This window comes from Podarcis liolepis, assembly GCF_965112155.1.
Source record: "Podarcis liolepis genome assembly, chromosome: 7".
In the NCBI taxonomy this organism is placed as follows: domain Eukaryota; kingdom Metazoa; phylum Chordata; class Lepidosauria; order Squamata; family Lacertidae; genus Podarcis; species Podarcis liolepis.
Window position 1 is genome coordinate 72,139,481 of NC_139561.1, and position 144,179 is coordinate 72,283,659.

Consider the following 144,179-nt stretch of genomic DNA (forward strand, 5'->3'; position numbering starts at 1 on the left):
TTTTCACTTTTTTTAATTTGAAAAATATGATGGAGAGCAGCATACCAGAAAAACATTGTGGGCAGCTTACTCAATTTTATTACCAGGCTTATCTTTCTATCCAGTTCTTACAATCACCAAGCAACAAGTGTGGGTTTCCCTAGAAATGTTTTGTAACCCGTCTTGCCGGTTGGCATTGTTGACCAAGTGGCTTCAAGGCTCACTCGCCAGAAAGCCATTTGCAAAAGCACGATAAAAAAATTAAAAATGTATGACTGATGCCAATCACTCATTTTAGAAAAGAATCTTATTGGGAAGATGGTAGGTGTGCTTTTGGCCAGATTGATTCTGGCCAATGTGCTTTTTTTTTAATGGGAGTAAATAAGAAAACCACTCTAAAGAAGGGTGGGGATTTTTAACATTACATGGATTGTTATTTATTCCAAAGAGGAGGAGGAGGAGGAGGAGGAGGAGGAGGAGGAGGAGGAGGAGGAGGAGGAGGAGAAGAAGAAGAAGAAGAAGAAGAAGAAGAAGAAGAAGAAGAAGAAGAAGAGTAGTAGTAGTAGTAGTAGTAGTAGTAGTAGTTTGGATTTGATATCCCGCTTTATCACTACCCGAAGAAGTCTCAAAGCGGCTAACATTCTCCTTTCCCTTCCTCCCCCACAACAAACACTCTGTGAGGTGAGTGGGGCTGAGAGACTTCAAAGAAGTGTGACTGGCCCAAGGTCACCCAGCAGCTGCATGTGGAGGAGCGGAGACGCGAACCCGGTTCACCAGATTATGAGTCCACCGCTCTTAACCACTACACCACACTACACCACCCTCCTTCTCATTTTATCCCACAACAACCTTGTGGGGTAGGTCAAGCTGAGAGACAGTGGGTGATATTCAACTAAGTTGTACTCCATTAATTTCCATGGGTCTCCTTTGAGCAGGACTAACCCAATGACTGGCCCAAGGTCTCCCAGTGAGCTTAGTGGACAGAGTAAGGATTTGAACCCAAGCCCTAACCTGACACTCTAACCCAGCCTTTCCTTAGCTAATCAGGGATGATGGGAGTTGTAGTCTGAAAACATCTGGGGACCCAAGGTTGAGGAAGGCTGCTCTAACTACTAGATTACACTGCCTCTCTGTTTAGCTTGGAGTGCATCACTTGTGAGCGTCTCTTAACGTGAAACAGGAAGCGAGCCATTTGAAATCAAATGTGCATTCTAACCAATGCCATCCAGATCTGTAGATTCGGGAAGACTAAAAAGAAAAAAGGGAAGAGAGGGAGAAAGGCAAGTTGCTGCTTCTGTGTCCCTTTTCCTGCCACATCAATAAAATACTTTGGAATCAATTCGTGGGGAACAACAGCGACACCAAATGTCGCATGTGAGAAAGTGCAGACCATTGTTTGGTTGCGGGGGGGGGTGGAAAAGGCTTTAATGTGACTCCCTTCCTCAAAGGCAAGAGCCAAGGGCAAGCAATAAGCCGCTGTCTCCATTTGGCACGTCACCCGCATCCTCCACCTTAAGAAATTAAGTGGGTAGAAAATAAGAGCTGGGCTGCATTTCCTGACAGGTCTGAATTAAGAGATTCCAGTTTTTTTCTGCTTTTTTTTTATAGACCCACTTCCAATTCCCTGAAAGTTAGAGTGCAAGCGTAATTTGTATGCAGGATGTATCCACGCTCAAAGGTACCAGAACTAATGCTGTCCTGTTAATGAACTGAGTGAGTAATAGCCATGGGTATAGAAAGCTTATGTCTGAAACTAATCCTAGTTAATGAATCTATTGTTACAGGTATTAAATGGTGACAGGGGGGTTCATCCATCAAGCCTCCATTAATCACAGCATCCCCGCCTTTGCTTATTATTTAGGCGCCAGAAAAGGGATCTTAATGATATTAGTAATAGACCAGTCGTGGTACGTGACCTAGGACAAGCAGAGGATTTAAGGTGATGAGTGTCTGATCGGATGAGCATTTTTAGAGGTGATTCAAGCAGCTCCTCTCCCCGCTGGTGTCTTATCTTGTCTCTGCCAGCCCAGCTTGCTTGGGGGAGAGCACAACTTTCCCCTGATGTGTGCTTGGTGCCACCATAATCTCCCTGTCTTCTTATTTTAAAGGGAACCTTGCCCAGTCCACAAAGAAAACATGAGGCTAGCTCACAAAGCCACACAAATTCTTTCAACAACCCCCTGGACTGAAACACACACACACACACACACACACACATATAAGTGTTTCATACTTGACTATCAAAGCAGAGGAGACTAGGAAAGACCAAAAATGTTCATCAAATGACCCATTGTTAATATTATCCATAATGATAGTTATTAGTATTAATAATAATACATGAGAGCCAGTTGAGTGCAGATGAGAGCCAGAGTGGTGGTTAGAGTGTCGGAATGGGAACTGGGAGACCAAGGATCAACTCCCTACTCAACTATGAAGCTCACCAGTTGACCTTCGGCCACTCTCAGCCTAACCTACATACAGGGCAGGATTTTGGTTTGATGAGGCCCTAAACTGCAGAAGGTAATGGGGCCCTTTATATGTCCAGCTGTCCTTTGTCAACAACAAATTGTCACTGGTTTTTTTGTGTTGAATATATGCTATATGATAATTTATCAACCTAATAGGTATCTAAGGCCATTTGCACATGTTTCCATGCAACTAGTCCATGCAGAATGTAGGCACCCTATATATAGAAAGGAGCAAACCAGTGACATTTTAGGGAGCAGGCTAGCAGGTGGGGCCCATTACTTACATCATAGGAGGCTACACAACACAAAACGCTGTTGCTGTATGTAGATTTTATTTTATTTGTTTTTTATCTTATATTTTGGAATTGTACACCCAGGGTTTTTTTTCCTTTTTGGGGGCCCAAAAGAGAGTGTGGCCCTAAGCTATAGCTTGTTTTGCTTATGCGTAAATCCGGCACTGCCTACATAACAGGGTTGTTGCGAAGATTTAATTAAGACTGGGAGAAGCATGTAAGCCACTTTGAGCTCATTGGAGAAAAAGGTGGGATATAAATGCAATGAATAAAAAATTGCCCAACCTCCATCCTAAGGTCCTTACGCCAATCAGGTTGAGTTCATAACTCATAACTGCTGCCTCCCACATTGTTTGTGCTGCTAAGGCAGGGTGCAAGCCAGGGCAGTGTGCATGGAGGTCTTGGGCTGCTATGGTCCAGTGGAAAGGAAAGCAATACATTTGGCACCAGTTTGGCTGCAATTGCTGCTGGAAGGAGGCATCCAAGACACCAACTGTCTTAGGGACTCAATTTGTGTAGGGCAGGGTTACCAGACATCCCCGGTTCCCAGGGACAGTCCCCGGATTTGCAAATTTGTCCCCGGACAAATTCCATCCCCGGAATGTCCCCAGATTTGCAAATCTGTCCTTGGGAAACGTGGCAGCAGTGGCCTCAGCAGTCCAGAGCCAGCCTGGTAGCGCAGTTGGGTCTGGTTGGCTTCAGGAGCTGCTCGCTGATGCCGCCACTGCCAAAGGGGAACCGGGGGCGTCCAGTGGTATAGATCTCCTCCCCCTTTTGTTTTGACAGATCAGGGGAGGATCGGGCAGGCGTTGCCCTTTTTTTAAAAAAAAAAAAACTCTGCGCATTTATGTTTCACAGGGTGCGAAAGAAGAGCTTTGCACCTTGCCTGGCAGAGAAACCGTGTTCCTTGTGAACCCTCCTGGGCAATGGCCACCCACCCGCCCGCCACTCCCGAGCGTCCCCCGATCTATCAAAACAAAGGGGGAAAGGGGCAGGAGATTGGGGAAGGCTCAGGAGTCATGGGCGGGCGGCAAACCATTGCCCAGTTTTTAAAAATCTCTGCGCATTTATGTTCCACAGGGTGCGAAAGAAGGGCTATGAACCTTTATACAATATGCATGTGTGCTTGGGCCCAGGGTCTTTTGCCTCACCATCCACACTACTGACTCCCTGATGCTACTCAGCTTCCAAAAAAAAAAAAAAGTGTCCCCAGATTCATTGAAAAAGATCTGGTAACCATAGTGTAGGGTTTATTCCTTAGCCTTTTCTATTTCCCATGGAGGCACATATTTGTTAGAAATGCCATTCAGATTCTACGTTCCATTTCCTGCATATATATTTGCGTGTGGTTTGTTTTTGTTTTTTTTAAACGTTTTCCAACACCCTTTATCTGTCCAAGCTGCAGAAAAAGCAAAAAAAGAACTCAGTAATCCCAGCAGAAGGATGCAAATGAGGTCAACACACAACTGAACTGCGAGTCCTGCCTTCCAGTTATTCAAAGCCTCAATCATGTGCAGCACATGGCGATTACTTGTGGGGAGAGAACTGTTGTGTCCCACCATCATCCAGGACTGGTCTAGACCTCAGAGGAAATACTTTATGGAGTTCAAGGTCAGGTGGACACAGATAAGTCTCCTGGGCGATGGTGTAGTTAGAATCATAGAATTATGAAGTTGGAAGGGACCCTGAGGATCATCTAATTCAAGTACCCTGCAATGCAGAAATATGCTGTTGTCCTTTTTGAGCACTGAACCTCCAACCTTGGTGTACTCAGCACCACGCTTTAAGCAGCGGAGCTGTTTGTATGCAGCTAGAACAGGAATGGGAAGGAGCACAGCTCTGGGTCAAAGATAAGCAATGATGCCATTTGCCAGAGCGCCAGGACAATGGACAAGTGCTCCCTGCTTTAGCAGATTAATGAGGAGATAGCAGGGCATTCAAGTTTCGCTGCTGTTTGTGACTGACTAGCAAAGAGGACATCGGAGAATGAGGGAAATGAACGTGCAGAGAGGATTCCTGTTCCATCCCAGCAGCTTAAATGGTAATACTTCTTTGCAAGGTTGACTTAATAATAAAAATAATAATGATAATAACAACAACAACAACAACAACAACAATAATAATAATAATAATAATAATAATAATAATAATAATAATAATAATTTATTATTTATACCCTGCCCATCTGGCTGAGTTTCCCAGGCACTCTGGGCGGCTCCCAATCAAGTGTTAAAAACAATGCAGTGTTAAATATGAAAAACTTCCCTGAACAGGGCTGCCTTCAGATGTCTTTTAAAGATAGGATAGCTGCTAATTCCCTTCACATCTGAAGGGAGGGTGTTCCACAGGGTGGGCGCCACTACCGAGAAGGCCCTCTGTCTGGTTCTGTGTAACCTCACTTCTCGCAATGAGGGAACCACCAGAAGGCCCTCGGCGCTGGACCTCAGTGTCCGGGCTGAACGATGGGGGTGGAGATGCTCCTTCAGGTATACATGACCAAAGCCGTTTAGGGCTTTAAAGGTCAACACCAGCACTTTGAATTGTGCTCGGAAACATACTGGGAGCCAATGCAGATCTCTCAGAACCGGTGTTATGTGGTCCCGGCGGCCACTCCCAGGCACCAGTCTAGCTGCTGCATTCTGGATTTAATTGCAGTTTCTGGGTCACCTTCAAAGGTAGCCCCACGTAGAGTGCATTGCAGTAGTCCAAGCGGGAGATAACCAGAACATGCACCACTCTGGCGAGATAGTCCGCGGGCAGGTAGGGTCTTAGCCTGCGTACCAGGTGGAGCTGGTAGACAGCTGCCCTGGACACAGAATTAACCTGCGCCTCCATGGACAGCTGTGAGTCCAAAATGACTCCCAGACTGCACACCTGGTCCTTCAGACTTGATTATCTGATTAAAAGGTTGCATTTCAGCTGACTGAAGAACTTTTGTTCAAACTTCTATGTGTTTTGCAAGCTGAACCTATGCAATGACTGCCAGCTAATCCTAATAAATTAGGGGTGGTAGTCAAGTAAGTTTTACTCAGAGTAGACCGATTGAAATTAGTACACTTAAACTTCCTGAATATTCTCTAGTACAAGGCCTCTGCTCAATCCATATCAAAATGTCTTTAAAAGATGAATTTGAGGGGAGATATGTTTTTATGCCTCCCCCTCTCTCTCATAAATACCAGAACCCAGGGTCACATCCAATGAATGGTGGGAGATTCAAATCAAACAAAGGAGGTGCTTTTTCGCACAGTTCATTGTTAAACCAAGGAAGTGGTTACCATGAGATAAAGTGACGCTCTCCAGCCTGGATGACTTTGAAAAGGAATTGGACAAATCCAGTGCTTTTAAAAAATATATATATATGTTTAGGGGTACTCTCATTTTGACTCAAGAAAATCACCATTTTATAGTTCAAATCAGGAAAAATAAATAAATAAATAAATTATTTGTACCCTGCCCATCTGGCTGGGTTTCCTCAGCCACTCTGGGCGGCTTCCAACAAAGACTAAAAATACATTAAAATGCCACACATTAAAAACTTCCCTGAACAGGGCTGCCTTCAGATGTCTTCTAGATGTCAGGAATTTGTTTATCTCTTTGACATCTGATGGGAGGGCGTTCCACAGGGTGGGCGCCACCACCAAGAAGTCCCTCTGTCTGGTTCCCTGTAGCTTGGCTTCTCACAGTGAGGGAACCGCCAGCAGGTCCTCTGCGCTGGACTTAAGTAAATGGACAAAGTACAAAGGTTCACAAAATGTTTAGGGGGTATGTGTAGCCCCCCAGAAAAAAAGCACTGGACAAATGCATGCATGAAAGGGTTCTCAGTGGCTACTGGTCATGATGGCTACATTATTACCGCCAGTATAAGAGGGAATATGAGTCTGGATTCCAGTCACTGGTGATCACAAGTACAAAACAGCTATGGTACTGGTGAGTATTTTGCTCCCAGTTGCATCTTCATCAGAATTCTCTGACGTGCCTACTCCTGGATGGGCATTTCCTTGGCCACTGTTGGGATAGAAGAGGTCTGGGATAGAAGAAGACCTGGACTCTTCTTCGGTTCTTAGAAATGCATAGTTTGACAGCATATGTTTTAAATCTACAATGATTATTTTTGTTTAAAAAAAATCAGATTAATTTAGAGATGGGATGGAATTCTGAAAGAACACGTCTGAAAGTGACATGGACTGCAAATAGACTGATTTTTCTAGTCCTAATTATGAGTTAATTTGCATTCCAAACTAGGTGATTATGAATTTTGGCACTAATCACTCGAACAGGCTTGCATTCTGCGCACCTTGCATTGACCTTTATATCAATTTTATTCACACATTCAGCCTTCTTAACATGCATATAGGTGGCATATTTGATCATGTGCCGTCTGCGTTTCTGGCTATATACCCCACCCAGTAACAATATTCTTTCCTTGTTTCAAAGAGGCTAAAAGGTTGAAAAGGGATTTAGCTTGAGAGCCCGTCTCAGACCAGTAGCCTGCATTTCAGATAACCAAATTCCGAGAGCTGATGAGTAATTTGGTGCCAAAGGAGAGGTTAATTGAGAGATGCATTTAGTTACAATGCATGTGCTTGCATGCCGTTTTGTTTTTGTTGTGGGAAAAGTCCATTATGGGAGTTAATGAGACTGGAGTGGCTTAAATCTAAGGTCTCTGGTTTAGAATTCTTCTTGATCAGGCTGTGTGGGCAACATTCCTTAAATCAAGCGTGGGAAGCTACTCCATCTAGCTCAGGAGTGGCCAACTCCCAAGAGACTGTGATCTACTCACAAAGACTGGAAGTGATTTACCCCTTTTGGGGGTTCAGGTCAAAGTTGTTGAGCTTTTTTAGGAAGGAAAGCCCTGTTTTGGGGGGTTCAGGGCAAAAATGTTGAGCTTTTCTTAGGGTAGCCAAATTTGTTGAGCTTCTTTGGGGTGAGCCAGTGATCTGCCAGTCATCTACCACAGACATCCAGTGATCTACCAGTAGATCACAATCCATCTGTTGAACATGCCTGATGTAGAAGAACATGTCTCTATCGCTATTGCTCCTACTTTGCTGCTGATATTGTCAGCATTGTGTACAGTGGTACCTCGGGTTAAGAACTTAATTTGTTCCGGAGGTCCGTTCTTAACCTGAAAGTGTTCTTAACCTGAAATACCACTTCAGCTAATGGGGCCTCCTGCTGCTGCCGCCGCACCACCACAGTGTGATTTCTGTTCTCATCCTGAAGCAAAGTTCTTAACCCGAGGTACTATTTCTGGCTTAGCGGAGTCCGTAACTTGAAGCGTCTGTAAACTGAAGCGTTTGTAACCTGAAGTACCACTGAATATCTAAATACACAAACCCTGCAGTCTCAATACTGTACTGCTGTGGTGGGGGACCGATGGTCCTCCAAAAATTTGCCGATCTACCTATTGGACGTGCCTGATCTAGATCCATATTATCTACACTGACTGGAAGTGGCCCTCTAGAGTTTCAGCCAGAGAGTCTTTTCGCCAGCTAGTGTTGAGTGAATACTTCAATTTCAGTTTCACATTTTTTTCACTCCTCACTTCAGTTGCTGCTTCAGACTGAAATTCATTTTTTAGAAATCAGCAGGGAGGCAGATGGGTACTCAAGCAAATTTAGTTAGCCCTGCCTATCATTGGCTCTGGGTCCACCTATCACTGGGCTCCAGTGCCAGATTTACATATAAGCTAAATAAGCTATAGCTCAGGGCCCCACTCACTTGGGGGCCCCCCAAAAAAATTAAAGGGGGAAAAAATGTAGATGTACATTTCCAAAATATAAGATAAAAAACACATAAAATAAAACCTACATACAGCAATAGTGTTTTGTGTTGTGTAGGCTCCTATGATATAAGCAATGGGCCCCGCCTGCTAGCCTGCTCTCTAAAATATCACTGGTTTGCTCCTTTCTATATATAGGGTGCCTACATTCTGCATGGACTGGTTGTATGGCAACATGTGCAAATGGCCTTAGATACCTAGTAGGTCCATAAATTACCATATAGCATATATTCAACACAAAAAAACCAGTGACAATTTGTTGTTGACAAAATACAGCTGGAGATATAAAGGGCCCCATTACCTTCAGTAGCTTAGAGCCTCATCAAGCCTAAATCTGGCCCTGCTGGGCTCCCTGTGTTCCACCCCACCAGTCTCAAGGAACACCAGCCAATCTCGCTCCATATGATCTGTTTATTGAACACTCAATTGCCTCCACGAAACTTATGTGGGGGTTATGTTGGCTGCTAGTCATACAGAGTAATGCAGCGGTTTCACCCTCAAAGCCCTAGTGAGGAAGCAGACTCCACACAGATTTTGAAGGCGACTCATTACTTATAGGGCGGCAATGATTAACAAGCAGTAGTATTTATGTGTATCAAGTCCTATTTACAATGTGTTTCTCTCCCTTGAGCCCAAGAGAGGGTCTTCTCCCTTCTTGCTTCCAAAACTCCTTTGAAGCAGTCCATAAATTATAGCTTGTCTGTGCTCACCAATTCCTCCGGGCAGCACATTCTTGGAGTCTCCACACTCGGCGAAACAACCAGCCAACCAAAACCCACCTCTCCTCTCACTACCTAAGACATACACATGTTCACTTTTAAAGGGAATTAACAAATTGACAAGGCAATGATTCAGCGTTTCTGTGACCTTAATTGGAGACACAAGATTTTGCAGCTGCTGCATTACAATACTTTATATAGGTTTTCTTTTCCCCAGTAGAATTTATTCTTTGTATAATCCATCTTCTAACAAATACAGTACAAATACTAACAGGTTATACCAGGGGTGGGCAACCTAAGGCCCAGGGGCCGGATCCGGCCCAATCACCTTCTCAATCCGGCCCGTGGACAGTCTAGGAATCAGTGTGTTTTTACATGAGTAGAATGTGTGCTTTTATTTAAAATGCATCTCTGGGTTATTTGTGGGGCATAGGAATTTGTTCATTATTTTTTTCAAAATATAGTCCGGCCCACCACATGGTCTGCGGGACAGTGGACCAGCCCATGGCTGAAATAGGTTTCTGACCCCTGGGTTATACTATGCCTGGACTTTACTGAGCATTCGTTCTGTGTGCGGGGAGGTTATACAATTCATCCTGATTAGCATAATACCGCATTTATCTGTCTTCCCATCAATCATTCATTCATCATGCACTTTTCAGCGCATTTCCCCATCACTTTCCTAGCTGCAAAGCATCTGTTGTTTTGGATTTGTTGCATCAGGCAACAGAGCACTTTAATCCTCTTTAATGGCACACATCTCAAGTTCTGGTATGTACTGCAAAAGTAACAGTCTGGAGCACCCCTCCCGCCTGCCTTCAGGTTACAGATGAGTCAAAAGTCTGAAGGTTCCAACTCTCTGCTCAAGTTTTTTTCTGGGGCAAATGAAAGGGGTCCCTAAAACTTGGGAGGTGAGAACAACTGATACCATCAGTGACAAAACATTTGTTGGAAAGATAGAAATGTCACAAATGTACCACGCAGCTGAAACGTATTTAGAGCATGTGGCTTCCCCCAAAGAATCCTGGGAACTGTAGCTTACAATTCCCAGCACCCTTAGCAAACTACACTTCCCATGATTCTTTGGGGGAGCCATGTGCTTTCAATGCTTTGTGTGGATATGACCAATGAGAGAGAATGGTGCCTCTGGCCCGCCACTAACAGTAAGTGCACCTTAGCAAAAACTTTTTAGAAAACTCCCCACTCTGAAATGTTCATTTGCATTTCATCTCACTACTGTATTCCAGCCAAGGGAGGCAATGACAAAGGTTTTGGTAACTAATTGTTGATATTCATTGATTTAAATGTATTTTAACTGCACACTTACCTGGGAGTAAGCCCCACTGAATTCATTGAAGCTGACCTCAGAGAAGATAATACAGTGGTACCTTGGTTTACAAACTTAATCCATTCCAGAAGTCCATTCTTAAACCAAAGCGTTCTTAAACCAAGGCGTGCTTTCCCATAGCAGCGGGGGACTCAATTTACAAATGGAACACACTCAACAGGAAGCGGAACGTGTTCTGCTTCCAAGGCAACGTTCACAAACCAAAACACCTATTTCCGGGTTTGCAGTGTTCTTAATCCAAGTTGTTCATAAACTAAGCTGTAGGATTGCTTTGTTAAGCAACTAAAAATGTGCTGTCCCACCGATTAATCAGACAGCAGGTTTGAGAGAGAGAAAGAAAGAAAGAGAAAGGGAGGAGGGGTGCCAACTTGAATTAAATATGGGGGGGTCAGTAAGCCCTGCCTCACATAATTGATCACATGGCATGGTGCATGCATACTATTTGAATAACAATGCCCAACAACTTTGGGGGAGGCCTGGCACCCTCAAATATTTTATTGGGGGGCAAATACCCCTTGGTCCCTAGGAGTTTGCTCCTATAAAAGGGAGAATACATTTAAAGCACAGACACACACAAGAATCCCAGGAAATGTAGCTTGTTAAGGAAGAGGGGAATAGTAGCTCTGTGAGGGACAAACCACAGGTCCCAGGATTTGGCAATGGTGGAAGGGAGGATGTGCTTTTAATGTGCTTTAGATGTGTGGTGTGGAAAAGAAAGGCATTTATATACAACCTTTTGACCCTAACAGACCCCCAATGTGATAAATAATTGTGAATCACAAAAAGAGGTTTAACCAATAAAACATGTTAAACCAGAGCTTTAAAGCCAAGAGGAGCAGAATTAAAACATTCCATCTCGTATAATTCTTAAAAAGCCAAGTGGGATAGGATTTTTGTTTTGTTTTTCTGCCTGTCCAAAAATAAAAACCCCAACGAGGGACAGGGCCAATCTAAATCTAATTGAGAGAATTCCACCATTGGGGCACTGCCACATATAAGAAGTTTGGGCTCTAGGGAGTTATCCCCAAAGGAGGTCTAATTTATTACATAAGAAGAAAAAATACCACCAAGAAGCTTGGAGGGTGCATGTCAGAACAGGGGTGGAGAATCTTGTTCAGTCCGAGGGCCACATTCCCTTCTGTGCAACCTTCCGAGGGCCACAAGCCAGAGGTGGGCGGGGCCAGAGGCAAAAGTGGGTGGAGCAACCAGTGTGAATTTTATCTTTCACCAGTAGGCTGGTTTGTCCATGACTTTCTGTCCAGGCAAGCAAAAAGCATCATCAGAGTTCAAGGACATATACCAGGCTGGCAAAAGCACCCAAGGAGGCTGCATCTCAGGACTGCTGAGGGGTGTGGCTTAGGACAGCACATAGCCTGGGAAGAGTCCTAGCAGCCAGATGGAGAGGGCTGAAGGGCCACATTTAGCCTCTGGGTCTGAGTTTCCCTACCCCTGCTTTAGACCAATTGTTCTGAGAAGACAAATGGCAGCCAGCTCCTCCTTCTCTCCACAGAGATTCGAACAACTGGAGCATTTTTTCCCTGACAGCAAAGCCATGGCTGCTCTCCGCAGCTCTCTAGCCATCTGCAGGGCGATCAGATTTTATCTGCACATGGCAGGTAATCAGACCTGCGAATTCCCCGAGACAACTCACGCCAAGCAATTTGTCAGTGGGGATTTTTATTATTATTATTTTTAGTTTAATGACAGATGTGCTAAGAAGGAGTACATTCCTTTCCCCGTGATTCAGAGCCAAGCGGCTACCCGTCGCCAAAGCCGAAATGTAACAGGAAGCCGCGCGCTCGAGCCTCACCCTTGCCAACTACGCAAATCGCACATGCTCACCCTTTGCTTTGCTGCACTGCTAATTAGCATCATAACAAATCTGCAGCTAGCCAGAACTTCCCAGATGTCCCTCTTCGTTTCCCTGTGGGTTGGCACTCAGCATTTTTCTGAAGCGCTAGGAATGGAACAAGGCCCCTGCTGTACCAGGGAGACGCTGCCCCAACCATTTGGTCTCGAGGCATCGTGGCCAAGCAATGGGTCTTCGGCACTCAACGTGACCAGATTTCGGAAGTGTGTAAGAGGAATGGGAGAGCAACAGATACAGAAGAATGAATGACCATGAACTTCCCACTTGTTTCTATATTTTCCCATTTTTATGCCCCCTTCACACCGATTGCCTTAATTTTTTAATTTACTAAGCTTATATTATTACATTTTTTAAAAATCCCCATTGCAATTGATGTGCCTAGATTTGGGGTGAAGGACCTGCAGCCAGTTCATATCCTGCTAGACTATAATTCCCATCAACCCTGATCATTGGCCATGCTCTCTGGATCTTCTACTCTTAACAAGATCTGGTGACTTTAAACCATCAAAAACATCAACATGCAATAGCTACCTGGAATGGCTCCTGAAACATGCATTGCCATCTTCCCAGTGTCCTCCCAGGCACATTGTACAGGAAGAAGAAAAAGATGTAGCAGCCTTTTTATCACCTGACCAAGAATGAGAAATGGGTTATATTCAATGCAGCTAACTTGGGCCCATTAATTTCAATGGCTCTACTCAGAGCAGAACTTTGTTGGATACAATCCAATGATTCCTATGTAATAAACTGACCCACCAGACCTGGTTTCCCTTTCCATCAGCTAACCTGAGTCTTGTGATCCACAGTCCTGATCCACTACAGGAGAGGCGATGGCCCAAACATAGGGATGTCAGTACTTCCTGGTTTCCAAGGCATGACCCCACCACCACATTGCCACACACTCTTCACCCCAAAACACCCCATTCTGGGTATTTGCACTGGTTATCACCAGCAGGAATACTACCAGCTGCAGCTTCTGTCCACCATTTTCGGGACGCTAGAGTGCTCCTTAGTGATAGGGCTCCCCCAGTGGCAGAGGCGTGCAGAGCTGGGCGAATGAACACCCCCATCCAAACCCCATCCAGCATGTCAGATCGGAGCTTAGATTGCTCCTCCCAACTTCCAAATATATATGTGGATGACTTCAAAGTGGGATCTGCTCAACTGATTTTAAAAACAGAACTTTTTGTCACCTGTCATAAAGTGTGTGGGTGCAAGATGACAAGCCGCTGGAAAGAGAACTGTCTCCCGAAATCAGTATAGACACCTCTCTTAAAAGTTACCAAAATGAGAGAAGGGTCGAAGAAATGTGACATTTTTGTTAAGTTTTAGGAAACTGAAAATATGAATCTTTTCAAAACTTTCTCAGGGGGGATAATTTGGGCAGCTTCCGGTTGGGATTTGTGATATTACATTTGAATGCTGCTCTTAGGATGCCTCATACATTCTTATTTTGTTGTTTATTTGTTTAAAATAATTTAAGATGCCTGGGCTAATATATGGGAGAAGCTTCCTATGAAGACCATTTCGTCCAGAGTCCGGGAGGTAGTGTTTTTCTGGCACTAAACCATGCTCAAGCTCTCTCGCATCACCTCTGCAACTTCATCCTGATGTTAGCAGGCCTGCAACAACAGAGGGACCTTCATACATTTATGGGGGAAGTGCGACAAGCTTACTGGGGTTTTGGCAAAGCATTCATGACATTGCTTCCTCTGAACGTGTCCAGAGGAGGGCAACCAAAATGGTCAAAGGCCTGGAAACGATGCCTTATGAGGAACGGCTAAGGGAGCTGGGCATGTTTAGCCTGGAGAAGAGGAGGTTAAGGGGTGATATGATAGCCATGTTCAAATATATAAAAGGATGTCATATAGAGGAGGGAGAAAGGTTGTTTTCTGGTGCTCCAGAGAAGCGGACACGGAGCAATGGATCCAAACTACAAGAAAGAAGATTCCACCTAAACATTAGGAAGAACTTCCTGACAGTAAGAGCTGTTCGACAGTGGAATTTGCTGCCAAGGAGTGTGGTGGAGTCTCCTTCTTTGCAGAGGCTTGACAACCATATGTCAGGAGTGCTCTGATGGTGTTTCCTGCTTGGCAGGGGGTTGGACTCGATGGCCCTTGTGGTCTCTTCCAACCCTATGATTCTATGATATTGTTGGTCAACCAATGAACCCAAACCCGGCTCTGTCCCTTCTGTCACTAGACTCCGATCTAAACCCTTATACAAAACGATCTAACTGTCATGTTGTTTACTGTTACCCATTTAGAGATCTCTCTCCATTGGGAGGATTCCAAGGGACCATCTGTGATAGGGTGGCAAGGGAAAGTTTGAGATCTGGCCGTTTCTGAGCATCCAACACAACACATATATCACTGATACAAGATGTAACACTCTACTGGAATTGACCAATGAATAAAAAAATCAACAACAACAAATATTTTAAGCTAGTTTTTAAAGCTATGTTCTCACAAAGTGATATACAAAGGAAGTAGGGGAAGACGAGATGCAACAGAAAAACAGTCACAGTAGGACAGATCATTGGGAGAAGCTACTTATGGTAGCGATTAAAGGACAATGTGAAGAAGTAGATCCTCCAGGCTGGCCCAAATGTCTGTGCTGAAGGGCCAAGGAGAAAGCCCATTAGAAGACAGTTCCAGAATTTCAGGAACACCACTAAGAAGGCCACTATCTCTTCTGCATACCAACCCAACTGATCTTAGCACTGGGCCCTCAGCAAGGACTGCAATAGATCTGAAGGCAAAGGAAGGAATATAGGTGAAAGTAGTCCTTCAGATAATCTGCCCTTGAAGACAGGGGTGGGAAATCTTTCGAGCCAAATGATCCAGATTGTTATCTCCCTCTCCCTGCCCAGGCCAAGTGGGCAGAGCTGACCCAGATGCCTATTTTTGCTCACAGGGAATTTCCAGAGCCCCTCTCAAAACTCTATTTTGAAAAGGGCTTCTGAAAATCCAGCAGTCAGTTGATAATACATCTATCCCTTGGTCATCCGAGAAGCCCAGCTTTTAAGTCCTGGAAAATTCACTTTCTATCTCTGTACCATTTTAGGATCAGGAAAACACTGAGAGCACCCTGCTTACATATGGAAAGTCCTTCCTCCCAACTTCTTGCAGAACTGAACCTATATAGGCTACTATTTCTCGTCCCTTCCAGCAGAACTTGATACAGTGGTAACTCGGTTTACGAACTTAATCCGTTCCAGAAGTCTGTTCTTAAACCGAAACCATTCTTAAACCGAGGCGTGCTTTCCCTAATGAGGCCTCCTGCCGCCAGTGCCCTTCCACCATTCAGATTCCATTCGTAGACCGAGGTAAAGTTCTCAAACTGGGACACTATTTCCGGTTTTGGGGAGTTTGTAAACCGAATCGTTCTTAAACCGGACTGTTCTTAAACCGAGGTACCACTGTACTCTAGCAAAGTTTCCCTCAAATTGGGTTGGTCATTGGGTCCCTCTAGAGGCAAAGCTACACCACTGCGTGTAGGCTGTACATTCTGGGCAATGAAGCATGAAAAGATCTGTCAGATATGTACGCCACAGTTTGTGCCGGGTGCTGCAGGTGTGCTTGTGTGTATGTGTGTGTGAGAGAGAGAGAGGGAGGGAGGGAGGGAGGGAGGGAGGGAGGGAGGAAGGAAGGAAGGAAGGAAGGAAGGAAGGAAGGAAGGAAGGAAGGAAGGAAGGAAGGAAGGAATCCTTCATTACTAAAGTCCAGAACAAACTACCATTGCTGTTTCTACTCTCCCAGCTGCTAACACGTTCTGAAATCAAATATGAACACAGGGGCATCTTACCCATAGAGGCTAGTGGTGCAGGGTGCCAGGGCGCCAAGTTCTGGAGGGCGCCAGGGAAGAGGCAGAGGCTGGACGCGGCGCCTCCTGGCATCAGCTCACCGCCCTCGCCCGCCTCCGCCATGCAGCGCCAAAGCAGCACCATGCCCGGAGCCTCTGCCTGCCATGGCCACCATGGCACGAAGCGGCCAGCTGAGCCGGGAGGGGCTGCGTCCAGCCTCTGCCTCTTCCCTGCCGGAGGAGCTGCCCTTCAGCCACTGCCCGCCTCCTCCAGCCCAGCAAAGCTGGGTGCGTCTCTGGCAGCGCCGTCCTCCCTAAAAAAGGTCTGCAACTCTGGGAAATAGGGGGAGGGGGAGCACCAGAGGGATCTTTGCACCACGGCGCCGGATATGCTTAAGATGGCCCTCTGTGAACATAACTGCCTGCTGGATCAGGCCAATGGCCCATCTAGCTCAGCATGCTGTTCTCCATGTGGTCTGCCAGATGCCTATGGGAAACCCACAAGCAGGATCTGAGCCCTCTCGCCTCCTGTGATTTTCAGCAATTGGTATTCAGGAGTGTCTGTCTGTCTCCAACCATGGAGGCACAGCAGAGCCATCATGGATTGTATTTTCAAGACTGCTGATTAGCATATCTTGGACAGAGGAAAATAGGAAGCTGTCTTGACCCAGGCCATTGGTCAGTCGAGATCAGTATTGTCTTCACTGTCCAGCAAATCTAAATCCTTAAACCTGTTCCTCACTTCCACTGTGTATTCATAAGGGATTTGATTTAGATTGTATCTTACCAGCCCAGTGGTCATTCCTACTTTCTTCAGTTTAAGCTTGAATTTTGCTATAAGAAGCTGATGATCTGAGCCACAGTCAGCTCCAGCTCCAGTTTTTGCTGGTACGGAAGTGAGAGCTGGACCATAAAGAAGGCTGATATCCGAAGAATTGATGCTTTTGAATTATGGTGTTGAAGGAGACTCTTGAGAATCCCATGGACTGCAAGAAGATCAAACCTCTCCATTCTGAAGGAAATCAGCTCTGAGTGCTGACTGGAAGGACAGATCCTGAACTGAGGCTCCAATACTTTGGCCACCTCATGAGAAGAGAAGACTCCCTGGAAAAGACCCTGATGCTGGGAAAGATGGAGCGCACAAGGAGAAGGGGACGACAGAGGACGAGATGGTTGGACAGTGTTCTTGAAGCCACAAACATGAGTCTGACCAAACTCAGCGGAAGACAGGAGTCCCTGGCGTGCTCTGGTCCATGGGGTCATGAAGAGTCGGACACGACTAAATGACTAAACAACAACAACATTGTCTACACTGACCGGCAGTGACTGTTGAGGATTTTAGAAAGAGGGCATCCCCTGTCCTGCCTAGAGATGCCAGGAACTGAACCTGGGACCTTCTGTATGCAAAGCAAGAGTCCTACCAAAATATGGCCCTTCTGCTAATTTGCCAAGTGGTGACTTTGGGCCGGTCACTGTACCACCTTACAGGGACATTGTGAGAATAAATTGGTGGAGAACCATGCCTGCCTTTTTCCTGCAGCTTACAGATGAACACAAGCAGCCTGAGTTTGTTCTGCCCATGCCCCATTTGTCCTAATGGGCCAGGCTCCACCAAATCCAAGGTCAGATGAGGACACAGCACTTAGAAAGTACTGCGCCTCTGATGGCTTCAGCTGCTTTGCCACCATTTCTGCTGAGGCGGCAGAACATCCTGCTGATAAGTGAGCTTCAGTTCATATTTAATGCCACAAAGTGTATGAAATGGAGGGGCTTGTCCAAGCAATGTTGGGACCAGTGCTGATGGGAGATAGCAAAGGATAGCTAAAACCCTGAGGAGGGACATTCTCTTTTTTATATATATACTGTAATAATTTTTATTAAGTTTTGCAATTTTGTATTCAACACAATCATCATTGTCACCAAAAGAATATGTAAGTCCCAAACTCCCCTCTCCCTTGACTTCCCTCAGCTTCCTCTTCTGGTTCTTTAGATATTTGCTTCTCCTGCCTATTTTACTCCACCTTACTTTTGTATTCTTTTAGCTAAATGTTATTACAGTCTTATCATTTTTATACCATATTTTTTCAAACTACCTCTTACACTTTGTTACTTTCCCAATTGTTACATCTTAACTTTTACAACTGTTTTCTCCGTTGTAAGTGTTTACTCAAACCCTGCTAGTGAGTCCACTTCTTTACAATGTTTCTGTAAATACAGTGGCACCTGGGGTTAAGTACTTAATTCGTTCTGGAGGTTCGTTCTTAACCTGAAACTGTACTTAACCTGAAGCACCACTTTAGCTGATGGGGCCTCCTGCTGCTGCCGCGCCGCCGGAACACAATTTCTGTTCTCATCCTGAAGCAAAGTTCTTAACCCGAAGTACTATTTCTAGGTTAGCGGAGTCTGTAACCTGAAGCGTATGTAACCTGAAGCGTATGTAACCTGAGGTACCACTGTACACCATATACAGTTCCCAGTACCTTTTGAAGTCTCTGTTGTCCTTGTCTCTAAGTTTTCCAGTGAGCTTCACCATTTCAGCATAGTCCATCATTTTTGCTTGCCATTCTTCTTTCGTTGGTATCTTCCATTTTTGGGCTAGTAATATCCTAGCTGCTGTTATAGCATACATAAGCAGTTTTTCCACTCTTTTGGTAAGTCTTGACCTGTAATGCCTGGCAGAAAAGCTTCTGGTCTTTTAACAAAGGTAGTCTTAAACATTTTTTTCATTTCATTATAAATCATTTCCCAATAGCTTTTGATGACAGTTCCACCACATGTGATGAAACGTGCCTTCTTTCTCTTTGCACTTCCAACACTTATTGGAGCTTGTTCTATACATTTTTGCCAATTTAATAGAAGTAATATACCATTGATACGGGACGTGGGAGCCTAGGACTTGCCGATCAGAAGGTCGGCGATTTGAATCCCCACAATGGGGTGAGCTCCTGTTGCTCGGTCCCTGCTCCTGTCAACCTAGCAGTTCGAAAGCACGTCAAAGTGCAAGTAGATAAATAGGTACCGCTCCGGCGGGAAGGTAAACAGCATTTCCATGCACTGCTCTGGTTCGCCAGAAGCAGCTTAGTCATGCTGGCCATATGACCCGGAAGCTGTACGCCGGCTCCCTCGGCCAGTAAAGCGAGATGAGCACCGCAACCCCAGAGTCGGCCACAACTGGACCTAATGGTCAGGGATCCCTTTACCTTTACCTTTACCATCAACACATCATTTTCAGAGGGGGGACATTCTCAATCTGTGCTGCATTCAAGAGACACAGTAAAGGTCCCTTCTTCACAGAAGAGTAACTTCATCACCATGAGACACTTTCAGGTCTTTGGGCGAGAGCACGACCTGCCTAGCATATGTTCCAGCTATCCCCATTCATAGGGCTGGCTCTGCAGTTAAGCAGAGGTAGCCAGTTGCCTCAGGAAGTGGGTTATGGAAGCAGAGAGCGACGGCAAGGTGCTGGAGTAGAGAGCCGAGTGTAATTCACAGCCTGTTCTCCTAAGCTAACTTGCTACCCACCAGTGCTGTGGAGAACGTGATCCAATCAACACTGCTGAAGAAAGGTCCTTTCAGCTGCCAGCTTCAAATGCGTATGAGAGACATCAGGCAGCACAACGGGCCTTCCTGTTGTTACCATCCCTATTGTTGCAAGACTGACGGCAGACAAAAGAAAGTAGTTCTCCACACAGTGCATGGTTAAGCTATGAATTTTGCTCCTGCAAGATGGCCGCCAATTTGGATGTCTGGACCTCAGGACTTCCCTTGGCCCTCTCCCAAGGCCATGTCCCCGACTCCCCACCTCACTCAACTACTTTTGCCTGGTTGAGTTGTGTCCTTGCCTGGTAATAATGTCTCTTGTTTAGATAGATGGAGAGCTGTTCAGGTGGACGCCTTGGGAGAGGCTGGAGAAAAGTCCTGAGGTCTGCAGAGAGAAACCTGGAGGGCTGTATTTAGGTCTGTTTCCCCACCCACAATCTAAAAAATAAGATCCAATAAAACCCTTGGTTTTCACATGGCTCGAATGTCACTGAACGCACAGGGGGGAAAGCGGCATCCTTTACTATACCCTCCAACGTTTCTCCAATGAAAATAGGGACGCCCCATTCCATAATGATAATTTTTAAAAAACCTTCCCTAAACAGGATTGTCTTCAGGAGGTTGGATAACTCCATACCCTAAAAAATTTCTCCAATGAAAATAGGGACGTCCTAAGGAAAAGTGGGACATTCCAGGATCAAATCAGAAACTAGGATGGCTTCTCTAAATCAGTCCCTGGAAAATAGGGGCACTTGGAAGGTCTGCTTTGCTCCTCCCATGCTTCTAGCCTCTGGCTGCACCCACTTTTGACCTCTGGCCCTGCATATCAATGGCAGGTATTAAATACCACCTGTAAAAGAATGTGGTCCTGCCCCTGTGTTCGAGGATCCACAATGGATCTCCTTTAGCACATCTTCTTCTTTCCTCTCTTGATTCCTTCTTTTCTCCCCTTTCTTTTTCAAAGGGTGCATTTGAAGAAGAAGAAAAAAGTTATTTAATTTTAATTTTTGTTACATAAAGTGCCCTGAGTACCCATGGGTGGGGGTGGGGGGAGGGGGGACACAACAGAGACAAATGCACACATCAAATCAGCCCTGCTTCTCTATCCACAAGACAGGATGAACTGGTTCGCCTCCCCCAATTAATTAATTAATAACGGCTGATTGCAAGTTTCAGCAAAAATAAAAAATAAAAAATGGGGGGGTGGAATGCTTCACGTAACTGCAGTAATCTAAAGTTTCAGCCCATGAACCAGCTAGCGTGGCCGTTATCAGAGATTCCTGGTAGACATTTTCCTGACAATAACTGGGCGATCCTTCCCAGCCTTTTTTTTTTTTTTAAATGGCAGGGGCAGGAGGGGGTGAGCGTGGAGTGGTGTTTTGAGCTCTATTGTGAAGCAAACACCCAGCACCCTCTACTGGGGGAAAATAATCCTGCTCTTCGAAGCACCAAATTGCTACAATTACCCGAAAGATTCTGTTGCCAAGGAAACCATGCGTTCTGCTTTTTATCGTGTTATGAACATTTACTTTGGCGGTGTTACTCCTCTGCGTCTCAGACTCCAGAGCAGGGCTGAAGGATGGGGAGGGGGGGGGAATGAGTAACGGAGCTGAGCTGCTGCTGTGACTTACAGGCTCAAAGACGCCATGCGCACACATGCACGCAGGCACACAAATCCTTAAGGGATTCCCAGGGATTTAGGGTGGCTTCTCAAAGAGTCTTTTTCTTTTCTTTTCTTTTGCACTGGAGTACACAGAGATGCAGGTATAAAATACAGGCAACACTATGTTGTTCTATTAATTATTATTATTTTAATTTATTGTTGCTTGCCAAATAATCTCCAGGTGACTTGTAAAATTTTAGGAGCATAAAAGGACGCATAGGACAGAACCAATAAAGCTATATAGCAGCAAAAAAATATATATAATCAGTGCACAACAACATCACCATAATCAATCAAATTTGTGGGAGAGGAGATCAAGTTTTACACAGTACTGAAATGATGTTAATGATGGCATCAGGCAGACTTCACTAGTTGTGAAGGACTTGTAGATATTGTCCATCAGTGGTCCTTTTTTAAAATGTGCAGAGGCAAGTACTATTTTTATTTATTTAGCTTACACACACACACACACACACACACACACACACACCTTATCAGGAGGTCCATTCAGTATGACGTAGAAAGTTGGGGCAGATCTACACTCATGGTTTATAACGTTAAGGAAGAGTTAAGGAACGATTTTCATAACGTAGATAGACATATGACGTTTTGCTTGCAATGTTAATAATGTGTTATTAAAATGTGACATCACAGGGTGCTGCAGAGCAAACCGGAACCAGCATCAGGGAAACTGCATTCGTACGGACAAAATGAGATAAGGAACTGTCAGGGAACTGACATCGGAGCTAGAGGCGGAGGGAAGGCTCTCAAATGATGCTGGAGAAGGGCCCAGCAGGGAGAGAGGCAGCTCTGCAGATGGGGAAACAAATCAGCGCAACACCAGGGATATAGAGGGGCTGATGGGGGAATCGGCGAGAGGGCTCCAGGACTCTTCACCGGACACCAGCAGGGAGAGCACGGGTCCTCCGCTACCCACGCCCACCCTGCGCAGAAGACTTCCGCGCAGAGAGAGTAGGAGGAGACTGGGTGTCAAACAACTTTTATGTTGGAAAAGATTTAAGAAATGGCCGCTGATGGATTCTGCTAGCGACTGAGGCAGCTACGAAGTGAAGGGCTGCCCAGACTGAAAGGTTTAACAAGGCAACATAACCAGGAGAGGCGGCAACTTACGCACGAGCAACCCCATACCCATTACAGGAACATTTTTTAATTTCCTAGTATGCCCTGTGACATTTTAGAATGATCATCTGATATTGCTCTAATAACATTAAAAAAAGATCAGTGTAGATCCAATCATTAGTGTGGTGGCATCTAACCTTTGGAACTCCTTGTCATTACATATCAGACAAGCACTAACTCTCATTATCCCGTCAGTGCCTGCTGAAGGTCTTCCTTTTCCTTTTCATCCCAACCTATATAGGTATTGGATTTGAAATTGGTTTTATACAGTGGTACCTTGGGTTACATACGCTTCAGGTTACAGACACTTCAGGTTACAGACTCCGCTAACCCAGAAATAGTACCTTGGGTTAAGAACTTTGCTTCAGGATGAGAACAGAAATCGTTCTCTGGCGGCACGGCAGCAGCGGGAGGCCCCATTAGCTAAAGTGGTGCTTCAGGTTAAGAACAGTTTCAGGTTAAGAATGGACCTCTGAAATGAATTAATTACCGTATTTTTTGCACCATAACACTCACTTTTTTCCTCCTAAAAAGTAAGGGGAAATGTCTGTGCGTGTTATGGAGAGAATGGCTACGGGTGGCATGCCTACGGATTTTCCTCCTCTAAAAACTACGGGCGTGTTATGGTCGGGTGTGTGTTATAGAGCGAAAAATACGGTACTTAACCTGAGGTACCACTGTATACGTTTCAATTGTTAGATCACTGCAAACCAGTGATTCATAAATTTCTGTTTGTGTGTCTGTGCTGCCCCACAAGACAATGTCATTTTTAAGCAGCTTACAAAATTAAAAGACAAAAGACAAATATTACTGCAGTGTAGCAACAATCAAAATACAACAATAGCCAACAAGCAGTGGCCACAGAGTTCCTTGGAAAGAAGGTTTGACTGCTAAACCACTCTGTAAATCGCAGCTCCGGGAAGGCAGCAGGGCTCACCTACCAACTTTCAACGCTCTTAACAAACTTCAGCTCCCAGAATTCTTTGGGAGAAATAATGCCTGTTTAAAATGGTATCGTCGTGCTTTAAATGCATGGTGTGAATGTTGCCTGAGCCTGACAGTGTTCCTAATTTGGCCTGCAAGGCCATTTTCCAGAGAAACATAGGGCAGATCCACATATATTTAAAGCACATCCGACACATTTTTAAAGCACATGACTTCCCCCCAAAGAATCCTGGGGACTGTAGTTTGTTAAGGGTACTGGGAATTGTAGCTTTATGAGGGTAGGCTGCAGTACCCATAATTCTGTGGGGGGAAGTCATGTGGTTTAAATGTGCACTAAATGCACTTTAACTATATGGTGTGGATCTGCCCTTAGAGGGGTTGATTGCAATTTGAATTAATATGTGAACATTATATATAGCTAAATCCTGGAATGGCCAGATTGTACAGCAATTCCCCTGACCCCCATAACAACTAACCGCCAATGGCTTTGGTCTGCCTCCACTGCCAGAGGCTATATGCTTCAAAATACTAATCACTGGAAACCACAGGTGGGGAAAGTGCTTTTGCACTCCAGCCATGTTTGTAGCACAGTGGACCACATGCGTCATGAGTCCCATGGAGACATCTTGGCAGGATTTGTCAGAGGAGGAGGACTGAGATGAGAATGTGGAATTGGATCCTTGAGGACGGGCCCGGAAGGTTGGGAGATTCCGATCCGGATCCAGATTGAAGGGCTGAGCAGACTTATCAGGAGAGAAGCCCACCTTGGAGACCCGGAGTGTTATGTCACAGCAGACTGACGTGAATGCCTCCTATCAGCTAAGAGCCCTCTCTCCTGGAGAGGTGCCTGGAATAGATAAAATATTGGTACAGTGGTACCTTGGTTCTCAAAGTTAATCTGTTCCAGAAGTCCATTCCAAAACCAAAGCGTTCCCAAACCAAAGCGCGCTTTCCCATGGAAAGTAATGCAAAATGGATTAATCCGTTGCAGACTTTTAAAAACAACCCCTAAAACAGCAATTTAACATGAATTTTACTATCTAACAAGACCACTGATCCATAAAATGAAAGCAATAAACAATGTACTACAGTCACACAGTCAATCAATCAGTAGCTGAACTGGGTTCCACACAGTCACAAAACAAAACAAAAAAGCAGCGAAAACAAAAAACGGCAAAATAAATAGCAAAAACAGACAGACCTCAGCGTAACACTCAAAACTGAAGGGTGGCACTCAAAACAGAGCATGTTCAGCTTCCGAAAAAGGTTTGCAAACCAGAACACTTACTTCCGGCTTTGCAGTGTTTGGGTTCCAAGTTGTTTGAGTACCAAGGCATTTGAGAACCGAGGTCCCACTGTATGTCTCTATGTGACTCTCAGGAATTTGGCTGCACTTCCTCCCCAGGACACATTCCCTTACTGGCCTTGCTCTGTGGCCTTCTTGAATGCTTTTGCCTGGCCAGGATATAATAATGGCTCTTGGGGAACAAAATGCATGGATGGAGGCTACAGAGGTGTGGGTGGAGAAACCTCTGACTTTCCATGGCTGGGGTGTAGCCTACTATACAGAGCAGTCATAGCCCCTGTCCTACCGACTTTGTGCCTCTGGCCTCATCCACCACTGGTATGTGGGCCCCCTAGAAGATTGTTCAGCAGGGAGTGTGGCCCTCAAGCTGAAAAGGGACCCTCACACTCCAGTCTATATGGTCAAGCCAGTCCCAGGATCCTCTCTCTGCAGTCCTCTTTCTAGCATGCTTTGGCCTAAGTCTGTTTTAACTGCTCTTCCCACCAGTCTGCTGAACCAGAGATATTTTTTTTCTACTAGAAAGGGAGCTAATGAGTTACAACAGGGCCAGGCACACGGTGTGAGATTCACAAGCACGATCTCTTTTTGATAAGAGGAGGGATGGGTTTGAAAACTTAGCGGAATGGCCCAGCCAAGCCAACGGTCCCAAATCGATTCTTTCATGTGAGAAGTGCCTTGTGTCGCATGGGATGTCTTTATCGCTTGGGAGGGAAAGATCAAAACGACCAAGGCATGAAGTGTGCTAATAAGCACAGGCACTTAAACGCTTGCTCTGTCCTTCTGCCCAGCATGTATTCATTTAAGCCAGCTGTCACGCTGACCTTCATTCTCTTACGGCAGGGTTTATGCCATGGGATAATGTGAAATTTAACGTCAGATGGAGATTCAGAGGCAATTTCAAGCTAACAAGGAGAAACTGAGCTCAGTATCTGGAGCTGTCACTCAAGTATATGCAGGGAGAGCTCTTACTAGCCCGGTGACAGACTGAACGATATAGCACACCCCACCACAAGGAAGGAAGGGGGAGATATGAAGCTACTGCTTCCATTCACCAGGCTACATGTGTATCTAAGGTAAACAATGGGATGCGGGTGGCGCTGTGGTCTAAACCACTGAGCCTCTTGGGCTTGCCGATTGGAAGGTCAGTGGTTCGAATCCCCACGACGGAATAATAATAATAATAATATAATTTTTATTCGTTTTTTTAACATATCATTTTCAACAGTAATTAAACATACTTTTACATCTTATTCAAATTTTTGACTACCATCAATCCTGTCTGAAAATTTTCCAATCTAATCTCTCAGTATGCATTTCTTATCTTCCCTATTACATTTCAAACTCATAACCAATACCTCTATCTTTTTCTACTTTGTAACACTTCGTATATTTCTCCTTACAAAACTTCTTGTAGTCCTACTAGCGTAATTTGTTGATTACAGTTGCTCTTCAAATAATTCATATACTTCTTCCAATCTTCTGTAAATCTCTGGTCCCGCAGTGTAATAATAATAGGGGTTGCTCGTGCGTAAGTTGCCGCCACTCCTGGCTAGGTTGCCTGGTTGAACCTTTTCTGTCTGGACAGCCCTTCACTTCGTGGCTGTCTCAGTCGCTAGCAGGATCCATCAGTGGGCGTTTCTTAAACCTTTTCCAGCATAAAAGCTGTTTGACGCCAAGTCTCCTCCTACTCTCCCTGCGCGGAAGTCTTCTGCGCAGGGAGGGTGTTGGTAGCGGAGGACCCGTGCTCTCCCCGCTGGTCTCCAGCGAGGAGTCCTGGAGCCCCCTCGCCGATTCCCCCATCTGCCCCCCTTTATCCCTGGTGTTACGCTTATTTCCTTCCCCCGCTGATGAGCTGCCTTTCTCCCTGCTGGGCCCTTTTCCAGCATCACTCGGGAGCCTTGCCTCCGCCTCTGGCTCCGATGTCAGTTCCCTGACACGCAGGTTTTGAATTCTTCCTGCCATTTTGTCCAATTCTGCATAGTCCATTAATTTCATCTGCCATTCTTCTTTCATCGGAATTTCTTCTTGTTTCCATTTCTGGCCTAATAATACTCTTGCCTCAGTTGTTGCATATAAACATCTTGCCTATTAATGTCCTGACCTATAATTTATTATACCCCGTCCATCTGGGGAGTGAGCTCCCGTTGCTCTGTCCCATTTCCTGCCAACCTAGCAGAAAGCACACCAGTGCAAGTAGATAAATAGGTGTGGCGGGAAGGTAAATGGCATTTCTGTGTGCTCTGGTTTCCGTCACGGTGTCCCGTTGTGCCAGAAGTGGTTTAGTCATGCTGGCCACGTGACCCAGAAAGCTGTCTGTGGACAAATGCCGGCTCCCTCGGCCTGAAAGCGAGATGAGTGCCGCAACCCTATAGTCACCTTTGACTGGAATTAACCGTCCAGGGGTCCTTTACCTTTACCTAAAGTAAATATGCGGACTTCCCTCCCGCCTCAGGATCACGATGCATATTCTTGCCCACCGCACTGAAAAATGGTGAAATGCCTTCCTCCAATCCTCTGCCCATGAGATGGTAAGTTTGGAAGGGGGCATCTTGCAACCCAAAGAAAATGTAGAGGGGAAATCAACTTCTTTTAGAAAACGAGGACAACCCCGAGGAAAACTAATTCGTGTGCGGATGAATCACTACTGAACTTTGCCAGGGAAGAGATGTACTCATGAGAGATGCATGAGCTTACTCAAGACAAGAGTCATCCGTAACTTCTGATTGCAGGAGCTCTGTGCCGGCTCCTGTAACCTACGCCTAAATTCTCTCAAAGGAGGACTTTGATCAAAACACTCCACACGTTTGACATAACGAGGGGTCTCTGCAGAGTGCCATTAGCCATATAAAAGCAATTGAAGGGAGTTTCACAGGGACTCGGATTGTAGACTGATGCCGCTACTGTCACAGTCTCAGAGGAAATCATGGTTCCTCTTAATTAGCAACAAAGAATCGCAACCGCAAGGACAACATCAAAACATGATTCAGAAAAGATGTAAAGCGCCCGTTCGTCTGCTAATCCTGAGTACCAAGCTCATGTGCCCAGTGCAGAAACAGATGGAAGTAGAACTCTATCCTTTGGTCTTAAATCGTTTCTGATGCTAAAGGGGCAACCAAAATTATCAAGGGACTGGAGCAACTAGCCTGTCAGGAAAAGTTCCAATCTTTGGGGCTTTTTTGGTGGGGGGGGGGAGCGAGTAAAGGAGGGCACAACTAGAGAAGGGGGAGAAATTTGATTCAGTTTGCATTCAAAAGCAAAACTACTTAATATCACTTTCCAAAACCATATGCCAGGGTTTCCCAAACTTGGATCTCTAGCTGTTTTTGGACTGCAGTACCCATCATCCCTGACTACTGGTCCTGCCAACTAGGAATGGTTGAAACTGTAGTCCAAAAACAGCTGGAGACCAAAGTTTGGGAAACCCCGGCATACGTGAACCGAAACACAGCCGCCCTTTGAAATTCACACTTGAAATCTGGCAATGCAGTTTTGCAGTCAAGTAATGTGGACAAAAATGCACATACTAGGGTAAAGTGTGAATATAAGTGCATATATTCATGAAAGTTGCATCCAGAAATGGAATATATTTGGGAAATTTTTATCAGAAAAATTAGCTGGTCATGAGGACTTAAATTGCAAACCAATGTGGAAATGTGGGGAAATGAACTTAAATGTGAAGAAATGAGAAATAGAGAGAAAACAAAATGGACAGACTCGCCTAACTTAGACAGTGATGGATGTGCATAAAATTGTGCATGGCACAGTGAAAGTGGATAGGGAGGTGCTTTTCTCCCTCTCTCCTAATGCTAGAGCCCAGGGTCATCCAATGAAGCTGAAGGGTTGGAGATTCGGAACAGATGAAAGGAGGTATGTCCTTACACAGCGCAAAGTTAAACTATGGAATTTGATCACATGAGATGCAGTGATGGCCATTCATGGATGGGTGAAAAGAGGATTAGACCATATCATGGATGAGGCTATCAACGGCTACTGGTTACTTCCAGTATCAGAGGCAATACACTTCTGAATACCAGTCGCTGAGCATCATGAACAGGAAAGTGCTATTGTGCTCATGTGCAGCTTCTGAGTTTTCCACCAGCATCTGCTTGACCCAGCAGGACTCTTTCTATGTCCTTAACCAAATTTCTAGTTTAAATTTCAGCTAGTGAACAAGACATAGAGAGGATTAAAAAACAACGGGTTGGATCCACTCTGGGGCATACTTAGAACTAGGGGTAGGGGGTGAAATTTGATTAAATTTACTTTTCAAGGCAAACCTACAGAATCCACACTTTCTGAAACAACACATGCACTGAAACAAAACCATCCTTCAAAATGTGCACTTCATACGAGTGATGTGCACAAAAATGCATTCATATGGGTAAAGTGTGCATATGAATGCATGGTAACATACAAAAACACATGACATACAGGGAAATTACTTTGCCAAAAGAAAGGTGTGTCTTAGGCAAAATTGCATAGAAAAATGTCTTTATTGGAAACAATCTGTACTAAAATGCCAACAAATTTTCATGAGGATTTAAAAAAAAAAACAACACCACAGATTTCTGCAGAAACACAGAGACCTGAATTTAAGACTGGAAAAATGAGAAACTGAAAGTACCCCAAACTGACAGATCCATCCCTACTTAGAACTTAGATACTTGTTGAAATGGAGAGTCTGCATAAGTCATGCTCATTTCAATGGCTGTGCTCTAAACAAAACAAAGCCTAGATCATGTGGAAGGATCATTAGGCGCGAGTGATCATGCTCTTCTGAAGTTTACTATACAGCGGAAAGTAGCAGCCAAGCATACTAGGACTCAATTTCTTGACTTTAAGAAAGCCGACTTCATAAAACTTAGGGAAGTGCTGGGTGAGATCCCATGGACAGCAATACTAAAAGGAAAGGGAGTTCATGATGGCTGGGAGTTTGTTAAGAGGGAGATAGTAAAAGCACAACGTCAGGCAATACCAATGAGACGAAAACATGGAAGGTGCCTAAAGAAACCAGGGTGGCTATCTAAAGAACTTTTAACTGAATTAAGATTAAAAAAGGATGTGTACAAAAAATGGAAAAGGGGGGAAACCACCAAAGAGGAATTCAAACAAATAGCCAGCACGTGTAGACACAAAGTCAGAAAAGCTAAAGCACAGAATGAACTCAGGCTTGCTAGAGAGGTTAAAAGCAACAAAAAAGGCTTTTATGGGTATGTTCGTAGCAAAAGGAAGAACAAAGAAACAGTGGGGTCACTCAGAGGAGAAGATGGTGAAATGCAAACAGGGGACACAGAAAGGGCTGAACTCCTCAATGCCTTCTTTGCCTCAGTCTTCTCCGATAAAGAAAACAATGCCCGACCTGAAGAATTTGGAGCAAATGATTCAGCAAAGGAAACACAGCCCAGAATAACTAAGGAGATAGTACAAGAATATTTGGCTAGATTAGATGTATTCAAGTCTCCAGGGCCAGATGAACTGCATCCAAGAGTATTAAAAGAACTGGCAGATGTGATCTCAGAACCACTGGCAGTCATCTTTGAGAATTCCTGGAGAACAGGCGAAGTCCCGGCAGACTGGAGGAGGGCAAATGTTGTCCCTATTTTCAAAAAGGGGAAAAGAGAGGACCCAAATAATTACCGCCCAGTCAGTCTGACATCAATAGCAGGGAAGATTCTGGAACAGATCATTAAGCAAACAGTCTGTGAGCACCTAGAAAGGAATGCTGTGATCACCAATAGTCAGCATGGATTTCTGAAAAATAAGTCATGTCAGACTAACCTGATCTCGTTTTTTGACAGAATTACAAGCCTGGTAGATGAAGGGAACGCAGTGGATGTAGCCTACCTTGATTTCAGCAAGGCATTTGACAAGGTGCCCCATGATATTCTTGTAAAGAAGCTGGTAAAATGCGGTCTTGACTATGCTACCACTCAGTGGATTTGTAACTGGCTGACTGACCGAACCCAAAGGGTGCTCATCAATGGTTCCTCTTCATCCTGGAGAAAAGTGACTAGTGGGGTGCCACAGGGTTCTGTCTTGGGCCCGGTCTTATTCAACATCTTTATCAACGACTTGGATGATGGACTCAAGGGCATCCTGATCAAATTTGCAGATGACACCAAACTGGGAGGGGTGGCTAACACCCCAGAGGACAGGATCACACTTCAAAACGACCTTGACAGATTAGAGAACTGGGCAAAAGCAAACAAGATGAATTTTAACAGGGAGAAATGTAAAGTATTGCACTTGGGCAAAAAAAATGAGAGGCACAAATACAAGATGGGTGACACCTGGCTTGAGAGCAGTACATGTGAAAAGGATCTAGGAGTCTTGGTTGACCACAAACTTGACATGAGCCAACAGTGTGACGCGGCAGCTAAAAAAGCCAATGCAATTCTGGGCTGCATCAATAGGAGTATAGCATCTAGATCAAGGGAAGTAATAGTGCCACTGTATTCTGCTCTGGTCAGACCACACCTGGAGTACTGTGTCCAGTTCTGGGCACCACAATTCAAGAAGGACACTGACAAACTGGAACGTGTCCAGAGGAGGGCAACCAAAATGGTCAAAGGCCTGGAAACGATGCCTTATGAGGAACGGCTAAGGGAGCTGGGCATGTTTAGCCTGGAGAAGAGGAGGTTAAGGGGTGATATGATAGCCATGTTCAAATATATAAAAGGATGTCACATAGAGGAGGGAGAAAGGTTGTTTTCTGCTGCTCCAGAGAAGCGGACACGGAGCAATGGATCCAAACTACAAGAAAGAAGATTCCACCTAAACATTAGGAAGAACTTCCTGACAGTAAGAGCTGTTCGACAGTGGAATTTGCTGCCAAGGAGTGTGGTGGAGTCTCCTACTTTGGAGGTCTTTAAGCAGAGGCTTGACAACCATATGTCAGGAGTGCTCTGATGGTGTTTCCTGCTTGGCAGGGGGTTGGACTCGATGGTCCTTGTGGTCTCTTCCAACTCTATGATTCTATGAATTCTATGAATTCTATGAATTCCAATCCAGTGAAAAAAGCTTCCCTAGCTGTGTCATCCTGCAAGAGGTCCAGAAGCGAAGACCTTGTCACAAACGAGGAGGGACCCAAGCTGTCTCCAACTCATATTTCTTGCCTCAGCATATTATAGATGAACTTCTTCCATTCCTCTACAATGTGGTGACTATTTTGGAACATGTCGCCAGTGCCCCACTGCCTCTGCCGCCAAGGGGGACATAGGAAGCAGAGGGAACTATGGAACTGGGATCCAAATTGTTGTAGAATAGGTGAGCAAGGGAATAAAAAGTAAAGGGACCGCTGACCATTAGGTCCAGTCGTGACCGACTCTGGGGTTGCGGTGCTCATCTCGCTTTATTGGCCGAGGGAGCCGGCGTACAGCTTCCGGGTCATGTGGCCAGCATGACTAAGCCGCTTCTGGCGAACCAGAGCAGCGCACGGGAACGCCGTTTACCTTCCTGCCGGAGTGGTACCTATTTATCTACTTGCACTTTGACATTCTTTTGAACTGCTAAGTTGGCAGGAGGAGCAAGGGAATATAGGGTCCCAAATTAGTGTGTGGTGCCTCTAGCGCCCACGTTTCATGAAGAGAGGTAAGGGAGGGTGGCAACGTATGCACCTGTCGCACTCAGAAGGAGCACCAAGCAGGTGGGGGGGGTCCTTCCTCAGAATGAAGCATTCTGGGTGAGTTAACCAGGAAACTGCCTGAGATGCTACCTTGCCTCCATGGCTAGAAGTGCTTCACGGTCTTGGCCACTTTGAATACCTTTCTCTGAACAAAATGTGGAGCTGAGCTTTGGCAGTACTCAAAGTGTGGCCACACTGTGGATTTCTACAAGCGCATGATGATATGGTCAGGTTTATGTGTGATCAGTGCCAGATATACGAATAAGTTAAACAGGCTATAGCTCAGGGCCCCACTCTCTTAACGGTAAAGGGACCCCTGACCATTAGGTCCAGTCGTGGCCAACTCTGGGGTTGCGGCGCTCATCTCGCTTTATTGGCCGAGGGAGCCGGCGTACAGCTGCCAGGTCATGTGGCCAGTATGACTAAGCCACTTCTGGTAAACCAGAGCAGCGCACGGAAACACCGTTTGCCTTCCCGCCAGAGCGGTACCTATTTATCTACTTGCACTTTGATGTGCTTTCAAACTGCTAGGTTGGCAGGAGCGGGTACCGAGCAATGGGAGCTCACCCCATCGCAGGGATTCGAACCACCAACCTTCTGATCAGCAAGTCCTAGGCTCTGTGGTTTAACCCACAGCGCCACCCGCATCCCTCCCACTCTCTTAGGAACCCCCAAAAAAATAAAAAATAAAAACTGGATGTACATTTCCAAAATATAAGATAAACAAATAAAATAAAACCTACATACAGCAACAGTGTTTTGTGTTGTGTAGGCTCCTATGATGTAAGTAATGGTCCCTGCCTGCTAGCCTGCTCCCTAAAATATCACTGGTTTGCTTCTTTCTATATAGAGGGTGCCTACATTCTGCATGGACTGGTTGTATGGCAACATGTGCAAATGGCTTTAGATACCTATTAGGTCCATAAATTGCCATATATTCAACACAAAAAACAGCAACCATTTGTTGTTGACAAAGGACAGCTGGACATATAAAGGGCCCCATTACCTTCAGTAGCTTAGGGCCTCATCAAACCTAAATCCAGCCTTGTTTGTGATCCCTTTTCTAATGATCCCTGGAATGGAATCCACTTTTATCACAGCTGCTGCACTCTGGGGCTGACATTTTCATTGAACTAATCATCACAACCCCAATATCTATCTATCTATCTATCTATCTATCATCTATCATCTATCATCTATCATCTATCATCTATCATCTATCATCTATCATCTATCTATCTATCTATCTATCTATCTATCTATCTATCTATCCGGTTGGCAGCCCAAGAAACAGGGCCTTTTCAGTGCTGGCCCTGCCCCTGCAGTAGTCCCATGGCATGTGCAGGGTGTGCATTTTGCTCCCTTCCTAGTGGTTTTAAAATGGGTTTTTAAGTCTTGGCTATTCCAACCCTTTTAACTGAATAATGCTATTGAGATAATTTTAACAGCTGGTATTGTTCAGTGGCTATTGTTTTATGCTTTGCATTGCTTTATATTTTAAATTCATTTCATGCTTTTAATTGTGAACCATCCTGGGAGAACCCTTGGCCCTGAAAGGTGGTATTGGTGTTGCTGGTCTCATACTGTAGAACATTCTTCCAGCAGAGATTCAATAACCCTCATTTTTAACTTTCAGGCATCTCTCAAATACCCTTTTATGCTGACAGGCCTTTGCAGCTGTTTCAATTGATATGGCAGTCTAGATATACTGTTAGAAATAAATCTAAATAAATAAATAAGGACAAAACTTGGTATTTACCATATATCGTACTGCACAAAGGCTCAAATTAAAACTGAAACCCTAAAAAACACCCAACTGAGTTCCCTTAGGCACCTTCTCCACATATAATCTAGACTTCGCAAGTTGTTGTTTTTTAATGTTGATTTTTTTAAAAAAGAAAATACTATGATAATTTAACAACATGGGCATGAATGTAGAAATTAACATGTTTTGAGAGTGAGAGAAAATTGCTGCACGAGGGACATCTGTGCTTGTCATTTTGAGTTTTTATGCTGCAGATTTGCTTATTCGTAAGAGAGCAGAAAATATTATTTCCATAGAGAATTGGGACTGCACGGGGAGGAGGGTCTAAATTCCCTTAGAAAGAATAGATGCAGTGCTTTCTTTCTTTAAAAAAAAAGGTTTAGGGGTACTCTCGTTTTCCTACTCATATTGAAATACTGCTCCACAATGAGGCCAAACTTAGATTCACAAAATGTTTATTGGCTTGTGTGCCCCTGCGTCCCGCCAGAAAAAAGCCCTGAATAGATATAAAACTTATGCATGGTATCCCCGTTTTATTTTCCTCCCTTTCCATTTTGTTCCTCTCCTTTTTTGCACACACACCCAGATTCCCATTCTCTGTTTTAGATCATGAGCCTTTGGACAAGGAATATTTATACAACACTATTGCCTGCCACAAGCCCCTGAGACAGGCAGGCTGCAAATCTCAATGACTAAATATTCCCACATGGAGCACTTAGGATTCAAGATATATAAACAAAATAATTTGTTCCCTGCTGCGGAGAGATTCTTGGGAACTCTAGACATAATACAAAACTCTCACACACCTTTCTGAAAATTATGGCAAATTAGCACCAAAGCCAGTCTTGTGGGTCTAGCAGGGACGCGGACTTATAAAAAATATTGGGGGGGCCCGGGAAAGCTCATGAATAATAAATAAGCTCATGAATATGCAAATAAAGTGGCTCCGGCCCTAAATAGGGCAAGCCACGCCCCCCCAGCCAGCCGATTGGCTGGCTGGGAGGTGTGGCCAGTCGGGATTCCCCTGTTCTCGCGGGATTTCCGGCAGTGCCTTGGCAGTGGCGGTGGTGCTGCGAAGCAGCGAGACAGGAGCCCCCGCCATTAGGGCGCGCGGCTGGCTGGCTGGCTGGCGAAGGAGCAGGTGGGGAGGAGGCGGGGGACGGCGGCGGCGCTCTGCTGGAAGGGCGCCCGAGATTATTGGGGGGGCTGAGCCCCCCCAAAAAAATTTTTGAGGGGGCTCGAGCCCCCTCAAGCCCCATTGAGTTGGCGCCTATGGGGTCTAGAGAAGTATAACTAACTGGAGATAGCACTGGAAACGGATAGTCACACCCAGCCTCACTCCCTCACATTTGGGTGAAATGGGATACATCCTTCCCCTCCTCTCTCTCTCTCTCTCTCTCTCTCTCTCTCTCTCTTTCTCTCTTTCTCTCTCTCTCTCTCTCTCACACACACTCCTGGGTATTTACAGACCCTTTACAATCACAGGCACAGATGGAGGAACTGCAGCAAAGGACTAATAGCAGACATCCCAACAGTTGCTCAGTGCTCTTTTCCCTCACAAGCATCAGCCCAAACAGCACTGAGAGCTATGACTGGCACATGAAGCCTTTTTCCTGTGGGCCTCTACAGGTATAGATGTGAAAAGGCACTGTTTCCCATTCTGTCCTATATTCATCACATGCAACGTCGTTTCCATTCAGCTGCGATTTGTCTTCGCATCAAAATCGATGTTGAAGTTTTCTGCAGTCTGCTCAGGACCAAAGGTGGCTTTAATTTCTCCAGCTTTCCTTTCTTTGCATATTTCCCACTACGGCATGGGCACCTAGTTCACAGATTTTGCTGAAGTCCGGTTATACAGTGGTACCTCGGATTAAGAACTTAATTCATTCTGGAGGTCTGTTCTTAACCTGAAACTGTTCTTAACCTGAGGCACCACTTTAGCTAATGGGGCCTCCTGCTGCCGCTGTGCCGCCGCTGTGCGATTTCTGTTCTCATCCTGAAGTAAAGTTCTTAACCCGAGGTATTATTTCTGGGTTAGCGAAGTCTGTAACCTGAAGCATCTGTAACCTGAAGCGTCTGTAACTCGAAGTACCACTGTATTTTTTTATGTTATATGTGATACCTAGTGCTTCTGAGATCTGGCCAGCTCACTCACTCCTTCAGAATTCTTGACTGAATATCATTATTAGGCCATGCTGACTGGAATTCATTTAATGACCAAATATTCCTCAGCGGTCTCTTCCCCCCCCCCTTCCTTATTGACCTTTCCCATTCTTCATCCCGTTTCAAGCTACAATCTATGCACATGTACCTGGAAGCAAGTCTAATTGAACTCAATGGGACATAGCGTAAACATGCATAGGAGAATACTGTAAATGTCTCTTCACAGCTTCCTTACTTTACAAAGATTTGTTATTTTTGCCTTCTCTTTTGAGATCAGTCTTCCAAGTAGAAGTATGGTCCTTGCATAGCCTTTGTCTTTCTGTTGCTTCTAATATTAAAACATTTCTTCTAATATTGAAAAGATTTATAAAATATTGCCTGCTCATTGCAACTAATCTGTATCTGTGGCATGAGCATTTTGTTTTGACATGTTCCATATACTGTACTAATCTACTGATATTAGAAAGGGTGGGAAGACAAGGGAACATTACAGGATGTCCTAGCCAGGAACATAATAACCTCGGCTGAATCCTTGTTGGATAATGCACCTAATCCGTTTCATGCTCATTGCAATGCCACACACCAGGCACGGTTTTCTTCCTTGGCTGAATGTGTCCTTATGAATACTTTTTTTGGGAGCAGGAGACAGGGAAAACAATAAGTGACCGAACAGTCCGAACTCTTCACATTCATGCATGCTTCCTATATATAGCTGATAACTTGCAGAAAGAATAACCAGGGTGCCTAATGGGTATAAATATTGTTAGGAACTCTCTGTATTATGAATGCAACAGTTATCGCTATTGTAGAGAGGATGGTTGCAGCAATGACATATTGCCTCATCCGTCAAGAGACCCATGTAGGTTTTACATAGGGGCACAATGTTTTGAGGACAGGAAAGATGTTACTGTGGTGGGGAATTTATATGGAGGATAAGTGGCAGACAATGAACGTTATATGCTGTGGAGTATATCAGTTTATAACCTCCCCAATGTCATTCTTATTAATCTTATTCCATGGTGCACCAAGAACCAATGTGATCTATCTGCTCCCCCTGTCATCACCGCCTACGCCACCAAAACACATTAAGGTCCCAGTTAAGTCTTTCTAAATTCTAGGGAAATGCAGAAAGCTGTTGTTGTTGATGAAGATGATGTTGTTATTGTTGTTGTTGCCACTACTATTACAGTGGTACCTTGGGTTAAGAACTTAATTCTTTCTGGAGGTCCGTTCTTAACCTGAAACTGTTCTTAACCTGAGGTACCACTTTAGCTAACGGGGCCTCCCGCTGCTGCTGCGCTGCTACCGCACAATTTCTGTTCTCATCCTGAAGCAAAGCTCTTAACCCAAGGTACTACTTCCGGGTTAGCAGAGTCTGTAACCTGAAGCGTCTGTAACCCGAGGTACCACTGTACTATTATTATTAACAGAGGCAAACATTTCTGATAAGGTATGTTTCCAAATTAGTACTGAATCAGCCTTGCTGATGTGATCCCAAGGAAAGGAAAGCAATAGGAAAGAATAAATGGACAGAAATCTGAAATAGCAATATTCCAAAACCAGTGGGGGACATTTTAACCTCCTGGACACTGTAACTGACCTTAAGGTGCCTATTCTGGAACAAAGGGAACTTCAAAAGGAGACAAAGTGAAACCACCAAATTGCAATTCATCAAGACAACCAGTGAATTGAATTAAGAGGATGAATTTTCTAACACTATAGCATTGGTTCTCCAATGCTAGAAAGTCTGCTATCAACAGCTATTTTTCCTTCTTCTTTAATTAACAACTTTCCTGCATTTCCTTTCCTTCTGGTCCTCACCGTTTTACCATCTCCTTTCCCCATCTGCGACTCGGGATAAGCCCATTTCTCCCTCTCACCCACGTCCCAAAACATGTATGAATTAGAACGTCTGAAGTGCTTTCCCAGGAATGAGGAACCAGAAAATTACTATTAGTTACTATTGTTATTATTCATCCAAAGTTCCCAGGGCGGGTTACAACATTTAAAGCACAACAGTACAGGGGAGAAGGGTATTATTGGGTTATTGCTTTTATTTTTATTTTTATATACTGTTGGTCTTTTTATGTGAACCGCCCTGAGACCTCCAGGCAGGGTCGGATTTAGGTTTGATCATACCTTAAGCTACTGAAGGTAATGGGGCCCTTTATATGTCCAGCTGTCCTTTGTCAACAACAAATGGTCGCTGTTTTTTGGTGTTGAATATATGCTATATGGTAATTTATGGACCTTATAGGTATCTAAAGCCATTTGCACATAACAAAATATTTATATCATAGGAGCCTAAACAACACAAAACACTGTTGCTGAATGTAGGGGTTTTTTTCCTTTATTTTTTTGGGGGGGAGGCAAGAGTGGGGCCCTAAGCTATAGCTTGTTTAGCTTATACGCAAATCCGGCACTGATTGGGTTATTGCTTTTATTTTTATTTTATATACTGTGATCTTTTTATGTGACCCGCCCCGAGACCTCCGGTTATAGGGCGGTATATAAATTCAAACAACAACGCTACGTTAAAAAGCGAATGCAGCCGGAAAAGCAGAATTATCTGTGCGGCGCGATGGGAGGGTTGGAATTGTGTGTGTTTGTGTTGGGCCTATTTAACTGCCTCTTGTTTTGTGTGAGGCGGAGACGCGGCGGCGGCCTTTTGAGGAGGGAAACGGCGCGGAGAGGCCGCGGACTGATGTTGCCGCCGCCGTCGCCGCCGGGGTTGCAGGCGAGGCTCCTCCTCATCTCGGCTGTCGTCGTCTCAGCGCTGTGAAGCAGCGGCGCTGCTCCCGCCACCCGGCGCGAGGCGGAGGCGGAGGATGTCTGGGCTCTTTCCCGCTTCCCCTGACAGGCCGGGGCTCCCCGGCTCGTCCTGAGGCGGCAGGGGGCGGCGCTGCTGGGCCGAGCGAGGCTGGGCCGGGCAGGCTCCTTCCTTCCCTCCCTCATCCCCCCCACCCCCTTCCCCACCATCACCACCTCCCTGCGCTTCGGAACATGGCGGCGGCGATAACGGTGGCGAGGGAGTGAGAGGAGGGAGCCCCGGCGGCCGCAGGTGAGCAGCAGCGAAGAGGCCGCGGCGGCGGCGGCGCTTCCAAGCGGGGAGGCCGCCTCGGCCTGGAACCTGCCAGCAGCGGGGCTTCGGAGCCGGGCACGGCCTGGCTGCCCAGCGAGGGGTTGGGGAGAGGGGGGCTGTGCTCCCCGCAGCCCAGCAAAGGCCCGGGCCCTCCAGGGGCAGCCGAGCCCATCCTGGCGGAGTGACAGCGAGCGGCCCATAGCGCTGCCTGCCTCACGCATCGTGGGCCCTGGCTTTTCCCCTTCCTTGGGGTGATGCCTCCTGACCCCGCGGGCCTGCTGGGTGGGGTGCAGCGCCTCCTTGTCTGGTGGGTGCTGCTCACTCGCTTTAACGGGGTGCTGCTACTGCTGTTGTTGTTGTTGTTGTTGTGGCCGCTCATTGTTAAAATTATTGTTCCAAACCGCCCCACCGCCCCCCGTTATACGAAGCCTGCTCCTCTATTCCTTCTCCTTGCTCTCTTTTCTCCAACCCCCCCCCCCATCTCTGGAGCATCCTCTGGCACACGAGTCTAATTAATTCATATGGAATTGGCTGCCATATGATCTGGCGACGGCCACTTTGTGTGTGTGGCCAGATCCATGGAGGAAGATAGATCCGGTCGATTTATCGAGGGCTGTTAGTCGTGTTAAAATGGAGCCTCTGTGTTTAGAGGCAGTATACCTTTGAAATAACACGTGCTGGGGGAGGAGGGGGGAGAGCATATAAACGGGCAGGATAGCTGCCTTCCTGACCTGCTGAAGACTTCCTGGAGGCATCTGGCAGGATAGTTGTTGGAAACAGCATGCATGCTGACTACTTTTCCTTATTTAAGAAGACTGCCTTCCTTCTTAAGTTCTGATCCAATGTTTTGATATCTTTCACCCATGCCCTGCCCAGTCCTTCCCTTTTTTCTCTCCTTTACCTGGGAATCCTCCCTTATCGGTCTTTTGGTTCTTCCAAAATAAAAGTTTACAGGAGGCTGTTAAACACACACTTGGGACTAAACCCCCCCCCCCATATACTTCTCTTCTACTTTATTCCAGAATAACTCTATATTGTGTTGAGACTTGGGTGTTACCTGCACTTTTTCATTTGCTTCACTGTTTCCCCTTGATTGCTTTGAATCTGTAAAAGTGACTGAGATTGTCACATGTGGATATGAGCTCATTTGTGGATTTTATTACCAGATTGGTTTTATTATTGTTGTTTTGAAAAGTGTTGAATTATTGATAGACGAACTTAGTCTGAACTTTTTCCATCCTCCCCTATTATCCAGATGTCCTCTCTTAGCAATGTCTCACATTCAGATCCTAAACATAATGTCAGGTGGGGATGTATGTTCTGTTGGAATGAAAGAAGTTTAATATATAAAAAGTTCTATATAAAGTATATGGCATCAGGATAGTTTATAGAATTTAGGAAATAGGATAGTGTATTGTGTTATGAACAAATGTGGAATATAAATATATATCATTTGGTCTCTAGTGTATGTATATATTGCTTTGGTTGTCGGTATATATCTGTCATTCTTGCAGTTTTGAAAACTGAATGCACAAATCAACTTAAGGGATTTCATCTTTCTACTTTGAGTGTAGTTATATGTTACAAGTTACAACTTAAAAAACAAAAAAAAATGACAGACATTTTGATAAACTGCCGTATTCCCTTCTGGGGAACGGGTTCAAGTTCAAAGTGAACTTTCTAAGCACATTACTAGTCAAATCTCTGAACTAAATGAGACTTGCTTTCCGCAATCATTTTAGGAGTGAGGATGAATTAAATTAAATGCTACCTGCAAAAAGTCTTGTACTGTACTTGTCTTCATACTGCAGTCAGTTGATAGGCTTGCTCTAGCTGTTGCTTTGATTATTGATGCTTGGTCTGTCATGGTGATTGTTCACTCATCAGTAAACTCTAGAATCTTGTCTAGCCTGTCAGAAAAGGATGCATGTAGTCTCTCCTCTAAAGGATTAAAATCTTGGCTAAACACATGTATTCGGGAAAACAAGGAGGGACCTAGCTATCTAAATCAGGCAATTTCATGTTGCTGAAATGGAGGCCATACAGATGATAGTGGCCCAGTTCGCATATTAACTCTAAGCCAAACTATGGCTTAGCAAATGCAAGCAAGCTTGTGGGTACCCAGAACAAAAATCTCATCTACTTCTATCCTCCCTAGGTCCTGCTGCTGCTGTGCTACCCACAGCTAAGCTATGGCCTGACTTAGCATTGTGTGTGAACCTAGGTTTGTCTCACTCCGAACAAACCATGTGCTGTAACCAGTGTTAGAAACTGAGATATGAATGCTAGGAGCTGAACTGCACCTTAAACCTAGGTTAAGGGCACAACAACAGAATGTCTAGGCACACTCTTTTTATAACAAGAATACAAAGCTGAAAATGAATGAACTGTAGCTAAAATATTGTGTTCATTTTTCACATGGTCTAGTTCTTCTCCTGCCCACCCCCCTAACATTCTTAAGAGGGTCTCTTCTCCAGTCTTCAGAGATTAGCTGAAAGTGGGGAGACAGAAAAGGATCCTCCTTTCCTTCCACACTGCAGTTTTAATCTGAAATCGTGGGCGCAGTACTGTGCCTAGAGCTCAGAAACTGCTCGTGCTGATGAAATTCCCTGTCGCAAAATGCGCCTAGAACAATGGGAGTTTCAAACACTGGCTGTAACCAAGGTTTGATATTGGTTTATCACCCATTGTTTGTTTGGCTCAGCATTACCTGCAAACAAGGCAAATATATTGTGTTGTTCAGTAGATTATAACTGAAATGCAAGGATATGCAACATACTACTGAATCATCATTTGATGTACAGATGCACAATAGCCAATATGTGACATAGTAAAGATTGTGTTTTGGGAAACATTTGGCACAGAGTAGAAATGTAACATACAGTGGTACCTCGCAAGACGAATGCCTCGCAAGACAAAAAACTCGCTAGACAAAAGGGTTTTTTGTTTTTTGAGCTGCTTCGCAAGACGATTTTCCCTATGGGCTTGCTTCGCAAGATGGAAACGTCTTGCAAGATTGTTTCCTTTTTCTTAACACTGTTAATACAGTTGCGACTTGACTTCGAGGAGCAACTCATAGAACACGGTGTGCTAGCCTTTTTTGAGGTTTTTAAAGACTTTGGTGATTTTTGAAGCTTTTCCAAAACTTTCCCGACACCGTGCTTCACAAGACGAAAAAAATCGCAAGACGACAAAACTCGCGGAACGAATTAATTTCGTCTTGCGAGGCACCACTGTATGTATGTACCAACGCCCCATTTTTTTAAAAAAAAAAATTAAGCTAACTAAAAAGCATCCTCAAAAGTCTGCAGTTTTGTCTGGAGAATAATCACCCTTTCCCTGCTGGTAATTTTGCCACTTAAAACTGCCCCCTCCACTGCTTCCCCCTTCCAAATTCTAGATGCCTTTTTATAAGAATAAATGTACACTTGGCCTGAAGGCATGTGATGCAGCTGCCTTGTGAAGCTATGCAGGCCTGGGTCTAGGCAGTGTCTGGAAGGGAGACTGCCTGGGAACCTTATATATGCTGCATTGTGTTATATGTGGAAGAAAGGTGGGGTAATAAATAAATAAAAATGTGCAACCGTCCATTAAGAAAGAGGAAGGAAAATTGTTCTTCTAGTTTACCAGATACAGTACTATAAGAAATAGTTTTAAATAAAGACCAGTTTAAGATAAGCATTAGCAAAAGCTACTTAAAGGTCTATCAACTCTAGAATAATTGTGAAATTATCATCCCTTGGAGGTTTCAAAGAAAAGCTGTGGTTTTACCTGTGGGTAATTTTTCTGAAGAAAAGTGTTTGGGCTTAAGCTTTTCTAGAATATGGAAATGTTACCCCTCTATCCGCGATACTTGGAAACTGACCAAGTTTACTTATGGCAAGAAAGTTGATTTATGCCTAGAGGCATTGATTTTAAAATACAGTTGACTCACATCTTGCACACATTTAACTTGCGCGATTGCAGCTTTATACGCTTGGCAACTAGCCAGCTGAAAATGCATCCAAAGCTTAAAAACTAAAGAGCTTTTAAAATTCTCAAACTTGCTTACCGGGCTGTGGTAGGCTCTTGCAAGATCTTGGACAGCCTCACAAGAGCCTCCAGAGTCTGCACAAGAGCTTGCCATTTGTTTCAGCTCAGTGGCAAAAAGATGAAAGTGATGCGGCAAACAGAAGTATGGAGGAGCTCTTTGAAGGAAGCTTCTGTTGGAAAGTGCAATTGAAATATGCTTCTTGTAAAATGAAACTTTTTATTGGTATTTTATTGCAAATATACCATTATACATGGTATGGAAGAAGTGCATAGCAAGAACCTTTTGTTCCTTGCTCGTAACAGGAGAATTGGTAGTCAGTCACCCAATGAAATTGATTGGCAATAGGTTCAAGTGAGTAGTAACCAGGTTGGGCCAATGGAGGGGGTAGGCCCCAGTTGAAATCCTGGTTGGAATTCTAAAAAATTCTAAAAAAAACACAACCAACTAAAAAAACCCTCTTCTCTTACCACAGTTCTGATTCAGCTTAGCTTCCCCCGAACTGGCTGTTGGCTTGTTTCCTCGAGCAAAAGGACACACAAGGGCAAACAATAAATGTTGCATGGTGCATCTATTTTGGCCCTGTATCCTATAGTTCACAAGCCAAGTTCAAAAAATGTAAATGTATCACTTTACAATGTGCTGCCACTTGTGCCTTAGGGGTAGTTTTGCCTTTGATCTGCTGACTAGAGCAATATAGCACCACCAGAGAGAGTGGGTGGGTGTGAGAGAGAGACATTTTATCCCGTGGCCACTTACAGTGCCTATGCCACTTATGGAACTCAGCCCGTAAGCTTCCCACTCTTACCCAGAAAGGGAAGCTGAAGGAAATATTAGATTGACTTGTTAAAAGCAAGGCTGTTGTAAAGGTATATTTGACCATCAATTGTTTTTTGTCTTTTTGTATCATAGAAAGTGGATGTGGTTTCCTCTTTCAAGATCAGCCATTTGAGATGCTGGTGAAGGCCACCTTTCTGGTTTGTATATATCCTTATGATGGACTTTGCAGAGGTGCTTAGTGCTTTGGGAGTACCTTCTTCCTTATGTTCGTCCTCTTTGAGTTCTAGGAGGGAAAACCTATTGGCGTTCTCATAATCTATTAGTGTTGTGGCAGGCACTGAAAAATTGTTTTCACTAGTGGCCTCCAAACTATGAAATCAGTTGCTAAATTCAGCATAACAGATTCAGGAGATTGGCCCTTTTAAAACAAGTTGCCAAGATCTTTCTCTTTTGGCAAGCCTTTTATAACTGCAGTGTTGTTTCAGCGTCACCTCTCTGTTTTTCATCTGCAACTTTTATAATGCCCCACTACTATTTCTGTAATTTTAAAAGTTCTTTGTTTTTCTTTATTTGTAACCTGCATTGAGAACAATTGTTGAAAAATGGCTCCATAATCAGAGTGAGAATTTCCACAATTGTCATTTTATTATTGTTGTTGTTTGATAAGGGAACATGGGGAAACAGTTTTCTTCATCTCAGAACAAGGCAAAGTTGTAAGACCTGTTCTCACAGGATATTTATAACTGTGCAACAGTATATGCAGGAGAGGCAGTATATCAACTTTAGAACTTAGTGACTTTTAACTCTCTTAATTATTTCTACAGTATTACTGAAAACGATCATTGATCATAGTGCCTGTTAGACATCAGAATTATAAGTTCGCACAAACCCTCTGAGGTTACTCCCTCTACTTTGCTAAAGTTGGCACTTCTACATTCACCCAAAATGTTGGCTCCTGCTCTAATTTGCTCTTGCATCTACAGCAGCAAAGCAGTCCAGAATCCTTTCATGCTGTGGTTTTTCTGGCATGTCATTGTAACCATGCAAGTATATGTGCCTGTTAGCTCTTCTCCCATTCAAAAATACAGTCTTTTCTACGGTTGGAACAGCTGACACTGTGCCAGATACTACAAGAGACTCCCACTCCTTTGTGATAACACTATCTGAGGAACTACTCCAGTTTATAAATTGCTGGAAATGTTTGCTGCTCTCCTGTTGAACATGCTGAGAGCATAGTGTAGCATTTTTCCCAGTGTTAATGATGCCTTCAGTGTTTAGAAGGATGTAAATATATGTTTGGGGAGGTGGGGGTTAAAGAGTTGATCCTGTGAGTACACATACCAATTGCTGATGTAGGAAACCAGTTCTCTTAGAAGCTTCTTAGTCCTATGATTTATGCTTGGTCTCTCACAGTATATTCCATGACATTAAAGATAAGACTTTTAGAGACAAGCCAAGAACTTCCTTCATATGACTTGTAATCATCTTCAGCTGACTTACAGGTCTAGGATCCTTCTTTTGCCTGTATATTCAGAAATGTCTCCCTTCTTTGCAGTAGATTAACAGGCCTATCTCCTGCCATCTCCTGCTTAGCAGGCTTGATCCCAGCTTGAAGAACACGCAGCCAGGTGACTTCTCAGTAGACAGGGAACTTATGCTCCCTGGTCACTGCCTCCTGGCATTTCTGTTAGCTCAGATCCTTTCTGGGCTGACTGCCAGAAGGTCTTTGCCCTGTTCTGCCCTTCCAGTATCCCCTGCTGTTTTGCTCTTTTAAGAGGAGGCCAGTAGCCAGAAAGTAGGCTCCATGTGCATGGATGTTTTTCAGCTCAGAAGAGCTTACTGGAAGGTAAATATTCCCTGCAGTAAAGATGGGTTGCCTGCAATATAGAGGGGTGTTTACTATGGGACTTGGTCTCTATGTACACATTCTGCTTATTTTTTGGGAAAACTGTAAGAACACTTGAGGAAGGTGAGTTGGGCAGGGGTGTTTTGGCCAAAGGCTAGAATCAGGAGTAGTTTTTGAGAGCGGTAACGCTTTCTATATTATATCCACGCTATAGTTATCTCATGGTTACCTCTTGCAAAGCAGGTTTTTCAGACAACACAAAAGTAAAATGATTGCACACGTTTAAGTTACAATCCCTCTTTCAAATCATTTTCATCTCTCGCTGGGGGGAAACAACTGTTCTGCTGCCACAATTAATTTTAATTTAGTACAAGATAACTTTACGATTAGTTAGCATTCTGTTCATTTTACTTTTTAAAAATTGGAGGTTCCACACTAGGACCTTGCCTGGGATGGGAGTAAGTCCTCTGGGACTTAGCATGACTTTTATTTCTGAATAAATTAGCACAGCAGCAGGTTGTAAATATCTCTAACAAAGATCAACTGAGTGGGCACAAAAATATTTTGTGTAATAAAACCCAAATGGCTGGTGACTATAATTGTGCTAGCTTTTTTATTTTGTTCTCCTAATTATTGTAACTATCAGGTCTGTTTGCTTCTTAAACAAAGGCCAAGAGCAAAACATTTCTTGGGATCAAATATAAAAAAGCAGACATAGGATGTTCTTCTGAATTTATTATGCTATCAATTATACCTGTAAACTTAAAGTTTGATGTTTATGGTGAAAGCAGTTGTTGAAGTAAACTGTCAGCATTTCATTAGTGAGTTGGTCCCTTGACTGTTTCATAAAGTTGTCAGTTTATTTTTATTGCACACCTTGAAGTCTCACTGGAAATCATGCAAATCTCAACTTTTTGCTGCAAAGCTGCATTTCTGGCACTCATAACTTGAAAGCATTATTGCAATGAATTCAACTCTTAGAAAACGAAGGAGTTACAGTATATTATAATAATTTATTTTTAACAGAATAAATTATTTTTAAGTTGGCCACAATATTTTTGAGATATGAGTTGGTTAGAAAACATAATCACTCTTGATATGCCATCCCCCTCTTCTAACTAAAAGGAGCCTTGTGGTTTCCCACAGGCCAAAGGACCTGGAGTAAAACAGGTATCTGCAGTCTCCACTTTCTAGATCCATCTGTCCATATACGAATGGAACCAATGAAGAGTGGTATTGCGTGTTCCCATCAAAGGCAGGAAACCCAGAAGGGTACCATGGCTGATGGTATCAAAAGATCTCGAAGTAGAGTAGAGTAGCAGTTCTCTATCCATCTCTTGGCACAGATAATCCGTTATAGGATAACTTTCGCACTTTCTGTTCCAAAACCAGGCCTGAAAGCAGACTATAATGGATCCAAATCAGATTAATTTAGGAAATCATGGAGCTGAGGTTACTTATTTTCCTGTATACTGGTTACAAAAAAGTCATGAAGTTCCTAAGAGGCTGTAATATTTCATCTCTTTCTCCCCCTAGATAAATTCAGATTAGAAAAGCGGAGCCAGTTCCAGGGTGAGGACCTGTAAGAGGCAATATAATGCGGAAACCAAGCCCTCAGAAAGGTAAGCAGTAATCCTCAAACAAGGAAAGCCCTTGTAACTGGGGCCAGAGATGAAAGCTATAGATGCTTTTTCAACCATCTGGACAAGCAAAATCATGGACAACATTTGGAAACCAGGTCCATAAAACTACCGTATTTTTCGCTCCATTGGACGCACCGGACCATAGGACACACTGGACCATAGGAGGGGGAGAACAGGGGGAAAATTTTTTTTCTTGTTCTCCCCCTCTAAAACAAGGTGCGTTCAAGGTACATTCACCAGAGCTTGTGGGGCTGGCAGTGGGGGGAAGCACTGCTTTCCCCCACCGCCAGCCTCAAAGATCCCTGAAGCCTTTGGAGCGCAGCGCCCCACTGCCCTGCAGAGGTTTGCGCGCAGCCGTCCCCAAGCTAGAGCAGTGAGACGGAGCCCTCCCTCTCGCTGTTCTGGCTTGGGAACAGCCTTGCTAGCTTCTGCAGGACAGCGGGGTGAAGGCACCCCGCTGTCCAGCAGAGGTTTGCGCACAGTCATCCCCAAGCTAGAGCAGCAAGACGGAGCGCTCCGCAGTGCTCCGTCTTCCTGTTCTGGCTTTGGGCTTAGCGGCGCAGCCTGCATTCGCTCTATAGGACGCACACACATTTCCCCTTAATTTTTGGAGGGGGAAATGTGCGTCCTATAGAACGAAAAATACGGTACCTCAGATTTCTGTGGAGATATAAAATTAACAGACATGCATATCCCATTTTGTTTTCTTCTTTCACACCAACAGATCTGTACATAAATTCATCCTTTTTCTTTCTTTTGTGAATGTGTTCAGGGCTGCTTCAGACCAGACAGAATTTATTACACCGTGATTCATTATGCATGATGAATGCATGTGTATGTCTTAGTGCAGTGGGGCCCACTCTGAAGTAAATCTCCAAGGGATTTTCAACTTTATTGTGAAAGACCCTTCAAACATGGGATATGTAACAAATGTCTATCTTCCCAAAGAATATTCACAGCATAGGCTGGGCAGATCTCATTGCCGAAAGCCTTATTTCTACATTTATAATGGAGCATTTCATTCAGATGTTAGCACAACCTCTGAGCCATCTTTGTGATCCCCGTGTGATGAGTTGTTTTTCTTCAGATGCGTACAGATATCTTCAAAACCAAACTTTTGTACATGATGATTAACAAGTACGACACAGTTTGGTAACCTGACATTAGGAGCTGGGGATGCATGCACAATGAACTATCATTACACTGAGACTTGAGTAATACACAGATGAAGGAGAAATGTTACCTTGAATTCTTACCGAACTTTTTGCACTTTTCATTTTCATTATCTGAATAGTTCTTTTGAGCTGCAAATGGAGCAGTTCTCAGTGAGCAGGTAGTGTGCACACAGCATACAGCCCCTTCCAAGATTGAGGTGTGTATAGTATGAGTGGGGAACCTTTTTAGCTGCATAGGCCAAATCCTTATCAGGGTCACCCTGGTGGACCAAATTTGGCAAGTGACTAGGGCCTCTCACTTGTCAGCCACCTGACATCATGTGTAAGGTACTTGAAGCTGGGACCTCAAAGCGCCTCGCAAAGTGCTGCCAAAGGGGAGGGTTTCTTCCCTCAGCCAGGGGTTGAATGGAATCCCCTGCTAAAACAATGATAGAAAAAGTCTCAATTTCAGCATGGGATCCTGATGCACACCTGCTGCTGAAACAGATAAGTGGGGGTGGGCTCAGAAGCTCCCATTAAAGGGTGAGTGTTCCCATCATTTTAGCATGGGATCCCATGCAAGTTTGCATGGAAACCTTTGCGAAAATAATAAGGAGAAACTCTTAGCAGGGGATTGCAATGCCAACCCCTTCCTGAATCAGGTAGGGATTTGCATGGAATCCTGTGAAAGTGAACAGGATTTAACCTCCTCATCAACTAATGAGCAGGTTTATAATCTGCTCAGATTGAATTCACAGTGCTGGGAACAGGGACACCCTGCTAGCACAGGATTTAACCCCACCCTTGTGCCTATCAGGTGACCACATTAGTGATGGCAGTGGTGGGTGAGTGCGATTTGAGTAAAAAAGCGTCTTGGGACAACTTGTACTCCGTAGAGAGGACTCAGTCTTTTGTAAACATACTCCCATAGACCTCAGAAGCACTTAATGAACAATTTTAATCCTGATTGTGGGGCAGAGCAAGGGATTAACTAGCGCATCCTTGGCATGGGTGGAAGGTGGGGGCATTACTTTCTGATTTTCTGATCCACAGCTGTTGGCACCCCACCTTTAAATACTCCCTTTCCGCTGGCTGCCTCTTGCAGGAGAATACCTGGCAGTAGCTTGCCATCTGAGTGGGCAAGTTGAGTCTGGACTGTGGCTGAGCTCCCTCTTCAGCACCACCACCCCCAGCAAACCCCAGTGTCACTCCTCCTCTCCAGTGGAGACTTAACAGAGACTATGCAGTATCCTCATCCACCCCATTCAACATCAGGAGGGTTTGGATTGCACTGCTCACTGGTATATATCTAAGGAAGTGATGGCTTGGTCAAGCTTAAGTTGGGCAGGGGTCTGCCTTCTATGTAAGTTTGTTTTGTATGCTGCCTTGGCCACTGACGTTGCAATGTAGTTGTAGCTGATACTGCACTTAGTTTGACTATGTTGCTTCGTGGTAGGAAGTGTTTTGGCTTCCATCAGCATAGACTCCACTTTTCTGCACACACACAAATGAACTTTCTGCCCATAATTACTTTTTAAGGGAGCCTAGCTTGCCATTCTGTTTACAGCTAGGCCAGCTGAAGGAAGCTCTTCTGAGCCTGTGTTGCTGCTTTGGCACCATCTGCTTATACTCCCAGCGTGGTGCAAGCCGGTGCTGTGTTGGCAGATGCATCCTTCCCTTTAATGAGGCATGAAACCAACAACCAGCCTACCTCATGGCACTTTTCTCTAGTGACTATAATATTTTCTCCGACTGCAAGGCAAATTGTGATTGTGTCTGTGGCATATGCATTTAAGGCAGATTTTTCTTTGCAGCTGAATTAGCCTTTTTCTCCCTGACTCTGAGCAGTTGACTAGCAATTTTGACATAAAGGAGAGAAGGAAAGAAATCCAGCTAAGAAGGTAGTATCTGCTTCTGCTTTCTATTCACATATGCCATACAAAGTGCAAGGGTTGTTCCAAGAAATTCCTTGTCTGATTTACAGTGCTGCTACTCCTTCTCTCTCCGCCACCCCACTTCTTTCAGATTGTTTTTGCACCTCGAGCTGTTCATCTTACAGAAGTTAGTCCCTCTCTAGCACCACTTGTCCTTTTAATAGTGTGAAAGTAAATGGAGGAAAACAGAAGCCCATGTGAGCATGCTGAGAGGCAGCTGGAGAACTTGATAATAGTGATGCTGGTTGATTAGTCTGCAGCGTGGTTGTCTGGTCTTTGATTTCAGCCTTCTGTTCAGCTGATTATTTTCTTCATGGAATCTGTATCCTCCAGCCACTGCTACCGTTGTGACCTCTGGTGATGAATATTATGCAATATGCTTCAAAAGCAGCACCTGTGCTTATAGCCAGGCCGTTTCCTGTCAGTGCAATTGGCTTTCTAGATAGCAGTTGAAGGTGTATTTGTTTTCTCTAATGGAATTATTTTAGAAGTGGGTGTCGTACACTTCCTGAGTGTCTTTAGCTCCCTGTTTTTCTCCTTTTTTTCATCTATTGGACCCTAACAAAGCTTTGTCTATATAAAAATTTGATGAAAAATTAGATTCCACTCTCTAAGGAATCCTAGAGAGTGTTTAGCAATCCTGTTCGTGTTTACTCTGAAGTAAGTCCTATCCTATTGACTTAGGAGTGAGGAGATGGAACAACAAGCATCATTAAGGCATGTTTATGTAAAGATTTATTTATATGCATTTTAAAGAATTATGGCCCCTGGCCCCACAACTTACATTTCTACCATATAAATATCAGAATCACTTTTGAATTATTTCTTGTTACTTTAGAAAAGGAACTTCTCCCCCCAACCCTTTGGGCCAAAACAAATGTTGTTTGCCATTATGCGGTTTATTTGTATATTTATTACATTCATATACCACCGTTATCTTCCAAAGATCTCAAGGTGATGTACATAGTTCTCCTGAACCCCATTTCATCCTCACAACAACTCTGTGAGGTAGGTTAGGCTAAGAGATGGTGACTAGCCCAAGGTCACCCAGTGAGCTTCATGGCTGAGTGGGGATTCGAACCCTGGTCTCCCAGGTTGACTTTTATTTCTTTAAAAAACAGCTAGTGTGGTTAGAGAGTGAGCTGGTTTGGGAACATGGCATGGGAAGAGGGGCTAAGTTATTGTCCCTGACATGGTCTGATAGTAATTGCCTTCCCCACTATACCTGCTGTTCATAGTGGGAGGAAAACATCCATTGGTACCAGTAGCAGACCTGGTGGGGTTTGTCCCCCCTGGCCGCCCCCGCCCCCCACTACTTGTTGAAGAAAAATCAGCTTCACAAGGGAATATCATATGGCAAATATTGCTTCCACTTTGGCCCTCATTTACTGCTTAGTGCAGGAGTGGGGAACCTTAACCCAGGGGCCCATTGCAGTTTCTAGGCCTGTCTCTGTTTGGCCCTTGGGACTTTTCCCAGGCCGCACACCCTCCCACAGGTCACACACTCCTTGAATGCCTTTGCTGGTTGGAATGTGTCCTTGAATTGTGATAGCTCCTCTTGCTTGCCTGGAAGAAGGATGGAGGGGGGTGTATTTGTGTAGAAATCTCTGACTTTTGTATGGCTGGAATGTAACCCTAAAAGTCCCATCCATTGCTCTGCTCATTATTGCATCTGACCCCAAACGCCACTGGTATGCGGCACTCAGAAGGTTGCCCATGAAAGAATGTGGCCCTCAGGCTCAGATAAATCAGGGAATGAAAATAACTTGATAGTGCTATTCACTAACGTGTGCTGTATATTTTGTATTAACAAGGTTGGAGGATATGTGATAAATCATAATAAATGTGGTAGTCTTTAAGGTGTCTCAACTGCTTATAAGGAAAACAGTTGAAATAGAAGCTGTTTTTCCAATTTTATTTCCCCCCCCCCATTCCCCCTGATTTTGCAACACCATTACTAGCATTTCAAGCACTTTTTCATGTTTCTAGATGACAGTCAGTTTCCACAACTCTCCTGGCAATCCAGTTTGCTATTTGGCTCACAATGAAACTTCTGTTAATGTTTCAGCATCTTCATCAAGTGCTCAGAAGTTTGCGTTGGCTACATTGATTGATCAAGGCCTCACTTGTGATTTTGTTGTTGTCCCCCATGATAAATTACTTAAGTCTCTTAATTCTGTTCTCTCCCGACCCCCTGACACACCGCTCTCCTATTTCTGTGTGAATTACCAGAGGCTGCACAGGGAGGAGGAGTGTAGGGTTACAAACTAGATACAGCAAAGTGGCATCCTGTTTTCATCAGCTTGCATCCTGTCACATCAGAAGGATTGTGACTTGGCCATTTGGACATGGGCATGGAGCTTTTTCTTCAGTTCTCAGCAGTGTCTTTGCTGTGTTTTGCAGCTGGCAGGGATCAGACAAATAAGCAGAGACTAAGGAAAATAAATTTTCCCACTGACTGTTGTGACCTTTGTGGAAAAGGGCAGATCTCCTAATTTGAGGTTGGCCTCTGAAACTCAAACATCTCATTATATGTTAGCATGCAGTTGGTTTCATTTTACTTCTAGCATAATTAGTTTGAAGGGAATTTTGGTCCAAACAGTGACACTTATACATTTGAGGGTAAATCTGCTTGCGGTTGACCAAGAAACAGTAGGCAACATGGAGCATAATTTCTTGCTGATGAAGGAAAAGCTCTTTGTGAGGTTATTCTCTCTCTTTGGTCTTAGCAATAGACTGGAAAGATGGCAAAAAGCACAAGTATGGGTGCCTGTCAGAACCTCCGTCTCAGTACCAAGGTATGATTCAGATCCACATTCCTTTCTGTTCCCCTTTGTTAGAAGAGCAGCTAGTGAGTTTTCTGTTGACTACAAAAGAGAAGGAATATAGAGAAGGTAATAAAAACTTTTAATGGGCCATGTGAACATGTGAAGCTGTCATATATTGAGTCAGATCATTGGTCTTTCTCGCCTCAAGGTCTCAGGCATCGCTCTTCCCTAATCCATTTTCCCGAAATCTTTTAAATAGAGATGCCAAGGGTTCAGTCAGAGCAAATACCCGGCCAGTGAGCTATTACTCCTAAATCAATCCAAGTTGGAGGAGGAATATCAGCTTTTTAGTCCTAAAGAGCTTTGCACAGAGCAGCTGCTTCTATTTGATAATTCTAGATCTGTTTGCATCTTCTTTATTAGCATACCTGATTATGCTGTAATTGCAGTGGAGCCCTTCTCTGCAAATAGTTTGTGAAAATGCATAGTATTCATGCAGCACAGGTACATAGGACTGGTTCATGCATACATGTATGTCTCTGGTTGACTTGGAACTGAACATACAGAGTAACTCCATCAAGAAGCAGTGTGTCTGAAGTGATACAAAATATTTGAGACTTGATGGATTTAGGATAGCTTGTTCACATCTGGAGGGCTCCATTTGATGTCGCAGTTATCATGTAGAACATGGCATATGTGAACCAGCATAAAGAGGGGTTTTCTTTGGTTGCTCCGCAACAACATGGAATCTTGCTGTCCAAGATCATCATCAATGTCTGGCATCCAAGGCATTGAAACACACACAGTTCAAAACCTAGATTTCAGTGAATATCAGCAGCGGAATCCCTCAGTGACAAAAGGCTAACTTGTGGCTAACTTTGAAGACACAGACAAGTCAGAGAGCTCCTAATTAATTTGCTGGTTATCGTGGCTTCACTCTGCTTTGTCCAAAGGCAGTAGTTCTGTCACGGTGGGACCTTTTTCAGTATAATCACTGTGGTGTGTTTCTGCTACCACGGTACCTCTGCATGCATGCTGCTTTTCTGTATAAATGTGATTAAACTTAATGAGTTACACTTCAGTGTTTCTGTGCTCAAACTCCTATGAGGATTCACAATCTTTCAATCCCATGCAAGAGCATGTTATGGCCTACAGCTTGTGCAGAATGTGTGGCTTCTGAGGAAATAAAGGCAGCAGCAAAAAACATCAACTGACAGGAATAAAAGCACCAACAAAAATCAGTTTAAAGGTACCAGGTGAACAGGTCTAGAGACCACATGATTAGCAAGTTAAAATGGCTGCACCAGCCGCGCCAATTTTCCTAATTGGCTTTGCCAGTGTACCATCCCACTGCCATGATAAAGAATTAGTATTTTGTTCCTTTATTTCTCTGGTAATTATCAACAGAGGGGATTGTTATTGCCTGGTGAAAATCTAGTTTGCTTGAATGAGTTATAAATTGCCTCAAATCTAGGTGCTTTCCAAAAATTAAAAGCATGAGTCATCCTCTGCCTGCAGTCTTACAATCTCTTGAGATAAGAAGGGTGATAAATAAGGCAGAAAATGAAGTTGAAGGAAGACATGGAGGGAAATCACTAGCTTATCTTGTACAGGCAATCTTTTTGGCTAACAACTCTCAGTTAATGCCAACCTGGGACACTCTTAGATCATATCAGTGAATAACAGAGTCAAGTTTAGCAAATGCAAACCCATTATCACTGAGTGGGGAAGACAGCTCTTGACTTTTTAAAAATCAAATTAGTTGGTTAGCAGGTGATTTGAAAGACCTCTGCCTGAGATCCCAGAGAACTGTTGCCAGGCAGAGTAAACAATACTGGACTATGTAGATCAGGGGTTGTTAACCAGGTCCCTACCGCCCACTACAGTGGTGCCCCGCAAGACGAATGCCTCGCAAGACGAAAAACTCGCTAGACGAAAGAGTTTTCCGTTTTTTTAGTCGTTCCGCAAGACGAATTTCCCTATGGGCTTGCTTCGCAAGACGAAACGTCTTGCGAGTTCTTGCAAGTTTGTTTCCTTTTTCTTAAAGCCGCTAAGCCGTTAATAGCCGCTAATAGCCGCTAAGCCGCTAATAGCCGTGCTTCGCAAGACGAAAAAACCGCAAGACAAAGAGACTCGCGGAACGGATTAATTTCGTCTTGCGAGGCACCACTGTAGTGGGCGTTTCAGGATTCTAGGTGGGCAGTAGGGGGTTCTATGGTACAAACTGAATCCTTCCATAGAGCACTGGTGGGCGGTAAGGAAATTTTACCATCAAGAAAGATGCATTAGTGGGTGGTAGGTATAAAAAGGTTGACTACCCCTGACATAGATAGACAAATGGTCTGACCTGTTATAAAGTAGCTTCCTTTCCTGTGTATCGGCTGTTCTGCATAGTGAGTCACTGTAACAATGTACAATTGGTTTCTTACATTAAATTAACTTTGTTCTCATCTCATAGTATGCCACCCTCCATGTGGCTCTGTGTGGACAAGTCCTCAGGAAAAAGGGGACTTATACAAAATAAGATGGACAGTTTATCAAAATACGATGAGGCTACCACATGAAACAAAATAGCATTCTGCTAATTGTTTAGTGGGCTAAAACAGGTTTTCTGCATTGTAAAGACGTGTTCTAGTTGTACTGTGGTGCTCCATGCCAGAGATGGGCCATTACTAAATGTAAAAAAGTAAAAGGGATTTGTTTCTTTGGTTTCTTTACCTAGGAATTGCTGGCAGGTGAAATGTGGGCATAATCTGTCTACAGTACTGGTGGCATGTGCAAGCAGTTTAAAAAGCTATTATGCCACTTGCACGCCAGTTACTGTGTAAGATACACAGATAAAGGCTGCAGTCTTGAATATTCTCTCTTGAAAGATAGGGCCGTAAATTGGTAGACTTCACTTTTTACAAAACATGTTTAAGATTGCATGTAAGAATCCTAGCATTTAAAATAAAAAAGAAAGGATCCCCCTATGACTCTGTACTATATTTCTTCTGTTACGTCTGAATAACCAAGAAGACCTCTGTTTTCATTGTATTGGGCAATAAAAAGGGAAGACTTTGGAGAGGTGCCGCTCAAACTAGCAGCTAGTTGTGTGTGTCAAGTTCCCTCCCTCTCAATCCTTAACATCTAGTTGCTGTGTTCACTGTTCTGACATCTGCATGGCATTTATTTCCTTGACACGCTGCAGCAGCCAATGATATATGGAGGTTGTTCAAATGATGTCAGGGCCCTGAGTAAGTTATGAACAATTTGAACTTCACATTAAAAAGTGGAAAAGGGAAGGAATTTGACTATGGCTGCTATTTTGGACTGGAGTTTCCTGTTCCGTGTAACATGTAGCTGTGCCCTCTCCAGCTTGGCTGACTGACTGTCAGCTACTAAGTGTATGAGTCATCTTGAGGTCTCTTCAGCTTCTTAAGGCATGGAGAAAACCTTAAGAATGTTGAGAGAATAATGTAAAAGTGCTGCATGCAGTTCTACAACTGAAGCAAATGAACGATACTGTATGTCAGCTGCTGTGTGTGCCTGTGGGAGATGGAAGATATAACTGCAGTTATATCACTGGTCTTTAATTGGGGGATTGAAACCCACTAGTGGGTTGTGTCCTGATCCAAGCTAGGTCACAACAGGAGTGCTAGTGCCATGCAAATATATGGTAAAAGATGCTTGTTTGAGTTAAAAGTGTGTCCTGGGTCTGAAAAGCTTGAAGATACCTGCAATACATGAATAGATACATAGACTAGGATTCAGGTATAAAGCTTTTGTGGTCGACTTTAGACTTAATTTAAGTTTCTCTATCACAATTGGTAATTCTGTACTCTCAGCCCAAACAATTCATTGTGATCATTTGAACTTGAAATTGTTATCATTGTGCAATTCATTTTGATCAGCTCCTCTGCCTAATTATTAATACATTTATAGGTATTTCATTAAGGTTCTTATAAAGACTGGTCATTTTCCAGAATTATTCTCAAAAGTTCCATTGCAGTCTTTATTTTTCTTCTCCTTTACACAGGTCACTTTGCCTGGGATAGATACTTGAAAGAGACATGCTCCATCCCTGCTCCTGCGCATTGCTTCAAGCAGGTAATGGGGCATTCCATGTTGTAAAAGAGTTGGGATGAAGGGGTCAGCTTCTAGACAGCTCATGGACAAGTGTGGAATAAACTCCTGTACCTTCTCTTTGTGGGGGAAGAGCAACCGATGCAGGTACCTGGTTGTAAAATATATAACAGAACAGAGCTTTTTAAATAAAGGTGCAGTCACATGGCCTTTAAGGTTGGTGAAATAGCTCAGGAACCTTTGTTCACAGGTAGGTTTGAACAGGAACATTAGATTACTCCCTGCTTGGACTATATATGTATCTGGATCATTGCATGTGCCGACATTAGTTTCCTTTAGGTCTAAAGTTAAAATAAAGATAATTTCTTCTCTAACGTTTGTTGTAGTTCCTTGAGTTATGAGATGATTGTATGGGCATCGTCTTTGGCTACAAACTTAAGATGCTTTCTAATGAAAGTGTCTGCCTTATAGGTGAAGCCTAGACAAAAATATGTGAATTTTGAAGGGAGCATAGTGCCTGGGTTTTGATTTACTAGCAAATTGGGTTGGTAGGAAATGGAGGTCCAAGAGTACAGTAGGACTCCAAGCCAAGTTTTAAGTATTGTTGAATGCAGACTATCCCAGGTTTGATCCTTGACATGTCCAATTAAATTGGATTAATTTGGAGATAATTTGAAAGAACTCTGTCTGATAGCCAGATGCGTCAGCTGGCCCACACGATTTAGGGGGCTGGTGATATGCTGACACCACTAGTGTTTGAGGTGCTGATGTGCTGTGCGCACACCACACAGCTTGTGCAAGTGATGCAAAATATTGATGGGACCTAGCCCCCTCCTTGAAAATTTCTGGGGGACCTTGTCCCGTCTGCCCCTTCTAGATGGTGATAGCCCAAAAAACTACTAAGGCAACCAAAGAACCTTTTGGCACCTTAACAGCCAACAATTTTTATTATGGCATAAGATTTTGTGGACTGAAGCCCACTTTGTCAGGTGCAAGATGAAGAGCTGCTGCCAGTCAAAGTAAGCAATAGTGGGCTAGATGGACTCAGAAAAGTCATCTTCCAATGACCCCAAGAGTGCCTGATCAAGGAGATAAGCATAGTGCTGTGATGTTGTGCAAGCTCAGGGTTAACCACCATTAACAAAGCATGACAGGTTGGCTTGAGCTCATTTAGATTTTTAAACTTCTCAATCAAAAAGTTCTCTAAGCAATGTACTGTACATAAAACAATATAAAACAATTATCAACAATCCACGTATAAAATCAACAAAATTTTAATAGAAAATATTAAATTATAAGTCTGGATAGACTTGTTTAACTAAAAAAGGGTTTTAGCGGGCATCTTGAACAGTATGGCAAAGGTGCCTGCCTAATGTTAATTCTGAAATATAGGTGCTGCCACAGAGAAGGCTTTCCATTTCTCTTGAAAGACAGCGGTGTTTTATTTCAAAAGCAAAAATAATGGGAAAAGAAGAGAATTTTGGGGTTTAGTGGCTGTAAGTGAACGTTTTGGAGGAGAATTTTTAACATGTTGATGACTAGATTTCTTTCACTTGTTCCTTACCATTGTTTCTCTTTCATTGCCTACTGTGACATCCAGTTCTAATATGCTCCTGGCATTCAGGTGCTGGGAACAATTCAGGGAATAAGGAGGAGGTTTGGGAGGGAAGAAAAATGTATCACTCAAGTCACGCTGAAAGCCTTGTTCTCCTCAGTCGTACACCCCACCTTCCAATGAATTCAAGATCAGCATGAAGCTAGAAGCCCAGGATCCCAGAAACACCACTTCCACTTGTATTGCTACTGTGGTGGGATTGACAGGTGCCCGTCTCCGATTGCGCCTGGATGGCAGCGATAATAAGAATGACTTCTGGCGTCTGGTGGATTCTGCAGAAATCCAGCCTATTGGCAACTGTGAAAAGAATGGAGGGATGTTACAGCCTCCTTTAGGTGAGTTGAAACCTTGTTTGCCCTAAGGGCTACATTTATGCTATAATCATGTTTTCTAGATTCCAAGTGATCAAAAGAGCTTTGGAATTGCAGTAAGCAGCGATATGACATCTGAATATATGAAGTGCTCTGGAGAAGGGAGGCTTACTTAGAGGTATCTACTGTGTACTCCACTCATGTTTCTTCCCTGACTGGTTTCCTCTAGGCCATGGGTAGACAAATTAAGGCCTGGGGGCCGGATCCGGCGCAATCACCTTCTAAATCCGGCCCACGGACGGTCCGGGAATCAGCGTGTTTGTGTCCTTTTATTTAAAATGCATCTCTGGGCCTGCCTGGTGTTTTTACATGAGTAGAATGTGTGCTTTTATTTAAAATGCATCTCTGGGTTATTTGCGGGGCGTAAGAATTCGTTCATTCCCCCCCCCCCCAAATATAGTCCAGCCCCGCCCCCCACAAGGTCTGAGAGACAGTGGACCGGCCCCCTGCTGAAAAAGTTCGCTCACCCTGCTCTAGGCACTTGTTACTGACCACAGGTAGCCATGCTAGTGGCTCTGCATCTCTGAATTAAGAGCAGATTTAAATATGCAGAAGGACTCATAATACACTCTTCTGTACAAGTGTGCCTGAGGCTGTACAGAGCAGATCACTTGCTTTACTGTAGTTCACTGTCAAAAGTGACACAGCTGAAGTTTTCAGGAAAGTTCTTCTAATTTCCCAGCAGAATGGGTCCACAATGGATTACAATAAGAGGGTTGTGTTAGCTGTGATGTCGTGATTAAGCCCACTATAAAACACCAGTTCACATTCTTAAAATACTATTGCATTTATTTCCAAGTTCTGCTTATGTTACCTATTAGAAAATCTTGGTGTACTCAAGTAGTTGCATCAACAAAAAGTCCAGCCAATAGTATGGTGCAAACTAAGCTTCCTTAGACTCTCTCAAGAGAAATATTCCTTGATTTTCAGTACATTTGCTAAATGTTATGATGAATACATCAAGGTACCTTCATGATGGAAGGATGGCAGAACTGAAAGCTGCTGCTAAGCTTTTTATGGCCTCCGCTTCTGTTTGTTGCAGGGTTTCGACTGAATGCTTCTTCTTGGCCCATGTTTCTCCTGAAGACTCTGAATGGAGCAGAAATGGCACCTGTTAGGATTTTCCACAAGGTATGGCCATCATCGTTTCCTGTTCTGAAGACAATGTAGCTGCCTTTGATGTGCTTATGAGTTTGGTTCTCCATTTGCCTGGAAGGAGTGGGGGTTGAGGCCTTTGTTCCACTCCTCTTCATTAACAGTACTCCTGCTCAGAGAATATAGATAGCAAGACCCTAAGTTTCTGAAAGAAAGGAAGCGAATGTCCCTAAATTTGATGTGGCGGTGTCATGGATGGCACACTTAATAACTTTACAGGTGGGGGAGGGGGGTATGTTGGCCAAAGAGGTAAGTCACAGAAGGAATGGGTCTAGTCAGAAGGCAAAGTGGGATCAGATTCGGGGCAGGAGCAAGATGGGATAAGAACAATATGAACATGAGCACAGATGGAAAGTAGGGATGTGAAAAGGCAAGATTGAAAATTATATTTGTGGAGAGTAAAAGGGAGAAAATAATTCAGCAAAAGGTTGGCAGCAGGGCATCACAAGGTATGCCAGAGGACCAAGGTTTGACAGGATGGCGTAGGGGGCCAGAACTCTCAATGTCCCCATTTAGACATAACATTGAACCCTAGTTGTTTTTATACCGAGTGTAATCTTTCCCTGATTACTGTAACGGTGAATATGTTGAATTCTAGAAGTTATTGGGGATCCCATCTCTTTGCCAGCTAGCATGACCAGTGGTCAGGGATGTTAGGAGTTGTAGTACAGCAATATCTGGAGGACCTCAGGTTCCATTGAACCAGTGAACATCTGTGTGATGCACAGAGTGCTACTCCTGCTACTGCATTGCGCTATGTGCTTCCCCTCCCCCAGTAGTGTTCCATACAGCCCTCCTTTGTTATCCTTAACCCTTCATCAGGGTAACTTGGCTTGGACTTAGGAAAGACAACTGCAGTTAGCAACTTCCTGGATTAAGCTCCCAATTTGAGAAGCTAGGTTGACAGCAGAAAATGAATGAAGGTACTGTTGTTTGAACGTAGAATTTAACCTGGTTTAAGAAAAATAAGCCAAAGTTCAACATTGCATCTGAACTTGGCCTGTGATGCAATTAAGTTCTGTAAATCAGCCCACCAGTAGCCTTTATCTGATTCCTTGTGCAGCAGCTGCTGGGAAACAAGGGCTAATGAGTGCACTGCTAAGTCAGCAGCATAGGTCTGTAAAGTAAGCCGTGTGTGTACATGCACACATATGTGTATTAATTGAGTTGCATCTGATCCTTTTTCATGTCCCTTCCCCCTCCTAGGAGCCACCATCTCCATCCCAGAATTTCTTTAAGATGGGGATGAAACTGGAGGCGGTAGATAGGAAAAACCCACATTTCATCTGCCCTGCCACCATTGGTGAGGTGCGGGGTTCTGAGGTCCTCATCACTTTTGATGGCTGGAGGGGAGCCTTTGATTACTGGTGCCGTTACGATTCTCGCGACATCTTTCCAGTTGGTTGGTGTTCACTGACCGGTGACAACTTGCAGCCCCCTGGAACGAAAGGTGAGAGTCCTATCAAAGCATTACTACATTTCACCCCTGAAATGGGTAATAGTTGGCTATGGACTGGCAACATATCATTGTGCACATATCTTTGATGGAGGGTTATGTATTTTGGTTTAACATAGTTTTTAAAAAGTGAGCTAATATTTTGTTGGTGTTGTCTTTTTCACTCTCTGTTGTGGTATTGGGTTCACTGGACGTTTATCAAATGGGATGCTTTGAAATCTTCCCAGTATAGTCATGGTTGTGGTGGAAGCTATGTCAAGCACAAAAATATTTTGCCATGTATCTGTGCTTTCTCTCTCTTAAGCATGTTGCTGCTTATGTTCTCCATACAGCCTTCTCGTTAAGGCTGGCTCCTCATAGCAGCTTCCCATAATATTGATTGTACATTACTGCAGTGAACTTTTGAAGCAACAGTTTGTATATCTTGGCTTGGCTCAATCAGCCATTGTTTGTGGTAGCTATCAGCCTATCCCCTGCATCCTCTTTAAACATGCAGAGAACATAGGCAGGGTGCATGAATGCATGTGTCTTGCATTACACTGCACTTTGGAGTAGGCAGAAGTACTGCAGATATCTCCCTCCTGTCCTCCAAGTCCTTGGGCAAACATGTGGGGGAAGGCTGGTCAAATGAACTTCAGAGAAAACTGAAGCTTCTCTTGGGTTATCTGCAATTTCAGATAACTTGGGGGAGAGGATCTGTGTGCTGCTGATGCCCTGACAAGGGCAGGTGAGTGATGGCAGAGGACCTAAAGCATTCTTTCCTGGGGATTTGTGGAATCCTGGCTGAAAGCATGCCCAAAAAAGATTGCACAGGACTACCTTCTTGTTCTATGCTGTCTTTACCAACCCTGATAATCTCATTAACTGTTCAGACTAGAGAATGCCAACATAGGAATTGACTCTACAGTTACTTGTGCTTGTCAGCTCTGCTGAACCAGAAGTTCAGGGCTAATATTCCAGTAGCTAAGATATTAAAATTATAATGGCTAGAAAGCAAGGTGTGTACTCATGGGTTCTGGAGATGTGAACTTAATTTAACTATTTAGGTTTTCAGCCCATCCCAATAACTTGACTTGGGTGTAAAAAAAAAACCTGGAGTATTTTTGCTTCTTTAGCACTAGAGGGAGCAGAGTATCCACCTGTCCATCTTCTGCTCACGGGAGCCACCAACTTCAGATACATAGTCTGCATTCAGGTGTGGGATTTATTACGTTAGTTTTGCTGATTATAATGCTAGTGCTTCTGTTCTGGTCCCTGGTGTTCCTTTTATACTGCATTACCTGTTGCATTATGGAACTGTGGCTGTGATCAACATGCCACCATGTCATGCTATATTTCATTCACACTAGTATCTGTGGTTGTCACAACTAATATCGCTACTCTCCTACTCTTTCTGTGCATATGCGCTTCTGTTCCCCTATGATTCATCATGTAGTATGCCAAAATACCTGCCAGAATTTCATTACATGAGCAGTGGGGCATGATCTCTAAAAACTGCAGGAATCTTACAACTCAAAACTCCCATGATTTTCCAGGTTGCCAAGATTGCAATCAGTTGTTTTTTCCTGGAAACAATTAACATGGAAATGAATGCTAAACATGGGCTAGATTTCTAGAAGTAGCTTTTACATTGTGTGAAAGGTCATATAAAATGCAATAATTAACAGGTAAGAAAACATCAAGAAGATGGAGTCATATAGTAAGCAAGTAGATAACTTTCTGCATCATCTAGGTGGAGGCTTTTATGTCCAGGGCCAATGTGTAAGTCTTTGTGATCGTAGTTTCTGATCCTAGTTCATAGTTCCTGATCGTGTGTGCTTGTGTGTTTGCATGTATAATAACTACTAGGTTCTTTATTTAAGAAAATTCTGAAATTTCTGGAAAGTATTAGAAACCTCTGATCAGAAAGTCTGAAGAATGACTAAAGGATTTTACTAAGTCCATGTAGTTTCATCCTTGCTTCTGTCATCTAGAGGTACATATCATTTATTGGTACATGGCAAGGCACTTGCTAAATATTTAGAACATAGACTTCTCTGACATTTAGGGAGAATATTTGAAACCATTTGATCCCTTCAGAACCACTGGATCCCTTCAGAAAATGATCCCAGTTATCCTCCTTCTCTCTTAATATGTAGCTAGTTTTGTCGGGTGGTCATTTTCAGAAAGAAGGGAGTCTGTCAACCCAACACCTCAATACCCATCTTTCAAAGTGGTCCATTATGGCTGCTGATGGCCCCCTTACACACACACACACCCCTTCATTGGCAGCTCTGGGCCTCATGGAGTTCTAATCATTTTCGGCCTGTGGCCACTGATTTCTAATCCCACCCACCAAACTCCTTACACCAAATTTACAATATTTTACACAAGGTTTTTGTCTGCATCAGTATATTTTCTTTACACACCCTTATCTCCGGTAATACACAAGTCATCTTTCTTTGTACATTTTTAATTGCCCATGGTGAAAATTTCCAGCTCACAGAGATGGCATTGGACAATAGTGATAACGAGAAGAAATCTGATGCAGCATCTGATCATCTGTGCTGTCTTGCACAGAGACCTGTCTAGTCTTACATAGGGGATGGAGGGGCGATTATAAGGAAACAATGATGAAATTACAACAGTTGCCTAAGGCAAGTGGTGGTGGTTGTCAGGTTTTCTGACATTTTTACCATTAACCTCCTAAAAGATTAAAAGGGTAAAGAGTAACATTCACCGAGTTTCTGAATATTTGCCATATACACCATTGGACCACGTCATCAAGCTTTAGTTTTGGGATTTAACATGACTATAATAAACCCTAGTGGAGCTGGACAGCACTAATGGATATTATTGTATCTGTCTTGTTTAAATCTGTGTAAGCCGTGTTGAGTCTCGGTTTGAGGAAAAGTTGGGAAATAATGGAGAGGAAGTTTCTTGGATACAGTAGCTGCGTGGCAGGACTGCAAGAGTTAACTGTCCTTGGGCAGACTGTGAGCCAGAAGCAGTCTTCCACTTTATCAGGAGATCTGGAATGCAGAGGAGTGGAGTTTCTGCCTTGGCACTATCCCAGCTGGCAGGAACGCACTAAGATCTTGCCAAGCAAAGGAGACCTAAGAAAGGATGCACTCCTTTCATTGCTGTGCCAAGGGTGATGAACGTTACTGTGGGTACAGCAGAGATCATAATTGCAGACGCTTGCCCCAGTTTCCTTTGTTCCCGTTAATGCAGTCAGCCTTTTCAACACAACTTTACTCTGCTCAGCAGGCAAGCAAAAGTTAATCGTTTTTAAGTTGCCATGGAGATGTGTTAAGTGGCACCATACATTCTTCTTGTATTTGTCAGCCATTTTTTCCAAACAATTGTGTACAGATTAAGGGCCCGGAAAGCTTTACTTCATTTGCCTGGAAGGGAGAACAGCTTCAGGTAGAAATTAAGGAAAGTGGGATCTCTGTAAGAAGACCTGTAAGCGTCTACACCACCTCTTCCATTTAGGGTAGCGTGCCTTCAATTGGACTACTAGGAGGTGAATAAGTCGAAGTGACACTGTAGCATTGCCTCTGACGGAAAGGTAACAGATTTTGACATTTGTTTTTAGTTGTATTTCTAGTGTTCATTGCTTGTGTCCTCTTTCAAGCAGAATCTTGGGGGCTGGCTGACTTATGTGGGAGCAAAAGATTCAATGTTGGGAGTTAAGTGGTTGTTCTTTAGTCCTTCCTAGAAAGAGAATATCATTTCTAGGCATTTGACTTGCAGCTGAATACGAGTGGGAATTCTGTGAATAGGCAGCTTTCCAAACCTTGTGGGCAAGCTGTTGTCAGACTGTTTTGTACTGTACCCACTGACTACTTCAGAGAGTTAAGTCCTTGGACAATGTTAGAACAACAGAGGGTATGGGTGTGTTTAAAATATTTTTATGCTGCCTTTCAGGGAAACTTCCACTGTAGTTTACAAAATGAAACACAAAATTAAAATACAATAAATTACAGCATGCTTATAATAATACAGTTTAAAATAAGGGAGAACAGAAATGTCTTTATCTGGTACTGACAGGATAACAATGTTGGCATCAGGGTGGCTTCCCTTGCAGTGGAATTCCACAAAGCAGGCTCTGCTCTTTAGTTGCTACCTACCTTATCTTGACTGGTAGGGAAACCTGGAGAAGAGTCTTTAAAACGAACTCAAGGTTTGTATACAAGCAAGTGTCCAGTTAGGTACCTGGGTCCTAAGCTGTCTGGGGTTTTAGGACTAAGAAGCAGCAATATGAATTTGTTTGGAAACAGACTGTAGCCATTCGAGTTATGAGTGGTTGCAGTCAACTGCCCAACATTCTTTAACGTCAACTCTACATATATTGCATTACAGTAGGTGGTTCAAGATAGACAATGAAAACCTGTGGTCAGGCAGTCTCTGTCCAACAAAGGCCACCAGCCTAAGCTAAAAAAAAGGGGGGGGACTGCTTGGCACAGAAGCTACTCATGCCTTCAGTGACAAAAGTTGGATCAAGGAGCCAGATCTGGAGTGAAAACTTGATCCATATCTTTGAACAAACTACTTACCTAACTGCAGAACCACCATCTTGCCTGGATCAAGCTCCTTTGTTTGGCACTCATCCAGCCCTCTATGAGTGTGAGCAAAGGCAGAATTAGAGCTAGATATCATCAACATGTTGATAGCACCTCACCTCAAATTCCCAGGTGACCAAGGTTTCATATAGATATCAAAAAGCACGGAAGACTAGATGGAACCTGCAGAACCCCACAAACACCCTGAGGCTGAGAAGTAGTTCCCAGGCATAAACTTAAATCAGTGTTCCCATGGCACACTATGCCTCTTAACTCCCAACCCTGAGAGCCTATCCAGAAGTATGCTGTGGTCAGTGGTATGGAAAGACTAGAGGTCCAGGAGAATTAGTGAGATCTGACACCTTTGTCCTTCTCCTGTGTTGGAAAGGCACCTCTCCCAGCAGCTTGCTAAACTGCTGGGTGAAGGACCTCTCCACCCCTCCATATTAAACCTCACTGCAGGTGTGATGGGGGGGCAGGTGCTTTGCACCTCACCTCTGCTAATAAGCAGCTTGCCTGTGCCAGCCGACTGTTCTTCATGCTGTAGTTGGTTTGTCTGCCACACATACTACAAAACTTGGGGCTCTATGTTCTGGAACTGACTACAAAGCATCTAGAAACACTGCTAACTTCAAAACAAGTGTTGTCAATAAACAAGCCAGATTCTTGGGTAGTGCAAAGGATGGGGTCGTCGTACTTAGCACTCATTTCCATGATTCCCTTATATGTTGGATGGAGGAACAGGTTTTTCATAACTTGCCTCTTTTTGAGCAGCAGAAAGGTTAGGAGATACAAAAATGCAGGATCTTGTAATAATCAGTAAAAGGAAACCAACATTTAGTGCTGTAACCTTGAAGAAGCAGAAAGAAACCTCATGAGAATAGTTGGAAAGGCGTAAGATAAGGTTGCTCAAAATGCAGCTAATAAAACAGGATTATATGAGAGTATCTTATCCCTAAAGTATGCTTCACAAATGATCCTGTCTCAGGGTTAGGGGGATGCTAACATAAGAAGAGACCTATTGGATCAGGCCAGAGGCCTATCTAGACATGCATTCTGGTCTCATGGCGGCCAAATTGATGCATTGGGAAATGTGCAAGCAGATGTGAGTGCAAAAGCACTCTTGCTGCTTGTGATTTCCAGCAACTGATATTCAGAGCCATATTGCCTGCAACAGCATACTACCTCCAAAATAGATGTTGTGGCTAGTAAGCATAGGTAGCCCTATCCTCCATGAATTTGTCTAGTGCTGTTTTAAAGCCATCCAATTTGGTAGTCATCTTTGCATGTTGTGGGAGCGAATTCCAAAGCTTTAATTGCACACTGTGTGAAGAAGTACTTTCTTTTGACAGTCCTGATCTTCCAACATTCAGTTTCATTGATTAGCCCCAGGTTACAGTATTTGGGGCAGTAGAATAGTCCCCATCCACATTTGCCACCATAACTTTGCACACCTCTGTCATGTCTTCCCTGCCTTTCCTTTTTTGAAAACTAAAAAGCCCCAAATGTTGTGAATTTTCCTCACAGGGAAATTGCTCCAGCCCCATGATGATTTTGATAGCTCTTTTGTGAACCTTTTCCAGCTCTACAATGTACTCTCTCTCTCTCTCTCTCTCTTGTTAATGTTGGAACTGCTTAGTAGGTGAACATTTGAGGGCATGGTTCTCTGGTTTCCCCTTGTGATTTTCATTTCAGAAGAGCTTTTATGTTCCAAGCAGGCCTCTTGGAAGCTATAACACCTCTGAACAACTATCTTAGAAAATACCATATTCTTGGATTAGTGGCAATTTAAACAAAATAAAGTTTTTTCTGTAAATAAACACATAGTTTTCTTGGAAAGAAAATATTTGATTTTTTGTTGTGATTTATGTCTAGTCTTGCATAACAATAGTCAAGGTTATAGATTGCACTGGAGTTTCCGTATGGGCTGTATGGAACTTCGTGAAAGGGTAGTTGAAACGGTCTCATTTTTCTTAGATTGCGTCCAAGGCCTTTTTTATGAGCAAACTGCCACAGAAAATGACTTTTAGATGGCTGCCAATAGGAACTGAACTTTCGCCTTGCCTTTGAGGCAGATTTCGAACGTTAGCAGTATATTGGACATGGCCCTTGGAACTGTCTTGGGGCTTATCTAAATTGCAATTTATCACATTTCATATTGTACAATGTTGGCTCGCACCACACCCATATATTGGCTTGAAGCAATGTATAGTGACATATCTCATGCTGCAAGTCTAAATCACCCTCTTTAAAAAAATCACATAAAAATGTAGCATATGCGACCAGAACAGCAAAGTCTGGTAACCTCTTAAAATGTGGTGTTGCAGAAGCTTTCTTGGGCTACGTGTAACAAAGTGGGCTGCGGCCCATGAGAACTTCTGCCATCATATGCTTGCTCGCTGTTTTTTTAAGGTGCCACCAGACTGTGTTTGCTGCAACAGATTAAGACTGCAGGTCCATACTCACATTCCTGGGAGTGTGCCTCATTGATCTCTACTCCCAGTGGATCTTACTTCTGAGTAGACAAGCACATAGGAAGTTGCCTCATAGCAAGGCAGGTCATTGATCCACCTAACTAATATTGTCTAAACTGACTGACAGCAATCCCCCAGGGTTTCAAACTGGAGTTTTTAACCTCAGGATGTCAGGGATTGAACCTGTTACCTTTTGCATATCAGCCAAGTGCTCTACCGCTGAGTTGTGGCTCTTCTGTTGAGTGTACAGTTGAATACGCATGAAAGTGTTTTTGCATAAGGCTATGTTGGTACCTGATGGTCTTCTCTCTTCTTTTTTGTGGTAGTGGTGATTCCAAAGAGCCCATTCCCCCCTGTGCCTGATGTGATCTCTGAAAAGGGCAGCATGCACAGTGGCACAAAGACTCTCCTGGAACATCAGCCTGGACAAAGGGGACGCAAACCTGGTCGTAAGCGAGGCCGGACACCCAAGGCTCTGACCAACCACTCCACTCCAACCCCCTCCAAAGCTGTGGAGCCTTTGAAATTCCCCAAGAAGAGGGGACCAAAGCCTGGCAGTAAGGTGTGTATTCATGACTTCACAGTTGATGTGTGCTTCCTCAACTAGGAGCAGCTCTACTTAGGTACCTTTCAAAAACTATTCAAACAAATAGATTTGTAGAATCAGGGATTTGGGCGGGGGGGGGTCATAATTCGGTTGTTGATCACATGATTTCTTGAACATCCTACATTCATTTCCATTTAAAAGCATCCAATATCAAGTAATGGGAATGTCATCATCTGAGAGACCCCAGATTGCTGGGCTAGTTCAATGCAACTTTCCATCTTCAGTACAGTTTCAAGCTGGCTAGAGATGCAACTGAGGTCTGAAAGTACCCATATCATTTCTAAAACGAAGATGTTGGTCTGACTAGTCCCTGGATGGGAGGTTGCTTTTGAGCTCTTCAGAGGGTGAGCAGGATGGAAATGTAACAAATAAAGTTTGTCATTTTAAAATACCTGTCCCATTATCATTTGTAACTAAATTGTTCAGGCCCCCTTACATGTTGCTATTATCTCAAGTCCCCCCCCCCATGCACCATTTCCTCCCAGCTTCCTTGAGATTAGGTCCTCAGTGCCGTGTTATCCACTTTGTTTTTTGTCCTTTTGCCTGTTTAGAATGATTTTTTTATTTAAAGTTTATTAATATTATCTCTTTTAATATTATCTCTTTCCTTCTTTTTTTTTTTTTTTTTTTGCAGAGAAAACCTCGAACTTTACTAAATCCAGCACCAACCTCCCCTACAACAAGTACTCCTGAACCTGACACTAGCACAGTACCACAGGATGCAGCAACCATCCCTAGCTCTGCTATGCAGGCCCCTACAGGTGCGGAATGCATTTCATCCTCTTTCTTGGGTGTAATATTTCTTTATGGGGGAAGTCATTTTAAGGTAATATACAAACTAAAGCTGGTAATACATATATATGATCCCTTCCATTTCTGTCTATACCGGTGGAGGGAGTGGAAGACTTAAGACAGGGAAATTGCTCAGTTTCATTTTACAGTCACATTTTAAAAATTACTGTTCTGTGATGAGAGCCTTTTGATGCAGCATCAAAATCGGTCCTCCAGTACTGAGATCAGCCAGATAACTGACCCTTGGGGTAAAAGGGTTTGGGAACTGCCTGACTCTGCAAGGAAGCTATTTGGAACATCACATGATAGTTTTCAGTGGAGCAGACCTACCAAGTTAGTAACTGCGCAGTCAGTTACAGGCAAACAATATAACACCGGTCTTGAAAGACCTACATTGGCTCCCAGTACGTTTCCAAGCACAATTCAAAGTGTTGGTGCTGACCTTTAAAGCCCTAAACGGCCTCGGTCCAGTATATCTGAAGGAGCGTCTCCACCCCCATCGTTCTACCCGGACACTAAGGTCCAGCTCCAAGGGCCTTCTGGAGGTTCCCTCACTGCGAGAAGCCAAGTTACAGAGAACCAGGGCCTTCTCGGTAGTGGCACCCTCCCTGTGGAACGCCCTCCCACCAGATGTCAACGAGAACAACAACTACCATACTTTTAGAAGACATCTGAAGGCAGCCCTGTTTAGGGAAGCTTTTAATGTTTGATGTATTACAGTATTTTAATATTTTTTTGGAAGCTGCCCAGAGTGGCTGGGGAAGCCCAGCCAGACAGGTGGGGTATAAATTATTAATATTTATTATTATTATTAATTATTATTATTATTATTATTAACCAGAGTCCAGTTATTAAAGGCTTCTGCCTTTCCCCCTCACAGTTTGCATCTACTTGAATAAAAATGGTAGCACTGGGCCTCACCTGGACAAAAAGAAAGTCCAGCAGCTGCCTGACCATTTTGGACCAGCTCGAGCATCTGTGGTGCTGCAGCAAGCAGTCCAAGCTTGCATTGATTGCGCTTATCATCAGCATACTGTCTTCTCATTCCTGAAGCAAGGCCATGGAGGCGAGATCATTTCAGGTAAGGAGCCAGCCCCATTTGTCTGCCTGTCCTACTCTGTTTTGAACAGTGTCCTCCAGGAGAACACTTCTACAAGCTACAACTCATTTGTCATGTTCTCAAGACTATCTCAATGTATGCAAGAAAAAACAGTCAACTGCAGTGTGGCTCCATTGGCTTCATTAGGCCAGGGTCATTTTCCTACTCTTGCTGCGGTACATTGCAAGTATTTAAAGCAGTAAAACTTGCACCAAGAGGTATGTTGCTGTTTTTTCCCTTTGAGGCAGTAAGAATTCTTTTTCTTCCCACACTCTTGTGCAGTCTCTCTTGAAGTTGGTGGATCTGCTTTCTTATTTTATACTTAATCATGAATGTCTACAGCAGTTATTCCAGGGGGTGTGGGCAAAGTGAAACAATGAAAGGAGTCAGTGGCAGGGTTTGATTAAACACTTCCAACTACGAAAACAAGTTCAAAGGTCAAGAAACAATAATATGAAATATAATTGAGTGTAAGATGTAATTATGAAAGAAAATTTGGTATAAAATTGATAAGAAAATAAGAGCATTTAGATATAAGATAATAAAAATAAGACAACAATTAAGCAGAAGTAGTAAATATTTTAAGAACCTGAAGGGGAAGTTGTGGGAAGTCATGGGAAGGGGTTTTTTTAATGTGATATGGTTGAATATTGTGAACTTCAATAAAAAAAAATAAAAAACAACAATGAAAGAAGAAGGCTAGTTTCTCACAAAAATTAAGGAGAATTGTGCCTTCACATTTTGCCTTATAACTCAAGCTTTACAAAAGCTTTAAAAAGAAGAAGCAGAAGAAAGAAATCGGGGAATTTGGCAGTTATGGTTCATCCGGGGGAGGGGACTGCCCCCCTCATGGATGCTCATGTACTTACTTTACTTATAGATCACCTTTCATCCAAACAGGATCACAGGATGGTTTGCAGTGCAATAATAAAGCAATAAAAATATAATCCATAAAACCGTCAGCCACTGAACATTAAATAAAACCAGGTGTTTACTTGATTTCATTCAACCTGAAAATCTAAAATAATCAATCCAATTAAAAGCAGACCCCTGACGGAATCAATTCTATTAGTTCAAAAAGTAAATTGGAATACTGTCATTGGGTGGTATTCAATTAAGTTTTCAAGTCTAGACATGTTGAAATTAATAGACCTAATTTAGCTATGTTCGCTAATTTCAGTGGATCTGAGTAAAACTTCTTTGAATGCCACCCATTGTATTTACTCATCTAAGCCATGGTAGATTCATCTACAGTTGCTGCAGCTTCACCTTCTGAAGGTGTTTGTAATCCTCAAAAAGCAAGATTTAAATATTTGTGTTTGATATTTTCACATAGACACCTCTTGCAATTCTAGTGGAAGCCAGGAAAAGTTGTGGTTCTAGTCATTCAGTAAACTGAATTGTAGGAGGGGTCTATGTGATCCAGCAATCCCAGACAATCTGTTAGACTTTTATAATTTGTCTTTGTTCTCTTTCCTCCACCAGCTGTGTTTGATCATGAGCAGCATACTCTGACCTTACCAGCAGTCAACAGCATCACCTATGTCCTCCGCTTCCTTGAGAAACTCTGCCACAACCTGCGTAGCGACAACCTCTTTGGGAACCAGCCATTTACTCAGCATCATGTGCAGCACTCACGCGAGTACGACCACGACAGGTACCTACCAGGTAGGAGTTGGGGCTAAGAGTTGTTCCAGTATGTCTCTGCAGATTGAGAAGGTTTTACCAAACAAAATGCAATAGCGCAGATATATTTATTCCCCAGGCAAATGCCTTTTGGGGTGTTTTTTTCTCCCTTGGGTTCATTCTGCCTGCAGGAATTCCCCTGACAAAGAACTGGAAGGGTTTAAGAGCACTTCCTTTGTAAGCAGGGCTGGGTGCTCTGTGTGATGAGACACCTCAGATTCTGTGCTCTGAGTATATTATGGTAAACCTATAAACGTAGTGGTGGCCTTAGATTACTGTGAAGCATTACAAAGGTTTGAATGGATTTCCTATGTATCTGCTACTCTCTGGATCCCCAAAACACCCACCTCCCATTGAGGAACTAGGTCTTTTGCTGAACGGTGCTTGCAGTCTGCATAACAAGAGCCATCCGGAAGTGAGACATTAGACAAGTTCTGCTGGCCAGTCACCATGTCTCAGAACTGCCATGGTAATTCATTGGTTACTTGGAAAGGTGGAGATAGAGGTTACTGTCTGATAGATAGACAGATAGATAGACAGATAGACAGATAGACAGATAGACAGATAGACAGATAGACAGATAGACAGATAGACAGATAGACAGATAGATAGATAGATAGATAGATAGATATGCAGGCACTGGCAAAAAAAAAGCAAGGCTTAGGGCTAGACATAATTAATTGTTCTTTTCCCTGTGCTAATTGTCCCATATGTCACTGGATGGTTTCTATCTTTAGGAATTTGACACATAGGAGTCAGCGCTGTGCAAAAGAAAATGTGCTAATGATATAATGGATGAGCTGTATCTATTTCTGTGAGTTTGAACACTCAGTTTTATCAGGTTGCACCCTACCGCTGTTCAGAAATGTCATACATAGACGTGAACTAACTTCACACTTTTAGTCATGCTCACTGAAACTAAGACACCCAGGTTCCCTACAGTCAGCCAATATATTTGAGAACCATTTTGAAAAGCACCGTCCAGCGCATCTACTGCCACACCCGCAGTTGTAAAGGAGCAGAGCTGTGTGTCATCAGCATATTGCGGACAATGTACTCCAAAACCCCTACGTCTCTGTGGTCTATTAAAACAGTGCTGTGAAAAATTTGAGCCTTGATTAAAAATGTTCAGCAGTTTCACATTCAGAAGAACTGAAGTAATATCATTTCTTTTCCTAAATTGCACACACGCTTAAAAGGTAAAAGAATGGCTTGAGAACAGTATGCGAAGTGCCACTGTCCCTTTCATAAGCCTTTCTTTATTGAATGGACCAAAGTGCTGGCAGGTATTATTTATTTTGAACCAACTAGATTCCAAAACAATGGCGCAGTTCTGCAACTCTGATGTCTATTGACTGAGGTTCAGGCTTCCATGCATAGTGGAAGTTCTGGTGATCTTGGGCAGGGCTGATTCCCAAGGAAGACTCTGATCCTAAGCAGGGCTTGTTCTCTCTTTCTAGACAGGAGCATTTCGTTAGATGGCTCTCTACTGGGACCAGGACGGGGTGCAAAGAGATATTTACAAGATTCCCCTCCATACAGTGCTCTCTCCCCCAAGTTACCAAAGAATGACCATCACCCTTTGGAAGGTGAGCACAGCATATTTTTCCCAGCCTGGCTGTTAATATTAATTATGAATCAGCAGCATAGGTTGATGAAGATATAGAAAGACATATAACAGCTCCAAATCTAGCATGCTTCTATCCCGGTCATTCATTGTTTAAGGTAGCTTTTGCCAGCTCGGTGGTTTCCAGATACTTTAGATTACAGCTTCCACCCCCCACCAGCATGGCTGTTCTGACTGAGACTGATGGGAGTTGTAGTTCAAAACATCTGAAGAACATCAGGATGGCAAAGGTTGATTTAGGGCTATCAAGACAGTAACTTCCTGCCCTTTCTATGTCTGTTCTTGAATCTACAATTAGGATTGAAGGAAGTGTTTCAGGGAAAGGGAGGTACCTCCCTTCCGCACCTCCCAGTGCTGGATTGAACAGCCTGCTTGGTCCCTGATAGCTGTGTGCACCATTGAGGGGTGAAGCAACCCAACCCCACTCCTGGCCCCCCAGACTTTTCTGACCAGCTCTTACTGAATTTTGAGAAAGTCAAGACAGGGGAAAGGGGAGTTTCTTTCCATCCCTTCAAGCAATCACTACATTTCCTGAAGCCTCCTGCTTTTTCTTGTACACAATACAATTATCCAGTTGTCTTCAGACAATCCAAATGCAATGTTTACAACATGACTTCTTTCCACAATAAGCTTCGTTTGGCATCACACTTTGGAGCTGGAAACCTTCCCTAGCTCCATACTGTCTTGTTCCTCACAGCAAATGCATGCAAGTATGAAGCTGCTGGTCTTTGGCTTGCAAAGACCTTTATAATCCTTGAGTAGCAATTGGAGCTGAATCAACTGTAACCCCTTATGATTATTATAGCTTTTATTATTATATAGTTTTGATGGTTTCAGAGGTAACATACTGCTGAATGCCAGTTGCTGGGGAACAATAGCACAGGAGGGCTATTGCCTTCATGTCCTGCCTATGGGCTTCCTGGACAATGATGGGCATGATGGACCCTTTTTTATGACCCAGTTGGCATCTTATGGAATAATAATAATAATAATTTATTATTTATACCCCGCCCATCTGGCTGAGTTTCCCCAGCCACTCTGGAAGTTTCTTTCTCTTTCTGACAAGAGTTGGCACTGTAGGTGGGAGACCGTCCGTAATGTCCTGTTGACTGGTACTGTTCCCCAGGTATGCTGCCCTTGGAACAATATTCCTGAAAACATTGTTCAGCTCAATGATGCTGTGGGATTATCAGTACAGTAGAGGGGGCGGGGCTGTGGCGGTCCAGATGTTATGGGACTACAGCTCCTGTCAGCCCCAGTCAACATGACCAGTGGTAAAGGATGATGGGAGTTGTGGTCCAGCTACATATGGAGGCCCAGTGGTTCCACAATCATGCAGTAGAGAATGGACAAAGCCCTTCTACTTTTTTTTCCAGTCTGCAGTCCAAGTTTAACCCATGCAAGAGCCTGCTAGGGATTATTCACGAATGCAGAGACTGAGCCTGTGGCACGCTCAGTACAGTTCATTTCTAATGATAGGATTTATCAGGAAAATCAGGCAGACAGAGAGTGGAATTCTGCATCACACTCTTCAGTCATTCAGTCTGCACAAGCATTTCAACTTGCCAGATGGAACAATTCCACCTCACTTTCCTCACCCCACCCCCATGTTGTTCTGGGGGTCCTCCCAACTACCCTGAAGTCATTGCAGGGATACGCGGGGCGGGGAGAGGGGGGAAAGCCCTGTTGCACAAACAGGTCCTTGCCCAAGGCTGCCACAGACATAACTGGTATAGTGAATCCAGCCCAGATGCTGTGGGATCAGTTGGACTGCACTTCATGTACACCGAGTTTAGCAGCAAACAGATTGGAGTACAGAAAGATCAGTTTTTTCTCTTATTTATCATTGTGGTACAGGTTTCCCTCTGTCACCTGTAGTATTGTCTCCCCCAACCATCAGCCCACAGGATTTAGTTTAAAATTCTCCATATCAGGTTTGCAAGACTCTTAACACATTCTTACCAACCACTGTGAGGTGTAACCCATCTCCTGCCAGAAGTCCTTCCTCCAGGAAGTGGAGACCATGGTCAAGAAGCTAAACCTTTCCTGATGACACCACCTGTGCAGCCAGAGGTTTACTTCTAGTATTGTCCTCTCCCTGACCGTCAACAGGAAGGAGTGATGAAAAAAACCACCTGTGCCCTATGGCCCTTCAGCTTCCTACCCAGAGTTTTATAGTCCCTTATATGTCAAAGGCTGTGTCTGGCAGTATCGCTTGTACCCACATGAATCAGAAGGAAAGAGTTGTGTTCAGTGGGTTTTATCAGATCAGCAACCTCTGTCACATTGTGAATCTTTGTGCCTGGAAGACAGCACCCCTCCCAGGACATCCTGCTATCTCTGCACACTGCTGCCTCTGTCCCCCTCAGTAGGGACTCACCCACCACTACCATGTCTCTTCCTCTTCTGGGGAATGGCAGGAATTGTTCTGAACACTGTGCCTTCCACAGTCCCTAGAAGATTGACTCGAAGGGGATGCGGCCCTTGAGCTGGAAAGAGTTCTCTTCCCTACCCCTGCTATCTTTTTTTATGATGGTCAAACTAAATGAACATGAAATGTAAGTAGCAATAAGTTTGGATTAGTGAATGAAACTGGTAGAGAAGGGGAGGCCACCAAAAGGACTGGAACTCAGTTGTGAGCAAAGTGATTACTCCTCCTCCTTTCCTTTGTTCTTTTCCTGACTTTCTGTCTGGGCAGAAGCAGGCTGTTTCTGCAGTTTGGATGTTCTGGGTACTTTGCAGCATTGCAGCTGGTGGCTGCACTTCTCTCATTAGTTGGTTGTATGTCTTCCAGGTGAAACGTTTGTTTTGAGTGATGGCCTGCCAGGTCCCTTGGAGCCACGCCTAGACCCCATGGACTCCGCCTTGAATGCTGTCAGTGCATCCAGTCCCAGCAGGAATTCAAGAGACTACAGACTTCAAGGATACAGGCACCTTCACCAGCCCTCCAGTCTTTCTCAGTGCAGTACCTCTGCCTTGCATAGACTTAGTGCTGGGGGTAAGGGCAATTAGAACATCTCTTCTCTCTAATGAAGTATCCCTAGCTCCATTCTTGTGTTTCCATGCAATGTATTATTTCCCATGCATGATGGAAGAGAAGGGGGCAACCGGTGACACGGACCATTGTTCATGTGAAAGTGGCTCTGTGCAAACTAACACTGACAAAACGGGTGGCAGTCTTTTGAAAAACGACCATCTGGAAAAATCATGAGCCCTGCAGTATCCTGTCATGCCAGGACACAAATGTGTTTGGGTTTTGTTGATTTGATGATTTGTTTCCGTTGTTTCCTCTAGGCTCTGACAGATACCTTGCTCCTCGAGACACCTCACGGCTGGGCAGCCGAGACCCATCTGGCTGGACAGTGGAAGATGTCATGCAGTTTGTGAGGGAAGCTGACCCACAACTGGGACCCCATGCAGACCTCTTCCGAAAGCATGTAAATATAACCAACAACATGGGCGATTTGTGGGGTGGGGTGTCTCTTTCATGGTCACACTCTCCTCCTGCTGCAAGAATCATGGCACAAGCACTCACAGCCACCATGAGGCAGACTTTAACAAAGAAGCTTTACTTTTTGCCAAACTTTTGTACCAAGTTCCTTTCCCCTTGAGGAGCTTTGGTGCTTGTCTAGTCAGAGGAAGCAAAGCTCCAGGGTGGATGTGCTTGATCATCAGATGTAGAGCAAAGACCAAAGCACAAGAGATAATCTCTGCTGCGTGTGTCTCACTGAAGGCACCACAGGCTCAGCTTCACAAGTATTGTATGACAGACGTCTTGGTTTGCACATCTTGCACAGATCTGTGCAACTGCCCTATTGAAAGCGACATACCTGACTGGGTAGAATGCCAGTTTTTGCACAGTTATAATGTTGTGCGTATACATATTGGAAACTGGTTTGCATCTTTTGTAGCTTTAGTTATTGAAAGCAGTTAATTGGTAATGAAATAATGGTATTTGCATATCCCTCCACACTCCCACTTCAATGTCTGAAAAAGGTGCACAAATTTTATTATATATTGAGCCATTTCAGTGAGAGAGTAGTGCAATAAGCGGGAGGTGTTTTATGTAGAATGGAGGAATTGGGGGGGAAAGTGAGACTGTGAAGTAGGAACATTCCTGGTGGTACTGAGTTGGCAACTGAGCCCAGGAATAGTGATCTATTTTATTGAACTGAGTGCAGCCCTCGCATTTCCATTCTCCTCTGCGCACCTTTTAGCAGGTGACTAATAGCTGGGCTCTAATAAGGATCTGTCTGGTTCCCCTGGGGCCTCTTGGGATTTCACATATTTGGTTCAAGGAATAAACAAAACATCCCCAGCGTAGATTGGAGGGGAGAGTTGAGGCAAGACTTGTTCCCACAGTACATAAAAGGCTCCCATGAAATCTCCCTCCCCCTAAGCCTGGTGATAGCATCATCTTAGATTTCATTTTTATTCATGGGAGTATGTGCTGGTGAAGCAAATCTATACAGTTCAAGAAGGGGAGGGAGATGAGGTAAAATGCTGGTGGTGGGCATTGTCAGGAGAGAGAGAGAAAGCAGGCAAAGTTGACACTAGCTGATAGCCAGCATGAAACCTTGTCTGGGCTTTCAGATGTGGCTCCCTGACAATCTCTCCTTTCAACCCAACAATGCAATTCAGCCTTTAAAGTGTTTGGGCATGACTGGAAAAGATATCCAGTGACTTACAGAAGTTGTTGTCTTCCCTGTTTTTAGCAAAAGCAGAATTGTGCCAAACAGCTTCTGTGCTTGCAGAATTTGGATTTATTTATGTATATGCAAAAAGGGCATAACTGCCTTTGGTGAAGAGCAGTTGGGTTGCAGGGAGGAACAAAAAATTGCTACAGGTCAGATTTTCCCCAAATAGCTATACTGGTTTTAGACAGGGAAGACCACCCTTTTCATCTTTTGGAATAGGAATAGAATGGGTGTCCTTCCAGATGTTATTGACTTCAACTTCCATCAGTTTGCAAAATCAGGAACAATGGGCATTGGGAGTCCTGTCACTTGTTCCCTGTGCCTGCTTTAAACAATTGTAGTGTTGGGAGTAGGGCTGGAGCTGGAACATAGGAAGCTGCCTTATATTTATTCAAACCATTGGTCCATCTAGCCCAGCTTTGTCAACTCTGACTGGCAGCAGCTCTCCAGGGTCTTTGGCAAAGAGCAGTGTTACCTATCACCTGCTAACTGAGCCTTTTAACTAGAAAGACCATGGATTGAACCTGGGACATTCTGCATGCAAAACATGTCCTCTACCACCAAGCTATTGCCCCACTTTGTTGCTAGCCAGCAACAACACTGTGTATATCTAGATGTGCAGCCACATAGTCTCAATATCCTACTGCAGGAGTGGGGAATGTGCGGCCCTCCAGAAGTTGTTGGACTCCATTTCCTCAGCCATGATGACCACTGCTCAGGGATGATGGGAGTTGTAGTCCAGTAACATCTGGCGGGCCACACATTCCCCAGGCCTGCTTTAAAGGTTGTACAGCTGAGATTTTGGTATGTGCCGCTTGTTATGCCATAGTGCCTTACAGCTTTGAAAAAGCAGTGCCTGGAACAAGTTCCATCTTCTATACAAGTAACATTGAAAAGTCCACCAGCCCAGCCATAGCATTATCTCAAACTAGTGCTAGCCCCACCCGTCTCTTTAAAGTTTTGCTTCTGGCCATGTTGAGGCATTATCTTGCTGCGAGAGGCTTGGCCAGACAAATGTGGTTCTCTCTGTTCTGTGTTTCCAGGAGATTGACGGCAAGGCCTTGCTCTTGTTGCGCAGCGATATGATGATGAAGTACATGGGCTTGAAGCTTGGGCCAGCACTGAAACTCACCTACCACATTGACAAGTTAAAGCAGGGCAAGTTCTGAAAAAGAATCCTCCTGGTGCAGTCTTGGCCAAAGTGGCGCTCTCAACTCCCCACGCAGGCAGGTATGCGTGCCTACATTCCTTGCCCGACACATCTCAGCACTATGAGGACACCTTCGCCAGCAGACAGGAGGTGGTTTCCTGGAGGAAGACCCTGGGCACCCCTATCAATCAAATGAGACTTGGCTTGTTGGTACAAAGGGATGAATGCTTCCTCTATTTTCTGCTGATGGTGTTTTGGGACCGCAGTCCAACTTGTAAGGAAGAATATGCTTCTCCCTGTGTGTGTGTATATGTGTGTGGCACTCTGGCAGAGCCACACTCATGTCGGATATGGTTGTTTTGGCCCTTTTTACTTTTCAGATGCCCTGCCTTCTTTTGCTGCCCTCCTCAAGAATCCCCTTCATGCCTTATGAAGAGTACGGTTTGGACTTGAAAGTTGGCAGTGCCAGGCGGTGTTCCCTTTTTCTGTGCCATACAGGACAGATTGACTGCGAGAATCCAGCTCTGGCATATGACAAGCAGCTGCTGCTAACCAGATTGTTTACTCCCTTGGGTGGTAAGGGTGGGTGGGTAAGGCAGAGGACACGCCACCCTACCAATCTCTTCACTTGGTGCTGTTACAGCCTTTTCCTCCATGGAAGTCTCAAGCTAGCAGTTTTACTGAGTTGCTGGCATGTGGGCAGAAAGCTCTAATATTTATTTGGAACAAGGAGAAGGTGATTATGGTAGGGCACAGCAGTGGATCTGTGTTGATATGCCATGTAGCTCTCTAAGTGAGCTGGGAAGAATGGAGAGGGAGGAAAACGTAGGTTCCCTTATCCTAGTGTCGCAGGGCACACAGCTGAACAACTCAAGCTTCCCCCCCCCCCCCCCAAGATCCTGAAATGTTTTTTCTACTTGCTATGGGAATAGCAACTGTTTTAACCTTTTTCCTGAGGAATCAAATGTTTCTTATTCCACAACGGTACCGTTCAACCTACCCCTCCAGTCTGTCGGAGCTGTTCAGTTGTAGCTACCTGACCAAGTGTGTGGGATAGCAGATGGATGGGAAACAGGTATATTTAGATGGTTTGTCCTTCCCAAACTCAAATTGGGAACATGAATTGCTTCGTTTGTATGTATTCTGAAAAACGTTTTAATGTATTTATTTTTTATGGCACTTGGGCAGTGGCCTGCGTTGTCTCATAGTAGAGGGCTTTTTTTTTTTTTTTTTTGCTGCTGGCCAATGAGAATGGGAAAAGAAGGTGGTTAAGCTGGTGCCCCAAAGCTCTGCCCCTCTCCAGGTCCTAGACTGAAACCTCCTTTGCTTTGAGAAAGCAAAGTAGTGTGTGTTTCCTTTCCTCCACTTTCTGGAGAGTAGCCTTGGCAACTTACCCTTTGGGATGAGGACAAATGGACCTTGAGATTCAGTTGTGCTTGGCTGTTTCCTGCCCTACACTAATAAAGTGAGGAAGGGCAGCTTTAAGGTGCATCTCTTCGTAGGCACTTCTCTCTTCCTAACTTGCTACCCTTCCAGTGAATGCCAGGCTCTTGTGGAAGAGTGATTTCAGACTAGCCCAGAAGGAGAGATTAGAGACAACCTAAATTGATAATGCAAAAAATAAAAAAACCCAAGCAATGAAAATTCATAGGCAATAAGCCACTTCTAGGAAGGAGCCAGAGCTCACTGCAGTGCAATGGGGTATTTGTGTGACTCGGCCGATATTTTGGGTTGTCTGGTGTAGCTCTCTTTGGTGGGAGGGGGGTGGTTACCTCTGTCTGCCATCACTGCCTGGCTGCAGAATACCATTTCTGTGAGCACTGCCTGCTGCAGGTAACGGGGGGCAAGGGGCTGCCAATATTCTTTTCTGCACTTATTCTGTTGATTTTGTTTATAAATAAAAGAGTGGGGGGAAATAGGATAGGTGGAGCTGTGCTGTGATTCTCCACTGATTGATTACATGAACAACTTAAGACACTGCAAAAGAGTGGGGCCAGGGATTCATCCATCCAAAATCAGTACTGGGTCTCTAGGCTTATCAGGAAAAGCTGAGAGAAACATCATTCCATCCCCACGCCCTTAACAACAGAGTCTGAGATGGAGGCAGTAGAGACCACTACCAAGTTTTCCACTTGCAACCCTGTTTTTCTCATACCCTACAAGAGAATCTTCCATTTACACGTTAAATGCATTTAAATATGATCTAGCACAACTGAAATGCATACACAGGTAAGGGTTAGGGTAACTCGTACCTTTTGTATGTATGGTAGGCAGCTTTCCAGCCATGCAAAACTCGAAAGGAGATTTCTGCACATGCACTGTTCAATTTTCAATCGAGGTAAAACCAAAAGCATTTATATCACTATTCAGTGACACATTCCAGCTGGGCAAAAACACTCAAGGAGGCCATGGATCATGAGAAGGTGTGACCTGGGGAGAGTGTCAAGGACCAGTGGGAACAGACTGGAGTGCTGCATTTGACCCCTAAGACTTGGGTTCCCTACCACTGACACACACACACACACACCCTCAGTTGCTGCAGTCCGGGTATTTGCTCACTGCAATTCTAATGCCTTCCTATTGCTGGTATCTTGAAACCTTGCTGTGGTATTTAAGCTTCAAATTGGAAGCAGTTGTGTCCATCTTCCTTTAGGTGAGCAAGTACTGCTTGTCCACAGGAAGCATAGGCCTCCTCCTTCATTGTGGGATCCAACTGAACACAGGTTAGAACTGTAAGTAGCAAGGGCATCTATGACCTCACAATTTAAGCTCTATTAAAGAGACTCAGAGGAGACAGGCCAAAGAAGGGCCTACCTGGAAGCAGCAAGGCTTCTGAACAACAAAAACCTGTTCAGTCCAGCATGAGCACCACCTCCTTCCATGGTAACTTGATTTTTGAGGATGCTGCAGAGGGTTGGGAGATAGAAGCTATCCTTGGGCAAAAAAATTAACTCTGGCAGAGGTTTATAAATGGATAGAGAGAATGTTCTACTTCTCATACATTGCAAATTAGCCTGATTGGATACTAAGTTCTAGCAATCAGTAGGGATAATTCTCAACATCATTTATACTGAAAGATACTGTAATGGCCACTTGCTGGGATGGCTTTTTCAAAAGGATTAGCCATTGATGGACACAGGCCTTGTCTCCATGAATATTAGCCACTGTAGGTAAATAAAACCTCTTGGTACAGAAGCAGCATGCAGCCAGGGACCACATGCTGAAGATTAATAATGGCACCTGCTCTTGTGAGCTCCTAAGTGCATCTTCTGGCCACTTTTGGAATTAGAGTGTTGGGATATATGAACCTTGGGTTGAACCCAGCAATTATGTTCTTAAGTCTCATTGACCTACTCTATATAAAAGAGAGGGCCAAGGAAAAGCAACTGCCTACTGGCAGATTGCAATCCTTGCCTCCAGGCAACATAATGACTGCTAGAAGCAAAATTCAGGTTTATTGTGGGTTCTTTTCCCCCGTAGGCTTTGAAACCATGCCAAGGCCTTTTCCGCCACAGTTCCTGTAGCTCCCTGTTTCTTCATCGACCACAGAAACAAGCTAGAAACTAGTGACCATACTTCAGTCATGTGCTAAGTAATAAGAGTAAGTTCAGCATAGAATTAGCAAGGCAGTCTGGCCTCCTGTACACCAGCCAGCTATACCCCAATGAGGAATAAGAGCAACTACCACCAATCCCGCTTCTAGAATTTTTCAGACCATTTTTTAGGTCTGCAAATGGAAGCAACAACCATTCCAGAGATCATAGTAGAATGTGCATTACCAGTTGACAACGTTGACCAGGCCACAGAGCAGTCTTTGACAGAGGCAAAAGCTGAGGAGGTGGTAGAAGAAGATGAAGATTCTGGGCAGGCACGTCCCTATGTTCTCTACGTTGGCAACCTGAACCCCAAGTATTCCCGCGAAGTTCTCTGCAGCATGCTCAAGGACATCTTGGGCATGGCTAGCTTCACCCTCCAGAGACACAACATTGAAGTGGTAAAGAAACGCAGGCAAGCCTATGCCTTTGTCCAGGTAGCCACAGACTCCAGCTTGGAGCATGTCATAAAGCAGCTACTTGCCTCTGAGGCAGAGTCGGAGCTTACCAAGGAGCTTGTGAAGAAAGGGAAGAATCTCGTCGTGGGACATGGCAAGACGTTTGCATTTCATGCCAAAGGTAACAAAGAGGTAAGGCTCCAGCAATGGGAACACTGAAAGAAAATAATCATAATAATAATTATACCCCGCCCATCTGGCTGGGTTTCCTACAAAAGAGAATATTCATTAGACCTTCAGAGTACTGTACATTACATTTCTTGATACTGATCCAAGCAGTGAAAGGAAATAAATTAATCACCTACATTCCCGCCCCCATTTTTTTGATAACTTCTATAGTCAAACATCTAAGGCAAACACCCCAGATTTCACTTTCAAAGGCAAACACCCCAGATTTCACTTTCAAACTTCCAATGACTGTTTCATAATCACCCAGGTCAACTTGTTTCGTTACTAGATCAACGCATTTCCTCTAGCTCAGCTCCTACCAGTCAGACCCTATTGCCTCCTTTTGCGTGTCTCAGATGATGAGTTGTCTAACTCCCAGCATCAGTGTGAGACAGGGAGAGGGTTGTTAAAGGGATTTGTATGTTATAGCCATTATCCAAATGGCTTCCTAGTTTAAATGACGCTACCTCCCCCCACCCCCAAAGAATTGTATTTGCTATAGCCCATCTCCATGGCATTTGCCCTTACCTGTTTTTTCCTTGTCATGTCTGCAGAGTGACTCTGTTGGCAGCAGCTCAGAAACTTTTCTGGGAGGGCAAGGGTATGAGAGAAGCAGGAAGTTGATTCTAAACGAACACCATCTCAACCGCATCAGAAAGTTTCCTCAATACTCCTGTATGGCAGAACGGCCAGAGGCCTTTCTGAGCGGCACCCGCTCAGACAGTGCCATTGTCCAGAGAGCGATCGTAGGGAAAGAGTGCCTATTCTATGGAGCTTCCATGGGCAACGAAACCCGGAACGTGGAATTCAAACGTGGAAGTGGGGAATATCTGGCAGGTACCCTAAAACATCATGTGCGGAAGTATATGTGCGCATTTCTCAACAGTGAAGGTGGCAGCCTTTTTGTGGGGGTTGAGGATAACGGCATGGTACGTGGAGTCAGGTGTGACCACAAAGATGAAGACAGGATCCGGCTGCTCATAGATTCTCTTTTGAAAGGCTTTAAACCACAGGTTTTCCCATCGGACTACACGCTGAGCTTCATCCCAGTTATCAAAGCCGAAGACACTGGCATCTTCCTGAAAGTTATCCGACTAAGTGTTCATCCTCCAAAGCAGAACAAGCCGCTCCTTTATGAAACAGACCAAGGGGAAGTATACATGCGACGGGAAGGTAGTATTCAGGGCCCCCTTACTGGCAGCGCCATTCAAGAGTGGTGCCGGCAGGTAATTTTCAGTTTTTGCACAGCCTAGCAGGATTGAAATCTACTGGTCTATCTCCAAGTGAAATGCAAGGCTTCCCCAATTGTTTTAACAATTGTTACCATTGTTAAATGGAGGAAGGGTCATAGCTCAGTGATAATCATTTGCCTTGCATGCATGCTGAACTCCTGACATCTTCCCTGCCTGCAACCCTGAAGAGCAGCTACCAGCCAGTGTAGAGAATACTGAAGGGTGAACTAATGGTCTGGTTCAGTATAAAGCACTTTCCTGTCTCCCCCCCCCCCTTCTCAATTAGGCTGTTGAAATGAAAGGCAGAGAGGAAATCCCTAAGTGGATTTTTGTGTGTCACTTTGGGTCTGGATTTTGATACGTGGCAGCAGAGTGGGAGAGTTTTTATTTTGTCAAAATTATTTGCAACTTGGCTCAATAGGCATAGGGAAAGTTTAGCCACAGACGGGCACCTTCACTGCTTTCTTCAGAAAATGTTACACTGGAGCTAGGGGAGGATAAGAACTAAGTGGCTTGTAACTACCCTGAGGGTATAGGGCGGTATATAAATTTAATAATAAATAATAATGACCTTTAAAACATTTAAGACTAAATTACTTTCCATTGGTTATCAGTGAGGAAGTGGACCTTGTTGTTAAAATAGATGCCTCAAAATATGAATTCTATTAGGGAAAAAATTATAAAACCTTTTGATCAGCTTCCCACATAGTTATAGCCCAAAAAAGCACTATTGACTAATTCTGTCCCTGGTGGACTGACAATTGTGGCAGCCATAGCAGGCAGATGCAATAAATCACATTATCTGCTTTCTTTAGCCTTTGATTGCTATTCTTTGCTTAATGATGCACACCGTAGCTATCACTTACTGCTGCATTTGAACCAAGCCAAACACCCTGGCCTGAAATACATACTGCCAATTCCCTCAAATCTATTCACCCTTCTAGCAAAACTCACTGCCAGAGATCAATTTTGGACAAAAAGGTAATTTGGCAGCAGCTGCAAATATCTGAAAGGAAATAACTCCTGCTTTTTATAAATTTCCAGAAATGGACGGAGGAGATCAAGAAGTTGGAGGTGAAAATAGAGAGCTTGCTGAAGGAGAAGGAAGCCTTCCAGCAACAAAATACCAGCAATGCTACCTGCTGTTTTTTCAGGTGACAGCTAAACACCACCAGTAAAGAGCTTGCGTCTAACAGGTTTCTTGTATTTGTAGGTGGTTTGCAGGAAGACTTCTGGAGCCATGACTGGGTCTTATTCCTAAATTGGGTACCTTCTTCAAGGCTACTGGAGAGCATTATTCTCCTTTGGCATCAAGACAGCACATTAACATTTAAACTCTGAATGGCACCACTGGATTTTGCTTCCTATGGAAAAATGCCATACATGGTGGTAAAGCTATGAAAAAGTGGGAGGGAAAATTTGTGTATTAGCAATCTCTACAGATAATTAGCCCTTGCTTTCCATAACAGCATTTTTCTTCAACTACTTATCCAGGAAGTTGCTGACATAACCCATTAGCAGGAAGGAGAAACAGGTATGAAGTAGACACCATCTTACAGCAAGATGGTGAAGGGGGGCGAGTGTAAAATGAGTCCTCAAGTTTGATAGATAACCAGAACAGACACACAGATTGTGTTCCCCAAGTTTTATTAAACTCAGAAGTGTTTAGATATGCGGTACATTTTTTTAGTAACAGAGTTTCTCCTAGCTTGCTGGAAAGGTAGCTTACAACCTACACTGGAAAAGGGGAGATTACAAACACTTGTTTCATGCAGCTCCCGCCTTTTGCAGAAGCCTAGCGTCGCCCTTTTCCTCTTCTTTGGGATGGAGTAAATATATTGCTGAGCACAGGCCACATATTGCATATGTGTCACATGACAAGTCCCCAGCAGTGTGAGGCCTTGGACTTTTTAGTCCAAGGCAAGTCTCTCAATGAGAGTTGCAAAGGCAGCTTCTGAAAAGTCACTTTCTTGTACACGTGGCCCCCTTGATGCAAGGAGTTATGGCAGTCCAGGAAGCAGGACAAAAACAAAAACTGCCCATCACAAGCTTCTAAAAGGGGTGGTGGTGTTATACTCTATTTTAATTATATCACTGCAGCATAATATGACTTGTTTAGGCTTAGAATTAACCAAATACCCTAAGATTTGACCGGCAGGAAGAGGAATCTCCTGGAACAAAGGTTCAATGGTGGCACCAAATCTCACCACTTTGCTTCTCTCAATATGTGTCAAGTTATTCCCTCTTTGTGGCACCTCCCTTCCCACAATCCACCAAGAGAGTAAATACTGTAATTTAAACCAACCACAATGGAAGTGAACAGAAAGCCTAGACACATATTCTCCTTGGCAACACTGACACTGGTGTATCAAGGCTCTTCAGAAATCCAGAATTTGTCCCCCTCTTTGCTCTGTTTCTTTAGTTCTTGTTTTTAAGCTCACCATCGTGCACGGGTGGGCACCACTGTGTCAGCTTCTCAGAATACAAAATAAGTTTAAATGAACAAAAGAAGTGTGCCATGATTTTTTCAAAATACAATTAATGTGACGTGATTTAAAAGACTCCAGCAGTTCAACTATTGCATCGAAGGAATGAAGGATCTTCTGAAAATTAGGCATATCTGGAATGGTGGGGAGGAGGGTAGGTAAGAGAGACAAAAGGATTTTTTAAAATAAAAGAAATGCATTTGTTTTAGTATATTTACATCACCGGTGAGAAACCTCAGGCCCAGAAACCCAAGCCTCTCCCATCTGGCCCTTGGGAGTCTCCCCAGGCCACACACCATCCTCAGCCACCCCTCTCACTGCTCATGCTCAATACTTTCTCAAGTATTTTTGCCTGGCTGGAAACTCCTTGAACTCTGACTGCCTCTTGTCTGAATGGAGGATAATCTGTGTGTGTGTGTGTGTGTGCGCGCATAAGTGTTAACTAGTCAAATGTATGTTTCCTTCTGACACCACCCACCACTTGACATGGCCCCCAAACAGTTACTCAGAAGGGAATGTGGCCCAATTTACATGCTAGCTAGCTTTCAGTAGCATAAAATGTTTGCTTATTTCTCTCCTGACACATCTTTACAGAACAGGTTAGTCACTGACATCACCCAGAGAACTTCATGGCAAACTGTGGATTTGAATCCTTGTCTCTTTAGTCTGACACTCTAACCACTACACCACACTGCTTTTCCTTTCCACCAAAGGACCCAAGGCAATGTTAATGGAAATGTCACTGCTACCAAGGCACAATAGCCAGGTTCAACATGTAGATCTCATGGTATATTTAGCTTTGCCTGTATTTGTGCACTATGCTTTGAGATGCCACTCCTCCCAGTCTGAAAGCACTAAGACCGGACAATTCCCCCCCCCCCCATGGTTAAGAAACGCCCAGAGATTTGACCCAAATTCACAACTGGGAGAGATGGAAGAAAGATAATTTGAAAGTTCAGAACATGAAAGGACAGCATTACCAGCAATCACTCATGATTCACCGCAGTGAATTTCAGTTCTGTGATCTCAGAGTCTGGTGAACTACTTCCGCTTCTGTCGCTGTAGGTATCCCTGTAACATTCAGACCATTAGAAAGATAAGAACTTCTACACACTGGCTCTGGTTCATTAGTTACAAATGCAAATTCATCTACATGATCTAGCCAGTCAGGAACTACAGCCTATGACAGACTTCCACAAAATAGCCTAGCCGGTCCTTCTCAGAAAATCTGGCAGTGACAACAGCAACATTTTAATTTCTCACAGTGCCCCACAGCATCTGACCTAGTGTCACTCTAGGGTACAGAATGAAATAAATATGGCTTTCGGACCCCAGTCACCTAACTGGGGGTGGAAGGGGGGGCAGAGACATCAGTGCTGGTGGGCCTTGCTGGGCCACCAGAGTCCCAACAGCTGCTCTAGGATATCAGGTGCTGACACCAGGTCTGTTTTCCAGCCTTTGAGGATTCTTATACATCCAATTTGTGGCTTGCATTGTTCTTTAAAATAGCCCAATTGGTTAAAAAGGCATGGCCCTTCTTAGTGCAGAGGGCAGGCACTGACCAGGTGACATTAAGGATTCTTGCAGCCTTTTATTCTAGGGGCAACTTCAAGTGCTGGGCAGACTAGCAATAAAGGATACCATGTGCGGCGTACAAAGGGCGGGGGGGGAGCATGCATTTTGCCAGAGGAAATATACAGGAGACTGCCACATCTCTAGAACATACACCAAAATGCAGGGGAGATGAATGGACTTCCTCCTTCGCTATGTTGAACAGAAAATGTAAGCCTTGTGCACATCCCCTTGCAGCTTCTCCGAGACAAAGCTCCTAGAGAGTGCAATTTTGTGAAGAGTCATTCTGAGTCTGGCAAAACTCCACAAGCCTTTGGCAGGCAGTACTATAGTGCCAGACTACACTGGGATGGAAAGCGGGGAGAGATTGTTTGGTAGCAATTTCTTTGTAAGTGGAATGATACCAGAAGACTGGCCTTAATCATGACAAAGAGCATTTAGGACACTGATACCCAAAATATGTGTCAGCAGTATTCTCCACTACTTAACGAACAGTATACTGATGTCAGCTGCAACAAAAGATAAAAGCAGACCAATTTTCCTAAGGAGGGAGATTAAGCCAGAGACTAATGAGCCACAGTAGAAGCACAACTCCCTACACTTTCATTCTACAAAGGCATTACTGATATTGTAGGCCCAAGTTCAAGGAAGGAAGATACAATACAGCCTTAAGGTTTTTATGCCTAACAGAAATAGGAGACAGCCTTTCATTGGTGCACCATGCTGAACAGAAAACACTGCCAAGCCGGCAGTTATACCACGAGCCAAGACACTCAAGCTGAACTTACCTGGGGGAGAGTCTGCATCCTTTCTGTAGATAATGTGTGAGCCTCCCTGCAGAAGCCAGGAGGAGGCCGAAGTAAGGAGGAGATGGCTTTATAGGTCTGGAGAGGAACTCTGGATGAAACTGAACACCGACAAAAAATGGATGCTCTAGGAGAGAAGGTGGTAACATGCTTTGTTAGGTTACTATCTGAAGCCCTCTCAATCGGCAAGGCCAGGCCAAAGTACATAGGCAATATAAAGCTTTTCTGATTACCATCATCCGTCTCTCTGCTGCATCGACTAACTATTGCGGTACTTGCCATTCATTCTCCCCATCCAAGGAAGGAAGAGTCCCTCTTTCCATATTTGTTGTTGCCTAAGACAACAGTGTCAGTCTCCCAGCTACTAATTCAAGTGCTTACCTTCCAGCTCAACCACCTCCATTCGCTCTCCTTCGACATCCTGGCCCACAAATTTCAGACCGTTTTCTTCAAAGGTGTTTTTCAACTCTGGGTTTACCTGTGGAAGGGAAAGTGGTGTCATACAATCACTTCTCTTCAGAAAAGCCAATGTGGTAGCAGGGGTTGATAAATATTGCTGCATACCTCGTATCTGTGTCTGTGCCTCTCTTCCAAATAGTCACCGTCTCCATACAGTTTTCCTATCCATGGAGAAAATATGGCTGTGCTTATTACAGACTGGCTAAACACATTAACACCACACCTTCGCCTCCAAAGAATAAATTTCAGAATTCTACTGGACCACCAAAGAAGATAAAGAAGAGACTTGCTAGACCAGCCTAGGCATGTCCAAAGTCTGTTTTGGGGACCTGACTGGCCCCCCAGCCATTTTTATCCAGCCCCTGTGGCATTATATTTATTGGGGTCAAATCCTAACAAAAGCTCAACAAGTTCAATCCCTCACGCATGTTCACTTCATCAAATCTGGCCCTCTTTGAAAAACGTTTGGGCACCCCTGATCTAAACCAACGTGCTACATCCCAGTGGCCAACCAGATGCCTCCAAGAACTTCAATAATGACATCAAGGCAATTGTCTCCTCCTGTCACTCCCCAGCAACTGGCATATCATCTCTGGACCTGGTTCTATTTAACCATCACGGTCAGCAGCCACAGACTAAGCTGTCTAATCCCCTTTAAAATCAAAACTACTGGCCATCACATCTTCTAGCAGTGAATTCTATAATTTACATATGCATTGTATGAAGTAGTACTTCTTGTCTACACTAAACTTGCTACCATTAAGTCCCTGTACCACCACAAAGTTTTGGTATGAAATGAGAGAAAAAGTCTCTGTTCCTGAAAAGTTTGTTCCAAGAAACTTTCCAACTGGATCAACACATCTCTGCCATATTTATCCATTTTGTATTGCTTTTAAACTCATCTGTTATTTTTTTGTGCCGTTTTGAAACTGCTTTTATTATATGTTGTGTGCATCGCCGAGGGACATACGTGGAAGGAGACTGATCAATTAAAATAACAACAGGAGTGGGAGCCATTTAGCACAAAATCTTCCAGTACTTAACATAATAGATCATGCATTTGTACCATCACTGTTCACCAACAAGCAAAAGGAAAGTGGAATACAAAGGAGGAGAGATAACATAGGTCTAGGAAGAGCCATACTCATGACTGAGTTCTTGGTGTGAAAAACTGTCTTCCTCTTCCCAAGCCTCATGGTCCCACCCATTTGACCAGGATTATGCTCCGGCATGTCTACGATCTGAGGAAAGTAATTCAAAAGAGGACAATGGGATTGAAAAGGAATTAGAAGATAAGCATACATCAAAGGGTAGCTCTTGGCATAAACAAAAGGCCATAAACATCAATCTTAATCATTTGTGTTCTACAAGTAGAAAACTGGTTTCATCACATTTCAATCAAGCCAAGAGATTACTTTAGAGAGGAGTCATGGGGCTCTGTAGTGGAATGGCCTGGAATTTCCATACAAAACAGATAGTCATTCAGTTCTGTAGGTTGGCTGGGGGCGAGGAAGAAGAAGAGAGATGCAACAGACACATAGGCTCAAGGGGACCATGGGCAAGTCACTGTCTCTTAGCCTAAGCTTCCTCACAAGGCGGTTGTGAAGATAAAACACGGAGCTCCTTGAAGGAAAGGTGGGCTATAAATGTCCATAAATTAAAAAAAAAAATCAATAAAATCAATAAAATAACATAAAAGCAGAAATATGGTGTTAACTGTAAATGATCCTACATCTTGGACCTATATGCATCGGTCCAATAATATGACATGCCATATTATTACGTATTTGAACATTATGTCCCACATGGATAGAGAGGTCTTGCTTTCTCTCCAGGCATATGGGCCAAAACCTGTCATACCCAGAGTAGACCTACTAAAGTTAATGATTATGGTTACATTAGGACCATAATTTCAATGGTTCGACTCTGAGTAAAACTCAATTGAATACAACCTTGAAAGTTTTGACTTATACAATGCAACAGAGATAGGCACCATAGCCACAATGCTCCATTCATCAATTTGTGGTTGCATTCCATAAGACCATAAGGGGAGTATGTTTCACACCCCAACCGTCTATTCTTGCCATTAATTTCTGTGCAAGCCAGCCAACGTATTTCATATTTTTGGTTCTCTATGGAAAAATGCTAAATGCTGAATGCTCTGGACGTGCAAGGAGTAAAACCACCCTAGGCTCAAAAATTACATCATACTTACCACTGGATGAGTAGTTTTGGGGTCAAATTCTGTAGAGTTGGCATCTGCCAATTACAAATGTTGATCAGATATGGCTAGCAGTGCAAACCCCAACTTTCCATCAGTCACTAGGTCTGCAGGATAGGTCAGCATTAACCCCAAATTGCAGGGCTGCAAGTGAGGGTTTGAGATCATGACCAAAGCATAATTTAGCTATGGGCTTATGGTTCACAGTCCAACCTTTAACTACTCACATCCCTTACCGTATAAGGCTTCTTTTTTCAAAAAGGAGCCTCTAGGCACAAAACTCAGAAATATTAACATAACACACAGCTAAAAAATACTTTTCAGGGTGCTCATGATGTGAGTTGGGCTGTACTGGTCATGCTATCATGAATACCTGTGACCTATCCTGCAGACTTGATTCAGGGATTACGGAGACAATATGTCCCTAAAGCACTCTCAAGCTACACAGATCTTAACTATTATCCTGTGAAACTCTAAGATCAGTAGTAAATGCACTGGAAATGTTGCCTCCTATTCCAATCAGTTCAATTGAATACAACAGTTTGCATAGCAGATGTCTGTGGCTTGGAAAACAGTTACAAGGACAGAGTGAAGAAAAATGGGTGCTGTTCCCCTTTAAGGTTAGTCATTTTAAATGTCACAGGTAGTAATTTATACCAATCCACTAGAAACACGTTATTAGCAATCTTAAGTATTGGCACCCATAAATCCATCCCCAATGAAGTGTTTTTATATCATTGCATTTACCTTTCCAACCCAGGATATTGCGGGCAAATTCCACAACTGCTAGCTGCATTCCCAAGCAGACTCCTGCAGAAAAAGACAGCACAAGCACTCTCTTCAAGTCCCCAATAACTCTGTCATAGCAACCACTATTTGTATCAGGGGCCACATAAGGACAAAGATGACAAAAATGTCGTGGGGGGGGGGGCGCTGTACAGGGGATGCTGATCTCTGCTTGTATGTCGCCCAAGCAAGCTCAAAGTCATGAAGAAAACAGATATTGATCAGTGTAAACCAGAAACTCCTCTTGCCAGTTGCCTCTTACATTTGACAGGCTGCACAGCAACTCAATTACCTGATCCTGAGGTATTAGGGTGGATTATTGCCTAACAGGTAAAACCTGTACCTGGTGTGTAATAATAATAAAAAATCATCTCTCACCTAAGAAGGGTTTTTTCTGTTTTCTTGCCCAAGAAATAGCTTGGATCTTCCCTTCCGTTCCTCGAACACCAAACCCTCCTGGAACCAAGATTCCACTGCATAAAAGGGGGGGGGATCCATTCAGTGACACCTGAAAGACTGTTACACTTTCATAGAATCATAGAATTGTAGAGTTGGAAGGGACATGAAGGGCCATCTAGTCCAACCCCTGCAATGCAGGAAGGTGAACAATCTGCATTCCACAAAGCTTTTCATTATTATTTTAAACTTCAAACATCTACACAGAAACAGAACAGAGTGACTCAAAAATGCAAATTACACCACCAGGGTATACAAATACATTCCTTTCGGGTCATATGTCCAGTGCATCTGCCAACGATCTATAGAACATGTCCATTTTTCAGCATATTCTTTCTAACGGCTACCATTCTTCCTATATATGACATTCACTAATTTGTCCATTTCTTTCATGCATTTCATTAATCACTCTCAAGGGGCGGGAGTTTCAGAAGTTCAGTGAACACTCTTGGATCTTTTCCAAATAACTGCAAAGCAACAGCAGAAAGGCATGCTTAAAGTAAAGTATATTGTGCAGGGTTGCCTGCTGCGTCTGACCTTCAAATTCTCTTTGCTACTTAGCAGACATGCAGGTTTCCAGACAAAAGTCTCCACCAAATGTGTAGTTCCCCTCAAACAAATGTTTTATATTTATAGCTGTTGTTTAATTAGAGTAATCCTGGTGAAGCCAGGCAACCGAAGCATATAAAAGGGGACTGGCTTCAAAGGCTGAACACCATGGCTGTTTTGCTCCTCATCTCCAAAAGAGACTATTCAGAATGATTAAGGTGCTCTGCAGTATCAATCTATGTATGAAAAGGGTCAGAGATGCAAGTAGACGTTCCTTCCAAGGAAGTGCAAACCTTCAACCGCTGCCTGCAGTATCCTTGGAAATTTGGAGTGCACGACTAAAATGCAATATACACTACTTCTGATCATGTATACATGGGATAGAATTGTATACATATATTTGGTTTATGCCCCACTCTATCTTTTTGTGGTTTTATTGTACTATATTGCCTTTGTTTTGTATCTTTATACATAAACACTCAATAAAAATATTTATTGGGGGGAAAGGATGAATTCACAGCTAAAAAGTGAATCTCATTAATATACTCTGTTCCAGAATCCTGCCACCATCATCAAAGAATTATAGAGTTGAAAGGGACCATGAGGACCATCTAGTCCAATCCCGTGCAGTGCAGGAATCTATGACCCAACATAGGTCTCGAACCCACAACCCTGAGATTAAGAGTCTCATGCTCTACCAAATGAGCTATTCTTCAGAGTTATCAACTGGTATTCAGTGGCAAATTGCCTCTGAGTATGCAGGATCTATGTAACAATTGCAATCAACTGCTATTGAAAGACCACTGGCTATTAATATATAACTAGACTCTTATTCGTGGCAGTATGATTTCTTGCCATTGAGTAACAGGATATGTGGCACGTTGGGTTTTGTGCAACTAGGTTCTGCCCTGAACAGACCTACTGATATTAATGAACCTAAGTTAACCTCATCCATCCATTTCCACGACTCCACTGTCTACTTGGCTCGTAAGATAAAAAGGAAAACGGCCACTCTAACTCTATATAAACAGGCCCAGCCAGACTAGACTACTGAGCCAACCAGGGAACAATAAAAGAAGCCTAGAATGATGCCAGTAGGAGTCACTGCGTTTCAAGGAGGAAAGCAAGGTTATGTATGCCTTACTCAGCACTGCAGAGTTTCTGCCAGGCCTCATGGTATCGAACTGGTTCTTCTTGGAGAGTAGCTGGTTCCAAGTCAGCAGAATCAATGTACTAGGAAGAAATCCATTTTTAAAAAACGTGAGATTAAAGCAGAATCAGAGGTACCATTTTTTTAGCTCACTGGAGCAAAAAGCTTTTCCCCTCCCTCACTGCTGGATACAACCAGATCAAACACTATCTGAAGAGATCGACACATATTTCTTTTTGTTTCCCCAAAACTACGTATGACACAACTGTTCCAATTATTGAAGCACGGAATTTTTGCACCCATCAAAAAATACAGGTCTTGTATTGCAAAACAGATGTTATTTTTGATGGTCAATTTATTGTTCTGTTCACAAATCTTTACCATTTGGAGCCAAAAGGGCTTCTACCACCCCTCTCCAATATCCTTGGCGCTCTAGAATTGGAGGCACAGTCACCAAGTACAGAGACTGCCTCTGGGTGTAGTAAGAAATGCAAGAGGGTGGGTGGGATGCAAACAATCTTTTCTGAAACAATCCGATAATCCAACAGTTTGTGAAGGAAGACATCCACATAGGCTGAAACAGTTTAAGAGCCTTCCATTTGGTGGAGGGCTTCTGCCATCATGACAACTGTTGTCTTCTGTTTGCTCTGAAGCTCCAAAGATGGAGGTTTCAAGGTGTCACATTACATACATGAGCTCTTCCAAGAGGGTTTTTAATTCCTGTAGCAGCAAACTGTAGCCCTCCAGACATTCTGGACCTCAAATTCCATCATCCTTCACTATTGTCCATGCTGACTGAGGCTGATGAGAGATGTAGCCCAGAACTTCTGAAGGGCACCAGGCTGCCTACCCTTCCCCTGTAGATTCTAGATCTGAATTGCTGTTTAAAGTAAACAAAACCTATATTCTGCTTAGTGACCTTCCTTATCCACTTTTGTGGGGGGCAAGGGAAGAATGGATTGCCTCTTTCCCCATTCATGTATTTTATATGGCAAGCTTCCCAAAATCTTTTGTCCCCTGGAAAGGAAGAGTACCCAGTTGGGGATTCGAAACAGAATCACCATTATGCGTCTATACCACCAATTATGTCCAATGGCTATGCAAGTAGCAGCAGGTTAGTAAGCTTTTTTATCCTCAGTGCTGCTTGAATGTAACATTAAATGGGATTGTGTTTTTTCTAAATACAGTAGTTTTTCGTGCATGAGTATTTATGGGCTGGAAATATTGGCACCATGGCTGCTGCTGAATCACCATTCTCAAAACAGGAAAGTACATCCTGGTTATTGCTGCCCTTTGCTTTAAACATGAATCCAGAGGAGACAGCGATTCTGCTGGGGCTAGTGGAAAAGCATACCTTGATCTCAAGCTTGTGATTGATAGCCAGGGCAGAATGTTCCAAAGCTTTGATGACAGAAGCATAGGAATCTGAAAACTTTGTGTATTTGCCAACAAGAGCAATAGAGCAGGTCTCCAATAAGCGATCATATCTGTGTGAACAAAACAAAAAAGCACAACACTATTATCTTCTATCTTTAACCTTTAAAAGCGCAAACTTTATACTTTTAGCTAAAATAATTAGTTAAAAGATCAGACCTGCATGATCAAGCAGCCTCTTGCTTTGGCAGCACATATGCAATATTGTATATGTTTAGAGCCCAGGCATACAAAGCCAAATGTTGAATGAATATGATTCAGCATGAGAATTCTCAGGTCTGGTCTATATATGCATATAAGATGGTAGATCCCTGAGGTTATAAAATTGATTCTACCACTACAGAATGAAGATATGGGGATAAGAGGGGGGTTTTAGGCTTCTCTACATGAAGGCATGTCTACTGAGAAACATGCCATTGGGCTCAATGGGGCATACTCCCAGCTTAGTGGTATAGGATTGTAGCCTTAATTAAGTTTAAATCTTTCCCTTAATTCCCTTTACTGCAGGTTTTTAAGCAAAGGTTGGATGGACATCTGTCATGGATGTTTTAGTTGAGATTCCTGCATTGCAGGGGGTTGGACTAGATGACCCGTGGTGCCCCTTCCAGCTCTATGATTCTAAGTACTCATCCACATATTATAGCTACTTCAGTCCAGTTAAGATAAAACTACAGTAGTGCCCCGCAAGACGAACGCCTCGCAAGACAAAAAACTCGCTAGACGAAAGGTTTTTTCGTCCGCGATTTGCCTCGCAAGACGAATTCCCCTATGGGCTTGCTTCGCAAAACGAAGCTTGCCCCGGGGACAGCGGGTCTTCTCTTTTGAAGCAAGGGGCTGCGGGGAGATAGCGATCTCTCTGCAGCCCCTTGCTGCAAAAGACGTCGGGGGAAGCGGGGAAGCGAAGCGCTTCGCTTCCCCGCTTCCCCCGGACCTCTTCTGAAGCAAGGGGATGGGGGGAGATAGCGATCTCCCTGCAGCCCCTTGCTGCAAAAGACGTCGGGGGAAGCGGGGAAGCGAAGCGCTTCGCTTCCCCGCTTCCCCCGGACCTCTTCTGAAGCAAGGGGATGGGGGGAGATAGCGATCTCCCTGCAGCCCCTTGCTGCAAAAGACGTCGGGGGAAGCGGGGAAGCGAAGCGCTTCGCTTCCCCGCTTCCCCCGGACCTCTTCTGAAGCAAGGGGATGGGGGGAGATAGCGATCTCCCTGCAGCCCCTTGCTGCAAAAGACGTCGGGGGAAGTGGGGAAGCGAAGCGCTTCGCTTCCCCGCTTCCCCCGGACCTCTTCTGAAGCAAGGGGATGGGGGGAGATAGCGATCTCCCCCCAGCCCCTTGCTGCAAAAGACGTCGGGGGAAGCGGGGAAGCGAAGCGCTTCGCTTCCCCGCTTCCCCCGGACCTCTTCTGAAGCAAGGGGCTGGGGGGAGATAGCGATCTCCCCCCAGCCCCTTGCTTCAGAAGAGGTCCGGGGGAAGCGGGAAGCGAAGCGCTTCGCTTCCCCGCTTCCCCCTGACGTCTTTTGCAGCTGTTCCGAAGTGGGGGGGGGCGGGGTCACCTGCCCCAGCCGCCCCACTTCGGAAAGCTGTTCCAGGAACAGCTCCATAGGAACCTCCATAGGCGCCCGTCACCTCTCCAGCCAGGAGAGAGCGCGCGGGGCTAAACCAGCCCCCCGCGACCCTCTCCCAGCTGGAGAAGTGACGCGCGCCTATGGCAGGAGCCTCCATAGGCGCCGTCACCTCTCCAGCCGGGAGAGCGCGCGCGGGGCTAAACCAGCCCCCCGCGACCCTCTCCCAGCTGGAGAAGTGACGCGCGCCTATGGCAGGAGCCTCCATAGGCGCCCGTCACCTCTCCAGCCGGGAGAGCGCGCGCGGGGCTAAACCAGCCCCCCGCGACCCTCTCCCAGCTGGAGAAGTGACGCGCGCCTATGGCAGGAGCCTCCATAGGCGCCCGTCACCTCTCCAGCCGGGAGAGCGCGCGCGGGGCTAAACCAGCCCCCCGCGACCCTCTCCCAGCTGGAGAAGTGACGCGCGCCTATGGCAGGAGCCTCCATAGGCGCCCGTCACCTCTCCAGCCAGGAGAGCGTGCGCGGGGCTAAACCAGCCCCCCGCGACCCTCTCCCAGCTGGAGTTGTGACGCGCGCATATGGCAGGAACCTCCATAGGCGCCCGTCACCTCTCCAGCCGGGAGAGCGCGCGCGGGGCTAAAGAAACCATAGCCCCGCGACCCTCTCCCAGCTGGAGAAGTGACGCGTGACTATGGCAGCAGCCTCTGAAGGATGCACCGAAGCCTGGCGTGGGGGGGGCGGAGAGACCTTCTCCCCGCGCCAGCCTTCGGATGGCTGTCCTGAAGACTTGGGGTGGGAGAAGGGTTTTCCTTCCCACCGCCAACATTCAGAATGCTGTTCTGAATGTTGGCGGTGGGGAGGAAAAACCCTCCTCCCACGCAAGCCCCGGGAACAGAGGGAAAGCGCTGCGCGCCTTCCCCTCTGTTCCCGTACCTGTGCTGAAGGCTTGCGGTGGGGAGAAAAGCCCTTCTCCGCACCGCCAGCCTGGCAAGCGGTTTCCCTAGGAACGCATTAATTGATTTTCAATGCATTCCTATGGGAAACCGTGCTTCGCAAGACGAAAAATTCGCTAGACGACAAAAAATGCGGAACGAATTAATTTCGTCTTGCGGGGCACCACTGTATAAAGTTTAACACAGGAAATTTGCCAAGTTCTAACTTACTGTACCTGTAAAAAGATTTATCTACAGTTTTTCTGTAGGTGAATAGTTAGGAAGAGAATCTATTCTTGCTAAAATACTCTGGAGCTCAGGAGGGCTAAGGAAACAAGCTCTCCTCCTAGCCGCTCCTCTGGTAACACAGTCGGTCAGAATAGCACAGTTGCTTCCTACGAGCGAGCTCACCTGTCAGCCATCTCCTTCCATTTCATGAGCATTCTCCGAGGCTGCTTTTCAATGGGAAGGTCAAGCCGGTGTCGGAAATAATCAACCACCCCTTGCTCCTCTAGTAAAAGAGGTACCCGATAGATGGAAGAGACATCATGAACACAAATTACCTGTTCAATAAGAGAAAGAATACTCACTGTCACATTTATGATGTGCATAATACACAGCTCTAGTACCTGGGAGAATTATTATTTTTTTGTAAAAAAAAACTTTATATGCTGTATATTGCAAAGGGAAGATTTTGCTACATGCACAGACCAGATCTATGACCTAAGTGGTACCTCCGGTTGCGAACAGGAGGTCCGGCCGTATCCCGAAGTTTTCGCAACCGGAGGACAGCTTCTGTGCACACACGCGGATGTACTACTGTACACAAATAAATGTGCCAACGATATCAAAACACATACATTTAAAGAATTTTTACCTGTTCTGGTTCTACATGACAGAACATGGAAATCTTCTCTTTTACTGAGGTATCTAGAGGCGTGGAGCATCTGCATACAATCTAGGAATGAAAACAGTAAGTTATCAAACAATACTGCACCAGGTTATAAACCTAACCTTTAGCACTTGGTAGGTTAATGAAATCTGCCTTGTTGCCTTCTGCAAACAAAATGCTTCATGGCTATTTGTCGATATGGCATCATTTAAAACAACTCTCTCCACCCCATGACTTATGACATTTGAAAACTTCTATAAAACCAGCAGAGTGTGTTTCTACATGCCACAGCAAACTTACCAGATCTGGTGAGAGACCAAGACCCCGGAGTTCACGAACACTATTCTGGGTGGGTTTTGTCTTCTGTTCTCCTGTAGAGCTTGGCTAGTGCACAAACATCAAGAAATATGTATGAGAAGACAGTGTGTCAAATCTACAGCCTCCAAAGTATTATGTACTGCAGCAACATATACAGCCATCATCCAAGTTTTAGCAAATCTAACAAATCACTGAAGGAAACAGCAAGCAATAACAGCAAAATAAAGTATTTTTCACTGACCCAGAATAATGTAAAATTGATTTTATCTGAACATCATTAGAAGACAGCTTCACATGCTATAATAAGGCTCGCTGAACAATTTAGTATTAAATGTGCCTATACTAATTAATTCCTTATCAGATGCTTTCAGGAACATGATTAAATGCTTCTATTTCGATGAACAAAACTCACAGGAATTTTGGGTATTTTTCTATGTATGTAAGGCTCCACTAAATTTATTACAATACAAATGGAAGAAGCTATCAATGTTATGGCCATATACTAAGATATATACTTACATTATTTCAGAAGCCAGTGATTTCTTACTGGATATTAAATACTTGAGTAATCAACTATATGATAGCAACCTTGCCACAAAAAGCTGACATAAAAAGAAAAGTTTATGTGGCAGTAGCTCCTACTATTTCCGAAAGGATTTAATACTGTATATAGGATTTTGTAACCTAATTGTTATGATGACTATATCAAGTGAAGCAGTCGTATCTGAGATGCCAAAGCTCCAATATAAAGCATGTAAGAGGGGGAAGACCCATTGAACATAGGAAGTACTTCCACGTAAACCTGTACAGGACAATTTAGGTAGTGCCTGGTAGATTCAGGTTACTTCTCCAGAGATAATCTATGCAATTTGACACAAACATCAACTAGTGTTTGCATTTTGAAACATATGAATATCGCCTGAATTACTATATTTTACTAACTATTTTTGCCTTTAGGCCCTTTTTCATACTATTTTTTTTTAAGTAGTGGTGTTCATAATGCTAAAAAAATGCCAATTTCATTTCCCATTTCCAAGGACACACTTCTAATCATCTGAGATGGAGCAACATCATTAAAGAACTGATACGTTTTCCGAAACTAGTTAAGAAGGTCACAAATGAAAATAGTTTGTTTTATTTTTAGAGAAACTTATTTTTCCACACTACCAAAATGAGGGAAGCTTACAAAATTTCCTTATGTACTGCTGAAACAGTCAGAAACAACAAACGCAACCTTATACTGAACATCTTACCTGTGGTACCAGACTGACATGAATATTACAAAACTTTTCCCGCTTGACTTTGAATTGAAATTGGCGGAATGCCTCGATGAAGGGCATACTTTCAATGTCTCCTACAGTTCCTCCAAGCTAAAACAGAGAGATCTAGAATTAAGCACCATACTCTGTTTTTAGAACACAAAGACAGCATCAATGTCACTCTGTATAACTATCGGCAGTTCACCTCAAAGTATGCTATGTAATAAGATGCTGGATGATGCAAGCCATAGGTTGGATCCAGACTAAATTACCTCCACTTCAATTTCATTTATTTCAATGGGTACTAAGCAATAACTAACCATCCTATCCCAGTTCTTTGAATGGAACTAAAGTTCAACTCATTCAGCCTGGATTCAAATAGAAGTGTTTACTAACCAAGCAAGATCAACCCAGAACAATTAGGTATTTGACACTTTCACATTTCCAGTTGACCCAACCAATATTTTTTCTTTTAAATTTCTTCCATATTCTGTGACTGCAAGCAAAATCTTCCCAGAAAATTAGTGCTATATGTTATCTGGAGAACACAGGAAAGATTATGCTCTTTGGAAAGGTTACTTTCATGCAAATAAATCCTTAGATGAGCAAAGATAGAACTTGCTAAAAGGAGGGAGGGAATTGCTGACACTCTCTCAAATGCCCCTATCAGAATTCTAACCAGAGTACTGTATCAATATATGATAAAAAGATATTGGGTTGCATCCGTCTAAGTTTTACTCGGAGTAGACTCACTGGATTTAATAGAGCTAGGTTAGTCATGTTTGTTAATTTCAACGAGTCTATTCCAAGTATAAGTAAAATTAGATACAACTCTTTGGCCAAATTTGCATGTTACTCTAAAAAAATACATGGATTACTGCAAACTGATGACCAGAACAAGCTGCAGCAAATCTTGGGCTCATATGCCACCTATCCCTCCTCCTCCTCCCACACAAGGAGGAAGAGATAATAAATTTCATCCAAAATAGAAGAATACTGTAAATGTTAACTATGGTTTGTCTGAAACAAGCCAGCATGAAAAACAATGGCCAAGTGAGAAAGAGAATAAGCATCAGGCACAACCTTCCTACAGCTCACCCACACTGCAATACACTATGGTTTAGCAAGACACATCAACATTCAGCCTTTAACCTGTGCAACAGATCATGGATACCAACCTCAATCACACAGACTTGAGGTTCTATGCCATCGTCATCTACCGGGATTCGTGCTTGCCTCATTACCCACTCCTGGATAGCATCTGTAATGTGGGGTACAACTGCAAAACGAGACAAGAAGAGAAGAAGTGAAGTGTTTGGAATATATTTGTCCATTTTCAAACTAAAAACAATCATAAAAACCAGTATCTTAGATTTCACATGCTCCATACCCAACACAGAGCAGTGCCCTATTAATCAACAGATATTTGTTGTGACTTGCACTAACATGACTAGGGCTGAAATCCTATTCCTCAGCTTATGTCTTAGTTTCAGAACCCTCTCATCTCAACAGGGACTACTCTTCTTTTATATTTATTTAAAATAAGCAGACCCTGCCACTGGAAAACTGGTACCAAGAACCAGAGCTACTATGTACCATATTTACCCAAATTTATTGCACACCTTTTTTTGGCCAAATTAGGGTGCGCATTAGATTTGATGGCACCAGCAAATACTTCTTTGGTTTCAAAAATTGAGATGTGCATTAAATTCGAAGGTGCATTAGATTCACGTAAATACGGTATATTTTTCTTTGATATACTTTATATATTTTCATTAATATACTGATTTAGTTCCCCTCTCAATATTCCTAATAAATACCCAGATGACGTAGGAATTACCATAGCCTTGTCCCAAACACATTGTTCCCATGAAGTTGCCACTCCTGTTCCAAACAGTAGAAATACTGACAATAATATGAATCAAGGCAGAGATATTTTAGGTCAGCAAACAACATAAACGACCAATTTGAACTTCACAAGCCAAACCACAGCATAATGATTTATATATTGTCCACATATATGTATATATCAAGTGTTGTCATGCCTTATTTTTAGAATTATTTGTATACTTTTCTCAACTGTGCATGCCACCATGAGAGCCAAGAACAAATGAGCAGAAGGGATAAATGTAAACATGCCCATGTTTGCCAGCTACAGATCAGAACAGCATTCAGCTGAAGTACACAGAGAACCAAGCATTGCCTTTGTGATACAAAAGGCACAAGGCCTGTCATAATACTGGAAACGCTGATATGCTGACTTCTATTAAATCCAAGTGAACCCAGTTCCAATATCCTACCTTGAACTGTTTTCCCAAGATAGTCTCCTTTCCTTTCTTTGTTGATGACATATTGATATATCTTCCCTGTGGTCAGATTATTGTCTTTTGTGAGTCGGATATCAAGAAAGCGTTCATAGTTGCCCAGATCCAAATCCACTTCCCCTCCGTCATCCAACACAAACACTTCACCTAAAACCAAGTGACATTCATAAGTTAGACTTGCTTGAAACAGTAACTACCTTCTTCCCTACAAATACTAACCAGTATTTCTATATTGCACCCTAAAAAAGTTGTCACCAACTCACTATCTATAGCACTGGCAATTCCAAACCCTCACCCCAATGCAACAGTTAGTGCAATTATACACCACCATCCCTCAAAACATCCTCAGCGTTATTTTATTCTTAACGTTTAAAAGTTTGCTCTTTCTCTCCATCTTACCATGCTCATAAGGAGAAAAGGTGCCTGCATCAATGTTAATGTATGGGTCAATTTTAATTGAAGTTACGTGCAAGCCACATGATTTTAGGATTGTCCCAACGCTGCTAGCAATTATTCCTTTCCCAATCCCAGAGATAACACCACCTGTTACCAGAATGTACTTCATTTGTTTTAATACCTGGAAAAGAAAAGAAAAATTAATTTGACAACACAAAATTGTCAAAAATTAATTTGACAATAATAATCTCTGCCTAGATACTGGAACAATGGTATTTAAATCCAAACATGGAAACTATGTTGAAAATGTAACAGAAAATGTTTTGAGTTTTTACAGAATAAATGCACTAACACCACCTACACAAAACTGTCAATGGTATGTGAAAGATCTTTTAACCAATTTATTTCTGTGAACTTTGTCCAATTAAAACGAATAAAGACAGAATGATTATACTTTAAACTTTATTTTCCATTTGGATGTTGTTGTTACACTCTAGGCTTAATTTATACATTTAATTCCATCCCCTTATTGCCTTAGGGAGCAATTCTAGACACACCTTCCTATACAGTAAGCCCCATTGAAGTCAATAGGATTTACATCTGAGTATTCTGTAATGAATAAGGTTTTCTTATAATGCTGATTGTACCTTGTATTCTGCTGCTTTTAAAACCACTTTTTGCTTTAAACTGTTGTATGGTTTCACTGGTCATTTTGTTTCCATTTTAGATTGTATTTCTGCATTTTCACGATGTTTAATATATTTTGAAACTTACTTTGTATTGTATTGGTTTTACGTAAGCTTTGTGTACTTTTCTGGCAGGCAGAGTAAAAATTAAACCACAACACACCAGGCATACTGATAGCAGTCTATAAATATAATAATATAGCTACCAATGAAAAGTAGAATAACTTGCAACAGCCAAAGCAAACCGGCAGTCCACCTAAAAATAGGATATTGACTTCCAAGTTCCCAGAGTTTTAGGGACAAATTTGATACAAACTACACTGACTCTTCACAGTGCATAACAGGAACAACTGTATGCAAAACTTCTTACTCCATTTAAAAGTTAATGTGACACATTCTTTTACCTATAAAATTTTAAACCTCATAAAATCCACTACTCTTATTTATAGTGTATGCCTTGCTTAAAGGAACAGTGAGACAGCAAATCACAAATATGTCTTGTTCTGTGTAATCAGGAGAACAAATCATAAAGGAAAGCAGGACAGGGATGGGAGCCATCAGTCATTTATTGATGCTATTAATTTCTAATCCACCTTTGATATATATTTAAAAATTAAGGCAGCTTACAAAATAAAATTTAAAATCTGAATAAAAACAAAAATTTCTAATCCACCTTTGATATATATTTAAAAATTAAGGCAGCTTACAAAATAAAATTTAAAATCTAAATAAAAACAAAGTGTATAAACTAGCAGGCACATCCAGCAGTGCTTTCAAAAAAGGAAAATCTTCACAGATTAAAAGCCCTGGCAAACAGCATGATTTTGCAGCGTTTGGGGTTGACCTCGGTAAGATCTCTGAAGAGGCATTCTGGTAGACATAATTCCTCCACTGCTGCCAGTTGTGTCCTCCAGCATGGAATAAGGGAGAAGAATATAAGTGTATGATAGTGGTAATGTGACCGGGTGGGACCAAAAGGACTCTTGCATCACCATAAAATCCAGCATATTAATTGTGTCTTAAGTCACAAGCAACAGCAAACGGAATGAATAGCCTTAAAAACTAATAAATGTATCATGGAACAAGTTTCTGTGGACTACATTGCATCTGATGAAATCAACACTAGTCCACAACAACTTATGCCATAATAAATGTGTTCAATCTTTTAAGAGCCAGATACCTTGACAACTGCTGTAAGAGACTAACATGGCTACTCCTGTGGAAAAAGAAAGTTCGAGTGTGCCACAGTGGTTAGCTTCTTAGACTAGAAGGGAGAGATATGGCTCCTCTGGATGATCCTGCATTGGTCACTAATCCATTGCAAGGATAAAATGAAAAGACATGAACCACTTACATTATCCCAGAGTCCTTGGAAGGAGAGTACTGTATACTAAAAGTGTCATAAACAAACATATCAGCTTACACAGTCTACAGCCTACTTTGCATTTGATGAAACTTACAACACAGCAATTCTGTTTGTCTATTGCAGCAAACGAAGGGATGCGGGAAGTCTACAGATTACTTCATCTGTTCATATGAAATAAAAAGTTTTGGAAAAGCTGCCAGGGTAGCTGGAATGTGTGTCATATCCAACACATTTGATGCCTCTCCAGGCACATTCCATTGTTCCCCCCCCCCCATAAATATTTCAAGAAATGTGGGGGGGGGGATTAACTGGGGCAGGAGAGGGTGGGAGAAAAGAGACCAGGGAAAGAGAAGATTGATGAGAACCAAAAAAAATCTCAATCAGATAAAAGGGCATAAAATATGATCTTCATTTAAGTTTAGGGTATGGCTGGAATGCACATCATTAATAAGAACCTCTTGAGGCACAGAATTCAACTGAGGATGGGATCAGAGGCCTTTCTTTACACGGGAGGGGAGACAAGAAGAAGAAGAAAGAAAGAAAGAAAGAAAGAAGGGGGTGTACTCCTATTATTATTTTTATCTTTCCTCCAAGGAAGCACACCTTTTATCCTCTCAACAACCCTGCGAGGCAGATCTGGTTGTCAGAGAAAGTAAACCTTCATGGGAGGGGGCAGGTCCGAGAATTTGAACCTTGGTCTCTGCCATTCCTAGAGCCAACACTTCAACCTCTCTAGGCCATGCTGACCAAAAACCAGCACCAGCTGTGGGGCAGTTAGATAACCTGACACAACTGGGCTTCATGATGTCTCAGCTCCTTCCCTGGCCTGTATCTAAATACGGGCCAAAGCCACCTCTGCTGCATTGGGGAAGGGGAGCTCTCCTGATCCGTCTGCTGAGCTTTTTTTGGGGGGGGGTCGTCTCTGGACTTCAACGCCCACCCTTCACCCCCCCCAAAAAAACCCCAGCATCGCTGAGCATCTGTGGTACGCAAAGGACGGAGGCGGCCCCCTTGAAAGAGAGGGACGACCCCACAGACGAGGCAGCCTATGGGGAGGGTTTGGCCAAGGGAAAGAGGCGACCCCTTTCGCTCGCTCTTCTCCTTAGCTCAGCCTAACCGCCTTCCCCCCCCCCTCGACTCTCCTTTCTGGAGGGGGGGGGAGGACCCCGACAGTTTGGCCGCCTCCTCACGCGGCAGCCTCGAAGCTCGCGCCCCGCCACCCCTTCCCAGCCACGACATGCGCGCGCGCGCTTTGCCCCCGCCCCTTTTATAACGGCCGTTTTCCCCTCGCGCTCTCCTCACCCGCGATGCCGAGGAGGAAAAACGGCCCGCCCGCCTCGCCTGTGCCGAATCTCTCGAGGCCGGAACCGGAGGAGGTGGAAGCAGCGCCGCGAGCGCGTGAAGCCGGCACCTCGCGGTTAGAACACATGGGATGGGGATGGGGAAAGAGCAGGGAGGAAGAGGAGGAGCTAGGCGCCGGCGGGCTCCAGAACATGTATACATAGGCATATTTTTCATGAGGAAGCGCGCCTGCGCAGAGCTTGGCGCGAGCACTCCGCCCGCCTTCTTCTCTGGGCCCGCTTCTGATTAGCTGGGACTTGACAAGGGGCGGGGAGAAGGGCTGGCGGGCCGAGAATGAATGGAGTGAGTGCATGAATGAATGAACTGCATGTGCGTTAGATGGGCGCCGAGGATGAGCCGTGGAGGCCGTACAGGCTCGCGATCGTATGCATGTCTGTGGACGTAGGAGCCGGGTGCCAGGGGACGAGGTCCTTTAGGGCCTCCCAATAAAATATTTTTCCCAATAGTGATGTATGGAAGTGAGAGCTGGACAATAAAGAAGGCTGATCGCCGAAGAATTGATGCTTTTGAATTATGGTGTTGGAGGAGACTTGAGAGTCCCGTGGACTGCAAGAAGATCAAACCTCTTCATTCTTAAGGAAATCAGCCTGGAGTGCTCACTGGAAGGACAGATCCTGAAGCTGAGATTCCAATACTTTGGCCACCTCATGAGAAGAGAAGACTCCCTGGAAAGACCCTGATGTTGGGAAAGATGGAGGGCACAAGGAGAAGGGAACGACAGAGGACGAGATGGTTGGACAGTGTTCTCGAAGCTACCAGCATGAGTTTGACCAAACTGCAGGAGGCAGTGGAAGACAGGAGTGCCTGGCGTGCTCTGGTCCATGGGGTCACAAAGAGTCGGACACAACTAAACAACTAAACAACAATACAGTGGTACCTCAAGTTACATACGCTTCAGGTTACATACACTTCAGGTTACATACTCCAGTAACCCAGAAATAGTGCTTCAGGTTAGGAGCTTTGCTTCAGGATGAGAACAAAAATCGGGCTCCGGCAGCGCAGCAGCAGCAGGAGGCCCCATTAGCTAAAGTGGTGCTTCAGGTTAAGAACAGTTTCAGGTTAAGTACGGACCTCCGGAACGAATTAAGTACTTAACCTGAGGTACTGCTGTAAAATATTTGAGGGGGCCGCCGCCCACCCCCCCAAGTTGATGGGCATTGCTGCCCAAATGGTGTGTGTGTGCCGCATATTATGATCAGTTCTGCAGGATGAGGCTTACCTGGGCTTCCCCCACCCCAATATTTTATTCAAGTTGGCACCCCTGTCTACAGAGACATGTGTTCTCCTGTGTTGCGCAAAGGCTTGCTTCCCGGTAAGCTGGCACAGGCTTGCTGCTGCTTTGGTTGTCTTCCTTGAAATCCTCCTGAACAACCCTTGCTCGCTGCATATTTGGCCACGCAATTGTAGCGCCTGCCACCTCCAACCTTAAGGTGTGGCCAGGCATCAGAGAGGGTATGTACAGCAGCGGAGGCATGGGAAACAAGGCCCATTCCATTGACGTGGCTGAATGACAAGCTTCATTGGGCTCCTGATCATTCACGCTGGTCCTTTGCAGCAGGCTTTCCTCTTCCCTCCCCTTTTCCTTTTGTGTTGTAGCTTTTTGTTGCCATGCAGTAAACATGCATTACATATAAAACAAATTGCCGTGACCCTAAGTCAAACAGATTTACAGTATTTGGTTTTGTGAAGTTTCTATGCTGCCCATCAGTAAAACCCCTGAGAACAGTGTACAACGAAATAACAGACAGTAAATATATAAAACATGTTCAAAATAGGAAAGTGGGGATCTAGCCCAGTATTGTCCACCCTGATATCAGATCTGCAAAAGTGCAGCTGTCAGTTTGCTTCCAGTCATGGCGAATCTTTAACTGGAGATTGTACAGATAACAGAAAATAAGGACAGTTGAAGCAGCTGACTTTCATAAGATAGATTATTAAGAACATAGGAAGCTGCCTTATATCTAGTAAAACCATTGCTCCCTCTAACCCAGTATTGTTAACTCTGACTGGCAGCAGCTCTGCAGGGTCCCAGGCAGAGAAGCGTGTTACTCATTGTAGCGATCACACAGGGTCCCCGGACGTTTAACGGTCTATTGATCCCTGTGCCACCACTGTGATTACCTCTTCGCTCTCGGGTACATACGGAGTCCAGACAGTTGTTAACATTAACAAATAATCAAGTTTATTTTTATAAGCAACTTCAACTTCCTAACAACTTCAAACTGATTATCCCAACTATCTATCTGACTCCACCTAACAGTTCCTCTCACTCTCTCACCACACAACTCTACCAACCCACAAACTTATCCTCCCTCTTCCTTCTCCAACTCCCAACTCTCAACTGACTTCCACACACCTCCAACTCTAACTTTTACTCCTCCCCTCGGGTTCCCACTGGCCAATCACATCACACTCATTTAACCCTTTCTTATGACCCACCTAGGAGGCAAACGCCACACTCACCAGTTGCTTTTAGCTGAAAAGATAATGATTTGAGCCTGGGACCTTCATGTAGAAGAACATGGCTCTATCGCTATTGCTCCTTCTTTGCTGCTGATATTGTCAGCATTGTGTATATCTAAATACACAAACCCTGCAGTCTCAATACTGTTCTGCTGTGGTGGGGGACCTATGGTCCTCCAGAAATTTGCCGGGCTCCAACCCCCAATGGTAAGGGATGATAACACTGGTAGAGGAACAGGGGTGTGGGGGGAGCGCACCACCTCTGGTGGCAAGATCCCGATGGGGTGCCATCATGGCTGCCCCCCCCCCCGGCCGCTGGGTGCCACACCCCTGCAGGCAGCACGCCACGTCCCTGGGATGCGCACCAGCAACGCCCCTGCCTGCTTTCCGCCCCCCCGCCAGAGCTTGAAGCTCCACCACTGGATGATGGGAGTTGTAGTCCAGCCACATTTCCTATAACCAGTGTAATCCCGTGCAAATTTACTCAGAAATCAATTCCACTGTATCCGATGGTGCTTAGCACCTCAGCCTTGTTAACAGAAATAATAACGTGTTTCTTTCATTGTTTTACCACTGACATCATTTCCTTCCCTCCCTCCGTTGTCTGCCTAGTGTCTATTTTCAGACTGTGAAGTCTTTTGCTGCAGGGACCTGCCCTCTCGTTCTTGGTAAAACACAATGCACATAAGAAAGAGTATCAATAAATGAATAAATAATAGCTATGTGTGCATATGGGAGGGAGGACTGCATGGTATATATATATATATATATGTTTTCGTAGATTTTCACGGGTATAGGAATGCAGGTTTTGGTGTCCTCGGGTGTCTTCCCGTGTAAAAGTTGGGGTGTCTAGGCGACGTTTCGACGAGGTCTCACTCGTCATCTTCAGGCTGGTGCTTTCGGCTTCTTGTTACTGGAACAGAGCGGGATCTCAGTGTTTGAGTTCCTATAAATACTGTAGAGGGGTGTGGTGTATTGCCTCAAAAGTTCTGGGCAGAGGGGAAGTTCCCAGGCTAGTGTTCTTTTCTTCTTTTGTTCCTTAATTACTTGAGGGATATCTTGAGTGATTTCTTGAGTGATATTCTGAGTACCACTTAGGTGGGTCATTAGGTGTGGATTAGTTGCTAAAGCCTTCGTGTCTTGACCTCTTGAATTTGTGAAGAGTTTTTTCTGGGAAGATGGCTGTACTGCACTTAGTTGTGCTTTGGCTTGGCTTCGTGTATAGGGGCGAGCTGTGGTTTTGTGCCCTGTGCCAGCCAGATCTGTGTAGGGATTGCAGGGGGGTGCAGCATCCGGAGTTGCCACTATGGTTTGGTTACTGGATGGTGTCTGTAATTTATCTGTGGAGAGGGTCTGGGTTTGGGTCTGGTGTGGTTGATTGGTGGTGGCGTTCTGTGTGCCTCTGGATCTGGTGTCGGTTTTTGTGGGGAGGGCTAATTTCCAGATGTCTGGCAGGCGGGACGTGTCGTCACGCTTGTTCATGTTGTGAGGGTGTTTCTCTATCTCGATGGCTTCCATGATTATTCTCTTGTGGTGATGTTCCATGTTAAAGAGCAATTTGGAATCTGCAAAATTAATTTCGTGTCCTGTTTCTTTCATGTGTTGGAAAAGAGAGGAAGATTTTTCTTCTTTTTTGACGGCATTCTTGTGTTCTGCGATACGTGCATTTATTCGTCTGTTTGTTTGTCCAATGTACGTGGCTGGGCAGACTTTGCAGGGTATTTCATAGACCCCTTGGTTTTCCAACTGGATTTTATCTTTGGGGTTTCTGAGGATATTGGCTATTTTTTGGTTGGTGCAAAAGGCTGTTTTGATATTGTGTTTATGGAGGATTTTGCTAATTTTATCTGTAGTGCCTTTGATATAAGGAAGGAGGGCCATGCCATTGTTTTCTTCCGTGTCTTGGTTTTTGGGGGGTGTTTCTTTTTGGATTAGCTTCTTAACCCTGTTTTGCTGGTATCCATTGGCGATTAACACATTTGAGAGATTCTGTAACTCAGTTGTCAAGTGGTCTTTGTCAGCCAGGCGTTTGGTTCTGGAGATGAGGGTCTTGGCTACGGAGTTTATTTGTGCAGGGTGGTGGTGTGATTGAGCATGTAAGTAGCGGTTGGTGTGTGTTTTTTTTCCGGTAGATAGTGTGTCCTAGGGAGCCATCAGGTTTTTTGTAGATTAGGACGTCAAGGAAGGGAAGCTGGTTGTTGGCTTCTATTTCCATAGTGAATTGTATTTTGGGGTGTAGGCTGTTGAGATGTGTGAGGAAGCTATCTAGTTTTTCTTTCCCGTGTGGCCAAATTACAAAGGTGTCGTCAACATATCTGAGCCAAAGTTTGGGTTTGTGTTCTGACTTGTCTAAAGCATTGGTTTCAAAGTGTTCCATGTACAGATTTGCGATGACCGGTGAGAGGGGTGATCCCATAGGTGCTCCTTCTATCTGTTTGTATCTTTGTCCATTGTGGATGAAGTACGTGTTGGTTAGGCAGTGGTTGGTCAGGTCCAGGATGTATTCGGGGGGATTGTATTTGTTTTGAATGGCTGTCAAGGCTTCATTAATGGGCACTTGTGTGAAGAGAGATACAACATCGAAGCTCACAAGTAGGTCATCGGGATGTAGGTTTTGCTTCTTTATTGTTTCTATGAACTGGAAGGAGTTTGTAACGTGTGAAGAGATGGATTCTGCATAGGGCTGAAGTTGCTTAGCGAGAAATTTAGCGAGATTTTGTAGAGGTGAGCCTATGGAGCTGACTATTGGTCTGAGTGGTGTTCCTTCTTTGTGTATCTTGGGGAGGCCGTAGAGTTTGGGGCATCTGGATGATTTTTCTCTGGGGATGATTCTTAGCTGGATTTCTTCACTAATAGGAGAGGCTTTTATTTTGGATTTGGTGGTTTTTTCCAGATAGGTGGTGGGATCTGTTTTTATAGGTTGGTAGGTAGGGTCTTGGAGTAGATTTGATAGTTTTGCTTGGTAGTCCGATGTGTTCATCACAACAGTGGCATTACCTTTGTCTGCTGGGAGAATGATTATGTTGTTGTCTTTCCTCAGGTTGGTGAGTGCTTTCTGTTCTTCTTTGTGTAAATTGCTTCTGGGTGGTTTGCTGGAGCAGAGGATGTTGGTGACTTCAAGTCTGATTTTATTGGCTTCATCTGGGTTGATTTTGGTTAGGCTAGCTTCGACTCCGCATATGATGTTTTCCGTGGGGATGCGTCTCGGGGTAACTGCAAAGTTGAAACCTTTGGAGAGTACTTTGGTTTCAGTTGAGGTGAGGATCCTGTCTGATATGTTATGTACTGTTTGTTTCATGGGTTGTTGTGGAGGGTGGCTGGGCTTCTGGCGTCTCTCTAGTTTGTGGAGTTTGTTGGTGTGTGTGTCTGTCTTATGTGAGGTCTCAGTTTCAGCTCTCCAGACGGCTAGTTGTTTGCATTTGTCCCAGAGTGCAGGGTGGATTTTGTTACAGAGTTTGAGGTGAAGAGTGAGCAGATCTTTGTTGGTTTGGTTTAGTAGGTATCTTTTCTTATGTAGTTCGTTTCTGATTAGGGATAGTTCAGTTCGTTTCAGGATCCTTTCGGTAGCTGGGGTTTTAGAGTGGAATTTAAGTTGGAAGCATGTGGGAATTAAGTTGTTGTCTCGGCAGTTGCGTAGGAACAAGAGATCACATAAGATGGTGGCTCTTCGGATTTCTAGTTTCTCGTAGGTTCTTGTCAGCTGGAAGGTTTCCTCCCCGTAGAGGTGAGATATTTGTTTTCGTAGATTTTCACGGGTATAGGAATGCATTCCTATACCCGTGAAAATCTACGAAAACAAATATCTCACCTCTACGGGGAGGAAACCTTCCAGCTGACAAGAACCTACGAGAAACTAGAAATCCGAAGAGCCACCATCTTATGTGATCTCTTGTTCCTACGCAACTGCCGAGACAACAACTTAATTCCCACATGCTTCCAACTTAAATTCCACTCTAAAACCCCAGCTACCGAAAGGATCCTGAAACGAACTGAACTATCCCTAATCAGAAACGAACTACATAAGAAAAGATACCTACTAAACCAAACCAACAAAGATCTGCTCACTCTTCACCTCAAACTCTGTAACAAAATCCACCCTGCACTCTGGGACAAATGCAAACAACTAGCCGTCTGGAGAGCTGAAACTGAGACCTCACATAAGACAGACACACACACCAACAAACTCCACAAACTAGAGAGACGCCAGAAGCCCAGCCACCCTCCACAACAACCCATGAAACAAACAGTACATAACATATCAGACAGGATCCTCACCTCAACTGAAACCAAAGTACTCTCCAAAGGTTTCAACTTTGCAGTTACCCCGAGACGCATCCCCACGGAAAACATCATATGCGGAGTCGAAGCTAGCCTAACCAAAATCAACCCAGATGAAGCCAATAAAATCAGACTTGAAGTCACCAACATCCTCTGCTCCAGCAAACCACCCAGAAGCAATTTACACAAAGAAGAACAGAAAGCACTCACCAACCTGAGGAAAGACAACAACATAATCATTCTCCCAGCAGACAAAGGTAATGCCACTGTTGTGATGAACACATCGGACTACCAAGCAAAACTATCAAATCTACTCCAAGACCCTACCTACCAACCTATAAAAACAGATCCCACCACCTATCTGGAAAAAACCACCAAATCCAAAATAAAAGCCTCTCCTATTAGTGAAGAAATCCAGCTAAGAATCATCCCCAGAGAAAAATCATCCAGATGCCCCAAACTCTACGGCCTCCCCAAGATACACAAAGAAGGAACACCACTCAGACCAATAGTCAGCTCCATAGGCTCACCTCTACAAAATCTCGCTAAATTTCTCGCTAAGCAACTTCAGCCCTATGCAGAATCCATCTCTTCACACGTTACAAACTCCTTCCAGTTCATAGAAACAATAAAGAAGCAAAACCTACATCCCGATGACCTACTTGTGAGCTTCGATGTTGTATCTCTCTTCACACAAGTGCCCATTAATGAAGCCTTGACAGCCATTCAAAACAAATACAATCCCCCCGAATACATCCTGGACCTGACCAACCACTGCCTAACCAACACGTACTTCATCCACAATGGACAAAGATACAAACAGATAGAAGGAGCACCTATGGGATCACCCCTCTCACCGGTCATCGCAAATCTGTACATGGAACACTTTGAAACCAATGCTTTAGACAAGTCAGAACACAAACCCAAACTTTGGCTCAGATATGTTGACGACACCTTTGTAATTTGGCCACACGGGAAAGAAAAACTAGATAGCTTCCTCACACATCTCAACAGCCTACACCCCAAAATACAATTCACTATGGAAATAGAAGCCAACAACCAGCTTCCCTTCCTTGACGTCCTAATCTACAAAAAACCTGATGGCTCCCTAGGACACACTATCTACCGGAAAAAAACACACACCAACCGCTACTTACATGCTCAATCACACCACCACCCTGCACAAATAAACTCCGTAGCCAAGACCCTCATCTCCAGAACCAAACGCCTGGCTGACAAAGACCACTTGACAACTGAGTTACAGAATCTCTCAAATGTGTTAATCGCCAATGGATACCAGCAAAACAGGGTTAAGAAGCTAATCCAAAAAGAAACACCCCCCAAAAACCAAGACACGGAAGAAAACAATGGCATGGCCCTCCTTCCTTATATCAAAGGCACTACAGATAAAATTAGCAAAATCCTCCATAAACACAATATCAAAACAGCCTTTTGCACCAACCAAAAAATAGCCAATATCCTCAGAAACCCCAAAGATAAAATCCAGTTGGAAAACCAAGGGGTCTATGAAATACCCTGCAAAGTCTGCCCAGCCACGTACATTGGACAAACAAACAGACGAATAAATGCACGTATCGCAGAACACAAGAATGCCGTCAAAAAAGAAGAAAAATCTTCCTCTCTTTTCCAACACATGAAAGAAACAGGACACGAAATTAATTTTGCAGATTCCAAATTGCTCTTTAACATGGAACATCACCACAAGAGAATAATCATGGAAGCCATCGAGATAGAGAAACACCCTCACAACATGAACAAGCGTGACGACACGTCCCGCCTGCCAGACATCTGGAAATTAGCCCTCCCCACAAAAACCGACACCAGATCCAGAGGCACACAGAACGCCACCACCAATCAACCACACCAGACCCAAACCCAGACCCTCTCCACAGATAAATTACAGACACCATCCAGTAACCAAACCATAGTGGCAACTCCGGATGCTGCACCCCCCTGCAATCCCTACACAGATCTGGCTGGCACAGGGCACAAAACCACAGCTCGCCCCTATACACGAAGCCAAGCCAAAGCACAACTAAGTGCAGTACAGCCATCTTCCCAGAAAAACTCTTCACAAATTCAAGAGGTCAAGACACGAAGGCTTTAGCAACTAATCCACACCTAATGACCCACCTAAGTGGTACTCAGAATATCACTCAAGAAATCACTCAAGATATCCCTCAAGTAATTAAGGAACAAAAGAAGAAAAGAACACTAGCCTGGGAACTTCCCCTCTGCCCAGAACTTTTGAGGCAATACACCACACCCCTCTACAGTATTTATAGGAACTCAAACACTGAGATCCCGCTCTGTTCCAGTAACAAGAAGCCGAAAGCACCAGCCTGAAGATGACGAGTGAGACCTCGTCGAAACGTCGCCTAGACACCCCAACTTTTACACGGGAAGACACCCGAGGACACCAAAACCTGCATATATATATATATATATATATGCTTTCGTAGATTTTCACGGGTACAGGAATGCAGGTTTTGGTGTCTTCGGGTGTCTTCCCGTGTAAGAGTTGGGGTGTCTAGGCGACGTTTCGACGAGGTCTCACTCGTCATCTTCAGGCTGGTGCTTACGGCTTCTTGTTACTGGAACAGAGCAGGATCTCAGTGTTTGAGTTCCTATAAATACTGTTGAGGGGGTGTGGTGTATTCTGGGCAGAGAGGAAGTTCCCAGGATAGTGTGACTTTTCTTCTTTTGTTCCTTAATTACTTGAGGGATATCTTGAGTGATTTCTTGAGTGATATTCTGAGTACCACTTAGGAGGGTCATTAAGAGTGGATTAGTTGCTAAAGCTTTCGTGTCTTGACCTCTTGAGCTTGTGAAGAGTTTTTCTGAGAAGATGGCTGTACTGCACTTAGTTGTGCTCTGGCTTGGCTTCGTGTATAGGGGCGAGCTGTGGTTTTGTGGTTTTGAGAGAAACACCCTCACAACATGAACAAGCGTGACGACACGTCCCGCCTGCCAGACATCTGGAAATTAGCCCTCCCCACAAAAACCGACACCAGAACCAGAGGCACACAGAACGCCATCACCAATCAACCACACCAGACCCAAACCCAGACCCTCTCCACAGATAAATTACAGACACCATCCAGTAGCCAAACCATAGTGGCACCTCCGGATGCTACACCCCCCTGCAATCCCTACACAGATCTGACTGGCACAGGGCACAAAACCACAGCTCGCCCCTATACACGAAGCCAAGCCAGAGCACAACTAAGTGCAGTACAGCCATCTTCTCAGAAAAACTCTTCACAAGCTCAAGAGGTCAAGACACGAAAGCTTTAGCAACTAATCCACTCTTAATGACCCTCCTAAGTGGTACTCAGAATATCACTCAAGAAATCACTCAAGATATCCCTCAAGTAATTAAGGAACAAAAGAAGAAAAGTCACACTATCCTGGGAACTTCCTCTCTGCCCAGAATACACCACACCCCCTCAACAGTATTTATAGGAACTCAAACACTGAGATCCTGCTCTGTTCCAGTAACAAGAAGCCGTAAGCACCAGCCTGAAGATGACGAGTGAGACCTCGTCGAAACGTCGCCTAGACACCCCAACTCTTACACGGGAAGACACCCGAAGACACCAAAACCTGCATATATATATATATATATATATATGTAATTTTCCAATATAATAAGAGAATAATTGACACACACGCACAACCCCATTAAACTGATGTGTGCCTGGAGACACTCAAGACCAGTACGAACATTCCACATGCAGCTTGAAATTACTTAATTATCAATTTCAGAGGAGAACATCAAGATGTATTGGTGCATTCATGTGTTTTTGTTTTTTAAAAAAGCATAATTCCCAAATGATGGAAAGAAACACTGGGGCCCTGGCAACTGCCGGAAGGTTTGGATGCTGACACCAGACTCCTGATACTCTCCACCTGGGGGCTATGAAGCTAATGGGGCTATGAAATCACTATGAAGGAAATGGAGCTTAAGCTTCGGGGGCCCTAATTCCAGAGGGGCCCCAGAAGCAAATTTAGCCAACACTGCTTAAAATAAATTAGGTCTAGTACACCGAATTTGAGTCACACAACTCCATTTGATTATTTTGTTGTTGTAGATATTTCAACTATCCCAGAGTTTAGCAGCAGCGCAGATCTTATAAAGGTGTGGTGATCTGTCCTGGAACAACCCCATTGAAGATCGCAGTGGTTACCCACTCCTTGTTTCTGGGTGTGGTGCTATTGTTGGAATCCATCTGTCTCGAGAGACAATGGAGTGCGCCTCCTGGGGTGAAGTCCAACTCCTGGAGAATCACAGCACCTGCTGTGGCTGTAGAGATGAGTAACTTGTAACTGCTGCTGTGTTAGCAACACCAAAGTGACCTCTCCAGGGCACAGGCAGTGTGTATGGAGGTCCTGGGCTGCCCAGACAACAAGACCCCCCACTTGGCCTCACTGATGTCCAAAGGAAAGCAGAGCAATACATTTGGCACCAGTTTGGCAGCAGGAGTTGCTGGAAAGAGGTGTACAAGGCACCATCCCATGCCCTCCAACATTTCTCCAATGAAAATAGGGACATCCTATTCCATGATGATAATTTTACTATTTATAGCTCACACATCTTACTGGGTTGCCCCAACCACTCTGGGCAGCTTCCAACATATATATAAACACAATAAAACATTTTTTAAAAACTTGCCTATACAGGATTGCCTTCAGGCACCTCTGTGGTCAGATAACTCCATACCCTCCAACATTGCTCCAATGAAAATAGGGACATCCTAAGGAAAAGTGGGACATTCTGGGACCTAAATCAGGGACGTTCCTGGAAAATAGGGACACTTGGAGGACCTGCCATCCAACTGTCCTTAGCCTTTTCTTTTCCTGAAGATGTCCCACAAGGCAGTGAGTACCAATTGTTCCTCAGGGTTTACTCCTGAAGCCTTTCTCACAAATGAGTATGGCCACAAGGCAGCAGAGGTTTGGGATCAGAGTTCTTCTCCCAGATGCACTACCTTCCCAGGTTGACAAGCCCCTTCTGCCCTATATATGTATATACATGCATAAATATACCATAGAATAGGGGGGAATCGTACAATACATTAATATTCCATACAAGGTATTGGGAACAAAAAATCAATGCACCAGCCCGTCCTCACATAACAGTAAGAAAAAATCAGCAATATGCAGAGAATAAACAAAGCAATGGCCCCATCTAGTACCTAGCAGATAAACATAAAAACTCCACAACACCCACACACAACCCCTAGTGTCAGATGGTGGCTTTGGGGTGGATGAGGGCAAATAGGTCCATAACAGATGCAAATCAGAAGGAGGTATTATGGATAGGGGAAGTGATAGCTGCAAGGTCACACCACTGTGTTTGAATTACCATTTAGTAGGGCTTAAAAGTGAAAGCCTTCAGATTGACCCAGAGAACAGAGCTCCTTTTATCGTAATAGGAAGGCTGGTTTACATACAGAAAGTGCAAGTGTCATAATAGGAGGAATCAGAATGGTGCACGTACAGAAACATAGAAAGGCCAGCCCCGTTACACAGAGGCACAAACCAAAGAGCGACAGTTGTCTCGGAGGTATCCATTATTCAAGTAACACAAGGCCTCTTTGTCTTGTATATAAAAGGAACTAGTGTGCATTAGGGGCTCTGCTCACTAGATGGCGGAATTAGACCATACAACATCACAAGGGAAACAACCGAACAAAGAAGTTGTCCGGCAGTAACACCATATCCACCTATCATTAGGCAACAGTGGTGCAGATACACATTCTGCAGCTAGGAGGATTATTAGCAGGTTTAAAAAAAACATTTGTCTGCAAATGCCCTGCGATATTTAGAGACTATGGACTGGAAACTCATAGCAGGAGCTTATCAAACTGTAGTGATGACACCGGCATGGCTATAGAGCTGTAAAAGTAGAAGGAAATCTCCTAAGGCCATGGTTTTACAATACTGTAAAGCAGGGCAAAGACTGTCTCTCCCCACATGAAACAACGCAGACCCTGCTATCATGATCAGAGGTCCTTCTTTGTGTTCCTCCTCCATAGAGGTCTGGAGGGTGGCGACACAAGAACGGGCCTTTTCTGCGGTGGCTCCCCGTTTGCGGAATGCTCTCCCCAGGGAGACTTGCCTGGTGCCTTCATTACATGTCTTTAGGAGCCAAGCGGAAATGTTTCTCTATAACCAGACCTTTGGCCGATTAACATTCTATAGCCTGTTACATGTGTTTGTGGGAGGGGAGGGATTTATTAGTTTTCTTTTTGTATTTGTGTTATTTTGTATCTGTTTTGTATTTTTCTGTTGTGAACCTCCTTGCGATCTTCGGATGAAGGGTGATATATGCAAATTGAATGAATAATGAAAATAAAATAATAACTAGCCCTGTTCACATGGCATGACGATAGTGCAATTTGACTGTTGTTTTAATAATGTGGAATTTTAGTTCACTGTTGCTGTTGATACAATTAACATTGTAAACCACCTAAAAGGTGAGTTAATGGGAAATTAACTAATTAAAAATAAAAACTGGATAGGACAATAAATGCATGGTTACAATAGGGTCAGCTGGCCCTGCCCCAGACCTGTGCATTCACTGGGCTGTGTGAACAGATCTTAGCCGTGTGCAAAATTGTAGCCATATAGACCACAGTATGTGACCAACAAAAAAACAGGATCCCTGATTACCTATATACAATAGGGGGCTGTTCACATGAACCATTGAATTATGCAGAGATAAGGGGTGACCCCAGAAGGTGTGCTCACATCTCTCCCCTCCGTTTCCACCTCCCCCCTCATGTACATGTCATGTTGCTTGAACAGGGCTACAGCCTTCTTGTCTCTCATTGATCCTTGTGGTGACCCTGCTGAAGTCAAAGTTAAGCTTTCCATTGATCTGCCTGGTTATTATTTGTTACTTTGGTATGCATAGGCAAACTCAGCCCTCCAGACGTTTTTGGGACTACAATGCCCATGATCCCTAGCTAACAGGGCCAGTGGTCAGGGATGATGGGAATTGTAGTCTCAAAATATCTGGAGGGCCGAGTTTGCCTATGCCTGCCTCAGGTGAAGGGTGGTATTGAAATTTAATAAATGATGATGTTGATGATGATGATGATGATGATGATGATGACTCAAGTCAGCTGGGTGGGAGGCTGCCCAAATGCCATCTATACCAAATGCCATTTCTTTTCCTTTCCCCCTCTCTTTTTAAAAACACAATACAGATATTTGTTCTAAAAATGCAGCGGCACTTGCAATGCATCCAGGAAACAACAGATAAACATCTTGATTCTGCACAAAAGTAAAAGAAAAGGAAAACAAAACCCAGAGCTTATTCTAAGTCAATCTGGTTGCAGCTGCTATAGCGGTTCCACTTTGGAAGTAAACTTTCTCCAGCATAACAGATGCCGCACAACATGACAGCTCCATAAGAAACGAGTGCAGAGAGCTATCAACGAAGAGAATATTGACTCACTGGAACTGAAGTAATATTAGTGGGATCCGAAGCCATTCATTGGCCGGGGGGGGGGCAGTGAGCGGGAGAGACGGCTCTCAGTCCCGGCGGCTGAATGATGACATTACAGCAAACCAAGCCAGCATTGTGCTTTAACTTGAGCTGACCTACTATTTATCCTGCTTTCCATCTTCCACTGCAGAACAATCCCAGCCAGCCAGAGGCAATGATGCCTGAGCAGCATCTTTTGCTGTTCCAGAAGGACTGTAGAGAGATTCAGGCCCCTCCAATTGTTCTAGAAACCAGTCAAAAAGTAGCCCAGATCTGGCATGACTTAGAGGACAAAGAGTACATTCACACCGAGGCTTCTTTTTTTTTGTACTAAGAAAAGAAAATGGAGATGCCTTATTGACTGTGATTATCATTCACACTTCGCCAGAGAAAGCTGGTCCTGAATGGTGAGCTTCCAGCTGCAGTTGTTTGCTGTTGTGGGTTGCAGGCTCCTCCAAATGACCTATTTATTCAGCACCCAGCCTCAAGTGCTTGCACAAAGCTTACACAGAAGTTAGATGAGATCCTGTCTTTATTGAGCATTCGTCCTGATTTGCTTGTGGGGCGCTCATATTTCCTCCCCCTTGGTGGCTGGTGCCCACTGGGACTGATAGGGCAGAATGCAGGAGGTCCAACAGTAGGGGGCGCCAGAGCCAGTGACAGGCAGAGCCAACTAATTCTAGTTTTTCCCCCATCCTTCTCCTTGCTGAGATCTACAAGGGACAGAGGAGGAGGAGGAGGAGGAAGCTGACAGGCAGTGCCACCACCTGGATTGGTTGTAAGTAAGAAAGCAGGCAGGTGGGAATTGGCTGAGGGAGACCGAGGTTGGTGGTGCAGTACCCCATTCGCTTTAACTGATCAGCCTCCACTGGAGGCTCTAAATCTAATGCCTGCTTTTGTGCCCTAGATGTTATGGAAAAGTAAATTATGACCGAATGGATCACAAGATGGGAGTGAAGCCATTCGATACCCCGAATGCAAATGGCTACTTCCAGGGGGGTCTTGATCAAATTAACTAGCAAGCCAAATGAGCCCATGATTGAATTAGCTGGAAGTCAATGCGTCCCTTCTGCGTGTCACAGTGGAGGCTAATCCAATAGCTTAGTAAAGATCGCCAAATGTCCCCCTGAGATGCATTTGTGCTTCTAGGAAGAATGTGCATATTATAAAAGGCCACGTCTTTCTTTCTTTGAAATGTTTCTCCCTGTACACTTCCTTCTTTGCAAACCCAGAGAGCAGCTCTCTTTAATTTCTATTTTGCACACACCTAGACATGGATGGGGCATTTGAGGAGTGTATTGTTGTTTAGTTGTTTAGTCGTGTCCGACTCTTCGTGACCCCATGGACCAGAGCACGCCAGGCACTCCTGTCTTCCACTGCCTCCCGCAGCTTGGTCAAACTCATGTTCGTAGCTTTGAGAACACTGTGCAACCACCTCGTCCTCCTTTGTCCCTTTCTCCTTGTGCCCTCCATCTTTCCCAACATCAGGGTCTTTTCCAGGGCATCTTCTCTTCTCATGAGGTGGCCAAAGTATTGGAGCCTTAGCTTCACGATCTGTCCTTCCAGTGAGCACTCAGGACTGATTTCCTTCAGAATGGATGCATTTGATCTTCTTGCAGTCCATGGGACTCTCAAGAGTCTCCTCCAGCATTTGGGGAGGGTAGCATCTGGCAATCCACAAAGCTCATAGACTGCAAGTTGGAGCGTCCCCCGTTTTTCTTTCTTACTTTCGGTGACAAGCAATTCATATGACTGCTTTATCCAAGTTTACCTGTGCACAACATAGTTAGGAGGAAGCCTGAGGCACCATGAAACAAAGAGGCTGGCAACTGAGCTACAGGTATAAGTGACCCAAGGGGGCGGTGAGTAGGTCAAGAGCCACTCTCCAGGCAACCAAGGGTGGGCAAACCTGTCAATTACATTCCCTCATCTTGCCAATCTTAGGCTCTGTTCTCCATATTTCCAAATCAGCTTGCAATTTTTTTATAAAAAAACTTACGAAAACTCATCAGCATTTTAGTGCAATTTCCCCCTTAGCATGCAGTTTTTTTGCATGCAGTTTTGTCTTATATACACATTTTATGAAGCATGCATTCCCTAATATTTATATAACATGAAGTTGTCACAGTAAGTGCCACACTTTTAATATTTTTAAAGTTCTGGTACGCCGTACCATTGAGTACCCTCAGGGGAAAAAAGCACTACCTATATATAGTGCGTTGTGCATGTTATTTTCATGAATAGATGCATTTTGATGCACATTTGACCCCAGTATATGCCTTTTCGTGTACATTCCTTGGCTGAAGAAGTGCATTGCAAAATTCAGATTTCAAAGGCTGGATGTGTTTGGTTTGCATAGTATTTCTAAAACTAATAATTAGAGAGGTATGCCTTTAAATAAGGATTGGATTTCCCTCCCATTCTTTCCCTCCTACAAAAGCATTCAAGCAACAGACTCTGTAATAAGAGAATACAACATTTCCTCACATTTAAGTCTTGCCTGGATTCAGCAAAGCACATGGAAGAATACGAGGCAAGCAGCGATTTTTTAAAAGTTACTTTCTACAGTCTAAAATGTGTGGAGTTGGTGTTTGCTCTCAAAGAGAGCAAACTACACATCCATCTCCATCAGCAGGCAAATGAAAAAGGACGATCTAAGACGAGGAAATACGAAGGATTAAAATCCTTTGTTTAAGTTTCCCGCCACAGGATTCAAGGGAAATGACATCAAAGAGGTGTTCTCTCTAGGAATTCAGCTCTCTGTGAGTCTTAACCCCTTGACATACTTGTACAGTGAACATAAATTGTCATCAGAGCTGCAGATTTCCCCCACCAATTTTTAGTACACCTTCCTCACATCATTCAGTTTGATTAGTTGTTCTGCGACGCTACCCCAGTTTTACTGCATTATTGCCTTGGCAGGAGCAGGGGCACACTTGTGCTACACGGCAACAAAGTGGGACAGAAGAAGTCGGAACATTTGTGGAATGAAAAGTGACGAGATTTCAGCAGGAAGCTATGGGACACTCGTCGACTGGAAACCAAGCAGTACGTCTGCCCCAAAACATTTACGGGCACAAATAGTATTGAAAGTTGGGGGTCACCTATAACCACCCCAGATACCATCATGAGTACAAATCATCATGAATACACAATAAAAAGAACCTCTGGAGGAGTCCAATTTAAGTGCGCAAACCCATAATATGCCATTGAAACCCCACTCTGCAAAATACTGACAGTTGTGTGGCACCCAGTGTCATGTAGCTGCCCCATAAAATGGGAGTGAATTAAGCATGGCAGCTCCCCACAAAATGCCTAGTGTGAAATCACCCTGAGGGTTAATATGACAGCTCTTGTCATATTATTTTTAACTTGAAATTTCCAGAAGCCCTCAAATAAGTTTACTTGGGGAACATATCAAGTCAGGACTTAGCTGGCAACTAGTTCAGGCAACTTTTTTTAATTTTTTTGCAGAATAGATGATTATTATCCTGGTCGTCTTCATCAGTCATTTATTTGTAGCTTTCTCGGCACATTGCAGCTGCTTCAGCACATTGTTAATTCCTACTTCTTCTTCTTTTTGCAAAAAATAACAGAGCGGTTCTCTTGCAAATGACAATGCAGGGAAATGACTACAGTTGAGATATTAACTAGAATTAACATTTGTAAAGAGGACGGAAGACAAAGGCAAATCTGGTGATGGGGAAGAAAATGAAATGGAAATAAAATTGTGCTCATTATCGAGCTATAATATGGGATTGAGGCTGTGCCTCCCCCTGCATAAGAAGAAAAGCGCGAGCAGGCACTGGGCTGCCATCCATAATTTGTCCTGGAACAATTCTGTCCATGCTGAACTGAAAATGTGGAGTGGCACAATGCCTCATTCTTAAGAGGGAGATAAATCCCTGGCTGGAATGGCTCTTGCTAGCACATTGCTCAGCCCTCAGTCTCCAAAACAACGGGGAATCAGAAACAGGCAGAAAACAGCGATTTCTGCTTCTGAAAATAGAGGAGAAATAAAGAATCCTAAGTCTGTTACAAAGGCAACAGCAGGGATCCTTCATTTTGTAACTTAAGGGTTAATTCTGTTAATGTTAAAGTCAACTAGCCAAGAAGGGATAGAGGAGATTTTTCCTTACTGTGTTTGGTTGTATGTTTTCCTGCCATATACAAGGCCTGTATTGACAGTTGAAAGTAAACGGCTACTGCGACTTTTCTCTCTGGACTCCATCTATGTTTTTAGTGACTTTGCTAACCTTCTGTAAACAATGATGCTTTGTGCATCATTAGGACCTTCACCTCCCGTCACTGGTCCCATCACCTCCTGGCAAATAGAAGGGGAAGAAATGGAGGCAGGGAGAGATTTTACTTTCTTGGGCTCCATGATCACTGCAGATGGTGACAGCAGTCAGGAAATTAAAAGACGTCTGCTTCTTGGGAGAAAAGCAATGACAAACCTAGACAGCATCTTAAAAAGCAGAGACATCACCTTGCCAACAAAGGCCTGTATAGTTAAAGCTATGGTTTTCCCAATCATGATGTATGGAAGTGAGAGCTGGACCATAAAGAAGGCTGATCGCCGAAGAATTGATGCTTTTGAATTATGGTCTGGAGGAGACTCTTGAGAGTCCCATGGACTGCAAGAAGATCAAACCTCTCCGTTCTTAAGGAAATCAGCCCTGAGTACTCACTGGAAGGACAGATCCTGAAGCTGAGGCTCCAATACTTTGGCCACCTCATGAGAAGAGAAGACTCCCTGGAAAAGATCCTGATGTTGGGAAAGATGGAGGGCGCAAGGAGAAGGGGACGACAGAGGATGAGATGGTTGGACAGTGTTCTCGAAGCTACCAACGTGAGTTTGACCAAGCTGCGGGAGGCAGTGGAAGACAGGAGTGCCTGGCGTGCTCTGGTCCATGGGGTCACGAAGAATCGGACACGACTAAGCAACAACAAAGGACCTTCCACTAGTGGTATCTTCATGGTGGGAGCTGCTGAATGGCTCCAACTCATCTTCCAGATGTAAATATCAAAAGCCTCAGGCCATCTGGGAGGAGCTTAGCTTTGAGGAGGGGAAATGGTGACATGGTGAGCAGCTACAGTATGGGAATCTCCCATAAGGTGTGTGACTTCTGATGTTTCCTTCATAGGATGACACGGCACTGGCTCTCACCCTTTAAAAGCAGTGGGTCTTCAGCTGTTTTTAGACTACAACTCCCATCATCCCTAGCTAGCAAGGCAGTGGTCAGGGATGATGGGAACTGTAGTCTGAAAACAGCTGGAGACCCAAGTTTGGGACTCCCTGCAAGCACATGATAAAGAAAAGGGACCCCTGACCATTAGGTCCAGTCGTCACCGACTCTGGGGTTGTGGCGTTCATCTCGCTTTATTGGCCCAGGGAACCGGCGTACAGCTTCCGGGTCATGTGGCCAGCATGAGTAAGCCGCTTCTGGCGAACCAGAGCAGCACACGGAAACGCCATTTACCTTCCCGCCGGAGCGGTACCTATTTATCTGCTTGAACTTTGATGTGCTTTCGAACTGCTAGGTGGGCAGGAGCAGGGACCGAACAATGGGAGCTCACCCCGTCGCAGGGATTCAAACCACCAACCTTCTGATTGGCAAGTCCTAGGCTCTGTGGTTTAACCCACAGCGCCACCTGCATCCCACAAGCACATGATAGAAAGGTATAAAAATATACATGTTTTGGAAATAGTGTGAAGAGTTGGTCTTCCACTCAAGTCCTGCTTTTGAGCTTTCCATAGGCATCTGGTTGGCAACAGTGAGAACTGGGTGCTGGACTAAACAGGACTTTGGCTTGATCCAGTAGGGCTCTTCTTACATACTTATAACTTAAGATAGAAGCCATTTAATCAGGGAAATGTCGGAGGGAGGGAAGAGCCAGGTACAATGAACACAGTCTGTGGTTATGCTGAGCTCCATCTTTTGCTGTCTGGCAGGATATCTATAGTACGGTAAACAGAACAAAGGCAAGCACCATCCCCATTTGACGAGGCCTACATTGACCTAATTAGTCTCTTTGACAACAAATAGGGCAAAATATCTGGAGTCTCTGGCTTCTTAAACAAATTTGCTCTCTCTGCATTTGATGCAGTGGCCCCTGGGACATGTTCAAGGCAGGTGGCTCTCTCCTTCCTCTCCTCTCCAGTTCATGGAGTGGCAACATGCGGTCTTCTGACTTCATTAGCTTCCCTTTGGGTTGCTTTTCCCTGCATGCTCCAACCCTGTCAGTATGCTAATTGCTGCACAAAACTGTCTACAGGAATTTGTTCTGAGGACATTCCTTCGCCAGCCGCAAAGCTGAATAATCACTGGTGGAGAATGGGGAAAACATGCAACAGATAGTGGAAGGGGGCAGAACACAGTGGGACTTCTGAACAGCTGATCATCAAATCAGGGGCGTCTCAGAAAACTGAACAAAATAGGATGGTCTCATGATTATTATTTAACAGTGCAATCCTATACTAGAGTTATGTAGCTGAATAGACACACAGCATTTTATTCTAGAATTATTGTGTTCTAGACTCACTGACTACTTGCGGGTGTTGTTTTTTACAAAGTCTCTACACAGGTAATACCCCTCCCCACCCTCTCACTATATATAAGGGTCTGGTGACTTCTGTTTCAGTGTATCTGAAGAAGTGTGCATGCACACGAAAGCTCATACCAATAACAAACTTAGTTGGTCCCTAAGGTGCTACTGGAAGGAGTTTTTTTATTTTGTTTCTACACAAGCTGAATTTGTTGCATAATATTTTTTTTACCTCTGAAAAGAGCTTCTTGAAAAACCGGTTTCGTTCTGAAAATAAAAGCTCATTGTAGATGGATTCTGCATTACCCCACAGTGCATCTATTTGAAAACAGATTGAAGTGGTCCTAGCGATGGGTGGGTGTATTCACAAATGCCCAGTGATATTGTGGGTGGGCAGATACCAATATCACAATCACCACTTCCTTCTTTATTTTGCTGGGGAAGTGTAGGGAGGAAAAGGCATTGATAAAACTGAATACAAAAGACATCTTCATGGGCCCCTTTGTGGGGAAGAGAGGGATAGGAATTAAATAAATTAAAATAACATAACATTATGCACAATCATATCAAGATTTTTTTTTTTTGCACCATTCTATTTCCAATTTTCAGGTGTGTAATGCAGCTGAAACAACTACACCTACACACAGGAGGAAGGTATCAGCAAAACTCGGGGAACCCTGAGGTTTGCAGGCATACAGTACCTTTTTTAAAGAGGGGGTGACCTAAAATAATGTCAAACAATTGGGCATGCTCCGTGGCCACAGAATGTTAACTGACTGCTGGTAGAGTGAAATGGAAAACCAGGTTATGTACTGATTTGAATAGGATCCAAATGCACCAGTCTGATTGGTCCTAGAACAATGCAGCAGTATGATTGGACCGCAGGAGCCCCCCAATCCAGCTCCAGGTGGAAGTGAACCTGATTGGCCTACAGGAGAATCCAGGAATTAGCCAATCACGTGCGGCCCATTGTGTAAATAATGTATATAAAGCAGATATTTTGGGGAAACTTTCATTCCTCACTACTATGAGCTGAATAAAGAGCATAAAAAAACACACTCGACTCCAAGTATATTTCAGAGTATCAGGCAGAAGGGTACAGCTAACCATAACACTAAAAAATAGAACTAAGTGGCAGATTTCCCTTGTGTTTCATCAGTGCACATTTCAGAAATGTAGAGGAAGAAAGGAGATATTCTGAAGAGACTGCTGTGAGCTTTGCATGCTCAATGCTCTGTACATTTTTTTAAATGGAGCAATGCAAGATTATTAATGGGTTGGTTGCACTTTGGAAACAAGACAGGGTAATTCCAAAATACAGGGAGAAGTTGAGAGGAAGAGAATCTGGGGAGCATCCTTAATGCCAAATGTCAAATTCTTCCCTTATAAATAAATTCATAAATACACAAGGCAGCTCTCATCCTCTCCGGGGGAAGAGTAATATTAAAAGCTCCATGTTCTTGAGATTGGATCCTGCTGCCGGTAGAGAGGTAATAAAGTATGAGGACACAATGCAGAATGTTTGGGATTGGTTCCGGGCAAACCATTGCCAAAAGTTAAACTGTTAGCGCATTACCGGGGATATCAGCACTTTCCCAGGATAATGGAACAACTCAACCCCCGAATTCCAACCCAGGAGGATGTGTATCGAAATCCTCTGTTTATAAAATGCTGACAAGGCTCTGCTATCACTCACCGCGCTGTGAAAAAAAAGAAGAGCTGTAATTCACACCCCAAAGCTTGTCTTCCTCTGCTAGTGTTTATCAACATGAGTCAGTGGATATATTTGGAAGAAAGTAAGGCCCATGGCAGCCGATCCATCAGGAGACATCTGAGAAAAGGTGAGAGGGATTGAGCCTTGTTTAGGATGAAGCATAAAGGGCGGGGAGGAAGCAAATAAGAGGGTATTTTGCAGATAGCTGGGAAGACAGCCATCACACGTTAGGTTCAGGATGGACAATGGAAAATTCTTCTTCCAAAGCACTTGTATCATGAAACAGTATCAAGAGAAAAATTGAACTGCATATCCTCCAATATTTTTCCAATGGAAATAGGGATGTCCTAAGGAAAAGCAGGGACAGGGGTGGCACTGTGGTCTAAGCCACAGAGCCTAGGGCTTGCTGTTGCTCAGTCCCAGCTCTTGCCAACCTAGCAGTTCGAAAGCACGTCTAAGTGCAAGTAAATAAATAGGTACTGCTCCTGTGGGAAGGGAAACGGTGTTTCCATGTGCTGCTCTGGTTCACCAGAAGCAGCTTAGTCATGCTGGCCACATGACCCGGAAGCTGTACGCCGGCTCCCTCGGCCAATAAAGTGAGATGAGCACCGCAATCCCAGAGTCGCCCACGACTGGACCTAATGGTCAGGGGTCCCTTTACCTTTACTAAGGAAAAGCAGGACATTTCGGGATTGGAAATTGGGATGGTTTCTGTAAATCCGGGACTGTCCCTGGAAAATAGGGACACTGGGACCGTCCTTCACTGAACATCTGAGTATGCTGATTGAGTATCACATTGAAGTTGGTTTTAGTTTACAGAATCCTATCATTACAGAAGTAGGCCTTTCCTCAGGATTTTTTACCTATTGACAGTGTTACCTTGTGGATAACTGAATAATAATAATAATAATAATAATAATAATAATAATAATAATATACCCCACACATCTGGCTGGGTTTCCCCAGCCACTAAAGTCCCATTGAGTTCATTCCCAAGTCGGCCCACATAGGACTTGCAGCCTTAGAAATTAATGGTGCAATCATAGGCATGCTTACTTGGGAGTAAAGCCCCATTTTACTCTGTGGGACTTTCTTTCTAAGTAGACATGCATGCTTCCAATGTTTATTTCTAATTTTTATTTAAACTACTCATATACAACCTAATTGCCAAAGTTTCTAAGGCGTGTACATCAAAAGTGTGTGGCTTTTTTTAATACAACGAACAAGCATGGGCGTAGCCAGGGGGGGGGGTAAAATAAAATGAAATGAAATGAAAATACTTGACCAATTGTGTCACAAATAACTCAATACTGCCCCCCAACATAAAGCCTATCCCCCCAAAAAACTAAATCCTGGTTACGCCCATGTGAATAAGATCAATTGAAATAACTCATAAATGATTTCTTTTAAATACCTCCTGAAATGGAAGAGTCTTTGTCCAGAGCCAGAAGTTCAATAGAGACTAGAGGATTTAAAAAAAAAATTAAAAATCTGTGTTGCACTGTTGTTTTATTGCTGTCATTTAAAGATGACAATCTTGCATAGCAATACACTGTTGCGGTTTTATCAAATCTTCTCATATGCCACCCTGGGAACAGCAAATGGTGCTGAAGGCGCAGAGTGCAAATTTTGGAAATTTTATATACAAAACTGAAAGGGAAGCCCCTTTGGGGCAGACCTTTATCTCCCCCCTCCCAAGGAAGGGAATTTGCTTCGAAAGGCCACATTACTTATTTAAAAATGCCATCTTTATTTCACGCTGTGTCACAGAGCAGGCTCAGTAAGGAGCCTGAGCAATAGACTTCTGCATGCCCAAGTATTTTTATATTAGCATTTATCTTTCTCTCTCATTCATTCATTCCTTCCTATATATCCCGGGCTGTTGAGATAGCTCTGACAGCTGCTCCTTTGAAGGCAGCTTTATCTCTGTTTGGAAGGACTGCACTAACAATGATCTATATTATTTCGGCAAACTTTTGATAGCGCATCCCAGGAGGCTAAGAAACAGAGTCAATATCTCTGCTCCTGGAGAAAAAGCCCCTGCCAGCTGACAATATGCTGCTAACAAAGCTGTCTGCTACTTAATAATCATGATCTGCCACGTGTGAAGGAAATCAGACAAATGCCAAGGCCTCTGTGCCCAGAGAAGATGCAAAAGGTCCAGACTTCTGCTCAAACTTGTAAGAAACCATTTGTCCTGGACTGCTTGGTTCCATCAGGATCTGGTGTGATTTGGCAGCCCCAGAGAGAAGAGTAGGATGAGGAAGAAGAAGAAGCAATGGAGGGCTTTGTGTCAGGAGCTCATCCTACACTCGAGTAGGACCATGGCAGAGACACATGCCCGACTGGCATGTTCTCTCCCTCCTGGTCGATTGTTTGGGAGCTTCAAAAGCTTTCTTCCGCCCGAACATCACAGCGACCGATGCCAACAGACATCGGCACACTTAGGAATCTGCAGAGTCTGCGCAGTTCGCGTGACAGACCTCAGCAACTCAGCATTTTGGCTAATCTACCTTATTTACATATAAACACACACGGAGCACTGCAACATGGCTCCCTCTTTGTCTAGCATCAGACAGCAAAGAGAAAAAGAACAAAGGACAATAGTCCCACTTCACAGAATGCAGTAACACAAACATCCTGTCTCCATCATTTCCCACTCTGTGGAGTCAAACATACCACGTCATGTGAAAGACAACAATCCCAGGACGGCAATCATGGAGCAGGAATTCTAACACTTTGAAGGCTGAAGGATGGAGGCCCTCCAGTTGTGATTCCAAATATCTGAAAAAGGGAAGCAGATCCACTGGCTCTCTCACCATCACCCTTTCTGCAGAGCACAAAGCCTCATTGGGGAGAGGCATTGCTGGATTATCCAACAGGCAGACTAAGCAGAGCAGGGGCATAAAAAAGAGAGAGATAAATTTTTGAAACAATTTCATGCTTGATATTTCAAAAAAGCATGGCTGCATCGAAGTAGATGGTAGATGGAAATCAGTACTTTGTTAGACATTCTTCCACTCCACTCTCTTCCCCCATTTTTTGTTCTCTTTTTATTACCCAATCCCACCTAAACCAGGGGGCATCCTACTGCCACGGATCAAAATAATGCAAGGAAATCAGATCCTTTATTGTGTTGTGCATGAAATACATGCATGCACATCTCAACATTAGGGTTGCCATACGTCCAGATTTTTCTGGACATAGCCCCCTTAAGCAGTGTCTGGGTATGATAACATTTCAGCCCATGTCGGTAGTGCAAATTTTGGCGTTTTCATTTTTTAAAAAAGCTCAAAACTCATTTTTCTTGTTGAGATTTTGCAAAAGACTTTGTTGTTGTTGTTGTTTAAAAAAAGAATAGCTCAACTCTTGTGTCCAGATTGTCACATTTTTGAAATATGGTATCACTTCAGAAAATAATTTAATTATATGGTTTAGTATTGTTTCTATTTTGAATTCCGTATGGGGAGCAGAATAATCTTTTCAGTGCTAAGGGCCTCAAAAGGTTTAAATTCAGACCCAGGGAGGAGGGAGGACTTCAACCAGCAAGTGGGAGGAGCTGAGGAGTCAGAAGGACAGGACACAGTCTTGTTGCTGAGAACCAGGTGCTGACTCCATAGGTAGGATCAGACCCACTTGCCCTGGAGGGACGCACATTTGAATGGTCTTATCTTTAAAAGCTCAGTGGGAGGGGGTTGACCACCATTGGGACATCTTCATTGCTTCCATTCAATCCGGCATCCTTTGCCTTACTCCTGTACCTTGGAACCATGACTTCTGGGCCCAGTGCTTGTTACGGAGCCTGCACTGTTATTATCCTGAACAAAGTTCTCTTTCTTACTCTCAAGTAAGAGCCACTGTCATTGTGTTTTGGGACAGGAGAGGGACACCACTTACAGTGGGGGGGGGGGAGTATTTGATCCCCTGCTAAATTTGCCCGTTTGCCCTCTGACGAAGAAATGACCAGTCCATAATTTTAATGGTAGGTTTATTGTAGCTGTGAGAGACAGAATAACAACAGGAAATAAATGTACCATTAAAATTATGGACTGGTCATTTCTTCGTCAGAGGGCAAACAGGCAAATTTAGCAGGGGATCAAATACTTTCCCCCCTCACTGTACTTCCACAGGCTCTTTAAAAGAAGAGGTACTTACAACCTGCCTGTCTGGCTTCCATACTTATAAGCCACCCAATAGCAAAAAAATGGGGGGGGGGCCTTACTGCACCAGTTGGGAACCTCTGGCCCGTGGGCCTTTTGAGGGTCCTCTCTCCCAATCTTGAGAAGGTGTCTTCAAGGATGGAAGCAGTCTTTGGGATATTTGAGGCCTAAAGTTTGTGTGTGAATTTACTCTGGGATACTTTCACAGCGACGGGCGCAGGTGGCGTTGTGGGTTAAAGCACAGAGCCTAGGACTTGCCGATAGGAAGGTCAGCGGTTCGAATCCCCGTGACAGGGTGAGTTCCCGTTGCCCTGTCCCAGCTCCTGCCAACCTAGCAGTTCGAAAGCACGTCAAAGTGCAAGTAGATAAATAGGTACCACTCCGGTGGGAAGGTAAAAGGCGTTTCCGTGCGCTGCTCTGGTTCACCATGCTGGCGACATGACCCAGAAGCTGTACGCCGGCTCCCTCGGCCAATAAAGCGAGATGAGCGCTGCAACCCCAGAGTCGATCATAACTGGACCTAATGGTCAGGGGTCCCTTTACCTTTACCTTTTACTTTCACAGCATTCCTAACCTGGCCAGGGAGCATTGGCTCAAAGTGGGGCAGAGCGGTAGATTGACCACTGTATCCTAAGCGCTGTCACTCACGCCAACCAGGGTGGAAGGTGGAGCTTTCTTTTCCTCTCAGGGGGAATGGAGCAGCTTTGGATTCAGCATGGCCGTCTCTGCTCCAACCCCACCCTTGGAGTAATGACACGCTGGAATATCCATCTCAATGCTCTTGACGCCAATCCATTAAAATGAATGGGAGCCTCATCATGCTTTCAATTATGCCGAGCAGCAAATCAAATTTATACCCACTGTCAGGAAGCCAGTGTGAGCCACCAGCTGCCATTATAAACTCTTGCATCTGACTCCCTGCCGTTTTATCATGACATCTTTACTCATCTGTCAGTTTTACGAACTTCATTTGCCTGCTTTTACAAAGAGGCCGCTTACTGTTTGCAGGGCTGAGGAAACATTTTCCATCTCTTGTAATTTTTTAAAATTAATTGTTTTGTAACAAACGTAACAAAGAAAGAAAAATGGGGGAAAGGGGGAAAAAGGGGGGGAACATCAGCTTACTTTGAGGATACAATGACCGTCAAGACACCCACTGTAATTTAAAAAACATTTATAAGAAATGTGTTCAAATGCAGCTAGGGCAGCGAGGTCCTCAGACCATTGAACTATAGGCGTTTATAAGGCTGTTAGCAACAATAAAAGGTAAAGGTAAAGGGGAACCCTGACCATTAGGTCCAGTTGTGACCGACTCTGGAGTTGTGGCGCTCATCTCGCTTTCTTGGCCGAGGGAGCCGGCGTACAGCTTCTGGGTCATGTGGTCAGCATGACTAAGCCGCTTCTGGTGAACCAGAGCAGCACACAGAAATGCCGTTTACCTTCCTGCCAGAGTGGTACCTATTTATCTACTTGCACTTTGACGCGCTTTCGAACTGCTAGGTTGGCAGGAGCAGGGACCGAGCAATGGGAACTCACCCCATCATGGGGATTCGAACCGCCAACCTTCTGATCGGCAAGCCCTAGGCTCTGTGGTTTAACGCACAGCGCCACCCGTGTCCCTGCAACAATAAGGGTTCACAAAATCCCCCTTTGTTGCCCTGCTGTAAATCCTCATTTTACTTACTTATTATGCTTATAGGTCACCTTTATCTTCCAAGGACCTCAAGGTGGTGTGCATGTTTCTCCCTTCTCCCCATTTTATGCTCACAGCAACCCTGTGAGGTGGGTTAGGCTAAGAGATGGTGACTGGCCCCAGGTCACCCAGTGAGCTTCATGGCTGAGTGAGGATTTGACCCCTGGCCTCCCAGTTCACTGTCCAACACTCTAATATTACTCTAATAAAAACAGCTGGAGACCCAAGTTTGGGGAACACTGTCTACAAGTTCCCTACCTCTGTCATAAAATAAATTGTAACTTGTTCAGGGTGCTGAGAGGGGAGAAAACCTCTCTCTCTGCCTTCTTCACACAGCGCATCCATTTTATAAATCCTTATAACAGTTTGAAAACCTAGTTGTATTATAGCAAGCCAACAGGTGATTAAAAACAGATTCAAGAACTATCAGGAGCCTTGCAAAGGTGTATTTTGAACAGGCAGATGATATTACCAAGCACCTTTGCAAGATGAATTCCTATCCTGGGAGCGGTGGGTTTTCAAGGGCATTTGCATAATCTCGTTTGTTTACTGCCTCCGAGGCATATTTTCATAATCAAATAAGCACTTCTGTGATCAACTTGGTGATTTGGAATGTTTATTGTGTGTGACCACTGTAACATCTAGGCGAATGCGTTTCAACATTCGCACACCCACTCCCAATTCTACTGGAATCAGTAATCAAAATTACAGTGGTACCTCGGGTTACATTCGCTTCAGGTTACAGACTCTGCTAACCCAGAAATAGTGCTTCAGGTTAAGAACTTTGCTTCAGGATGAGAACAGAAATTGTGCTCTGGCAGCGCGGCAGCAGCAGGAGGCCCCATTAGCTAAAGTGGTGCTTCAGGTTAAGAACAGTTTCAGGTTAAGTACAGACCTCCGGAACGAATTAAGTACTTAACCCGAGGTACCACTGTAAATGTGATGGCATTCCTTTAACCAAGCAATCAGACTAGGTTCTTGTTAAGGTAAAGTACCAAGTTAGTTTTGGGAGAGGACGCCACCCAGCCAAAAATAATCACTCAAGATTCTATCAATTCATTCCCACTTCATTCTGATGGACCTAGAGCACCCACAGGTCCTTATGTGCAGTTGATTGGCCTCTATTTGAAGGATTGTCTCTTGAAGTGCCTTGAAGGTGTCCATGAGAGAGTAGACTGAGCAAGTCCACAGCCCACGTGATCACAGTATCCCCGCTACAGTGAGATGTATTTCCATTGAAACGACAGAGGCAATTTCCCCATTTGCATCTGTGCCATTTTCGTGCAAATCCATGCCGTGTTTTTGTCCTCTTTTGGAGTGGTACATTTGCTTATTTACGGTGATGCCTAAGTCGTGTTCTTCACAAACAGCTTGTATTAGGCAACATTGCATATAAACCTGAGGTACATTAAGAGAATTTTGCACTAAAATGCTGGTGAATTTTCACAAAGGCCTTTTTTATTTTTAAATCATAAACCAATGTAGAAATGGAGAACTCAACTGAAGAGTGGAAAAATGAAAAACTGAGAGAAACTGATGCTGAAAGATTCTCCCATCCTTACTTTCAGTTTCATCTAGGAGGCCTCTTACATTTTAACCCAAAAAGTATCCTGTTTCAGATGCTGAAATTCTGGGTTCATCGTATATTTCCAGAATGCCATGACTTGCACCTTCTTAAGCTTACAGAAAGTCAGGGGCTGCTCTCTCAGGACATATACTTAAAGCTCACTTAGACCACTCTAACAGCCATGGCTTCCCCCAGAGACTCTTGGGAACTGGTTTGTTAAGGGCGGTGGCCTCACAGACCTGCAGTTCCCAGCACCATTGGCAAGCTATAGTTCCCAGGATTCCCCATGACTGTTTAAGTGGTGTAAGACTGTTTCTAATGTATGATCTAGGCTACAAGACAAAGCAAAATAAAGCCCGCCCACCCCAAACTGGCTTTTGTTCTCCAACGGCAGGTGGGGTAGTCACTTTTGCATCACCAGAAAGAAGGACAAAAGGGAACGCAGATTTGCATGAAATGTGCATCTGCTGATTTGTATGTATAGATGCAAATTTAGAAATAATTACTATCATTTCAATAGAAATGCATCTCACCAGTACAGTGGTACCTCGGGTTAAGAACTTAATTCGTTCCAGAGGTCCGTTCTTAACCTGAAGCGGTTCTTAACCTGAGGTGCGCTTTCGCTAATGGGCCTCCTGCTGCTGCTGCGCCGCTGGCGCTCGATTTCCGTTCTTATCCTGGGGCAAAGTTCTTAACCTGGAGCAAGCACTTCCCTCTGGTTAACAGAGTTTGTAACCCGAAGCGTCTGTAACCTGAGGTAGCACTGTACTGGGGAAGTCTTTGGCCAGGTGGCTTCTGTGGGGTTGCCATATTCCAAAGCGCAAAACCCGGACACACACACACACACACAACACCCCACATTTCTGTCACTTGCCCTCTCCCTGCCACTTACCGCTTCTCACCCTCTTCTTCCCTCCTCTCTCTTACCTTTGCTGTCTTTGGCTTCCTTCTCATGAGACGCTGCCTCTCTGGACGATGGGAGGCCAAGTGGCCTGGCCCAGAGAGGGCCGTGCAAGACCTGGCAGCCACTGGAAACAGCACAAGGCTGAGCACGGCCCTAGTGTGCCCCCAGACATTTAATGTAAAATGCAAACATCTGACAGCTGGGGCATGCTGGCCCCCCAAAAGAGGACATGTCTGGGGAAACCCAGACGTATGGCAGCCCTAGCTTCTTGTGCCGGCTTGTTCTGGTGCTAACTGCAGATGGGTAATTTCAAGGCTCCTCTGCTTTCTTATGAGTCTTTGTCTTTAAACTGGATATGGACCAGACAGCCCTCCAAGCAGAAGGCTCTGTCAAATAGAAGACTACAGACCCTCCAAGGGTCCCTATTTTCCAGGGACAGTCTCAGATTTATAGAAGCAATCTCGGTTTCTGATTTTATAACGGAATGTCCCACTTTATCTTAGGATATCCCTTATTTTCGTAGGAGAAATGTTGGAGGGTATGGGGCTGTCCTCTTTAAAGTCCATGGAATCCATAAATAAGTATAAATCCTAGGGATTCATCTTCCACTTTCTGGTGTACTTGTAAAGACAATCAAGTTCCGCCACTCTCCAGAAAAGTGTCCTTATGTTTTGTTTCTCTTGCCTGTCATAAATTGTGTGTTAACTTTTCAATGAGGGCTTTTTAAAGGATGTATATCTATAGCTATCTCTCGATCTCTCCATCACTCTATCTATATGGGGTGTGCTTCTGCAAATTGTGGGTTTCCCCAACCTCTGCTGCTACCTATATCTGTGGGTGCTTCTCTTTTGGTTCCACAAGCACTGACACTCCATTCTGAACACTGGAAATAGAAGGAATGCCTATCCCGATTCCCCATTCTGCTATTCATCTGCTTCCACCCTCTGCATCTGGCTAGTCCCAGCAGAGACCTATCCCACTGCAATGATACTCTTGTTCCATAATGCCTCATTGGGAACCTCTGTGTCTGATAGAAATGCTTTCTTGCTGCTAGAAAACAGCAGGCTTGGTGGAGACATTTCCCCAGCTGAAGATGATGCCAAGAAATGGGTTGCTTTGTCAGCAGTGACTTTTTCTCTTCCATTGTTAAAACCAGGCTAGCCTTCAGCCCCCACCCACTGGTGCCTTCCTGACTTTGATAATATAGCAGTTCTGGTGAATTTTATGCTGCTGTATGTTTGTTCTTTCAATGCCATCATAATTCCCCTTTACAATAAATCACGCCTGATGCACTTCCTTGTACTAATGTTGCTACAATTCGCTTCCTTCTTTTGGGAAGGAACTCTGGCTCAAACACACTCTTGAACTTTGCCATTTCCCTACCGTTGTTTTCTCTTTGCTGTTCTTTTTTTCGCTGGCAGCTCCAAGAGTTTTCTGGAGTCATAATAGTACTGTTTTGAAAAAAGGCGGCCTGTGGTATATTCCACCACCAGCATCACAGCTCAGTGATGGCTTCCTTTTTGAGTCACTAGGGATGGGGGTGAAATTTGGTTCTGTTTGCATTTCTCTCTCAAATTCACGCTTTCCAGAACAATGTGAGAACCAGTACAAGGCTATCCTTTGAAATCCACACGTATCTGAATCTTGCTATGCAGTTCTCCAACCAAACAATAATTACAAAAACACATGTATTGGGTGGGAGGTGCAAGTACATTCTCCAGATGGTTTGTAACAAGTTGGACTTTGAAGCTTCTTGATTGTTCCAATAGGTACCACTAGGAGCCATCTTCTACAATGGGACTGGCCAGCATGATGCCCTCCAGGAATTGTTGAGGACAATTCCCATCAGGAGCAGCCAGAATGGCCAATAGACAGGGATGATGGGAAATGAAGTTCACAAAATCGGGAGGGTGCCACATGGGCTAGCCCAGTTCTATATAATAACAATAATAACAATAATAACAATAATAACAATAATAACAATAATTTATTATTTATACCCTGCCTATCTGGCTGGGTTTGCCCAGCCACCCTGGGATGGCTCCCACCAGAAAATTAAAACCAAGATAAAACATCAAACATTAAAAGCTTCCCTAAACATGGTTGCCTTCAGATGTCTTCTAAAAGTCAGATACTTGTTTATTCCCTTGACATCTGATGGGAGGGCGTTCCACAGGGAGGGCATCACTACTGAGAAGGCCCTCTGCCTGGTTCCCTGTAACTTCGCTTCTCGCAGTGAGGGAACTGCCAGAAGGCCCTCAGCACTGGACCTCAGTGTCCGGGCTGAACGATGGGGGAGGAGACGCTCCTTCAGGTATACTATAAGTTAAGAAAACAAGTGTACAGGGCCAACCCTACCATTAGCTACCTGGACAACGCTCCAACTTTCTGACACTGTAGAAGATGACTTGTCTGTTGCCTTAGCTGTTGTTCCAGCGTTTCTTATATTTGCCAGGGTGAGATTTGTTATTCCCTCACATTTGTGAAAGAAGTATCTGAAGAAGTGTGCATGCACACGAAAGCTCATACCAAGAACTAACTTAGTTGGTCTTTAAGGTGCTACTGGAAGGAATTTTTTTATTTGTGAAAGAAGTAAAGGTATTACATGTGGGGGAGAGAGACAGTGCTCCTGAAGGTAGGAGTCTATCAATTGATGAAGATGATCATCCAAATGTCATAGACCAAATGGAGCAAACAGCACACAGACCTAGTGGTGGGAGGAAAAAATCCTTAAATAAGAGACACGGGGGGATGATTAATGGACTTCAATGTCTGTACACTAATGCGCAAAGCATGGGAAATAAACAAGATGAGCTTGAGCTCTTGGTACAGCAAACTAAATATGACATAATAGGCATCACTGAAACCTGGTGTGATAAGTCCCACGATTGGAATGTAATAATGGGGGGATACAATCTATTTCAGAGAAACAGACCAGACAAGAAAGGAGGAAGAGTGGCGTTATATGTCAGGGATGTGTATACCTGTGAAGAGATCCAAGATTTAGAACCTCAAAGCCAAAGTGAGAGCATTTGGGTCAAAATTAAGGGAGAGAAGAATAACAGAGACCTCATTGTGGGAGTTTACTATAGATCCCCAAGCCAAACGGAGGACATAGATGATGCCTTCCTGGAACAGATGGCCAAGCATGCAAAAGGAAGGGAGATAGTAGTAATGGGGGACTTCAATTACCCGGATATTTGTTGGATGTCAAACTCAGCCAAGAGCATAAGGTCAAACAGATTCCTCACTGGCCTTGCAGACAACTTCATTGTCCAGAAAGTGGGAGAAGCAACAAGAGGAACAGCCATTTTAGATCTGGTCCTAACCAGTGTTGATGACCTGGTTAGTGGGGTAGAAGTGGAAGGATCATTAGGCGCGAGTGATCATGCTCTTCTGAAGTTTACTATACAGCGGAAAGGAGCAGCCAAGCATACTAGGACTCAATTTCTTGACTTTAAGAAAGCTGACTTCATAAATCTTAGGGAAGTGCTGGGTGAGATCCCATGGACAGTAATACTAAAAGGAAAGGGAGTTCATGATGGCTGGGAGTTTGTTAAGAGGGAGATAGTAAAAGCACAACGTCAGGCAATACCAATGAGACGGAAACATGGAAGGTGTCTAAAGAAGCCAGGGTGGCTATCTAAAGAACTTTTAACTGAGTTAAGATTAAAAAAGGATGTGTACAAAAAATGGAAAAGGGGGGAAACCACCAAAGAGGAATTCAAACAAATAGCCAGCACGTGTAGACACAAAGTCAGAAAAGCTAAAGCACAGAATGAACTCAGGCTTGCTAGAGAGGTTAAAAGCAACAAAAAAGGCTTTTATGGGTATGTTCGTAGCAAAAGGAAGAACAAAGAAACAGTGGGGTCACTCAGAGGAGA

At 44.1% G+C, this 144,179-nt stretch overlaps 3 protein-coding genes across 15 annotated transcripts; 2 read left to right on the forward strand and 1 right to left on the reverse strand.

Annotated features, from left to right (window-relative positions):
• Nucleotides 1–38,985: 38,985 nt before the first annotated feature.
• Nucleotides 38,986–82,908, forward strand: SCMH1 (Scm polycomb group protein homolog 1). 8 transcript variants are annotated; one of them, XM_083512148.1, is made up of 16 exons: nt 39,038–39,470; nt 44,434–44,498; nt 47,684–47,769; nt 53,608–53,676; nt 57,665–57,735; nt 59,427–59,661; nt 60,740–60,828; nt 62,059–62,302; nt 69,656–69,891; nt 70,571–70,697; nt 71,609–71,809; nt 73,313–73,495; nt 74,974–75,102; nt 77,935–78,138; nt 78,435–78,577; nt 80,881–82,908. In XM_083512148.1, the coding sequence occupies exons 3-16, from the start codon at nt 47,745–47,747 to the stop codon at nt 81,004–81,006; spliced, it is 2,082 nt and encodes a 693-aa protein (XP_083368274.1). In that variant the 5' UTR covers nt 39,038–39,470; nt 44,434–44,498; nt 47,684–47,744; the 3' UTR covers nt 81,007–82,908. The 8 variants fall into 8 exon arrangements, 7 of the variants coding, with proteins under 7 accessions (XP_083368274.1, XP_083368275.1, XP_083368279.1 ...); XM_083512149.1 differs by lacking the exon at nt 53,608–53,676; XM_083512151.1 differs by lacking the exon at nt 74,974–75,102 and having other exon boundaries at nt 39,039–39,470.
• Nucleotides 82,909–83,740: 832 nt separating this feature from the next.
• On the forward strand, nt 83,741–87,633 carry SLFNL1 (schlafen like 1). Its single transcript, XM_083512210.1, has 4 exons — nt 83,741–83,870; nt 84,468–85,170; nt 85,761–86,432; nt 87,483–87,633. The coding sequence occupies exons 2-4, from the start codon at nt 84,721–84,723 to the stop codon at nt 87,594–87,596; spliced, it is 1,236 nt and encodes a 411-aa protein (XP_083368336.1). The 5' UTR covers nt 83,741–83,870; nt 84,468–84,720; the 3' UTR covers nt 87,597–87,633.
• Nucleotides 87,634–88,068: 435 nt separating this feature from the next.
• Nucleotides 88,069–109,606, reverse strand: CTPS1 (CTP synthase 1). Of its 6 annotated transcripts, none has more exons than XM_083512159.1 (20): nt 109,389–109,606; nt 107,901–108,030; nt 106,038–106,215; nt 105,615–105,785; nt 104,493–104,593; nt 103,309–103,425; nt 102,038–102,121; nt 101,723–101,803; nt 101,257–101,408; nt 98,278–98,410; nt 96,918–97,006; nt 95,147–95,241; nt 94,730–94,792; nt 93,977–94,020; nt 92,906–93,002; nt 91,867–91,922; nt 91,684–91,780; nt 91,285–91,429; nt 89,905–89,995; nt 88,069–89,058 (listed from the first exon to the last, which is right to left on the reverse strand). In XM_083512159.1, exons 3-19 carry the CDS (start codon nt 106,201–106,203, stop codon nt 89,911–89,913), a joined length of 1,776 nt encoding a protein of 591 aa, XP_083368285.1. In that variant the 5' UTR covers nt 106,204–106,215; nt 107,901–108,030; nt 109,389–109,606; the 3' UTR covers nt 88,069–89,058; nt 89,905–89,910. The 6 variants fall into 6 exon arrangements, with proteins under 6 accessions (XP_083368285.1, XP_083368287.1, XP_083368286.1 ...); XM_083512161.1 differs by lacking the exon at nt 109,389–109,606 and adding an exon at nt 108,690–109,324; XM_083512160.1 differs by lacking the exon at nt 109,389–109,606 and adding an exon at nt 108,144–108,242.
• Nucleotides 109,607–144,179: the final 34,573 nt, after the last annotated feature.

Bases quoted from the DNA above. Each gene is read 5' to 3' on its own strand.
- SCMH1 (XM_083512148.1), top strand. From the start codon at position 47,745: ATGCGGAAACCAAGCCCTCAGAAAG. The intron at 60,829-62,058 runs GTATGGCCATCA...TCCCCCTCCTAG, and splicing joins CTGTTAGGATTTTCCACAAG to GAGCCACCATCTCCATCCCA. The intron at 78,578-80,880 runs GTAAATATAACC...CTGTGTTTCCAG, and splicing joins CAGACCTCTTCCGAAAGCAT to GAGATTGACGGCAAGGCCTT.
- SLFNL1 (XM_083512210.1), top strand. From the start codon at position 84,721: ATGGAAGCAACAACCATTCCAGAGATCATAGTAGAATGTGCATTACCA. The intron at 85,171-85,760 runs GTAAGGCTCCAG...TCATGTCTGCAG, and splicing joins ATGCCAAAGGTAACAAAGAG to AGTGACTCTGTTGGCAGCAG. The intron at 86,433-87,482 runs GTAATTTTCAGT...ATAAATTTCCAG, and splicing joins TTCAAGAGTGGTGCCGGCAG to AAATGGACGGAGGAGATCAA.
- CTPS1 (XM_083512159.1), bottom strand. From the start codon at position 106,203: ATGAAGTACATTCTGGTAACAGGTGGTGTTATCTCTGGGATTGGGAAA. The intron at 105,786-106,037 runs GTAAGATGGAGA...ACTTGGTTTTAG, and splicing joins CTTTTCTCCTTATGAGCATG to GTGAAGTGTTTGTGTTGGAT. The intron at 104,594-105,614 runs GTAGGATATTGG...CTCGTTTTGCAG, and splicing joins TCTTGGGAAAACAGTTCAAG to TTGTACCCCACATTACAGAT.